Source organism: Sebastes umbrosus, chromosome 17 (assembly GCF_015220745.1).
Source record: "Sebastes umbrosus isolate fSebUmb1 chromosome 17, fSebUmb1.pri, whole genome shotgun sequence".
Classification (NCBI taxonomy): domain Eukaryota; kingdom Metazoa; phylum Chordata; class Actinopteri; order Perciformes; family Sebastidae; genus Sebastes; species Sebastes umbrosus.
In genome coordinates, this window is record NC_051285.1 from 17,169,819 (window position 1) to 17,291,714 (window position 121,896).

The 121,896-nt window shown below is 41.1% G+C and overlaps 4 protein-coding genes and 1 long non-coding RNA gene across 14 annotated transcripts in view; 2 read left to right on the forward strand and 3 right to left on the reverse strand.

Moving 5' to 3' along the window:
- Nucleotides 1–12,902, forward strand: part of LOC119476340 (bromodomain-containing protein 8-like) — a 14,723-nt gene extending 1,821 nt beyond the window's left edge. The window contains exons 3-20 of one of the 6 annotated variants that reach the window (XR_005204000.1): nt 495–564; nt 690–739; nt 859–981; nt 1,093–1,173; nt 1,310–1,374; nt 2,826–2,968; nt 3,269–3,460; nt 5,130–5,220; nt 5,509–5,658; nt 6,069–6,220; nt 7,702–8,182; nt 8,301–8,344; nt 8,469–8,737; nt 9,577–9,669; nt 9,768–9,836; nt 10,073–10,407; nt 11,838–11,882; nt 12,150–12,902. Coding sequence is in view for 5 of the 6 variants with exons in the window: in XM_037749770.1 (XP_037605698.1) it covers nt 495–564; nt 690–739; nt 859–981; nt 1,093–1,173; nt 1,310–1,374; nt 2,826–2,968; nt 3,269–3,460; nt 5,130–5,220; nt 5,509–5,658; nt 6,069–6,220; nt 7,702–8,182; nt 8,301–8,344; nt 8,469–8,737; nt 9,577–9,669; nt 9,768–9,836; nt 10,073–10,355; nt 11,838–11,882; nt 12,150–12,209 (2,461 nt within the window). In the remaining variant the exon portion in view is untranslated. Of the gene's footprint in view, nt 1–494; nt 565–689; nt 740–858; nt 982–1,092; nt 1,174–1,309; nt 1,375–2,825; nt 2,969–3,268; nt 3,461–5,129; nt 5,221–5,508; nt 5,659–6,068; nt 6,221–7,701; nt 8,183–8,300; nt 8,345–8,468; nt 8,738–9,576; nt 9,670–9,767; nt 9,837–10,072; nt 10,408–11,837; nt 11,883–12,149 lie in introns of those variants that run through there. The other 5 variants (XM_037749770.1, XM_037749773.1, XM_037749772.1 and 2 more) reach the window with 5 other exon arrangements.
- LOC119476342 lies at nt 9,957–12,154 on the reverse strand. Its single transcript, XR_005204001.1, has 2 exons — nt 11,372–12,154; nt 9,957–10,363 (listed from the first exon to the last, which is right to left on the reverse strand). It is a non-coding gene; the product is annotated as an uncharacterized LOC119476342 (long non-coding RNA).
- A 5,371-nt stretch (nt 12,903–18,273) lies between the features above and the next one.
- dnajc18 (DnaJ (Hsp40) homolog, subfamily C, member 18) lies at nt 18,274–27,876 on the reverse strand. The gene is made up of 8 exons (XM_037749775.1): nt 27,148–27,876; nt 24,960–25,128; nt 24,472–24,617; nt 22,865–23,071; nt 22,646–22,758; nt 22,215–22,324; nt 21,923–22,095; nt 18,274–20,513 (listed from the first exon to the last, which is right to left on the reverse strand). The coding sequence occupies exons 1-8, from the start codon at nt 27,272–27,274 to the stop codon at nt 20,389–20,391; spliced, it is 1,170 nt and encodes a 389-aa protein (XP_037605703.1). The 5' UTR covers nt 27,275–27,876; the 3' UTR covers nt 18,274–20,388.
- Nucleotides 27,877–28,970: 1,094 nt separating this feature from the next.
- Nucleotides 28,971–72,938, reverse strand: LOC119475772 (serine/threonine-protein phosphatase 2B catalytic subunit alpha isoform-like). Of its 2 annotated transcripts, XM_037748781.1 has the most exons (14): nt 72,480–72,938; nt 62,410–62,610; nt 52,004–52,128; nt 51,767–51,878; nt 49,997–50,142; nt 49,752–49,891; nt 42,096–42,173; nt 41,870–41,964; nt 39,280–39,405; nt 39,077–39,157; nt 37,651–37,735; nt 37,361–37,458; nt 35,358–35,411; nt 28,971–31,907 (listed from the first exon to the last, which is right to left on the reverse strand). In XM_037748781.1, exons 1-14 carry the CDS (start codon nt 72,532–72,534, stop codon nt 31,729–31,731), a joined length of 1,575 nt encoding a protein of 524 aa, XP_037604709.1. In that variant the 5' UTR covers nt 72,535–72,938; the 3' UTR covers nt 28,971–31,728. The 2 variants fall into 2 exon arrangements, with proteins under 2 accessions (XP_037604709.1, XP_037604710.1); XM_037748782.1 differs by lacking the exon at nt 35,358–35,411 and having other exon boundaries at nt 72,480–72,937.
- Nucleotides 72,939–84,364: 11,426 nt separating this feature from the next.
- Nucleotides 84,365–109,427, forward strand: cxxc5a (CXXC finger protein 5a). 4 transcript variants are annotated; one of them, XM_037749289.1, is made up of 5 exons: nt 84,365–84,601; nt 84,742–84,827; nt 94,593–94,695; nt 94,799–95,611; nt 108,370–109,427. In XM_037749289.1, the coding sequence occupies exons 4-5, from the start codon at nt 94,817–94,819 to the stop codon at nt 108,412–108,414; spliced, it is 840 nt and encodes a 279-aa protein (XP_037605217.1). In that variant the 5' UTR covers nt 84,365–84,601; nt 84,742–84,827; nt 94,593–94,695; nt 94,799–94,816; the 3' UTR covers nt 108,415–109,427. The 4 variants fall into 4 exon arrangements, with proteins under 4 accessions (XP_037605217.1, XP_037605216.1, XP_037605215.1 ...); XM_037749288.1 differs by having other exon boundaries at nt 84,386–84,574; nt 94,593–95,611; XM_037749290.1 differs by having other exon boundaries at nt 84,428–84,601; nt 94,593–95,611; nt 108,373–109,427.
- Nucleotides 109,428–121,896: the final 12,469 nt, after the last annotated feature.

A 121,896-nucleotide genomic window follows, 5' to 3' on the forward strand; every position in this document is an offset into this window, starting at 1 on the left:
TATGGCAGTGAATAAATGGTTCAGTTTTTTTACAAATTCATCCCTTAAGATTACATATTGTAAATACCGATGGCTCTGATGTTAGCCTTGAAGCTCCTCTGTGTGCTTGAAATGGTGGTTGCTGTGGTTTTCTTTCACAGTCCAAGGACATGCAAATAAGATGACTATAGGTAGGCATGTTGTTGTCTGTAGCTGTATGTTATACTGTGATGTACTGGCATACTATCCATGATGTGGCCTAGTGCATGCTGGCTATAGCGACATACATGAAACCTGCCTTGGCGGAGGTCTGCGCTCTCCGAGTGCACTTCTAGTTTTGCATATAATTTGCATGAATTTACAACAAAAAGTCTTCCAACAAATTCCAAACAAATTCACAAAATACATATAGTACTACAATAAACCAGGACATAAATAGGAGCCTGTTTTGGACTTCGAGTCTTTAATGTGTCTTTCATCTTTGATCGACTCACAAAATGTCTTTATCTTAACAGGGTATCTGTCAGTCGAGCCATCAAACCATTTGCAGAACCCGGGAGACCACCTGACTGGTTCTCTCAAAAGGTGTGACAAAATCTCACTCTACCGCAGAACACAATGACCAAATTCATGACCTCTACAGTACGCTCGCCACATTCTATTTTGTCCTGTCAGAAAGCTGTTCTTGATTCTCCTTTGGCTCTTCACAGCACTGTGCCTCCAAGTACTCTGAGCTCCTGGAAACAACAGAGGCCCCGAAGTGAGCGAATACGTGACTAGCTGAAATAGATTATATAGCTGTATACTGTTTGACACATGCATTGACAGTATACGTCAGAAAACAGCGTCTTAAACTAATAATGCATTTGTTGCCTTCAGGCGGAAGCGTGGTGAGAGAGGAGAGGTGGTGGAGACGGTGGAGGACGTGATAGTACGCAGGCTGACAGCTGACAGGATCGATGCACTAAAGAAGTTGATCAAAGAAACACAGGAGAAGCACAGGTACACAAGCAGAGCTTTTAACAGCATGAACACATCGCAGCCTCTGTGGAAAACAAAGTAGTTGTATCATAAACTGCATCAATGAGATTGGTTGACGTGGTGTTTTCACAGGAAGCTGAAGAGAGAGGCTGAACTGATTCAAGCAGGACGTCTAGATTCCAAACTACAAGAATTATGGGAAGACATTCTGCAGTAAGAAGCAACAAACTTTCTATCCGTCCTGTCAAAACAATGATACAGCACGTCTCTTTTTCTGTTTGTACAGCTTAGACATTATAAATACTCTCTACTAACTAGTAAACTAAACGATCTTATGTGTGTCTGTCAGGAAGAAGAAACTGGAGGAGGAGGAAGAAGAGTCGAAAAGAAAAAACACAAATGCTGCTTATCAGGGTATCTGCTTCACTTTTATAGGGTATTTTGGGGGGAAACATCAATATAAAATTATGTTTCAGTCATTTTTATTGATGCTCCATAAATAGTATGTTTACTTCTGAAAGAAACAGCTAAAATGAAGAAAATTGTTCAGTTGTAACATCCTCAGCTGTTCTCTTGGCCCGTTTGCTGACGTTATCTGTTATTAAACCTCAGTTTAAAGTGTAACAGATTTTAGAGGTGGCATATTGATTGATAACATTGTATAGGTAACCTGATTTTACTGTATTACTGAAGGGAACTGAACACTCACTTTGAGCTTATCCTCCTATAAATTAGTACCACTTAAGTCAAATAGTTACATTTGATACAATGGTCAATTTGGGACATCTCAGATTAACTTGTCAGGCTCAATATTGATTGTTTTTGACTCAGTCTTAGCTCTCAGACTCAGGTGTATTTAGTCAGGTTCAGCAATTTGTCAGCCTCAACATAAGCATGTTAACATGCTAAACTTTTGTATGTTATTTTTAGCATATAAGCTTGTTAAATTGATAATATTGTAATGTCAGCATGGTAGTGTAACCTGCATACAGTTAACATCTTAACATGCTAAACTTTAGTATGTAACGTTTAGCATATTAACTTGTACAATTGATAATATTCTAATGTCAGCATGTTAATGTAACATGCATACAGTTAGCATTTTAATATACTAAAGTTTAGTATGTAACGTTTAGCATATTAGCCTGTTAAATTGATAACATTCTAATATAACGTTAGTATGTTAACACGCATACAGTTAGCATTTTAATATACTAAAGTTTAGTATGCAACATTTAGCATATTAGCTTGTTAAAATGATAATATTCTAACGTCAGCATGTTAATGTATCATGCATCATGCATACAGTTAGCATGTTAAGTAAGGGATAATGTGCCGGTCAGCGAGCCGGTTCAGGGCCCTGCCTGGGTTTCTTTCACAACAATGACCCACTAGCTGTACATTATCCCACATTTTACACGGCTACTTAGTTAAGAAATCAATAATTTGACACAAAAATGGTCCACCAGAGTTCGACATCAGAACTGCGTCCAAAGCAATGGTATAACACATAATAGTATAACATGCTAACATGTAGTATGTAGGCATGCTGACTGATCTCACATTAGGCTGATGAGGATTTGGTAGTATTAGTAAGTATTCTGTCAGGAAGTGAAAAATCGGACCTGTTGGTAGTGCTAGAAAGTCTTAGGATCACCAAAGTCGGTAGGATCCATCCTCTGGGGATCACAAATATGTGTACCATATTTCATAGCAGTCCAATAATTGTCAAGTTTTGGACCAATAGAGGACTAAAAGTAGGATAGTCATGGCACATTTTTCTTGTGAAATAAAAGGAAGTTGAACAGTAACTTTTGTGCAACTGATAAGAGAATTCTCTCTTTGCTGCCCCCTCCCTCTTCCAGCCAGACAGGTGGCAAAGAATGCACCAAAGCGAGTTCCTGGCATTACCATGCATTCGCCCTCAGGCTGTAGCTCCCCGAGCCAGGAGTTCTCACCAGGGGACCCACTCGAGTGCTTGACACTGGATCTCACATCGACAAAGAATGTAAGTCACTGAAGGCTCAAAAGGATTTAAGGTCTGCCTTACTTTTCAATAATCATACTTCTTTGTGGGACATATAAAAACATTTTTAGTAGGTGTATTTCTCTCAAGATTTCTGCAGACCAATCAGTTTTCCTTTTTGAGCTGGGTCTTGTGTGCCACATGTTTAGATATGCTAAAGTAATTTGCCATTTTCTCATTATTGTAAAAGCCAGAAGAGACACTTAATCAGAGTTGATCAATGAAAGCATTCCTCGATCGGTATGGAAATATGACATCACATTTCCCTCTCTCTGTCTCCAGGCTTCAGGATCAGCCAGATTAATGACAATTGCGGAGTCCTCTGGACCCGATAATGATGACATAAGCCACGGGTCACTCCTGGACGACCCCAACCAAAAGAAGCTCCTGAGCCAGAAAGCTACGCCGCCACCATCTCCGCTCCTGTCAGAGTTACTGAAGAAAGGCAATATCTTGGCCACAAATTCCAGACTGGTATGTGGAGGGGACTTACTGTATTATGCCAACAGTGCCAAGTTCTGTAATTAATATGCTCAAGTCTGCAGGGCATCCCATCTTCATCTCATTATTTGTAGAGTTACTGTGCGTTTAGGAAGTATTTAATCAGTTTGTCTTTCATTCTGTTTTGTGGTTTTGGTAGCTGTGGTTTGTTTTGCCTGTGGCGTTAAACCCTTTTTTGCATATTTATTGCATTGTAATATGTTGGATTTTTAACACCCAAGCTGTTTTCACCTCAGGACACCTCAGTGTCAGTAGATTTGTAAATTTGGATGGGTGAACAACTGTCTTCAGTTAATTCCACTCCTCTTTGAATGGGGTTCAGGTGTTGTCTTAGGCTGTGCTACACAAGGTCATTCATCCTCTTTGAAACCACTGCAGTGTTCTGAATATGCCTGGTTTTTACTTATTACTATTCTATCTGTGGTCAAATGCACTCTGAAATATTAACAAGTTTCCTGTTTTTGGAAACAGGAGTTGTTCTTTCTATCCTTAAATGTCTAAGAGACTGTACCACTGAAACAGCACATTCAGTCGGAAAATAACTTTGAAATGAGTTGACTTGAAGAAATAAAAATGCATCATTTGACTTTTAACACATCACTAAATCTATTTTGCATTTGTTTTTATACTATAATTGTGTTGGTTTGTGTTAATACCTCTGCATTATAGCTGAAGAGTTCAATGTTTTTTTTTTAATGCCCCACCGAATGTTTTGCCTCTTAGTTTCTCAGGCGTCTTTTCGCAAACTGCAGGTGGCTGGCTTTTACTTGCAGGTTCCTGTCATGTACTTTTTTTCAAGTCTTATGTCATATGTCATCAGTGGTTCCCGTATGGCATGATTTCCCATTGCAGCTGTCATTCAGCCAGTCCATGACCGAGGGTTCTTCTTGAATGGTTGCTGGACAGTTGCCTCCTAGAACTGTCCGGCTTGTTTCATGTTTTTTTATTTCCATTTTTATGAAACTGCTGTGCTCTTGTGAAATCCCAACATGTCAGAATAAGTTTATGCTTTACTAGATCTTTGCCTTCTCACATTCCTCCGGTAATGTTTCTGCTCTGACATGCAGTGCTGCCTGTAGGGCCCTATGTATAAACAAACACACTGGGATTCCAGTCTAATTGTAGAAATATCACAAAGACATTCAGCTTTAAATTAGTATTATTTATACAATTTTATTACACAGCTCTGTTGAATAGTCGATTCTGATTGGTCAATCACAGCGTTCTACGGTTAGTTATGTTATTTCTTTATCGTAGACCGCTACTATGTATAACAGATTGTTCCTGTGGATGCAATTCTTATGTCAGACTCTGACGGACCATTTTTGTGTCAAATTATTGATTTAAGTAAGTAGCTGTGTAATAAGCAGGCTAATGTGCAGCTAGTTGGTCATTGTTGTGAAATAAATCCCTTTGCGTCAAGGTCCACCCCATCGCTCTGTCAGGGTTTATTTCAAAAGAATGGCCGGCTCGCGCTACATTATCCCTTACATGTAGTGTACATATAAAAATCACTTTCACATAATGGATTACTATGTGTGAGTTTTTCTTATTACAGGCTGGAACATTAATAATCATACTTGATGTGCACTTTATGTACAATGCAAAATGTTTGACATGTATGTATGTATTTATATCCCAGATTGGGGAGGGTGACGGGACCACTGGTAATATGACAGGAGCACATGACTTGCAGCTGGCTCCGCCTAGCCAACCTCTCTCTCAGGCAACAGGTACAGATACAATGTTTGATTTGTGTTTATGATTTTCTCGACACTGAGCAAGAGAAATTTAATGTCAAAGTGAAAACAAACAAATTCCAGTCAAGAGTAGAATCTCCTTTGACACGAAAAACACATGTAGGAACATATTTTATATTTGTTAGTTTTACTCCTTGAATCCTAAAAGTATGTATGCTTTTTTATATAAAAGTGCTACTATTGTCTAAGCTGTTTGCTCCAAAGCCTCCGCTCCTTTGTCTGCACTTTGTTTATTAATGTGCATGAATGCTTGCATGGCAGGTGCCCCGATGTTGTCTCGTCTTCTGGAGGCGGGTCCCTCCCAGTTCTCTGCCCCGTTAGGTTTCATGGTCAGTGCAGACTCGGCCTCCAGCGCTCCTCTCTCTGCTGCCACTCCTGTGCCTGTTGACTCTACTGCGTCAGCAAGTACAGGTCTGTCCACCTTAACCCAAACCACTCAGCGCTCAGTCCACAGGCTAAACCTCCTTAATTTCACCTGCTTTGTAGCTAAAGAGTCTAATCTATTACGTGTCTCATTTTACAAATACTATTTTTCAAATACACAATTTCATACATTGGAGGAATACATACTTGTGATACTAAAAAAATCTACTATACTCAACCTTTTGTGAATATCTAAAGGTATCTAAATATCTTTTTTTAGAAGCAAACAAGCGTTCAGATTCATTGTGGTTAAAATTGAAATACAAGCTAATGATTAAGCTTGAGTTAAGTACGCTGTGAAGTCAAGATAGAAAATGATTTTACAAACTGCTGCTACTGCTAGTTTAAAACTGTATCTTTGAAACCCCAAAAGTTGAAAATCAGTTGTTTGTGTACAGAGGTGGATGTGATGGTGCCGTCCGGATGCCAGCCTGTTTCTGCAGAGGATAAGGTGTCAGAGCTCAGTGAGGAGGACGTGACTGTGTCCTACATGGGGGATGAGCTGGACCTGAAGACGGTGGGAGACATTATCGCCATTATTGAGGACAAGGTGAAGAGTACTATATATATTTTTTTGAAACGTGCTGTATATTTTCACAGCATTATTTGGGATAAATAATGCCTGTTTGAGGTTTTAAATGTTATTTTAAAACATGGGTATTTTCATTGTGATCACTCACCAACATCACTGCTGAGATTTACAAGGCGGGACATGACAAACTATGAAAAAAAAAAATTCTTTAAGGGGGAGGAACTTCCCCAGTTGATTGATTTTAAGACAATTATTTTTTTATTAAGTTTTCTGAAGTGATATGTTTAAATGTGCAAATGAGGCATTATCTTATTAAATATGTGCTAAATTGCATACATTTCCAAAACATAAATCTGAATATTGGACAAAGCCAGGTTCAAATTCTTGTTTCATTTTGTTGACATATTAGAGTCAAAGGTTCTTACAGAGGGAATTTTGGATATCACTTTTTATCACTCCATAAATCAGAAAATACTGTCAAAAGCCATAAAAAATATCCATTTTTGCCATGTTTTTAGGAATACAGTTGTATAAATCAGGCTATGATTGATATATGAACACATCCCTTTGTAAACACAGAAAAAAAGAATATAGATTGGAATGAAGCTGGAAAGTTGAGTGTATGTAAGTGCTGCTGAACTGAAGATTTCTGGCTCAGTATGAGAAAACTCTTGAGAAAACAACTTTTAAAGGTATGTTTAGATAGATAGATAGATAGATAGATAGATAGATACTAACTTTATTGATCCCGAGGGAAATTCAAGTTTCCAGCATCACAGTTCCATAGTGCAAAACATGTTAGTAAAAAGGCAGTAAAAAAGTTAGTAGTACAAAGTACAAAAAAATATACCAGCTATAAAAATACAAGGAGATGAAGAAAACCGTTAAAACTGAATATAGTGCAGGGTAACAAATGTGATACAGGACTATTAAAAAAGTGAATATAGTGCAGAAGAGTCTGTTAAAAACTAATATAGTGCAGGGTAACAACTGAGATACAGGACTATTAAAAATGTGAATAGTGCAAAAAGTGATATAGTGCTGAATAATAAAATATAGGAGATATACAATAAAATATAGGAGATATAAAAAAGTAAAAAAGATATAGTAAAATTCCTCACATTTTGCAAGATACTACAGGTGAATAGGATACCCTTTTTTAACTAATAGATATCACTGCAGTCGATTACTGACATTAAAATAATTATTTTTTGTAATACAAGTTTTCTGAAAATGTATATTTAAATATGTAAATGAGGCATTATCTAATACTAACTTTTGGTGAATTTAGGAGAAATCTACAGTCCCAAATAGACAAAGTGTAATAAAATAAACACCAAAATGTGTATTTTGGATGTTTTCTTTCCACTAGTCTGAAAGAAGATATGTTATGGAAGCAAAATAGCACAAAATCTCCAAATTTACCAGTGCATGAAAAACAATATTTTTGCTTTTAGCGTCTTGCTTTAAGATCTAGAGTCATATCTCTTCTTCTACAGGCAGATGAGACTGCAGAGGCATTGGATGCAGCTGCAGTTGAGGCTGCGCTGTCACTGTGTGAGGAGAACGGCCATGCTCTGTCCGGTGCCTGGGAGGCTGGGCCTTTCCAGCCCCATGAGCCTCACCCCACTGTGCCCACGGGGGTCCCACAGTCCTCGTCTCTCCACAGTAGCCTGGAGGGGAAGACAGAAGCGTCAGAAGTTCAGGGTGGGACTTCAGCTTCACTCTCCTCTCTGTGCAACAGTCAGGATAACGGTCTCACAGCATTCCCCATGAGACCGAGGGGCATTCCTCCCACCTCCTCATCCTCACGCTCCTCAAAGAGTTTGGAGCACTGCCACACCAGAGCACCTCCACAGCCTGAGGCGATGAGGGAGACTGGACGGTCTGCGTACCAGAAAAGCCAAATTCCATTGGTTGTCACTATAAAATGTGAGCGTGAGAAGTGGGCACAGCAAAGACGTGAAGGACCCCATGGAGGTATGCACACCCATGCATAAATACTAGTATTCACTTGCTTCATAACATGCAGTTTGCATGCAACAATGCAATTGCATAACCATTTCCTTCTTATTATTCATCTTTACTATCTTGGCAGACTCAGTATTAGAAGATAGCCCACTGACAGAAAGGCATCCCAAGGTATAGCACCCAACGAGGACAGAGCGAACACGATGCTCGTGATGAAATGCAGAGTGCGTAGTTCCACAGTATTCCTGCGCTGTAAGCTCCGTTTGAATCTCTGCATCTTTCTCCCTCTTTGCAGGAGATGAAAGCGGAGGATGGGATAAGTGTCGGGGGAGGAGAGGATGCCTCAGGGACTAAAGTGTACAATGAGCTCAACGGACCAGAAGTGTGCGGAGAAGAAGAGGCCGACGGGGCGGAGGGATTCTCGTCAGAGCCAGACGGCGAGATGGAGCTAGAGCCCGCGGCCAGCGAGAGCGAGGATGGGTACAGCCTCCGCACGGCCTCCTCGTCTCTGCAGCTTAACACGACCGCAGACTCCATCCCCAGCAGCCCCGCCTCATCGCAGTTGTGAGTGAAACACGTACAGGCACAAACGGCAAGGAAAGGTTGATTTTAGGGCTGTCAATCGATTAAATCATTTAATCATGATTAATCGCATGGTTGTCCATAGTTAATTGTGATTAATCACACATTTTTTATCTGTTCAAAATGTACCTTAAAGGGAGATTTGTCAAGTACTTAATACTCTTATCAACATGGGAGTGGACAACTATGCTGCTTTATGCAAATGTATGTATGTATTTATTATTGTAAATCAATTGACAACACAAAACAATGACAAATATTGTCCAGAAACCCTGGTACTGCATTTAGAAAAAATATTAAAAAATATGCTGAAATCATAACATGGTAAATGTCTATAAAGGGGAGACTCGTGGGTACCCATAGAACCTATTTTTTATTCACATATCTTGAGGTCAGAGGTCAAGGGACCCCTTTGAAAATGGTCATGCCAGTTTTTCCTCGCCAAAATTTAGCACAAGTTTGGAGCGTTATTTAGCCTCCTTTGCGACAAACTAGTACGATATCAATGGATTCCTTAGCTTTTCTACTTTCATATGATACTAGTATCTTCACTATAACTTTAAAACTGAGCCTGCTACAATCTGAAAGTCACAAGTTGCGTTAAAGTGTTAAAGAAATTGGTGGCGTTAAAACTAATTTGCATGAACGCGTTATTATCGCGTTAACTTTGACAGCCCTAATTCTTTTGCTTTTCACTTCTGTCGACTAGCAACGTGAATTTCTCGCCGTGTCATGCTGCAGATCAGGTTTTGCTTGATAATACTTTCCTCATGACCTTTCTGTTTATCCTACCTCCCGTCTTACATACCATTGTTGTGTAGTTCTTTGTGCAGTGAGGACCTGGAAGCTCTACAGGCTCACAAGATCTGGAAGAAAGCCATTATGCTGGTGTGGCGTGCAGCGGCCAATCACAGGTCAGAATATGACTCTAACCCTAGCCACTGATGCTCAGCCTCTGATATATGTTGTATCATTTCTGAAACAGATGTGATATATGTGAACCTGTTTATAGGTATGCAAACGTCTTCCTTCAGCCAGTAACAGATGAAATTGCACCTGGGTACCACAGTATTGTGCAGAGGTAAGCACCGGATACTGTGTATGTTTGCTGTGGTCAAATTTTGTATTTATCTATAGTTTTTATAGTGGTTACTTGTCATATTGCTCGTGCAGAGTGAAAATCTTACATCACACAAATACAAAGTTTTCAATACAGGTTGTTTTTGCTAAGAAAAACAATCTTGTTTTTGCTGGATGACATTGGATTATTGACATTCAACATCATTCTAACCCCCTCTTTGCTCCTCACTTCTACAGGCCCATGGACCTCGCTGCCATAAAAAAGAACATCGAGACCGGTTCGACGCGGACCACCGCCGAGTTCCAGAGGGACATCATGCTGATGTTTCAGAACGCGGTCATGTACAACAGCCTGGATCACGACGTGTACCACATGGCCCTGGAGATGCAGCGCGACGTCCTGGAGCAGATCCAGCAGTTTCTGGCCACCCAGCTCATCATGGAAACATCTGAGGGTGGCATCAGCACCAAAAGCCTGAGGGGCCGTGACAACACACGCAAACAGGACTCTACTGACAAGGTGCTTCACTAGAATTTTGACAAAAGCAGAGAGTACAGAAGAAGAGACAAGGGTGAGACAACAGGCTGACTTAAAGGTGGAAGAAAAAGTAGATCTGCCTGACATCTTCCAAAGTATGGCATTAGTTTTTAGAATGATGTATTTTCAGGTAGCCATTGGTTTCGTATGCTAACAAAATCAACTTACAGAAACTTGAAACATTCAAGGGGGAAATCCATCACAGTAAAACCTTTTTGTCAGAAGCCAACATTTTTTTTTTTTTTTTAATGCAACAATCCACCAATGTCACAATTTGTTTAGTGTTCATCTTATGGCTCTGACTTTTAAGACATCAGTTAATGCAGTACATTTTTTAGCTGACTCTAATCTCGGACGGCAGATTATCCTTAAATGCATTACATTACTATACATTGTTCCCTGTCGTGATTACTGCATGTATCTCAAACAACTTTCAAACCAATGGTTGACTGAAAAGCAATAAATATATTTTAAAACATAACATTTCTGCTTTGGAAAATGGTAGGCAATAATACAATAATACAAAAATGTAAAGAACATTACTTACAACTATTTACCAAAGCATACAGTTAAGTTTTTACATTGATATTCTACCTTCAAGAAAGCTATTGTTTTCCATTCATTTCACGACGTGAACATGAACTGGCAGATAATTGGCCTGATGAATCACAAATAATATTTAGTCACCTTCATTTGCATTATTTTTGCATGATAATGTGACTGAGTGAAGATCTGCTAATGAAGGTGTTGGAGATTTGTACCAGAACCTGATTACATTTTCAAAACCCCAACATTACAGCTACATGACCATACCTGAATAATGTAACTTTGACTAAACATTATTTTAATTGTTTTTACACATTCTATAAAATACCGAGATATATTGGTGAATTAAAGAAGTCAGCCAAGTTCTTTTTCACATTTGATCCTTAATAACTTAAGCACATAGTTGGCTGGTGAAGTAGCAACAGCACGCTCGTCCTAAATATTTTACTAACCTGATCTGAAGCAAGTTTCAAGTGTTGAATGCTGATGTTTCACAGCGTACTGATGTTATAATTGAAACCAGTAGTTGACTGGAAGGTTGGAGATGATTGTAAAACATCATGTTATACTTTGAAAAATGGTTGACAAGAATATACTGTATGTCTGTAGTATATGTTATATGCAGTTGATGAGCTAAACATGCTGGCGTGTTCCTTTAAAAAAAATATCTGATGCGGATAAGTAGTGCAATTGCAGTGCAGCGAGGAAATGAATAGTAAACTTTTAAAATGGCCACATGACAATATATACCAATATATGTATAAATGTGCTCAGTACAGTAGTTCTCCTGAAGCTTATTTCAACATTTCCTTCTGCTGAATAGACACTATGTCTTATCTTGGCATTATTTAGTTTCCTCTTGAGACTTTCAATGCACCTTTGTGTCGCAGCTCTGATATGCATCATTTCCTCTTACAGGACACTGTCTCCATGTCCTCTCCTGCCTTCCTTCTTTCTCTGTTTGTAAGTACCTGTCAGCCTTTAAAACTTCCCTTTTCTTTCTTGTCTTTTTTCCTGAAGTAGACAGAATAAAAACTACAGGTTTTCAGAGATATGAAAACAAACTCATTCCTATAGAGCTCAACAAATATGCTAATTGGCATAAGTCATAATGTGACTTTAACATGTTGAAGCACAACTTGTTTGTTAAGTGAAACACTGGTGTCGCTTCAGTCACATATGAGTGAAGACGGGGTCTGAAAGTTTCTCTCTTCCTCTATTTGACTGCAGGATGGAGGCACCAGAGGGCGCCGTTGTGCCATAGAAGCTGACCTCAAGATGAAGAAATGAACATACAGTGTGAAGATTTTGTCCAACAGTCCCCGAGTTGAAGTGAAAGGTTTGAAAGACTGAATTTATTCTGTCAGTTGCACAGATTCTCACTCTGCATAAAATGCAGTGTAACCTTTATTTGCACTCTAGATGAAATGGATAGACTGAAATATAAAGAAGCTCATATCCTCTGAGACAGCCATAAAGACATGGATTACAAACTGTATAATCCCAGATTACAATGAGGCAGAAAGAATAGGTCATAGACATAGCTGCAGATCACTTAGACTTAGCCTGCTCTGAATTACATCAGGTTGTACAAATGAAGATAAAAGTTACTCCTAGCCTACAAATTGGCTGCAATGAAGCCCTCATGAAGCCTGGTTGAATTTAAGATTAGTGTGGTTGATTCTGAGAAACGTGACATGTTGGTGATAATATGTAAAACCAGTGGCCAAAGAGTCTGATTAACCTACAAGTTTTCATTACTGGTATAAAAATCATTTGAGTTTTCTCATTTTAAAAACATTTTTAAATATGGCTGTATTGTTTTGTGATGAATCGATTTTATCTAGGCTACACTTCCTGTGAAACGGTACCGACATGCATACTCTGAGTCATTTTCAGTATTTTTTAGAAAACGTCACGTTATGAAACTGTTTTGTGGACTTTAAAATGTTTAAACAATAAAACTTCATAAAGAGCCCTTAACCTGCTATGTTAAGCTTGAATTTGCACTAAAGTTTTCCACGATTCCAACACAAACCACACCACAGCATGACAGTTTGCAGAAACCTTGCTGATTAAAGAGGACCTTTTGTGCTTTCTCCCTTTCTTTTAGTGTGTTATATACTTTTTTGTGCATGTAAAAGGTCAGTTACAAAACCCGAAGTCCACACCAAGGGGGGTTACTCTCAACCACAGAAACACTGCTCCTGAACTGCCTTTTCTTCCGTAACGTGGTGATGTCACCAAGTAACACATTTGCATAATGCCTGCCTAGCGGCTAGTTTGGCATGCCCTCAGACAAAGCTGCATGCAGAGGTTGTGTGCAAAAATTCGTAAGAAAAGGCTTGATCTTCCAATGGGAAATTTAAATAGTTGACATTTCATATCATTATTTTTCATGACATTCTTGACATTGCTTTTTAATGTACTGTGTGTCAGGACAGAAAAGCATGCAGATTTTCTCAGGAATGAGTTAAAGCAGCAGTGGCCACATGGCACGAAGCTGTTAAGTAACGCGTACATGACAAGATAAATAAGTTAAACAGTGTTGTGTTTCCTTGAACCTCTGTATCTGTTGTTATATAACGATGTGTCAACACACAGATGGGACACCATCTTTTAAAGATTATATTTTTTAGCTTTTATGCCTTTATTGATAGTGACAGAGTAGTATTGAAAGGGAGAGAGAGGGGATGACCCCGGGTCACTGGGGTAAGGACTCAGCCTTGGTACATGTTCTATATCACCACTGGAGGAAGACACAACACAATGTGCCAGGGGACCTCAAGGAGAATCATTTCACCCCCCACCACAAGCCAGCCCTGGGATACAGCAGAGACAAGAGGAGGCGTCCTCCTCCTCGCTTATCACCCTTTCTCCCTCCTCCCCCCTCTTGGAGTTCACTGACCACATGAAGGAGCTGGTCAATGCTGGAACTAAACTTACTCCCCGCCCTACACCCATTTTCTCTCCCATGATCCCCCCTCGACGTCAACCTCAAACAACTTTGGCACCATCTCCACAAACACGACACCCACCACCTCCATCCCCTCCACGATGGAATCAGCCTGTCTCCGCAGCCTGATAAGGATGTTCCTTTACAAAATGTTGCAAGCACAGATTGATATGTGCTGGGTCCAGGCTTCAAGGCTAATGATACACGTGACTGTTTCCAGGATAAGCTGGGGCCCTGTGTGATGAGAGCTTCTTCTATCTCAGTTCTAATAAGTAGTAGAAAAAGAATGGTGAATCTGCGAAGAAACAGGAAGATTTTTACTGATGCAAATTGATCAAATTTAGCATTGATTCCTTGCCAGCTAAACCATGTCCCAAAAAATTATAATAATGCTTCTAGCACATTAAAGCTATTCCTGTTAAACGTCAGGTCTTTGGCAGGAAAAACTTTTTTAATCAATGATTTTATTATTGAGCACAAGCTTGATTTTATGTTTTTTAACTGAAACGTGGTTAGACCAAAATAACAGTGCAGCTGTTCTTATCGAGTCGACTCCTCCCAACTTTAGTTTTATGAGCGAAACTAGAATGCATAAGAAAGGAGGTGGAGTTGCCATATTGTTTAATGATTCTCTCCAATGCAAACATATCTTATGGACATTTTGCTTCTTTTGAATATGTCGCTGTTCAGCTGAACTCCTCTTCTCGAGCTTTGTTTCTGAATATCTACAGGCCACCTAAATACTGTGCAAACGTTTTTGATGATTTTACTGAACTGCTGTCTATAATTTGTGTTGACTTTGACTGTGTAGTCATTGTTGGTGATTTTAACATCCATGTTGACAACTAACAGGACAGAGGGGCCAAAGAACTGTGCCAGGTTCTTGATAACTATGGAATGAGTCAGCATGTGACAGAGCCCACACACAATAGGGGACACACTTTGGACTTAATCATATCAAAGGGCCTGAACATTTCCAAGGTTGTAGTGATGGATGTTGCTCTGTCTGATCATTCATGTGTATTCTTTGAGAGTACTCTTCCTGTGCACAGAAATGATCAGACAGAGGTAATCACAAAAAGGTATATCACTGAAAATACCAGTGATCAATTTGTTCAGGCTTTCTCTTCCACACCCACCCTCCCCTGGACCTCTGTCAATGAGCTTGTAGATAATTTCAATTCTAAAATGACAAATGTTATGATACCGTTGCACCCACCACGGTGAAGATTATCTCTGGTAAGAAAAAATCTCCATGGAGAAATACCATGTTGGTAAGAAATGAAAAAAGAGAGTGTCGAAAAGCTGAACGCCAGTGGCGGAAAACAAATCTACAAGTTCATTATGACATCTATAAAGAGAGACTTTGCATTTATAATTCAGAACTGAAAAATGCAAGGCTTCTTCTCTGACATCATCACCAAAAACAATAACAATGCACGTGCCCTGTTTGCTACTGTCGACAGGCTAACAAACCCTCCTGTGTCAGTAGCCTCTGAACTTTTATCCACCAGGGCCTGCAATGAATTTGCTTCCTTTTTCACAGAAAAAATTCTCAAAATCAGACAAGCAGTCACTTCCTCCATAGCAGGTACAGGATGTTTGTTTCCCCTGCGTCCACTTAAACCTGGCGCAAATAACATGACACAATTTGATCCAATAAATCAGACATACCTGGAGGAAATCATACAACATCTAAAATCCTCCTCATGCTGCCTTGACATTCTGCCCACAGGCCTTTTCAAAAAAGTATCAGATTGTATGGTCTCAGAGCTTTTACAGATTGTTAATGCATCTCTTGTTTCAGGAGTCTTCCCACAGGCCCTTAAAACTGCCGTCATCAAACCACTCCTCAAAAAGAACAATCTGGACTCATCAATAGTAAATAATTACAGACCAATATCAAATCTTCCATTCTTGTCCAAAATAATTGAAAAAACAGTTTTTCAACAATTAAATAGCTTTCTGGCACTAAACAACTCTTTTGATGTCTTCCAGTCAGGTTTTCGACGAAACCACAGCACTGAGACTGCTCTTGTTAAGGTCTTCAATGACATCCGATTGAACACAGACAGTTGTAGAACTACGGTTTTAGTTTTACTGGATCTCAGTGCCGCATTCGACACGGTTAACCATAATATATTACTAGACCAACTGGAAAACTGGGTGGGTATTTCTGGCATAGCACTCAGCTGGTTTAAATCATACCTTAAGGACAGGGACTTCTTTGTGTCTATAGGTAATTGCAAATCTGAGCTGAACAAAATCACATGCGGAGTTCCCCAAGGCTCCATCTTGGGGCCTCTTTTGTTTAACATCTACATGCTCCCACTGGGTCAGATTTTTGAGAACAACAAAATAAATTACCATAACTATGCAGACGACACACAAATTTACATAACTCTATCACCAGGAGACTACAGTCCAATACAAGCACTGAGTGAGTGCATTGAACAAGTCAATAATTGGATGTGCCAGAATTTTCTTCAGCTGAACAAAGACAAAACTGAGGTCGTAGTTTTTGGAGCCAAAAAAGAAAGATTAAAGGTTAGTGCTCAGCTACAATCTGTAATGTTAAAAAGCTCGGACCAAGCCAGAAACCTTGTTGTAGTCATGGACTCTGACCTGAGCTTTAACAGCCATATTAAGACAATTACAAAGACAGCCTTCTATCACCTGAAGAATATCAGAAGAATTAGAGGACTGATGTCTCAGCAGGATTTGGAAAAACTAGTCCATGCATTTATCTTCAGCCGACTTGACTACTGTAACGGTGTCTTTACTGGTCTTCCTAAAAAATCGATCAGACAGCTGCAGCTGATTCAGAACGTTGCTGCTAGAGTCCTTACTAAGACCAAGAAAGTGGATCACATCAGTCCAGTTCTGAGGTCTCTACACTGGCTGCCTGTTTCTCAGAGAATTGATTTCAAAATACTGCTGCTGGTTTACAAAGCACTAAATGGTTTAGGGCCAAAATATATTTCTGATCTTCTGCTGTGTTATGAACCATCCAGACCTCTCAGGTCATCTGGATCAGGTCTGCTTAGTGTCCCCAGAGTCAGAACTAAACATGCAGAAGCAGCGTTCAGTTTTTATGCACCAAATATTTGGAACAAGCTCCCAGAAAACTGCAGGACCGCTACAACTCTGAGTTCTTTTAAAACAAAGCTTAAAACTTTCCTGTTTGCGGCTGCCTTTTATTAAACCAGATAATGATCTGATACTGCACTAGAGCTTTTACTCTTCTGTGTTTTATGCTGTTTTAGCTTCTATCCTAGCTTTTATTTTTAGCTTGTTTTTATTTTCTAATCTTTAATGTTTTAATAACTGTTTTAATTATGTCTTAATGTTCTTTTGCACCTTGTCGCAATTTTCTTGAATGTTTATGTAAAGCACTTTGAATTGCCCTGTTGTTGAGATGTGCTATACAAATAAAGCTGCCTTGCCTTGCCTTGCCTTGCCTTGCCTTGCCTCGCCTCGCCTCGCCTCGCCTCGCCTCGCCTCGCCTCGCCTCGCCTCGCCTCGCCTCGCCTCGCCTCGCCTCGCCTCGCCTCGCCTCGCCTCGCCTCGCCTCGCCTCGCCTCTTGTAGAACCAATGATGGAAGGGTTTCACATTAGGGCTGTGTATTGGCAAGAATCTGGCAATATGATACCTATCATGATTCAGGGGTTACGATCATAGCCTGTATATAAGAAGTGGGCGTAGTCACCGTGATGTCACCCATTTGTTTGTGGAATTCCGTTTTGAAGCCTCGAGTTCGTCATTTTGGCCGTGGCCGTCTTGGCTTTTTGTTCGTCGCCATGTTGGTCTTTTGCAACCAGAAGTGACACAAGAAGGTGGCGCTAAGTACAACTGAACACTGAATAAGACATAGTCAGGCGACCAAAATGTTAATTTTAACTGTCATGAAAACACACTGTGAAAAGGTTAAAGTTCTAAGACGAAAACACATACAACTCCCAGACCTGACAACTCCGTGGTAGCGACCTGTCAATCACAATGAAGCCACACCCTAAAGCATCCCCTGCTTTATGGTCTATTTGACTCTAAATGGGACCATAATTTACTAAATGAACATCACGCTGTATTGAAGAAGACTTGAAACTAGTGATTGAGACCATAAACTCACGTTTACAATGTTTACTGAGGTAATAAATCAAGTGAGAAGTAGGCTCACTTTTCAGACACAGTAAATGTTTGGTTCAGCTTCTGTGTAATATTTTTCATGATTTTATTACCTTTTTAAATATAAATAATCCAAATATTTACTGATCACCTTGACATAGACTTTGATTCTCATACCTTAAGTAGGATAATGTGTAGTCTTCTAATGACGATATTGAAAGTCAAACCACCATCCAAATCATAAATGAACAAATCAGACGGGCCAAAACATATTCTGGTTACATCTTTAATTTTCAGGTATATTTGGCTGAAAACTGATTTCTGCAGTGTTGCTCGGGTGTACACTACCACACCGGCTGATACCAAAACCTGATCTTTGCGTATCACAGCAAAGATTTTGACATGTTTGTGAGTTACAGTGTGGACCTGAATATTCAAATCAATTTAACATTTAGTGTGTCAGTCACTAGTCGTGAAGATGTGTTCGCCGAAAAATAAATACGCAACTTAATAAAACACTCTCTCACTAGGGTGCATGCAACAGTAACAATAGGGAACACAGGGTTAAATATTAACTTAAAAAGTGCTTGAGATGAACCTGAATGTTTCGCAAGTATGAGAACAGCTAAGGCAGTGTGGCAGTGCACAGAAACAAGTGTCCATGTCTGTCTAGGGTTTGATCATCTGTGGTCGGTACTATAAAGAATTTAAGTTAATTCCACAAATTTTAGCAAGGTCCGACAAGTAAAAGTCATAATTCTGGTTCCTAGCTGTGGAAGAAAGCTGTTCATGTCCACAGATATTTAATACGTTTCTAAACAAATTGATAATTCCGTTTAAGATGATATTTTCAAAACAAATGTGTTTTCTTTAAATTTATATGTGAAGAATTTATAAAACATGGGCCAAATAGCATTTTTACTGAGAACAAAATGATTTAAGCTTGTGCACGGTTTAGGAAAAGAAGGTATTGCATGCCGTTTAATCCCCGGCGACCTTTCAGATATTGCTCACAGTTGAGCTTCCCGTATCCACCAGTTACACTGGAACACTGAGCAGGACTGTGAATGGGCTTTTTGGTTGAATTGGACTCCCTGCTTGTGACAAATCAAAAATTACTTCTTCAAAACGTGGCCTCTTTTTGCAACACACAGCAGTCATTTCTCACACTTAAACCTCAAATGTATTCCTGCAGCTATAACACTGAACAACTTCCTGAATGCCAGAAGCTTAAAGGTCTTATTAATAACATTTTTATGTAGACAGATATTTTTTAAGAAATAATACATCCACAGAGCTTTTAGAAAGGTGCAAAATAAATGTATGGCTTTTCCTCGAACAAATTATGATTGTGAATTAATCATTTTAAATTTTTTGGCGGGTCCAAAATTAATGTTTTGTTTATCTCTGTGGAAGATATCTGACCAATAGGGATCCAATAGTATAACGATGTTGGTATCACGTGGTATCTCTGTGTCGTCAGTTAGTATAGAACAAATGGATAAATGGCTGAGATTGACGATAAGTGCCTGGAAACGACTTGATGTGAAGTGAATGCAATGGAACGGGGAGGGAGAATGTGACATCTGGTGGCTGAATGTTATCAATAGCACCTTTAATGACCGACGTAATAAACCCCTATGTGTGCAGTAGTGCGGGGAGTAGGAAGCTCTACTGTAGGAGACAGCTCATGTTTTGGCAAGTACAACTTTTTATGATTATAACACAATCAGAAAAAATGTGGTCATGATTAGTAAAATTTTACTCTACTGTGCCTCCTATTGATATAGTGCCACAGGTCAAATTGCCTGATTAACCACAGTATAGATGTTGCAGTCCTTTTCTAATATCTGATTTGTTCATGTTGTTATAATAAATTACTTCCTACAGAAAAAAGATGAGCCAAGATGCTCACATAACATTCACTCTATTAACTATTAAATAAATACACCTAAAATTTCAGCGAGGACACAAAAACATTCTAGAAAATAAATACAGGTAAACTACAAAACCTAAACAAATAAAAACGTGTATGAGTGAACATACTACTGCCTTCATAACCCCAAGGGGAGACCCCGTATGTCATGCCATTTCTATAAGAAAGTTTAAAGGCTCTGAGACATTATACACACTGCCACAGTGAGTTTGCACTTGATGCTGCTGCCACCGCCTCAGCCAGGGTTGGCAGCTAACATGCAACTCTTGTTTCCTACCATCAAAGAGGAGAGAAGGCACATTGTTTCCAGTGGCATCATGTGCCACTGACTGCGCTGTACCTAAAAGAGATTTCTTTACAAAGTGGCCAGATTGGATAAATTACACACTTCAATAAAATGCGTTATTGTAAAAGTCTGTAAAGAAAACGTGTTCTCCTCTCAAAACGGTTCTCATTTGCCTCTCTGACGCCCAACCAATCGATGCAGCTTCTCACAGTTGTCCAGCCTCATCGACTCGGCCTTCTGCTTTAACCGTTCGTCTCGGTACAGTTGTCCCAGGTTTGCCAAGTCTGATTCTGAAAAGGAGAACAGAATGACAAAAGAAAGATGCATCACAACAGTTTATAATAGCCAATAGTGCAACATTTTGTGAAATACACTTATTATGAATATGAAGCTACAGCCAGCAGCCAGTTAGCTTAGTTTAGCATAAAGACTGGAAACAGATGGAAACAGCTAGCCTAGCTCAGTACAAAAACTGAAGTGAAAAATCATCAATTCGCTACTCTATGTGCCAGACTATTTCTTAGGTAGGACCAGTTGCCAGGCAACCAGCGGGGACTCCAGGAAATTACAGCTCCCTGCTGCTGGCTGTAGCCTTATATTTAACGTACAGATGTCAGAGTACTATCAATGTTATCATCCAACTCTCCCTCAGAAAGCGAATAAGGATATTTCCCAAATTGTTCTACTGTTCTTTTAACAGTGACCAACTGAATGCAATGTGATTTTGAGGGTCTGCTTATGTCACAGGAAACGTTATTAAAAGACGCTTTATCGAAGTCGGTGATACCTGTACGGTAACTAACAGACTCCCCGTCACAGGGCCGTCTGGTTGAATTTAAGATTAGTGTGGTTGATTCTGAGAAATGTAACATGTTGGTGATAATATGTAAAACCAGTGGCCAAAGAGTCTGATCAACCTACAAGTTTTCATTACTGTTATAAAAATCATTTGAGTTTTCTCATTTTAAAAACATTTTTAAATATGGGCTGTATTGTTTTGTGATGAATCGATTTTATCTAGGCTACACTTCCTGTGAAACGGTACCGACATGCATACTCAGTCATTTTCAGTATTTTTTAGAAAACGTCACGTTATGAAACTGTTTTGTGGACTTTAAAATGTTTAAACAATAAAACTTCAAAAAGAGCCCCGACACAACAAATTTCAGGCCGCCAGTGAGCGTGTTGCCCTAGTTTTTGCAGTGTGTCCTGCACCGGTGGCTCTAGTCTGCCCGTATCTGAGGTTTTTTGGCCAATTCAGCATGTTGAATCGGCAGCAGAGCCCTTCAGGGAGAGCAATCACTCCGATTGGCTCTCCAGCTTAAGCGAATCAGTGCGAGAGAAACGGACGTGAGGAAAGCAAGCCAACGAGCAAAGTCAAGAGGAAAAACACAAAAGGCTATTTTCATTTTTCATCTTCATCTGATCTGATCTGATCATTCCAATACACGGATATTTTCACAACAACATGGCCATCTGGAATGAAGCTAAGTGATGACTGAGAGTGGTGTGAAAATGGTCGCAGAAGATATGTGGTAGTCGGCCATTGGCTGTAGTCTTTGCGGTGTGTTTCGAGTGCAACTTTTTGGCCAAGACGCAAGCAACGTGAGTTGTCGTAACAGTCGGCCTTCTTTGCCGCTAGTTCTTTGATGACGGTTTGGCATGTTTGGCCCTTAAACCAAATGAGATGCTCGCTTACTTTGCTGCTTCTCTTTCCAGCAGCTGCTCTGCAGGTGTTCGATATAGTCACTCTCGATTGTCTTCTCTAGTTCATCCAGCGCAGCTCCGCGGTATTCCTTCTCAAAACTTTTATCCACATAGTACGGTACGCCCATGTGCTGCGTTTCCCTGGACACCACCAGCCCCATGGCCCTGAAACCCAAACACATGATTAAAATGGATTCAGTTGAAACTTTCGGTGTCAACCGCGGTGGGACCCGGGGATTTGCTAAAGTGTCACTGTAGTAAGGTTAATGGTGCGGCAGACTCACGGCTTATAGAAGAGACTGTAGGGCGGGTTAGTGGCCATCATCTGAGTAAACACTGATATGAGGATTAGCACCAGCACAGGCAGAAGCTGCAGCAGCGCTGTGAAGGTGTTCTGTGGGAAGATAAAATCAGCACAGATTACAAAGCATATAATACTGTATGTAGGCTGCACTGATTCATGCCAGCACAGTAGTTCTGTGTCTTCCGAAGCAAACCGTGACGCACTTCAGCTATGTGGAAAGTAAATGAATGACATGGAAATCAATCAATATGGGAAACAGTCACTGGAGGGCTGCAGCCAAGTTAAAAAAATAATTCTTTTCTCCAGTCCGCGTCAATGATTAGAATAACGCCATATTTCTACAAGGCGATCCCAACATTACACTGTGGTTGTTTAACAGGGATTTGTCTTCATGTTTTGTGAGTCACTGACCTGAGTCTGGTTGTCCTCCACCACCTCCTCGCGCCTCTCATAAGCACGTCGACGACGAGGCTGATAGAACTGAGAGTAGGAGGCTCCCTGGTTGGTGTACACGTGGATATTTCCTGTAGAGAGACACACACACAGTTCCATAGCATCTACACTTCCACAATAAGACAGTAGATAATATTCCTAAAACACTTCATCCAACACTCACACACAACCGCTCACCTGTTGGAAATCTTCCTCCAAAGAAAATGTTGAAGAGTTCCTCGGGAGAAATGTCGGCCTCAAAGTCTCTGTTGAAGCTTCGGTAGTATCCATGGCGACTGTGGCTGGAGTGTTGAGGTGCGTTCGGAGCTGTGGATTGATCTCCGTATTGATCATACTGCTGCCTCTTCTCTGGATTGCTCAGCACTGCATATGCATTGCCTATTGCTGTTGGGAGAGGAGGGAAGCATTTGGTCGTGACATAAATTAAGTCCACAGCAGAATATAAGCACCAATAATGCTGGTAGGCATCCCTTAAAATAAAGTACAGGTATTCTATTTGGTAGTTAATCAGAGACTAAGTTTTGGGGGTTGTGAACAGGAAGCATAATGTTGCTATGGATTTTAGCTAGCTGCAGGCTACAACTTGAGCCCTGCTTTTTGTAGCCTATATTTGTTTGCATTTTGGCAAATTGGCACCATTGCAAGTTTGCTAAATTAACTATTAGCCGTTCCTATTTGCAATGTCCTGTACGTACAGTGTATGTACTGACAACTATCACTGGATTACTGAAGAAAACATGATTCTCAGGCAAGTTCTGGAGTTGTAAGGAGCATCTTTTTCTATGATTTCCAAGTGGACGTTATTCGCAAAGGATGATCGTCGTAGTTTATCGTCAGGAAGTGTACGTCCCATTAAATCTAAAAATATGTGTGTCATGTCAGTACGTGTGTCAGATTTGACTGAATTTTTACTAAGAGAAGGAGTATTATTTTTAACGCAATACTGTGGTAATTGGGTGCTATGTGTTTAAACGTACAGTTAGTGCTGGGCGATATTTCAATATGATAATTTATCGTCTTTCAATGGAATCGAATCGTGATGAAATCATATATCGAGATATCGTCATACACAATTACATCGTCTAAACTGATAATTACAAGCACACGCTAACTCAAATTTATCAGAAAATCTTGATAAGAATTCTGCTCATGGGAACACCCCAGTGTAGTTAAATCAAACCGTTGTCTTAATCTGATTCCTCTATATTTGTGTGCATGCATGTAAACATAGTCCATGTATAGCTAGAAATATGTATTTATTTACACAGGAGTATGCAAAAATAGGCTGAACCATGTTGGCTATTTATTAAATTACCAGAAAACATGCTATATTGTGATATATATCGTTATCGAGATATGAAATGACCTATATATCGGGATAGAAGATTTTGGCCATATCGCCCAGCCCTACGTACAGTACCTAAATTGCCTCTATGAGCTGTGTGACGCAGCCATTACTGTAACTAGCTTTCTGTTGTTTTCAGAACATCTTAATCAAAACTGGTATAACTGCATGACCCAGCTTCAAGCCTCTGCCCTGCTGACATTTGTTTAAACTTGACACTACCAGCTTGAGGGTGCCGCTCTTGAACTGACCATGACTCTGCTGAGAGGTGGTAATTGACAAAATGTATGTCCTTTGTGGGATCAGTAGAGGTTTGTTATTATGGTTAAATCAGTCCCACAAAAAAGGACCTTTTTTAAAGATGGACAATAAAAAGATATTGTCACCATTCTCACTGAAAAAGGCAGTTTTTCCTTTCTTCTATGGCCAAAACTCATACCTTTGAAAGCATCCGTGGCTCCTGGAGCAAAGTTCTTGTCGGGGTGAAACTTGAGGGCCAACTTCCTGTACGCCTTCTTCAAATCTTCGTCGCTGCCATTTTTGGGAACACTAAGGATTTCATAAAAGTCCTTGCAATTCTTTATCCTGAAATGAAAAAAACATTATGGATGTCAAAACAAAAGTCTAAACTCTCTCTCAAACTCATATGAGGTTGTTAAGTATGTATACTCTTCACACTTCACCCAACAGTTATGTTACATGTCTTTATCTTGGGGGTAAAGGCAAAGCTAAATTCAATTACTATTACTTTACTCAGTGACAGGGCATCAATGGCACATGTAACAGCTTTGATTTTAACGGATGTGTAACCAGTAGACAGGTTATTCATCTGAGCATGTTATAGTTATAGAAGGAGGAACAACGGTTGTGGTCAGTCTGTTGATGTGTAATAATATGAAAAAGAAATTTTAAAGAGTCACTGGGCACCTGAGAACACCCTGGCGTTGCTCCTCGGTGTAGCTCTTCTTTTCGTCACCACTCGCATTACTCGTTTCATTGTTTCCAATGTCCTCGTCTCTCCAGCCTGTTGGCGGGGGCACGTGGTTTGCTTGTGGAGCTGCGGTGCCTCCATTCCTTACTATGGCATCTATCAGCACTACAAACAAGAACAGTGTCTGAGGTCAACGGACAATTCAGGTGTAAAGATGATGGAGAAAGCTTGAACAAGAAAAATGATGGTTACCGGCCAACAAAAATCTATCTGGTCGGTCCTGAACATACAGACGGGTGACAAATTAAAAAGGAAAACCAACATTAAAGAGGACCTATTATGCTTTTGTGCTTTTTCCCCTTGTTATATAGTTTTTGGTGCATGTTAAAGGTCTGCAAAGTCACAAAGCCCAAAGTCCACTCCAAAGGGAGTTACTCTCCCCCACAGAAACACTGCTCCTGAACTGCCTGAAATGCCTGATGATGTCACCAAGTAACACATTAACATACTAACTGCCTAGCGGCAAGTTTGGCACACCCTCAGACAAAGGTAGTTAGAGTGGAGCTGGAGTGGATTCTGAAGAGTTTGGTTCGGTTGACCAATCACAACAGAGGAGGTGAGGGGGAGGCAGGAGCTCAAACAGAGCATTTCAGACAGATGGTGAAAAGAGGTGCTGCAGCAAAGCCGGTATGAGAAAAATAAAGTGTTTTTTGAACATTAAAATCGTGTAAACATGTTCTAGTGGAAACCCAAAACACAAGTATGCACCTGAAAATAAGTATGATAGGTCCACTTTAAGTATTTCAGTAAGGCATTTGGCCACTGCAATCCTCCAGAACAGCTTCGATGCTCCTTGACATAGAATACATCTCTGAAACTCTGATGGAGTTGAGAATGGAACACCATTTTTTTCAAAACACCATTATTTGATGTGTTGATGGTGGTGAAGGACGCTGTCAAACACATTGCTCCCAAAATCTCCCATTGGTGTTGAGATCTGGCGAAGCTGAAGGCCAAAGTATTTGAATCACATCATTTTCATACTCAAATCACTCAGTGATTCCTTGTGCTGTGTGTGAAAGCTCATGTTTCTCCACTGAATTATTCAGGTTTTTCCTTTCACTTGCCACCCATCTATACATGAACAGTCGAGTGATATTGACTGTGGACTGTACATCAAGAGTTATTTCATTCCTTGCACAACATGTGCAGACTGCTGTAAAATGGACACTGTGACATTTAACTGCCTCATACGTGTTGTGTTCAAAAACCTAAAAGTAATCTATGACAATTTAAAGCTGCAGTGGGTAGAAATGGAGCAAATATGATTTAAAAAGTTATTTTTATAAAACGGTCACTATATCCTGACAGTAGTGCATGAGACAGGTCATCTGAAAAAAATCATGTGCCTCTGTGTCCTTCTAATGGCATCTGCAAGATTTCACAGACCGGAGGAAAACAACCAATCAGAGCTGAGCTGGAGCCTGCCTCTGAGCAGCTGTCAATCACTCGTGAACTCCGATCAAACAAACTAGGCAGCGCTGATCAAATATGAATCAATATTCTGTTTCCAGAAACATCTTATAGTGTACTGTTTAGCTGTAAAATGAGAAAGTTTGTGACCCAGCAGCCATGTTGACATCAGTCGAGGAAATACCAAGCACCGCCTAACAGCCGCAGCACAGCCAATAGGGACGCTCAATAGGAGCGCTCACTCTCTGAAATGACCTGTGATTGGTCAAAGTCTCTAGATTTTTTAAAGCCTGAAAACAGAGCCATGAGGGGGTGCAGAAGTCTAGTTTTCTCTCAGAACTGTTAAAATACAATATGCTCAAAGATTATTATAGATTTTTTTGCCCAATGATGCCAAAAATATTCGGCCTACTGCAGGTTTAACTACACTGGTTATGATGCCATTACTGCAAAAGCTATTAGGCAAGTCAGACTTTAATAAAGCACTGCCTCCCAGCTAACTGCAAGGGGGAAGGGAGCCCTAAATATCAGCCTGCAGCCTGCAGACCTGAAGTATTAAAGCTAGATAGCTCATGTTGGTCTCTGCTTCTAAAAATAGCAATCCAGTGCACCCATCCTGAAATCTGTGAATACATTAGGGTGAGTTAGCTAGTTGACCAACGTTAGCTAGTCAGACACTGCCATTGCAGAATGTGCGTCAGCTCCTGTTACCTCTGGCCCGGGTGCTGGGGTGAATGTTCTGGGCTTCATAGAGCAGCTGCAGAGCCCGATCCTTCCGTCCAGACCGTAAACACAGCTTGGCCTTCTCTATCAGCCGGTCTGCTTCTTCTTTCTCCATTTCAGCGTCACGGGGGCTATATTCTGCTGATCCGATCGCTTCCTGTAGAGGTCTGTCCCTGTGCAATGTGCGTCAATATCATATGGCAGTGCAGCTAACGGTAGATAGCTTAGGTTAGCTTTGGTTCTCAGACAGCTGCGTAACGTCAGCGAGCCCGCAGTCACTCACAGTCCGGCGCACTATCCGATCAGCAGACGATGGTTGTTGTTGTTAGGCTGCAGACAGGCCTGCAGCTGGGCCATTGTTTTAAGCTGAAGGTCTAAGAGGTGGACTGTTTCTGCTGTCAGGCTGTTTAGCGGTGTTTAGCGGGCCAGCCTGTTCCATTAAACTAGACCTCCTGCTCCTGAGCTGTGATGGACAAGAGGTGCAGACAACACGTCATATCCGGTGGACTGAGCTCTGAAATGTGTAGAAAACCGCCCTGATATGAGTCCAAACTGACTTCCTTGGTTGTCTGTTTGTTTGTTTGTTAGCAAGCTAGGCGATTTATTTGTTCTATCTTATTGCTTTCCCTGTCTCTTCCATAACGGTACCTAGAACATCCAGCCGGCTGGTTGAGTAACATCAGCAGGTGCAGAGTGGTGCTGCTGCTGCTGCATTCAAGGTCTCTCATTTAAAGACGTACTCCTGAGATTTGCAAGTGGTGCATTCATGTGCCCATGAAGGAGAATAATACACAAAATGGGCCTAAGATTGTTTTTAGTAGGTGATTTTTTTTTTTTAAATCTATCAAGTTGTACATTGCTGCCTTTGACTGTAGTTGCAGAATGAGTAGATAGCAGCTATGTAATGGATATTTTTAAAGGGACTGTATGTAAGTTTTTTACACATAGGCCTATAAATGTTTTTTAATTTTTTTTGTGTGAACAGTTGTAACCTAAAAAATGAGACCTTCCTGAGTTTCCTCTATCAGCCTGTAGACTGCTTTTAATGTAAAGACTGGGGGACATTTTTTTTTTTTTGGGGAAGATCCAATGGATGTGACGTCATGCGCGCTCGCGAGTGCCTTTACTCTCTTCAGCTCGGCTCCAGTGTGCAACCATAGCTGATGTTTGGTTAGAAATGGAGACTTCAAACACAAACTCCACACAAAAATAAGAGTTATATCTAGTGAAGCCTAAGTCTAGTGAAAATAAGAATGTGACTGACGTCGGGCCTTCGATTCATGGAGGGACCTTCGTTTGGTTTTGGGTATCAAAACATACTCCGAGCTGGCAAAATTCCTATTGGACAGGCAAGCTAACATTACTGCCAGGCATGTGAAATATATAGTGATATTGCGGTTTTAGCTGTCAATCATGTTTAGTCTCGTGTGTGTCGCCTCACTGTTTTGACCGATGTTCGCTCGCATCTATGTAGTGCGAGCACAAGCAACGGGACGCTGACTGACGTTGACTTAATGGCCACAGGTGTCACTGTTAACAAGCAATTTCTGATTTTTACATAGAGCCCCTTTAATTAATCAACCAATCAAGGCACATTTAAGGCAGTTAGATGTAAGATACTGTAGTGTGATGACTCTGATACAGAAATAAACTTTAAGTGAAGTAAATATTTGTGGTTGGCTACACAGTACACGAGTAAGGCACATATTTATTTTTTGAGGGGTTGTTGTATCTGGATGTTAGTCAGGGTGAAAGCTAAAATTAGCATTAATAGGCTACTTCCATCAGCGAGTTAGAAACTATGCAACGCATTTTTTGTTCATGCATATTTTATTCAAGAGTAAAAAAATGTGATTTGTCCCATAGGGCATGCTTACAATGTGTGTATCATTTAGGAAGTCAAATGCCAAAACATATTTCCATAGATAATAAAAAATGTTGCAAGATAAAATCCATTATATTTGTTTGTTGAAATATGCATGTAGAACATACAAGAACCAGTAACAGAAGAAGGAAAATAACCATAAGCTAAATTGTAACAATAATAATATCAGCAGTAAATATAACCAGAGTACAATGTTTCCTGTTAAACGTAAGTGCGACACGTGATTTTCTTTGTGTCCGATTCATTTACATCTGAAAACCATGCTATCATGCTTTGGCAGCCTGAAAGTTGCTTTTCACTGAGATTATATTCATTCACACTATTGAACATTTTCTGTACATCAGTACAACAGAAAAATAAACACAAGGCTTCACACCTTAGAAGGGCATCTCTGCATACAATAAATCAATATAAAATTAAAAGCAGTGGTAATAAATAACAGAATGAAAAAATGGACAAAAACAATCAAAGGAAGCCTATTTATAAAATTTATAAAACAAGACAAATAAAACTACAAATGTAATTCAAAAAATAAAATAATTCAAGTTTACTATTTGAAACACAACTATCACAATTATAATCTCACATAACAATTAGGAACTTAATTGCATGCATTGATGCGTTCCGTACCATAGATTCTGTGTTAAAAATCACTTTTTGTCCATCCTTAATTCACATACCTTTATCATTAAATAGAAAGATGAAATATAAAGTAGAAAAAAATATTAATGTATGAAAGGAAATTCTAGAAATTTATGTGATAGTAAGTGTCGCTTGAGATTGGGGCTTCACTGGAATCGACTTTCCCAAATAATTTATTTTGAAAGTTTTGTTTTCTGTTTTAATTTAGTTTATTTTCTCTTGTTCTATCAGTCATTTGGACATTGATGTTTTATTTGGATCACAGTGTGGGTGCACTTTGCCAGTGGAGTTATTCTTTGCCCGTCTCTCCACCGCACTGCACAGTAAAATTAGATTATATTAGTAAAAATGATTTGAAAAACAAGAAATGATATGATTAACACACTTTGGTGCAATATGGGTGGATTCATATACCAAATGCCTAATCTATTGTGCTCAGTTTTAATGAGGGAAGTACTTTTTTTCAACTTTAAATTAATCTAAGTTCAATAAAAGAAATCACATTTGTTCTCAAAAAAGCATTAATTAACTCAATCCTGGTCAGGATAAATCCTTCAAATCCCTTAAAAATTAATTTTCCAGATGCATCTAAGCCTGCTTATTCCAAATGACACAATGGTGTGTGGTTGTTAAATACTCTTTAAACAAAGGATATTACAATTGTATGCATTCACAAATTTGTAGAATTTCCTTCTCACTCTTGATATAGTACTTTGTGTAGCTCTTAGGCATGAAGTCTCATTGAATTTGCAGCACAGCAAAAAGTGGAAAAACTCAAAGGGCGCTAGTGTATATACTTGAGTGACTGCACGTATTCTTTTACTTTCTCTTAGCGACAAGCAGGTGAGAAATAATCAGGTAGTGTGTGGCAGCAGGGGTATGTCCCAAAGTTCAAAATCACTTCTTCTCTTTTCCTCTGTGGTCCAGAAACAGGTGTTAATGCCGCTTTGTTGCCAGTCACAGCGATGAAGAAGAGATGAAAAAAAAGCCTCCTTCGGTGTAGGACGCTCAAGTGTATACTTTCCAGAAAGTGTGTGAGGTATAGCTTGAGCAAATGCCATGCTTCTCTGGTGTGAACTACTTTTTCATGGAGAGGAAGAAAACTATTTTAAGGATGGTCTGGATGAAAATGTAACCTTTTGAGATTCTCCTACGGACGGTGGGTGGAGTTGCATCTTCATATTGGGATGCTCCTTTTGGGGCCATTTTCAGGTGTTTAATCTGTGGAACCAATTTTTCCAAATGCTCTTTTCATCCCCTCCCTTTCTTCCCTCATCCCCTCCAAGTTGCTTCTTGCTAGGAGATGACTGATAATGAGGGAGGTGAGGAAAGGAGCGGTGCTGGAGAGTATTGAAACGCACCCACGGTTGATCTCAGACTGCAGTGGCTTCAGTGAGCACCGTGTCCTCTTTCCCCTGGAGGATGACGGCATCTTACTACAAGGTAAATCAATAAATTTAAATCCACTGGTAAGATTGCACCGCAAGTTTTAAGAGGTTTAGCTTCCTTTCTTTCTCACAAAGTGGTGTGTTAATACTAGCAGAACACGTAGGTAAAGAACTTTCTTTTTCCTCATGAAGTGAATTTGTGAGTGATTCATAATAAACACTTTTATGAAACAGTAAAATGATTTTTGTGGCATGGATACTGCGATTATGTCTTCTGTCGGGACCTGTAATGTAGGAGCAGACATTTGTCAGCACTCAGAACAACACAACCCCCCAACAATTCAGTCTGTGATTGAACTGAGAAAGGGAACAACAGGCAGAAACAACTTTCAACCACACTTTTCCAATCAAGCTGCAGCCGTCTGACCTCTCCTTATCCCCACCCTCTGCTGCTCCTCCCTCCCCCAAACTGTGCGATGACATATTGTCATGAAAAAAATGACCTTTTTCCGCCCGTTTTTAGTTTTGCTGCAGATTTTCATGTTCTGTCTGTGGGCCTGGTTTATTTCTATGTTCGGAGGCCTGAATTCCCGATTTGGCAATGTCTCGCTGCACGGCGCAACAGCAGCACGGTTCTGAGGCTGAGACAGCACATCACTGGATGTTGCTGTTGTCATCCGTGCCGTTCGCCTCCGACATATTCATCTTTCCCATGGACTGACCCACGTGGTTCACCCCGTCCTTGCGAGGTGGCATGCGCTCGTTGATGCGGTCCAGGCCCTTGGCCTCCTCGAAGCTGGCAATCTTGTGCTGGGGTGAGAACCCACGGATAGCTGGAAAGAGAAAACACATATAAAGGTATCAGGCTCACCTTGTAATAGTACAGAATACTCCTGATATCATGTCATGTTGTGTATTTCCCCCCAAATATCAAAAACTTTGGGGATTTACTAGACATTATAACCAAAAATACACAAGTTCATAAGATCATACGGTAGGCAGTATATTTTTGGAATCATTGGGCAAAAATTCCATAATAACCTTTCAGCATATTGTAATTCAAGTGTTCTGAGAGAAACTAGACTTCTGCACCTCATCATGGCGCTGTTTTCAGGCTTTAACAAATCTAGAGACTTTGACCAATCACAGGTCATTTCATTGAGAGAGCGTTCCTATTGGCTGTGCTCCGGTCATGTGACCGGTACTTGGCGTTCCTTCACCAGATTTAACAATGGCGTTGGCGTCACAAATGTTCTCATTTTACAGCTAAACCATGCACTACAAGATGATTCTGAAAACATTTGAGGCGAGGAATAGGCATTAACGTTACATAATATTGATTCATATTTGATCAGTGCTGACTAGTTTGACCGTTCGGTCAGAGTTTGCGAGTGATTGACAGTCGGCTCTCATAGACGGCAGATGGACAGCAGATCTCAGGTCAGCTCTTACTACTTGTTTTTCTCCAGTCAGTGAAATCTTGCAGATGCCGTTAGGAGCACCAGAGGACACAGAGGCACATGATTTTTTCAGGTTACCTGTTTCACGTACTACTGTCACGATATAGTGACCGTTTTATAAAAATAACTTTTTAAATCATATTTGCTCCAATCTCGCCTACTTCAGCTTTAATTAAGAAGAACATATGGGGTGATTGTTTTGTTTTGATTTGCACAAGGTTACATACTACCGGTAGTCAGTTATCTCTCTAACTGACATTAGTGACATAGCATAGTAGAGGCAATTCAAAGAAACCTTGTGACACCAGCTATAACACATTTTTGCTTCATAAACACTATAAAACAGCAAAAAAACTGAGTTATAAGAGTACATGCCTGCAGGTGGCACAAGAATTAAAATGAAAGGAGCTTTTTCTTAGTTTTTAAGAGGCAACATCAACATGCTATCTGCATGTATAAACTGCTTACTGCCTACTTTCCTAAAGGTGGTGGAGTCTTTCATCAAGTAAAACTGCCCCTCCCGCAACTGATATCCTGTTTTACACGTTTAAAAGTCCCTCAGTTCACATGTCCCACCCAGTGGGCAACCTCCAGGTCTGAAAAGTGAAGCCAATGCGATAGTGCCTTAAACTTGCATTCTTTCTAATAGCCAGCAGGGGGCGACTCCTCTGGTTGCAAAAAGAAGTCTGATTGTATAGAAGTCTATGAAAAAATGACCCTACTTCTCACTTGATTTATTACCCTCAGTAAACATTGTACACATGAGTTTATGGTCTCGATCGCTATAGTTTCAAGTCTTCTTCAATACAGCATGATGTTCATTTAGTAAATTATGGTCCCATTTAGAGTCAAATAGACCATAAAGCAGTGTATGCTTCGGGCATAGCTACCTTGTGATTGACAGGTAGTACCAAGGCGTAGTCGGATGTGGGAGTTGTCTGCGTTTTTTTCTTACAACTTTAACCCTTTCACAGTGTGTTTTCAGTTCATGAAAGTTAATTGTGACATTTTAGTCACCTAAAAATTTCTAATTCAGCATTCGATTGTACTTAGCTCCACCCTCTCGTGTCACTACTGGTTGCAAAAAAACAAGATGGCGACGGCCAAACACCAAGAAAACCCAAGCCCCCAGGATGTGTGCCGGTCGTCGATTCGGACTTTCGTAGTGGCCAAACGGCGGTATTGCAACTTCCGTGTCAGTCACGTAATGCATTGAGCCCAAAAATACTTTTTCCCATAGACTTACATTGGGAAAGAGACGTCTGTAACTCAGCGAAATTTTGGTTTGATGAATCAACTTCCCAGTACGAACACCTAAATAGCCCTTATTTAAATAATTATGTTTTTAAAGTTGCAAAACGCACTAATAGCTATATCCAGAGTTATTTCCCTTCCTCCATTCATGTGAGTGAGACCCAGACTGAGGCTGGAACGCAAGACGTGACGACAGCGTGATGTTGGGACCCTGTGACCAAGTCATGTAACCGAGCGGACGCTACTGCACATCCTGTGCCCAAGATCCGGGTACTTTTCCAGACGTAAGTCGAGCCATTTAGGCTTCATGCACCACTGAGCAACTTTTATAGGAATGAACGGGGCCCCGCCTCCAACGCTGTATCTAGTTCTCTTAATACATCCATGAGAAATCCCCAGTATTCAGTTTCAACAGAAAATACATCAGATTAAGGTAGAAATGTTGGACACATTTCTTCCTTAATTTGATGTATAGTCCTCTATCATTGTGACATGAAGCTTTTGTATTAAATTTCTTTCTAAATTATCCAAAGACCGAGGTAGCAAAAATACAGCCAACTAAGACTCACATAACTTACTCTCATTGTGAAAAAACAAAACATAAAAAATGTCTACCACCCTGCTGGTAATTTCAAATAAGATATATTGCACATGTAAAAATATATATATATATATTTGTATTTGTACTATAAATTGCTGTCTCATACCGAGGCTTCTTAGTTAGTGAGCAATGTTTACCTTAGACATATCACGAGGCTTCAGGATCCATATTTCATGTTGATGCTCTGGTCTGTTTCTTGTTCTTGTGCATGCAACACTTTTTTAGAACCAGATGGAGGCCATTTACGAGCCAAACCAAAAAACAATGAAATATTGTAGTCATGCATCTCTTAGCAGCACTTGACTTTGCAGTGTTTTAATTTATCATGAACTTGCCTTAAAAAGCTGTTCCTTTTTTTAATTTAGCATTTCCTTCTCTTTATCTCCACGTTTGTGATGATCAATTCCAAATGTGTGCTACAGTCATTGTTGGCGCTAAGCTATGTTGGTGTAGGCAGTGGGTGGGGGTGAGGGGAGCACATGGAGGAACCTTGGACAAGAATGCATTAATTCATGTTATCTCGTCAGTCTCCTCCCACCTCTGTACATGTGCCTCGACCGAACAGTAACGAGAACATGATCCCTCACCGGCTTCCCACCCTGCAAATATTGCTAATTGGGAGATGTTTTTTTTTCTTTTCACCACTCAGGCACCCATTAGAAAACAATTCCTTAAAAAAAATCCTCACCCTACATCATTTATCTCATTAAAAAATATATCTTTCAGTTCTAAATGTATCTCCTAAGATTTAAAATCCAATTATCTAGTTGTTTTTCTGTTTTAATCAATGGTACTGCAAAGAAAAGTGCCAGCCATACCAGCATGAAACTTTCATGTGACATGTTGATCAATGGAGTTATTATCGTATGAGTTGTTGTGTGTGTATGAAGTGTTAGTGGCGGGTGGCCTCTGTTGCAGGAAACCCTGATAATGTGTTGAGAGGGGTGGAAGATGGGGCACTGCGTTACCTTCTCCATCCTCATCATTCGATGGCTCGATGGCTTCAATGGCTTCAATGGTGGCTGAAGGAGGGGAGGAGGGGAGCAGGTTACTCCTGATAAAGCCATGCAAATGTAAAAACGCAGCCCCAACGAAAAGGCGGCTGGTGTTAGGCCAGATGCAGGAAGGAAGGCCATGCTTTAATTCTGGGAGAATTGGTATCAATCTCGGGTTAGATATGAAAAATAAAAAAGATGGATCCATAGAGAGAAAGTGAGCGGGACAGATATATTGAGACAGAAGACTTGAGACTGTAATAGATTTAAGGTAAGAGGACAGAAATGACTTGTTCTGGTTTTGCACTAAATTAAGAGGTTTCACAAATGCAAAAGTTTTGAAATCAGTGTAAAATAATTGCTTGCTGTCAGCTAAACCTTGGTTTGAAAATACTTCCAACACTGAAACAAATGGCTCTTTGTGGTTGCCTGCAATGTCAATCCCACTGTAATCTCTATAAACAGATTCTGTATTCACATGTAGAATCGGTAGGCAATGGAACAAGATTTTGGTACCGGAACGTTTCCGTTTGTAGTCTGAATAGCATTGACCAATCATGTTCGAGCAGGCTTTGGTTGAATGCAGGTAAACAGTCTGTGTGGAGAACAAAAGAGGTAGAATGCATTGGCCGAAATGCAGTCTCTGAACCTAGCGGCTATAGTCTGACGATGATTTAGCTTTTTATTGGTTTAAAATCCGCTTGTAAAACTGGCTGCTTGTGAAACAATCCGGTCATACACGTCGTCTCTCAACTCCAAATCTCGTCTCGCATCTCTAGTTGCTAATCAGACTGTCAACAATGAGCAGCACACGGAAGAGGAAGTCTTGGCCCGGATATCTGCTGGCTACACCTGAACCCTAGAAATATAGCCCCTTGCCCCCAGAGGCTTATCTGTCATCAGACAGATAGCTGAGATTGATCCGTCTGTAAATCAGCGTTGAACTCTACAGCTCTCTGCAACTTTCAGCTGAAAATAAAACATCTAGCAAGCTAAAGAGAGACAGATATTGTTTCTCAGAGTCAGTTGACCAAGCCATGACTAAAAACTGAGTGAAAAATAGACTTGAGGAAGTGAGAATCGGGACTCAAATTGGATTCCCATGTTGTTCTGTGGCTGGATGTGCAAATATATACTGGTGCCTTCAAATGGAGTCATGTTTACCGTGTTTACGAGAAGAGTCCATATGAACGCCTCCCTCTTGTGGTATTCACAACCTTGTAAGTGGAAAGTTTCTGAAAGCTCAGAGTTTACGAGTTGTGACATGTTTGTTGATGTTGTCATAAATGGCGGAGGCCATGGAAGTTCATTTTTCGGTGCATAATAAGTTCATATATTGAAATTTTAGTAGTATATTGTTTTTCTTCGTAATTGTTGAATATGTCTGAAGAAAATGTTGATATTCCCAGCGGCCTCATCTTTTTCCTCTGTCATTATGCCTTTTCATTTCCTGCATTATGTTACCCGCTTGCTAGCTTGCTAAATTGTTAGCCGCTGTGGCTTCTAGACGCCGACAGTAACGTTAATATTGCCGTGGCTTAGCAGCGGTGTTCACACGACTTAACCAGTATTAGTATTAGTATTATTAGTTAGACCTGTACTTTTCCCTCTATGACAAGTCAAAATGTCTGCAGTGTGGTTGCTAGCTGTAACAACTTGGTAGCCCATAGGGCTATGTTGGTGTGAGTTCTACCACCTATAGGCAACAAATTGCTTAATGCAGCTTCAAGTTTATGTGTGAATTTATGATTATAGTCAAGGCATGGACCTAGGAGGGACATCCGTCTTTGTCTAGTACAATGATGGAATCTATGATGCAGGTATTACACTGCTCTACATTGAAGTCAGAGAAGGAGAGAGGGAAAAAGAGGTAAGACTAATGTTGGGACTGATGATGGTGACGAAGAAATGAAACAAAAAAAGATGGAGTTGGAGATGGAGGTAGAGAAGCGGCTTATGCTGAGCCCTGTGCTCACCACTCTGCAGTGTCTGTTTGCCTCCAGAGAGAACCCCGCTCGGTAGCATGCCAGTGGGCGTCAGGCCTTTGAGCGTCAACACATTTTCACTCTCCTCTCTGCAGGAAACACAGAGGCAGGCAAACGGGTCGCAAAACTTCACTGAACCCGGATCAACTGGAGAAAAAAACTTGATGCCCCCATTTTGACAGGACGCACACTCTACACACAAACAGATACACCTGATACTGTTTCAGAATTTGAAAATGTACAATCATACTTACATTCACACACATAAACATAAAGTCTACCTGAGGACTGAGAACATTTTGGCCATTTTCCCGATAGCACGGATCTTGTTTCTGATCACCTCCTTGCGTGCTGCAGCTGCATTGGCTGCAAAGAAATACATATTATACATACGTATATCATATCATATGTCATTAGAGGCTTCTCTGACACAATAGATGCCGTCATTATACGCCTATATATTGCATGAGAAACTTGTTGTATGACACATAAAATGTATGTTTCTTGATGCATAAGATTTGTTGCAATACACTGTTATTATAGGCATTAGATACTGTAATTATATGCCCATGTGCCTCTATAATATATATCCTGACATCATAGCCTGCATGTAGTGAATCAGAAATTGTGTTTCTTGGCCTATCTGATACATAACATTTTTGTTTAGTTTTGTAATGTAAAACAGCACAAATCTTTTTTCTTTTTTTTTTCTGGTGAACTACAAGCTACTGTTTTGCGTAATTAACACATCAACATCATGTGACAATTTATTGCATGTACTGTAACAACACTGAATTGAAGCCGGTGTTTAAAGGGATAGTTCAGGTGTTTTGAAGTGGGGTTGTAGGAGTTACTTACTAATAGGTGTATTACTTACAGTAAATGACGGTCGGTGTGCCCCCAGCTTGGAGAAACAGATAGGACTACCGACACCGTAGCAAAGCAATGTACTGCTGTGGACGGCGATGGCAGAAAAACTTATTTTAGCCACCTAAAAGAAAGGCTCAACTAAAAAAATCAATATCCGTTTAAGTATACGCTATATTTAGAATATTTTCACCGCTTTATCTTGCCGTCAGACAGCCCTTTAATTCTCCTTTCCAACAGGAAACTGAACTTAAAGTGAAACTTATCAATGCTCTCTCCAAAGCCAGCAGGCTCAGATGACAAAAACAGTATAGATACATTTCACTTTCAGTTCAGTTTATCGTCGGAAAATATTCTAAATATAGCGTACACTTAAACTGATATTTTTTTAGGTCAGCATTTCTTTTAGGTGGCTAAAATATGTTTTTCTGTCGTCCCTGTCCACAGCACTCTATTGCTTTGTTTCGGTACCGGTGTTCCTGTCTGCTTCTCGATGCTGGGGGCACACTGACTGTCATCTACTGTAAATAATACACCTACTATGGATAAGTACCTCATACAACCCCACTTCAAAAACACCCAAACTGTCCCTTAAAAGCACATGAAAAAGGGAATCATTTAGTGCCTGATTCTCTGCCATGCCTGTTGGTGAGCGAAAGAAGCCAAACTTTCAAACTAATTTGGCTCAAGCAAAGGAATCCCACAATCCAGCTCCAAGTATGCAGATCTCCTTCCATGAAAGTCCTAGTTTTGTGCATGAAGTCTGAATTGAATCCACAATGCACTATTGATAAATATAAATGAAAAGAATATTAAATCATAATTTACAAAACGTATTACCATCAAATATTTCATCTTCATCATTCATCATGAGTTCATCATCGGAGCAGATGCTCAGCACGTTCACCAGCATTTCTGTGACTGGGGAAGAAATAGAGTGCAGGGAAGAGGTGAAATCATTGAGCAACAAGCCACGAAGATGACAGATTAGGATGTGGTGTTGTATTAAAAACACCTGACACATTATAAGAAATATGTAATACCTTTCTCTCCAACAAATGGCAGAGACCAGGTGAAGACATCCATGAAGTTCGGCAGCCAGTAGGGATGGGGTGAGCAGTTGAACTGTCGGATGTTCATGACATTATTTTCATATTTCAGTACAGCAGCTGTTGTGGAAGCAGAAGAGAGACAGTAGAGTGAAATTTACTCCATCCAGTCCCATTAATAGCCTGCTCCAAAATGATTATGCTACGTTAAGAATAGAATCAGATGGGTTTTTTTTAATGACATTTGCTTCAAAGAAAAGTTATTACATGGTATACAAATCTATGATTACATAACAAAAGACCTTCGGAGCAATGGCAAACTGCACAGTATTCAAACTCATCATTGTCATTTTGGTTTAAAGTGTGTGCACTGTGCAGGATCTTATTGTCATATGCACAACAACATTTCATATCTCTTCAAATGTATTTATGTTCAGAGATGTTACCCAGTTTCATATTTTTTTGTACATGCAGTATGTGTGAGAACAGAGGCAGAGCAGACATTCAGCCACTAGGTGGCCTAGCTGAGGCCAGGGATTGCTGACACTGTTACATCAAGCGGGATAAAGCCACATGGAGATAGTCAGCGATGCCGACAGTCCCTCCCACGCTCCCCATCTCCCATAGCCCATAGCAACCAAGACACAGATCTGAGAACACAAACAAACGGGGGCTCCCTGATGCATTCTTATGCCTGCTCGCAAGCTAAATGCACATACATTACACTCCAGTTTCTGCTGTTGAAACCATTTTAATAGGTAAGCCAGAGGAGCCCATGGTAGTCATTTTGTCAGATGTGAAGTGTTTTTCATGAAATCCGACACAGATGCAGTTAAAATGCCAGGGATGCAGAGATACTAGAATATGGACGCCTCTCTTTCACATCACTGGGTTTTACTGTTTACTGTTGTAACATTTAATTTAACAGTAAATTCATTTCTCAAGGCCTGTCTGCCTACTTTCCATAGCCATAGAAATTAATGATAGTGTATATCTATGGGGTTTTCAACAGGAATATGTTTATTGGCTGGACTATAGGCCTTTATCAAGCAATAATCTGTCACTGAGTGATTGAGTGAGTGATGAAGTTGGTTGGTCGAGTTGGAGTTTCCCCATTGGCCGTTGCTCTCCATTATCAATCATCTGATCCACTTCCTCAATACATACACGGTAGTTGTTGCTGCGCAAAGCATTCTCATACAACAGTTCGTATGATATCTTACGAAAAGTAATTCCTAATTTTCATGTGTTTCCTACAAAGACAATTTACGCTTATTACATGCATGCAATCTTTTCAGTAAAAACTTCCAATTTCAAAAGAAACAACTTGGTTAGGTTGAGGCTAAAAAACTACTTACAGTCCAGACCAATGTGTAACAATTAGGGGGATCTATTGGCAGTATGTTTCCTGTAGTGTATAATCACCTGATAATGACAATTGTTGTGTTTTTGTTACCTTGGAATGAGCCGTTTATATCTACATAGGGACTTAGCACATTACTCGCTCCCGTCGCCGCTGCACTCTCTCTTGCTTCACCACTCACCTCCCACGTACATACACACTCTACGCACCAGCTCTGCTCCAAATGACTTTAGAGAGGGTCATTCGCGTTTTCGCATCAGACACCGTAACTCTCCAACACGCTTGGCACACGGGAGATGCTTCAGTTGGTTGTAATGTCCTCCCCTCACCGCTAGATACCGCCAGATCCTACACAGTGGACCTTTAAGTACGGAAGCTATGTGACAAATAAGTCAATGTTTGGTTTAAAAGTGGCGTAACTTAAGTGCAGAAGTTATGTGACTCACACAGGATGCAAACACCAGTCTCCCAGGTGTTTTCTGGTGTTTTTTGACCCAACTATCTACCCCAAACTCCTCCCTACGCAACATTTGTTGCTCTTTATACTTTCTGGTTCACGATTACGTGGATTACATATTAATTGATTTCATGAGTTATATACAAATTACAGTGCATTACTTGTCGTAGGTAGCTATGAACGGTGTATGAGAACAGCCTGTGCTGCGTAACACGTTTGTTATACTCTATCCGGAAAGCTCTACCCAGAAAGCCTCATTTCAGAAATTCAAAGGGAGCTCTAAAATATCGCAATTTTTGGTGCCACTGTTGACACAGTTTGATGCATATGTTGTAAGAGTTGCATAGCTGCTTTAAGGAATAGCTCAGTGCGTAGTGTGGGCGTAGCGAATGTGTGGTTGAGTGAGAGGGAGAGAGTGACGGTGGACGCGCTCAGAGCAGACAGGTGTTGGCGATCGGAGCAGAAAAGAAATTAGCAGTAAAGTTGTCAAGTGGGATTAAATGTACAGTGTAGGTTTCAGTTCACTACCGCTGACTATCCCTGTAACAATTTTGCCACAATTTAGCACATTGACCATACATGGTCCAGAACAGGGTTTTTACCCAGTCTTGCTTCACATCACTCAGACCCATTGCTGTGATTAAAAAAAAAAAACATTGTTACTGTGCAAAAATATGATACAGGTGCGAGCAGAAACAGATGGCAGAACTGTAAATGAAACTGAATCAAAGAAGGGTATAAAATGAAGAAAGAGATTTTCTGACCTTTGTTGTTGTAAACATCCAGGTAGTTTGGTGCTGAGAAGATGGTAATGAGGGATGGGAATCCAGTGGTCTGACTTTTACGGTACATCCGGTAGCTTCAAGGCAGTCAGGTGGAGGTAAAGACAGAGAAAAGGCAGAGCTTGTTCTTATATATGTAAATATGTATATACTTTTGTTTGTGTGTGTATAGGTAGGTCTTTAAATGTGTGTTATAGGGATAACATACCCGGCATCTTGTGCTTCATGCGCTCGAATAATTGATAATAGGTTATTGCTCTGCAGGAACTCGCATACAGCCGGATAACTGGAAAAGAGTAAATAAAAATTGGGTTTAGAGACATCACTGAGTATGACAGAGGACAAATTAAGCACACAATCTAACCATAACTTGACAGAAATTTGAAAATATATATTTTTTTCCATCACACCACCAAACTACATTTAGGCTGCAGGATACTTATTTCACATACAGTTTCACTCACCAGAAAATGAACAAAGATGAATCACTCATGAATGCATTTATGGAAGGCTTGCTGAGGGTGATGCAAGGGTGTGAAAAACCAATCCAGCAGCTACCTGTTGCAGTTAAAAACAAACTAACCCAGTATAAGCGGCAGTCGGAGCTTCTTGCCCCCCAGCTCTAACCTGACAAGAAATGTGCCTGAAAGGAAGGGAAGCGTGTGAGGAAGCTCAGCCAAACTGAGTGTGACGTTACACTCACACATGGCATAAAATAGGTGCTACCTGGCTATGTATATCCAGTGCACCCTTTGCAATAAGGCGGTCAGTTTAGGCTGTCAAGTCATTATGTTGCCTCAGGACAACCTTACCACTGCTGCTGTCCTAATTTCACAGCTCCATTTATCTGACATATTTCTTTTTGGTACACACATAACAATTTTTGTCATACAGTATAAGTGCAAAGTGGTGAAATATGAATATGTGAATATTGAGTGTTTGGGGCTGAATCTGTTTTTGAAGTGTTGTTTTGAGTCTTCCTATGATTTTGATCTTCTCAGTTTCATGAAGTCTTTTTATTGTGATATCTTTTATCGTGAGCGCAAGTATATACAACAAGGCTGTAATGGCAGACAAGTCGGCGTGATGACGCTTAGTAGTCTCATTTAGCCACTTGTTAGCAACCGCCTTTTTTAAGACACGTAAAGGCTTCAAAATTCACGAGTGGGATATTATTTTTTTTATGTATTTTATGTCGTAGAACAAAACGTTAAAATCTCTTAAGCCTGTGTTAACCACAGATCTTATTTCAGGCATCTAACTAAAAACCCATTACAAAAAAACACACTGAATTCCAGATGAGGGAACTGGAAGTGCTAAACTGTGAACTCATTTCCGGGTTTTAGGACTCATTCCTGTAGCACTCTATTGGGATTGTTATCTCCCAGACTAGAGTTGCATCGGAGCAGATGTAAGACCAGAATTTGTCTCCAAAGAAAAAACACAAGACTGCACAAAAAACATCCGACCCGTGTCACACAGGAGGGACATGTAATCGGGATTGGGACGCTTTCAGCTGCAGTGTGAACGCAGCCTTCCATTTAGCAGCTCTCACCACAGCTGTTATGTAATACCTAGAAGAATGTGTTATGTCATTCAGAGACTGTATCATCCCTTCAAACTGTGTCTCCTGGGTTAGAAAAAAATTATTAGAGATTACAATTTGATTAGCTCTTTTAAAATGTGAATGCCTTCCAATCAGCAACACCTCAATCTGTCTTAGTTTTGAAAAATCCTTTGTTGTTCCTTTATTTCTTCCAGCTGCAGTATTCCAGATATACATCTGACAAGAAAAAATATCCTCAGATCCATCAGTCATACCAACCTGTTTATAAATCATTTTGCTATCATACGTTTGCTTTATTTAATCTAACTATTTTAGCTATCTGTCAAAGAAATGTATTCTTTAACGACTTTGATAATTGCTGACGAAGTCGAATGAACAAAGCATATATACAGGCTGTGTGTCCTGTCAAAATAGTGCTGAATAAAACACTAATGAAGACGACACTCACAGATGCTCTGGGTGAAAGCATTAGCCAAATGTGAAATATAAATCAGACATGTCTTTGACTGCTCTGCAAACACCCTAGATTTTGTTGGTGCAAGCCTTTCGTACACCAATGTTTACCAAAATGAGTTCAACGGGACACATTTCGATTTATTATTGTGATAATCTTTATAAAGATAAAGATAAACTTTCTGCGCAGGCATTTAGAGGTGTAAAAACGTTCCTATAGTCTCAATCTGCTAATTACGGCTTGCGATGACCGACACTGTGTAGCCTATTAGTGCAGCGCTGCAAATAATAATACATTTTGTTATCAATAATCTTATCTTTTTTATTTATCGATCTATTATACAATAGACAACAATGAAAATGTCCAACACAATTTCAAAGGTCGCAAGGTGACGTCTTCAAATTCCGCCGATTAGACTGTTATCAGGCTATTAAATAGGCGTTATCAGTCGCTATAAGCCCCATAGATGTGAGTCAGTAGGGGCCTACTATAACCACTAGTAGGTTTTATCATCTATTCACATGGTAGATCACCAAAAGAAGGTATGAAAGAACATAACAGCGACCTCTAGCGACTGTAGTAATTATGACAGGAGCAGAAGTGGAAGTCAGGCGCTGTAGTATAGACCGTGTGAAACTCCATGAGGGGTGGAGGTCGGGGACAATAGATGGGACACAAAAGACAGGGTTTTCACCCAGGAGACTGGAGTTCGCTTCCCATGTGAAACCAACAATGTGTAGTTGTCTTTGTTTTCGTAGTTATTTTAACCTAAAACACTATGTTCCTCCCTGAACTTAACTAAGTGTTTTTATTGCCTAAACCAAGAGAAGTTGTAGTTTTATTGCCTAAACCTAAAGAAGTTGTAGTTTTGTTGCCTAAACCTAAAGAAGCCCTTTTGTTCGTGTTCAAAAAACGTGACATTTCATTCAGTTATACATGTTAGAACGTGTTGTTTTTAAGTTTCACTTTCACTTATACAACATAGTTATAAAATGACCCTAATGACCCATATCTATGGTGCTTATAGCGACTGATAACGCCTATTTAATGGCCTGATAAAAGACGAATCGGGTGTCAAATTGCTTGTTTCGTTAAATTTACAGTTATAAACTAGAGAAGCTGAAAGATTTTTTTCCTTCGTAATGATTAATCAAAATTGACAACTCAAAATTGACAAATCAAAATTGACAAATCAAAACTGATGATCGACAAATTGCTTCATCACCAGTCATTTTATTTTTCTAGACCTACAGTAACATACAGTACATTCTCCCCCCAGCAACAACACTCACTTCCGGCACTTTACTTACAGTCACTGCCATCCATGCACCCATCAAACTTTCAGAAGTGTTTCAAATATTTAAGTGCTCAAAGGTTTGTGCCGGAAGAAAAACAAGGAGAGATTGCTGTGCCCTGAGCACCTGGCGAAACTGTGCCATCCTCGTATATCTAGGTCACATGGCTATCATTCCTTCGTTGGCCAATATATAAATTACAGAAATAGCTGCGTTACACACTAACATGGATATGCTGTAACTCTTTCCACTATGGCTGACAGTAGAACTGTAAAATGTTATATAAGTATTTCTGTTAAAAACACATCTACAATGCATTTCTAACTCAGAAATAAGGAAACATTTGTTTGCCATAGCTGCCAAGCAGTATTGTTTGTTTCTTATGCACTTTATGTCACGTAATAACATAAAAATAAAGATCCCAACGGACACTATGTACTAATTTATTTTTTATCCGCTCCAACGGTATTTATTGATTACTGCGAGGGAACACAGTACACACACACATTGCTTGCCTGCGGCTAACATTCCTTCTCTCCCCTTTGTGAAAACACACAATTATGTGTCGGTGAGCCTGTGAGTGAGAGAGAGCGAGAAATCTGACAAGTGAGTCCGAGCGAAGGAGACAGAGAGAGATGGAAGTGCTTCGCTGTGAGTGTGAAACTGAGAGGTTTTTTTCATTCCCTTAAGAAAAATCCATCTGTCGGGCTGGTGGTCATCACATTTATTTCCCCCAATATAAAAACTGTTTTTAATCATATTCCTAATCACTGAGCACAATCATATTGTTCTAATTACAATCACTGCACAAGAAATTAGACTTGGTTAGTTGGTGCTTCGACATTGATAATAATATTGTTCTGACATGACAGCAAAATGTAACTGAACTTAACATGTAGTGTAGCCAGTATTATATGACAATAGACGGAATAACAAACATTTAAGTGTTAAATAAAGCATTACAACATGCAGTTGTGCCTTCACATAAATAAGATATATGATATATAAAAGCTATATGTAAAACCTCTTGAAAATACTGGAGGATTTGTTAGAGATTTTTTTTTATTTCATCAAAAAGAGGGGTCACGAACGGGGGCGGGACCACAGTGATATAAGTAGGTGTTTGGAATCTGGTGAGTGAATTTATTTTATTAATAAATTTGTATTTATTAATATTCATTATTTTTATTATTTGTATTTAATCTTTAAAAAATATAATTTATTATAATTTTTATTTTATTTCTTATTTGACTTTCTTATTTATATTTATTTATTTTATTTTAACGTTTCTATTTTATTTTATTATTGTATTAATATTATTACCATTTTTCTCCTCCCTTGTTTTTATAATACTTCGTTTTTCAATTCACAGTTACTATCTGTTATTATATGTACATATTATTTGATTTGTTATGGTTTAGGTTGTTGTAGTCATTTTTCTTAAAGGGACTGTAACTTCTGACATGTATAAATCAATCCGGGTCGGTGTCCCATGCACGCTCACGTGTGGCTACGCTGTTCAGACAAGACTCCAACACAAACTACACGGCAGCACCAAAGTTATATCTAGTGAAGCCTGTCTTGCAAAACAGTGTTGGAGGACGCGGGGAGACCGTAGCTTTCGTCTCCAGGGCCGGAGTCTCTGCTGTACTCTGCTCCTCTGCCTTCACTCACAAACCGCGCTCGTTCTCGCTATTTCGCTCCACTCTCACGTGCATGCGCGCACACTACACACTACAGAAGAGTTAGTAGCTCTGAGAATATCTAGTGAATATACAGTGGACGTTTGTGCAGAAATAAATGCTGCAGCTCCTCCAGACCAGCAGAGGTTTCCCGTGTCTTGTGAAGTGACAGGGCTCCGCGGCGAGAAACGTTATCGTCTCCGACCAAAACTCCGGTGTCTCCCCTGTTCCCTCCGGCCGCGGTCGGGAGGCTGAGACAGGAAAAGCACTAGGATCAGCATTGATTCATGGAGAGACCTTCGTCTGGTCAGCTAACAATACTGCCAAGCAGGTGAAATATAGAGTGATATTGTGGTTTTAGCTGACGTGCGTCGCCTCACTGCTTTGAGCGATGCTCGTTCATGTCTATTTAAAGCAAGCACAAGCGCGAGCCCGACGTTGACTTTCGTTGACTTAACGGCCACAGGTTTCGCTGTTAACAAGCATTTCTGATTCTTACAAACAGTCCCTTTAAGGCAACAATAAAAAGCATGATTAAAAAAAATCTACAATGCATCCATTTGGTTGTTGTTAACATAAAACTACAATTTAATATCATAGAAGAACCAAGAGCGGTCATACATGGCATTTACTGCAATAGGTTGCATCTATTTCAAACATTCTTCTCAGCTGTGGAGCAAGCTATTGCATGGCTACTTGTGAAAAATGCTCTGTATTTATTTTATGGAACACACAACGTATAATGCAGTCAAATAACGGCACTATATTTGATTGCATTTTAATGTACCCCCGTCTTTTTCCTCAACCTGCTTATACATACTTCTATCTCAGATGGAGATTTTCCCGCAATTCCCAGGAGAGTGAGGCTCTCTGTGCTGCTGCATACATACTATATAGTTGGCAAGAGTCATAATGATGGAGAGGTAAGTTTGAGAGTGAAGGCAGAACAAAGCCACGGGGAGATAGATGACTATTATAGCAGCATCCTCCACACATCTACAGAATAATCCTCACTAAGCTCCTCTCTCACTGTGAATAGGCGGTTTCTCGTCAGTGACCATTTAACGGCAGTGAAAGGGGAAGTTAAGTCCAATCACCTGCAGCCCTCCACGTGTGCTTGTAAACTCAGAGTAACAAGGGGATCTTGCATTATGTGGAAATATATCGTCTGCACTTGACATTTCAGTGGAACTTTGTCATCAATAGAAGCAAATGTCACCTTTGACACCTGCATATACATGGAAATGAGAATTACACGATTTATAATGTGAATCTGAATTATTCTGCACACACTGTCCAGACATTTCATTTCTTCTTCTTCGGTGGAGGACTTTACTTTTTGTGATTTGAGCAGCTCCCACACAGGAGGGGAGGAGGGTCTGTACTGTTCTGAACCTTCATTAAGAAAACTCTCACCACACCTGCCACCTAATCTCTTCTCCTCCTCACCACCACCTCCTCCTTCCACAGCTCCTCTTCCATCTCACAACAATATTAGGACAACGCTCACTCCTCCTTCTTTTACATGCTCTGTCACGGAGGTTGAATAGTTGCATAACAAACCCGTTCCCAATTTGCCTGGCTATTATATTTTACTCCTCTCTCTCTCTCTCTGCCTCTATTTTTATTTGACTCCAGGTTCACCCGGCTAATCCTTTTGTCTGTAACAATCTGTTCTGTAAGTCAAAAAGACAACCTCGTCTCAAAAACAGTTGTTAACCACGAGGCGATATGACCCATTTACACAAAGACACAGCCACTATCTATATGATATGTTAACCTCTTCATTCATTCAATCATTCAGTCTCCTTATCCCCATTATGGGATGCTAAGTGTATTGTTTGTTTTTTTTCTTTTTGGTTTTGCTCAGGTAGCAATAAATGTTTGATATCTATTAATAATTCTTAACATCTATTTTTGATAATATGAGGTTCGGTTGTGTGAGGCTTCTGTGTAACAGCCAAATTTCACCCTGTACTGCAGCAATTCTCTTGAGAGATTAAATTAGATCTCATCGACACTGAGAATTTAGGGCGTTGACCTTTTTAATGCGTGTTCTCCCATCTTCTTCTTTCTCCTAATTAAGTACACGGCCTAATGAAGCAGAGAAAGTGTGGAGAAGAAGAAACCACCTAGTTCATGACAGGCTGTTCTCATACACCGTTCGTAGCTATACCTACGGAAATTAAATGCACTGTAATTCGCATATATATCACACAAAATAAATTTGTATGTAATCCACATAATTTTGAACAAGGAAGTATAAAGAGCGGCGAACGCTGCATAAGGAGGACATCAGGGTGGTTGGGTGGATCAAAAAACACCGGACTTTTGAAAAACACAGGACTTTCACCCAGTAGACCGGTGTTAGTGTCACGTGTGGACCCAGAAGTCAACGTTCAGTACTTAAGTAACGCCACAGAAGTTTATTTTGAAAAGACTGGAGCGGAAATTGACGCTTGACATTAGTAGGAAAACACAGGAAAAATGAAGAATAACTTTTCTTAACATATACAAACCATTGTATGAGAATACGTTGTTCATGTATATATGAGGCAGGATTTATTGTTGAAGGATCCACAGTGCGAGTTGCAAGCTTTCATTCTTTTAAACCTAAAGTGTAATTGGAGACCTTCAACGAGCCACGTGGGTCGAGCTGGAATCTGTGCAGTATGTGATAGACACTTGATGTGGGTGATTGCTCGTAATGAAAAATGGCATAAACACAAAGTTTCAGACTATTGGATGCATGAAAGCAGCACCGCAATGTATCATTTAATAGAGTTGCAGTCAATTTCTCAAGTATCTAAGTATGGACAATGATGTTATAAATTTATAATAATCCAGAGGGACAGAGGTAGCTCACCTGTAGAAGTAGGAGCAGCCTCGCACTGTGTTGTGGCTGAAATATTCCTGGGTTTTCTCATTGCCGAAGTCCTCCAGAGGATCAGCCCACAGCAGGTCACACATGGGCCCGAAAGCCGGTGGCTCCTTGAACCGATCCAACTTAACATAAAGAAGCAAAAAATACAAGTTTTAAAAACTTTTCTTTCTAAACAACCAATGTACAGTAAGAGCTGATAGTGTTGAGGCAGTAGACTAAGTTATTACCTTTTTAATGTCATCTAAGGTGTGTATTTCAGGTGAGAGCCCACCGTGGACACACAGAAACTGTTGGTTCATGAGTGCAGCCAGGGGAAGGCAGTCAAATGCATCCATACATGAGTCGTACACCTGCTCTGAGTACTTGATTTTACCTGACAGAAGACAGACATCAGTGATGTTTACGTTAAGAGTCAGAAACAGTTTATATACAAATATGTTTGCACATAAAATTAAAGGACGGGTCCTTTATTCATTTATTTTTTTTAAAGGTTATTCTTTTGGCATTTTCAAGCCTTTATTGATAGGACAGTGGAAAGTTTGTTTAGAAAGGGGGAGAAAGAGAGAGAGGGGGCAACATGCGGAAATGGCCGCAGGTCAGATTCAAACCCGGGCCGCCGCGGTTAGGACTCAGCCTTGTCATACAGGCTTCCGCTCTACCAACTGAGCTATCGGGGCGCCCGGGTCCGTTATTTTTGTTACGTTTTTGTTTTTTTATATGATTATGTAGCTTCCCAGTTGTGTTCCTTATGTCTTCAAATTCGAACATTCAAATTTTAGTCCAAGTATGTATGTTTCAGTGTCAAAATGCTATTTTCCCAAGCCCTTCTAAAAACGTATTCCCACATGACCTGACGTAGGTTTCTGCATGATGACGCTACTACACGTACAGTATATATACATCCTTAGCCAGTGTATTAACAGAAATTAACAGTAACTTAGATAGCGGTCGGCATGCTCCCAGTTTGGAAAAGCAGACAGGAGTACCGGCACGGAACTTAAGCAATGTACTGCTGTGGACGCCATATTAGTTCTGATCTGAAAGTCACACAATAACACAAACTAACGGATCGATGCAGCAGTAGACCAGCATCTCCCGTGTTCTGTAAAATTATGTTTTTGTGAATGGAGTCTGGTGGCTTTGAAGACCACATAATCATGCCTTCAGTTCCCCATAAGAAAGGGCTATCTGATGGCAAGGTAAACGGTGAAAATATTCTAAATATAGCGTACACTTAACTGATCTTGATTTTTTTTTAGATGGCTAAAATACATATTTCTGCTGCCCTGACCACAGACGCTTAACTTCGCCATCAGACAGTCCTCTCCGACAGTAACTGAAGCCGTTGTATCGCTCTCTTCAAAGCCACCAGACTACATTCACAAAAACAGTAATTTTACCTTGCAGAACACGGGAGTATACATACAACCCCACTTCAAAAAATCGGAACTAACCCTTTCAGTTGTTTCCAAATTTAGTACATCTAACTTTGACTCAGCTAGTGCTATCGTTCACATTATTCATAACCTTATTGATTAACTTTCTTTGGAAACCTATGTCACTGCTTTTTGCAACGGCTGAGTGGACATTTCCATTTGAGAAAAAAAAAATGGAACAGACCGCAGATGGACCCGCCCTTTAATATTGCATGTTGGTTATTTCATGTGTGATAAGGTACAAAACTAGTGAATTGAAAAATGTTTAAGGGGAAAGTAGCTGATGAATCTTGTTTTGAGGAAATATGTTAAATCATTTTTAAATATTTTAAATATGTGTTTCGCTATCAGGTCTAAATTTTCAATTGTTCACAGACAATTCCATCCCCTTTTTTGTGCAGTCATACAGAATTAATTTGACAGTCCCAACAGACAGGTGCATTTCTTATAATCTCTATCAAAATTGCTCCAGGCTGCACATGACATTAGCAAGACACAGAGAGACAAGTATATAAACAATAAAAATACAACCCAATATGATAAACACTGAAAGGTACTCACATTCTTGTTTGAAGGTGAAATATTCTGTCAAATGTCTACATTCATGATTTCCACGAAGTAAAAATAGTGTCTTTGGATAGAGGATTTTCAGCGACCAGAGGTATAAAACACACTGTCAAAACAAATACATAAACACAGTGTTATTCCATGCAAAAACCCTGTATAATAGTGAATATGTGAAGCTTTCTGCAGTTTATTTCCCCCATGACATATTTAATGATATTCTGATGGTTTTACCTCAATACTGAAGTAGCCACGGTCCACGTAGTCCCCAAGGAACAGGTACCGCGTTGTGGCTGGTGATCCTCCCACTTCAAACAGCTTCATAAGATCAAAGAATTGCCCATGGATGTCACCACAGACTGGAAAACAAGCAAAGGACAGCAAACGTTACAGAATCAGAGAATCTGATTGAATATCTTTATCTGCATCTCTGCATCTTTGTGTGACGGCCAAAAATATTTTCAGCGCAGGACTATCATTTAGTTATTTTGGCGTACTTCCTTCACTGGAACAATTATAGTAACCTCACTACGGGTTCATACAACTTTCAAACCTCTTGTAGCTTCTGAAACCCACTCACAAATAATTGGATACAGTTGTAAATGTGTTGTCATAAAGCTCAAATTCGAGGATGTTTTTCTTCCAGAAAAAGATTCTGGAGATGTGTAACGCCTGTATCTGTGAGGAGAGCCGGAGATCCACTTCTCTTATCTATTGGTCCTGAGGGTTCAGAGACTGTAGAGAATATCCTGGCAGGATCTCATGGTACACAGTACAGAGCAGTGCACTTTGTATCAGAGGTGTTCATTCTTCTTTTCATGCTCACAGGTTAGCTTTATAAATAAACAGATAGGCTGCAGGCAGTGCAGTGCTACAGTTTGTGTTAATATCTCAACAATCTCAATAATTCATATTTGATAAAGGTGATATATTGTGTTTGTTGTAATGATTGCTGTTGCTACTATTAATACATCAAAGCAGTAAACTGTGCTGTCAATAATAATGAAGTATAATGTACAATGAAATATAGACGTTATGTAACCATAAACACCGCCATAAATAACAATAGCTATACATGTTATACACAGAAAAACCAGAGCACATTGTATGAATTTTTTTGAGACTGGACTGAGTTGTTTTATGTGTTTTGGGTTTTCTGTGCTGTGTTTTTCTTCCGGTGTTCCTTTTTTCCCCTCATCTGCCCATCTACACACCTGCTCTGAATCAGCCTCATTGGTTCCTCCCAGCCAATCAGCTCCTTTCTTGTTCCCAGTGTCTCCCCCCCCCCCAGCCAATCAGATCCCTGTCTAATCACCTCATCTGAGCTTCTCCACTCATCTCTCCACCTGCACGTCATCCTCTTGTCAGTTTAGTTTGTATCAAGGCCTATTGAAAGAGGCTGGAACACGGGTCTTGGGGTATGGGGTACAACACATGCGCAGTGTAACTGGAGCTGCGGTCGGGCATTGCGATTGGCTCAATTTTGGCGATGTGTTGTACTCCAAAGATATGACGCGTTGATGACGTGTGACATCTCTTCTTTCCACCCTCCTTGGTTTGTATTTGAGTCCTGGGCTGCCGTCGAACAGTCATAAAAATGACTTGCTATGTCTTTTCCTAACGACGTTTCCTTGACCTCGATGGAAAATGTCATGAAATCAAGGAAAGATGGGAAGGAGAATTCATAAGGACTTACCGCGGGGCTAAGAGAATCTGCCTACACTTACATGTCGTGCCTGTATTTATAACAGAAAATGAGTAGGCTACAGTGAGGAACACAATGATGTGCAATTCAAGTAAGGATTTATGTCCAAAATAGAATCACACCCATAGACTGTATATAAGAAGTGGATGTAGTCACCGTGACGTCACTCATTGGTTTGTGGACCGCCGTTTTGAAGCTTCGAGTTCGGCATTTTGTCACTGTGTGAAGGGGTTAAAGTTGTAGGACGAAAACATGGAAAAACTCCCAGACCGGACAACGCCGTGGTAGCGACCTGTCCATCACAAGGTAGCCACACCCTAAAGCATCCCATGCTTTATGGTCCATTTGACTCTAAGTGGGACCATAATTTACTAAATGAACATCATGCTGTATTGAAGAAGACTTGAAACTAGCGATTGAGACCATAAACCCATGTTTACAATGTTTACTGAGGTAATAAATCAAGTGAGAAGTAGGGTCATTTGCTCATAGACTTCTATACAATCAGACTTCTTTTTGCAACAAGAGCAGTTGCCCCCTGCTGGCTATTAGGAAGAATGCAAGTTTAAGGCACTTCACTTTTCAGACCCGGATACTGCCCATTGGTCACACCTCCGAAGAAGGATGTTTTAAATGTATCCATAGGGTACAATTAAACAACGACGGTGGATGTGATTGTTGGCCGAATGGTGCGTTGTTTTAAATGTGGCTGCCGCAAGGAATGTGGGACGGCATTATCTCCTTTCCTTTCGTAAAGGATGGTCCAGTGTTCCCTATACTAAAGGAGATTAGAAAGGAAGCATTGAAGCACATTCCCTTAGCATTTAGAGGATCCGACTATCATGGATGCCGCTTAATATTTTTTGGTCATTTCACTCAGCAGGAACTCTCCAAAGCTAAAAAAAGACTATTTCACTGCAACCCTGGTTTCCAGGTCAGTCTTTGTTGGATCCTTGGCTTGTTCTGTGATGTTCAGTTTTGCCTTGTCTGCACAAACCATGGATTACGATTAATTTCTTCAAGTTCCTGTTGCCTGCAGTCTCCTGCGTTTGGGTCCACCTACATGACAATTGCATGTCAACCTGTATTCATTATCACTCTGGATTATTGTATGCAACAGGCTAACCCTGCCCCAACACGCTTCTCACGCTTGTTATTCTGTTAACTGCTGAGTCTTTGGCCCCTCTCAAATATCTATAAGTTGTGTCAAGTAGAAAAAAAGATGGACTCCACCTTTAACAGTCAGCAGAGCAGCAGAAGAGGCTGTGAAAATAATATTCCTACATATGCATATCCCTGCAGCAAGGATATATATCTAATCTACAATTACAGCCACAATGCCAGTATTAAAACACCTAAAGAGGAATATACTTGTATAAATTTCTGCTGTCCTTGGGTCATCTTATTGAGATATTTACGGTGGTTGGCTGAAAGGCCTTTGTCCTCCACATAGAAATGAGACGCTATCACCTCAAAGAGGTAGAAAAAGCTTGAGCCCCGGGGGAGATACATACTTTTTTTTCACAGCGAACACTATGGCTCTGGAGTGCAAACCTACATCTCATTTCCTCACTGCCTTCAATTTTTCATTATCATCTTCCTCTGTCTCCTTCTCTCCTACTCATCCTCCATCTCCTCTCTCTTTTCGGTCTCCCTTATCAGCTCCACAGTGGCCTTCGCCCACTCAAAGCTTAGAGCAATGTGAGTGGGAGACTGCTTGTGTGACTAAAGCAATCAAACACACACATGCGCACATACATGCACATACACACACACACACACACGCAAACACATCCATGCAAGTAAAGATTCACAAGTGCATAAATGCCCCATAATATATGACTACACACACACACACACACACACACACACACAGCTACAGAGACATTCAAACACAACTCAAGCTCACAAAGACATAAAACAGACCCCCACACTCACAAATGCCCGTACACAATACTCAGTTCATCATCCATATTTCATGCTTAATACATAAAGCCTCCATTTTCCTGACGCCAGTCAGGATGAGGAGACGGAGACTTCTCTTCAAGTCAGCGTGCATTTCATCCATTCGTCACCTTTGTTTTGGCTAAACACTGTACTTGCTTTCAAGTAAGACAATTAAGCTGATGGGATGCTAATTCCATGTATATTTAATATCACACAGTATTGAGTGACGCTGAGTGACATGACAAAAATAAACAGAATATTGTACTTTGGCCTTATGATCCACCAAAAGATAATGTCCACAGTGCAAACTATTTATGGGGATTTCAAGAATATATCAAAGAATACAAAGGTGTAACTTGCAAAATGGCGTCTAACACCAAATATTCGTGGTGGCCAAACGGCGGTACTACAACTTCCATGTCGGTCACATGATGCCATTGGGCCCAAAAATACTTTTTCCCATAGACTTTAGGACTTTGGACATTGGGAAAGAGACATCTGTAACCCACCGGGTAATTTCTTTTGAGGTAAATCAACTTCCCAGTACGAACACTCTAATAGCCCTTATTTAAATCATCAGGTCCTAAAAGTTGAAAAATGCACTGATAGCAGAATCCAGAGTTATTCTCTTTCCTCTGTTCATGTGAATGAGACTCAGACCGAGGCTGGAGCGAGGGCTGGGAGGCAGAATTAAAGGAAACGCTACTGCGCCTGCTCTATGGGCCCAATGGATGCAGAAGATTTCCGGATGATATGGGTACTTCTTTATCACGTGGCAGTTGAGCCATTTTGGCTTCATGCGCCACTGAACAACGCTATATCCAGTTCTCTTTATACATCCATGGTCATTTGAGATCGGCAGATTTACTGGATAGCAAGAAATTAGGACAGACAGACAAGAAACATGGGAGAGAGAGAGATGCACCAAAGGTCCATGACTGGATTTGAACCATCGTTGTAGCTACATTGTACGCAGCCCAAACACTGCCACAAAACCTCATCTTATTTTTTTTTTTATACGATTGCCAATGTGATACTTGAAGAAGGCCTGAGGGCCGAAACTTCATCAGAGGAATAGAAATGCATATGGAGCTAGAATGGGTGACACTTTTTTTCCTACTTTCCACTTCACTTATGACAAGATGATGGTGATTCTACCTGAAAGTGACAGTTTCCTGCTCTAAGAATTTCATATAGACTTCTCTTATCTGCGTTTCATGTTCGCTTGTGCTCCAGTCAGGTGCCTTGTTTATTTTTGTACAACAAACAGTATCGTTGTCAGTCCACATCCTCTCACTACCTCTTAGGTCTTATGCATCTTTTTCCACCGTCATCCTCTCTACTACTCTCTCTATGCGCATATAACCATAAAACATAACCTAATCGTCATAAAACTGTAGAAATTTGGTCCAGGCAATCATGCCCCCCTCAGGATAAATTGTATTTTATCCTCTACTTTAGTTAATGAGCAAACACCTGCAAAACTAATGACATCAGCTTCACTGTCACCTTCTGCTCCACCTTTGTTTAGTGCTAATTACCGCATTTCAGCATGCAAACACACTACACTGCAATAGTAAACATTATAAACATCATGCCTGTTTAACGTCAGCATGTTAGCATTGTCATTGTTAGCATGTTAGCATGTTGGTGTTAGTGTTTAGCTCAAGAAGGCCACATGCATGGCGGTAGACTCACTTATTATCAATCATACAAAGGTTAAATGATACCTAGCTATTATACATATGAATTGGCCATAATTTGTTTCTCAGAGCAGGGTTTTACTATCCTACCTTGTTACATGAAAGTCAACGTTTTGTAATAATAAAGAGTATTACCACAGATTTAAAGGTTATATTAGTCTATAACATCATAAGGTCTGTGGAAAATTAAACGTAGACAACTAAACTATTATTTTAAAGCTGCATTACTTGAACTCCACAACAAGCTAAAAATCCAATAATCCAAGATGGCGCTAACTACGGCTGCCTCGGCGATTTGGTGCGCTCTGTTTTTCTTGTTTTTTTGTGTTTCTTTAGTTTTTGGTGGAAGTTCACGGATTGTCTTCTCTAGAGAAGACATCCTTAACCTCAGGGAATCTACCCCAGCAGATCTTTTCCCCAACTTTCTGGCACCTTCAGCAGTTTTAATGCACGTTTTGCTGGGAGCAGTGGCCCTCGGCCGAGCGGCGAAGCGCCGGAGAGGAAAGCGCTCCGGAGCGCTGAATCGCTTCAGACAGAGAGGACTAAAAACTCCTCTGCCTGCGATATTCCTCTCCAACGTGCGCTCACTGTGCAACAAAATGGACGAGTTGCTGCTGATGGTCAGTACCAACAGAGACTTTTCCCTCTCTTCTGTCTTGTGTTTTACTGAGTCGTGGTTGTGTGGAACTATACCGGACTCTGCGCTGCAGCTGCCCGGCTTCCAGCTGTTCCGAGCCGACCGCGACCCGGAGTTATCACACAAGACAAAAGGAGGGGGAATATGTTTCTATATTAACGACGGCTGGTGCAAGGACGTGATAGTGCTTCAGCGGACATGTTCTCCGGATCTGGAATCATTTATTATCAACTCTAAACCATTTTATTCCCCCCGTGAATTCTCCTCCTTCATTCTGGTCGGTGTTTACATCCCGCCTCAGGCTCACGTGGAGCTCGCGCAGCGGCTGCTTGCCGACCAGATACGGGAGGTGGAGAGGAAAAACCCGGACTCTCTTGTTATCGTTCTTGGGGACTTTAACAAAGGGAACTTATCACAGGAACTCCCAAAATACAAACAGTTTGTTAAATGTCCGACCAGAGAGGAGAACACGCTGGACAAGTGCTACTGTAACATCAGTAAGGCATATCACGCCGTTCCCCGCGCCGCGCTGGGAAACTCCGACCACGTCTTGGTCCACCTCATCCCCTCTTACAGGCAGAGGGTCAAACTGGCTAGACCGGTTGTGAGGACGACCAAGAAGTGGAGCAGCGAGGCGGTGGAGGATCTGCATGAGTGCCTGGACTGCACGGACTGGGAGATGTTTAGGACCGCCACTGACAGTCTGGACGAATATGCAGAGGCTGTGACGTCGTATATCAACTTCTGTGAGGACAGCTGTATACCGACGCGCACCAGGGTTCACTACAACAACGAGAAGCCCTGGTTCACAGCCAAGCTCAAACAGCTTCGTTTGGTTAAGGAAGAGGCATTTAGGAGTGGTGACAGGGAGGGCTTTAAAGAGGCTAAATACGCGTTTGGCAAGGCGGTGAGGGAGGCCAAACGGCAGTATTCAGAGAAACTACAAGAACAGTTCTCAGCCAGTGATTCTGCCTCAGTCTGGAAAGGGCTGAGACAGATCACAAACTATAAGCCCAAACCGTCCCACTCCACGAATGACCTCCGACTGGCAAATGAGCTGAATGAGTTTTACTGCAGATTTGACAGACGTAGTGACGGTCCTGGCTGCATCTCCTCTCCCCCCCGCCATCAGCCATCAGCAATCAACACAAGCACCCCCCAGCTTTCTCCACAAGCACCCAGCCTGTGCACACCCCTCCCCCCCTTCACACCTCTGTCCATCCAAGAGGAGGAAGTCAACAGGCTCTTCAAAGGACAAAACCCCCGCAAAGCAGCCGGCCCAGACTCTGTCTCACCTGCAACCCTGAAACACTGTGCAGACCAGTTGTCTCCAGTGTTTACAGGGATTTTCAACACGTCCCTGGAAAGCTGCAGGGTGCCGTCCTGCTTCAAAGCCTCCACCATCATCCCGGTCCCCAAGAAGCCAAGGATCACAGGTCTTCAGGACTACAGACCCGTTGCTCTGACCTCTGTGATAATGAAGACCTTTGAACGACTTGTGCTCCAACACCTAAAGACAATAACCAACCCCCTGCTGGACCCACTGCAGTTCGCCTACAGACCTAACAGATCTGTAGACGACGCAGTAAATTTAGCCCTTCATTACATTCTCCAGCATCTGGACTCCCCTGGCTCCTATGCCAGGATGCTGTTTGTGGACTTCAGTTCCGCATTCAACACCATCAGCCCAGCTCTGCTACAGGACAAGCTTTCCCTGCTGAGCGTGCCTGACTCCACCTGCAGGTGGATCACTGACTTTCTAACTGACAGGAGTCAGCACGTAAGGCTGGGGAAGCAAGTCTCCGACACCCAGACCATCAGCACCGGTGCCCCCCAAGGCTGCGTTCTCTCCCCACTGCTCTTCTCCCTGTACACCAACGGCTGCACCTCCAGACACCAATCTGTCAAGCTCCTTAAGTTTGCAGACGACACCACCCTCATCGGCCTCATCTCCGAGGGTGACGAGTCTGCCTACAGATGGGAGGTTGACCATCTGGCATCCTGGTGCAGCCAGAACCACATGGAGCTGAACGCCCTGAAGACAGTGGAGATGGCAGTGGACTTCAGGAGGAACTCAGCCCCGCTCCCCCCCCTCATCCTGCGCGGCTCCCCAGTCAACACGGCGGAGTCGTTCCGTTTCCTGGGCACGACCATCGCCCAGGACCTCAAGTGGGAGCTAAACATCAGCTCCCTCACCAGTAAGGCCCAGCAGAGGATGTACTTCCTGAGGCAGTTGAAGAAATTCAACCTGCCACAGTCCATGATGGTGCACTTTTACTCGGCCATCATCGAGTCCATCCTCACCTCCTCCATCACCGTCTGGTTCGCCGCTGCCACCGCCAGGGACAAGGCCAGGCTGCAGCGGGTCATCCGTGCTGCAGAGAAGGCGATCGGCTGCAACCTTCCCTCCCTCCAGGAGCTGTACACCTCCAGGACCTTAAGGAGGGTAGGGAAGATTGTGGCCGACCCCTCCCATCCTGGACACCATCTTTTTCAGACTCTGCCATCTGGCAGGAGGTTAAGGTCCATCAGGACCAAAACCTCACGTCACAAAAACAGTTTCTTCCCCATGGCAGTGGGGCTCTCCAACAGCCCATCCGCCCCCCTGTGACTGTCTCTCCCTCACACACAAACTACTGCCCCCCCCCCCCCCCCCCCCCCCCGCCGACACTGTCTCTCCCCCCTCTCTCAATATTTGCACTATCTTTATATCATGTTTATAGCTTATTTGTAATTTGTAAATTGTACATTTTTATTATTTTATTCTAACGTTTTTATCTATTCTTTTGTTTTTATCTATTCTTTTGTTATTATACAGTTTGTCTCGCACCAATAATGCCAAAGAAAATTCCTAGTGTATACCTCTTACACCTGGCAATAAACACCATTCTGATTCTGATTCTGATCCACAGTCCGGCTAACGCGTTAGCAAACAATGACCTTCTTAGGCATCCAGCACACATGGAGCAACATTAGCATTCATTTGGAGCCTTGTCTCTGAACATCTGATGAACTCAAGTAAAAACAAAATAGTTTAAAATCCTCCCCTTGGGGACTACGCTGACTGTGGCTATTTCAGTATTGAGACAGCTGCTAAACTTTACTCAACCAATAGGCTACTGGTTGCTAACTTCTTTCTGTGCAGTTCATTGGGTGTTGCTAAAGCTAACACTGAAACATTTGGGCCAAGAAGCTACTGAAAGATGGAGCAGTTTAGAAAAGATTCAATTTTTCAATACGCTGGGTTCTGTGGTTATACTTATACTCTTCCAGGACTGTTGTAGCTAAAGAACAAGTCTCCGTATCTTTTCACCTATAAAATTATTAAAACTACTAAAACAATGGTTCTATTCTGGCCGGGGACCTTTGTTGCATGTTATACCCTTTTCCCTCCACTTATTTCCTGCCTGTCTCAACTATTAACTCTCGAAAAATGCCAAAAAGAAGAACAGACAAACAGTAACAACATCCACAGACCAGACTCTCTATCCTGAAACACCTCTCAGTTAGGGCTGTCAATCGATTCAAATATTTCGTTGTGATTAATCGCATGATTGTCCATATATTAATCGCGATTAATTGCAAATGAATCACATATTTTTTACCTATTCAAATGTACCTTAAAGGGAGATTTGTCAAGTATTTAATACTCAAATATGCTTGCTTTAAGCAAATGTATGTATATATATATTATTGGAAATCAATTAAAAGCACAAAACAGTGACACAAATTGTCCAGAAACCCTCACAGGTACTGTATTTAGCATAAAAAATATGCTCAAATCATAACATGGCAAACTGAAGCCCAACAGGCAACAACAGCTGTCAGTGTGTCAGTGTGCTGACTTGACTCTGACTTGCCCCAAACTGCATGTGATTATCACAAAGTGGGCATGTCTGTATAGGGGAGACTTGTGGGTACCCATAGATCCCATTTTCCATCACATATCTTGAGGTCAGAGGTCAAGGGACCAGTTTGAAACTGGCCATAACAGTTTTTCCTCACCAAAATTTAGCGTAAATTCAGAGCGTTATTTAGCCTCCTTCACGACAAGCCCGCATCACATGTATTCCATAGGTTTTCTATTTTTATATGATACAGGTGTTTTCACTCTAGCTTTAAAACTGAGCCAATTGCAACTTCCTAAAGATCGATTGCATGAATGCATTAGAGAAATTAATGGCGTTAGAACAAGTTTACATTAACTCGTTATTATCGCGTTAACTGTGACAGCCGTACTCTCAGTATAATGCAATACAATTCAACAGCACCACAAACTACAGCCTTCAAAATGACCAGTGAGTTGATCCAACACCTCTCCAAAACAACAAAAACTGAACATTATAAACTTCAGGAATGTAAGATTTATTACAGGGCTGCTGTATTAGACTATATTAATATTAGCTAGATGTTAAAATATATTTTTTAGATGTATCATTTTTGGTGACTTAAAAAAAAAGCCAATAAGTACGTTTTGCCTACTGAAGCAGTAGGTAGCAGTGGTGAGATTGACCATCTCTAATTCAAGCCCCTTCTCATATTACTGTATATCTGACCAGGTGAAATACTTTGAACGCTGAGTCGTTTCCAGGTGTGCCGTCCTGCAGCAGGACAAGCACCAGGTAAATATCTGTAACTGGTTTAATACCTGTGACTGGTGCCTCGATGTCCAGTATAGTTTTCTCCTGACGCAGGATACCTGCTCCCTCGTTGATGATTCGAAGTGCCACAGCTTCCTCTACACGGCCCTCCTTGGTGAGGTGGGCTTTCAGGAGATCCACGCGAGGTTTCGCTTCACAGTCAAACACTTCCTTCATAGTAAGGCGGTGGCTCAGGGGGAAGGGGACAGCTGAGGACAGAGCACAGGCACATGGTGACATTTAAACAGAGGGGACATCACATTAACTATGGCTACTGTTAATGTCATCAAGAATACAATTCTTGATTCTTGTTTTGTTTGCACTGTTGTGAAAGAATAGCAGCAAGCAGCACTCAGGAAGGATATAGACAACATATCATCAAGGAATTCATGCAGAAATCCTATCTGAGAAACCCCCATGCATGTTTCGCCTGCAGGCATTATTGTGCTGCTGCATCCATCTTCGTCGGCTTGCAGTATATGTACATGTTTGGCACGAAAACCATTATCATAAACATGGCTTTGCTTGATATGCATAAAGTACAAGAAGCCGTTTGAAGATTTAAAATACACAGGAATATCTTAAATTATTCAGGAATATGTCACACACCATTATTCCTCACCGATGTTTATATCTACAAATTAGTTGTTGTTTTTTTCAAATAGTGGGTCAAATGTGCAAATCCCTCTGCAGTTATTTTTGCAGTGTGATTTAAATGTGTTACATATATATTCTTATATTATGTTTAGGGCTGTCAATTGATTAAAATATTTAATTAAACCGGAACCATCACCTTAACGTGGTGGAGAGGTTTGCGTGTCCCTATGACCCTGAGGGCTGTGTTGTCTGGAGCCTCGTGCTCCTGGTAGGGTCTCCCATGGCAAATTGGTCTCAGGTGAGGGGCCGGACTAAGAATGGTTCACAAAACCCAAATGACGACACGAGGCAGAGGAGGAGTTACCCGGCCCGGAGGAAGCCCAGGGCCCACGTCTGGAGCTAGGCCCAGACGGAGGGCCCATCAGCGAGCGCCTGGTGGCCGGGCTTGCCACGGAGCCTGGCCGGGGATACCCCGAAGAAGCAACGTGGCACCCCCCTCCTCCTCTCCATCCTGTGGGCTCACCACCTGCGGGAAGAACCGCTTGGGTCGGGTGCGCTGTCACACGGGTGGCAGTGAAGGCCAGGGACCTCGACGGACTGGACCCGGGCGGCAGAGGCTGGCTCTGGGGACGTGGAACGTCTCCTCTCTGTGGGGGAAGGAGCCGGAGCTTGTGCGGGAGGTGGAGCGCTATCAGTTGGATCTGGTAGGGCTTACCTCTACGCACAGCCTCGGTTCTGGAACCGTACTCTTGGATAGGGGTTGGACTCTATTCTTCTCTGGAGTTGCCCATGGTGTGAGGCGCCGGGCGGGTGTGGGGATACTCACAAATCCCCGGCTGAGTGCCGCTATGTTGGAGTTTACCCCAGTGGACGAGAGGGTCGCCTCCCTACGCCTACGGGTTATGGGGGGGAAAACTCTGACTGTTGTTTGTGCGTATGCACCAAACAGCAGTTCGGAGTATTCGGCCTTCTTGGAGACCCTGAATGGAGTCCTGTATGGGGCTCCAGTAGGGGACTCCATAGTTCTCCTGGGAGACTTCAACGCGCACGTGGGCAACGATGGAGACACCTGGAGTGGCGTGATTGGGAGGAACGGCCTCCCTGATCTAAACCCGAGTGGTCGTTTGTTATTGGACTTCTGTGCTAGTCATGGACTGTCCATAACGAACACCATGTTCGAACATAAGGATGCTCATAAGTGTACGTGGTACCAGAGCACCCTAGGCCGAAGGTCGATGATCGATTTTGTAATCGTATCGTCTGATCTGAGGCCGCATGTTTTGGACACTCGGGTGAAGAGAGGGGCGGAGCTGTCAACTGATCACCATCTGGTGGTGAGTTGGGTCAGAGGGTGGGGGAAGACTCTGGACAGACCTGGTAAGCCCAAACGCGTAGTGAGGGTGAACTGGGAACGTCTGGAGGAGGCCCCTGTCCGAGAGATCTTCAACTCACACCTCCGGCGGAGCTTTTCTGGCATCCCTGTGGAGGTTGGGGGCATTGAACCCGAGTGGGCGATGTTCAAAGCTTCCATTGCTGAAGCTGCGGCGGTGAGCTGTGGTTTTAAGGTCTTAGGTGCCTCAAGGGGCGGCAACCCTCGAACACCGTGGTGGACACCGGTGGTCAGGCAAGCCGTCCGACTGAAGAAGGAGGCCTTCCGGGATATGTTATCTCGGAGGTCTCCGGAGGCAGTTGCAGGGTACCGACGGGCCCGAAGAGCAGCAGCCACTGCCGTGACGGAGGCAAAGCAGCGGGTGTGGGAGGAGTTCGGAGCAGCCATGGAGAAGGACTTTCGGTCGGCACCACAGTGCTTCTGGAAAACCATCCGGCACCTCAGGAGGGGGAAACGGGGAACCATCCAAGCTGTGTACAGTAAGGATGGGACACTGTTGACCTCAACTGAGGAGGTAATCGGGCGGTGGAAGGAGCACTTTGAGGAACTTCTGAATCCGACCAATACGCCCTCTATGGTAGAGGCAGAGCTGGAAGCTGATGGGGGACCATCATCAATTACCCTGGTGGAAGTCACTGAGGTAGTCAAACAACTCCACAGTGGCAAAGCCCCCGGGGATTGATGAGATCCGCCCAGAAATGTTGAAGGCTCTGGGTGGGGAGGGGCTGTCTTGGATGACACGTCTCTTCAACACCGCGTGGAAGTCGGTGACAGTGCCTAAGGAGTGGCAGACCGGGGTGGTGGTCCCCCTTTTCAAAAAGGGGGACCAGAGAGTGTGTGCCAATTACAGGGGTATCACACTGCTCAGCCTCCCTGGTAAAGTCTACTCCAAGGTGCTGGAAAGGAGGGTTCGGCCGATAGTCGAACCTCAGATCGAAGAGGAACAATGCGGATTCCGTCCTGGCCGTGGAACAACGGACCAGCTCTTCACTCTCGCAAGGATCCTGGAGGGGGCCTGGGAGTATGCCCATCCAGTCTACATGTGCTTTGTGGACTTGGAGAAGGCATATGACCGGGTCCCCCGGGAGATACTGTGGGGGGTGCTGCGGGAGTATGGGGTGAGGGGGGCACTTCTCAGGGCCATCCAATCCCTGTACGCCCAAAGCGAGAGCTGTGTTCGGATCCTCGGCAGTAAGTCAGACTCGTTTCCGGTGGGGGTTGGCCTCCGCCAGGGCTGCGCTTTGTCACCAATCCTGTTCGTGATATTCATGGACAGGATATCGAGGCGTAGTCGGGGGGAGGAGGGTTTGCAGTTCGGTGTGCTGAGGATCACATCGCTGCTTTTTGCAGATGATGTGGTCCTGTTGGCATCATCGGTCTGCGACCTCCAGCACTCACTGGATCGGTTCGCAGCCGAGTGTGACGCAGTCGGGATGAGAATCAGCACCTCTAAATCTGAGGCCATGGTTCTCAGCAGGAAACCGATGGATTGCCTACTCCGGGTAGGGAATGAGTCCTTACCCCAAGTGAAGGAGTTTAAGTATCTCGGGGTCTTGTTCGCGAGTGAGGGGACGATGGAACGTGAGATTGGTCGGAGAATCGGAGCAGCAGGGGCGGTATTGCATTCGCTTTACCGCACCGTTGTGACGAAAAGAGAGCTGAGCCGGAAGGCAAAGCTCTCGATCTACCGTTCAATCTTCGTTCCTACTCTCACCTATGGTCATGAGGGTTGGGTCATGACCGAAAGAACGAGGTCGCGGGTGCAAGCGGCCGAAATGGGTTTCCTCAGGAGGGTGGCTGGCGTCTCCCTTAGAGATAGGGTAAGAAGCTCAGTCATCCGTGAGGGACTCGGAGTAGAGTCCTTGCTCCTTTGCGTCGAAAGGAGCCAGTTGAGGTGGTTCGGGCATCTAGCACGGATGCCTCCTGGGCTCCTCCCTTGGGAGGTGTTCCAGGCACGACCAGCTGGGAGGAGACCACGGGGAAGACCCAGGACTAGGTGGAGAGATTATATCTCTACTCTGGCCTGGGAACGCCTCGGGATCCCCCAGTCAGAGCTGGTTAATGTGGCCCGGGAAAGGGAAGTTTGGGGTCCCCTGCTGGAGCTGTTGCCCCCGCGACCCGATCCCGGATAAGCGGTTGAAGATGGATGGATGGATTAATTGCTTGATGATCCATATTTAATCACGATTAATCGCAAATGAATCGCACATTTTTTTATCTGTTCAAAATGCACCTTAAAGGGAGATTTGTTAAGTGTTTCATTCTCTTATCAACATGGCAGTGAGAATATGCTTGCTTTATGTTCATGTATGTATACATTTAACATTGGAAATCAATTAACAACACAAAACAATGACAAATATTGTCCAGAAACCCGCACAGGTACTGCATTTACACCTCTGAAAATGGCCATGCCAGTTGTTCCTTGCCAAAATTTAGCATGACATGGTTGGTACCAATGAATTCCTTAGGTTTTCTAGTTTTGTATGATGTCAGTATCTTCACTCTACCTTTAAAACTGAGCCCTACAACCTAGTAATCGCAAGTTACATTAAATACATTAGTGGTGTTAAAACGAATCTGTGTTAACGCGTTATTATTGCGTCAACTTTGACAGCCCTGATTATTATGTCAGTAATATCCGTTTGTAAAGCAAACAATTAAATACGATATACTGTACACCTTAAAATATAAATTTTAATTGTATACAAAGAGCAGCAAGGTCAGTGACTAGATTGACACACTGTCAGTCACTAACTGTAATTCCAGTACAGATGTGTGGTTACTTGCTAAGTATTTTTCTGAGTGCTGGATAAAACTCAGCTAACATCTAAGCACTCTATTCATCCAGCACTCTCCCTGGTTTGCTAAAGCCTGTGGCCATTAAAATGCACCAGTCACCTACTGTACCCAACAGACTGCCTGTGAACGTGTGAAATCCAACCACAGATCATTACTTCAGTGGCAGCAGAGGTTATTTATTAGATCTGGAGCTGATCTCCGTGTGCCGTGCCGGACTATACTGTAGCTTTCTAGGCTCACGTATTGGCGTTAATCTACAGATCATCTGGCTTAACACAGAAAACTCTTTCTAAGTGTCCGAGCTGTAAATAATTTAGATCAAAAGAAAAATAAGTATTAAAATGCACAATAATGCAATAAAACTAAGGATGAAATTACAGGTTATTATCATTATTGTACAGTACCTTGGCATAGTTCAAAAAAAAAAAGGTTGCATCTACCTTACTCACTGATTTTTGGCACCACCCGGCAAACATGCAAAGTAGCCCAAATAAAAAATACCTATGATGTTGCGTGACCAACAGGTGCATGCTGGAACTGCCTAAAATACTAAATGCTAAAATGCTCATGGTGGATGCTCCAGCGGTGACTTGTACATTTGTTTAGGAACCTTTACCTTCAGTGAGGTGTGTGAGGCCTTTCTGCTGTTTGTGACAATAATCCCTGTCATAGCTATGACTGCAGAGCGCTCTGTCAGCTCACACCTTTTTAAATTTGAGGAGCACAATGGGACCAGAGAGGCTGAGTGGACTGGTTATAGTGGGACAGAGAGGATGAGTGGACTGGTTTGATCATGCTTTGAGAAAAAACGAGCAGAGAAGTTTGACCTACAGCAAATTGAGGAGGACTTTGCGGTGCACAAGACTCGCAGAATGACATTCAGACAGGTGAGTACAACAACCACCTCTCTCTTCAGATGAGGACATCAACAACCACTGTGTTGCCTAGCAATGTATCGTTATGTGTGTTGGACTATGCAGTGTGTAAAAACTGTGCAGCTTTTTTTTTGCTTTAATGTGTGTGTTTGTGGGCTGCAGCTGCAGTAGTGTATATATTATCTATACATCTCTGCGTTGGCTGCTTTGGTGATGCTTTATTCTGCTGTTAAAGTGTCAGGTTATTTAATGTCTGTAGCCTAATAATGTTTGTTGCACCAGTGTCCATAGCTCTTCTGATTTATTGTTGGTAATTTTTGTGTAATTGACTGATATTTTGTACTCTTTTCTGGTTAACTCTTGTGAGGCTACACTGAGGTAGGTGGATGATAATCAGTTGTGTTCACAGGCTGCAAATTTCTGCCCATAGAAAAAAGGAATATATTGTTGTTTGGACATAAGGGCTTTAATTTAATAGTTCTATTATATAACATTATCATCATCATATACCACCCCGTCCCCTTTTAAAATGTAACGCAGTAACGTTTACTCTGACCTACTTTTTACTTTTATCTGACTGCATTTTTAGTAAAATATTCTAGTACTCTACTCCCACCCCTGCAAATATGTACACACAACACAAGCCACTAGCAGCAGTATATTCAGGAGTAAGGGTATGCTTGCCAGATTTGTGCGGTGCATAGCAAACAGGGCCACTCAGCAGTGCCAAATGAAGAGAAGACAAAGGAAGAGTCTCAAAACTCAGGCTTAAACCGAACATGATCAACATGCTCTTTAATAATGAATGCTTGACTAGAGAAATCTCAAAGTCGCTGCTCCTGGGATAATGAGGCGGGCCCCGGCGAGTGTATTTAATGGGACTAAAAAATGTTCACAGTGCGCAGTGTGTATTTGTGATGGCAATGTGTGCTTTGACACTTTAACAGCTAGTACAAACTCAGCACAGTCACCACTAAAGTTTTCTCAATGCTTAGTTAGGTTAATGGTCATTGTGTGGCCGCCTGACAGCATGACGATACAACTATGCTAAATATGTCTCAAATACAGTGATAAATTACCTTCACAGGCCGATTTTTACGAGAATTGAGAGGAAGTGAATGAGCCAATGAGACATAACAACACTGACTGAAAAGTATTTTAGTCTGAATTGGAAGGCAATTAGCAAAATACATTGTTGTAGGTACTGTAATTGACATTACATTAATGTAAAATGCAGAAATACAAATCACGCTGAACTGATTTTACTTTTGGACAGACAATGCTCTGAAATAGAGCCACGTGCAGATGCTTTGAAAAGGACATAACACTTAGCTTTTTTAGGCAGAATGGAGCAACAAAGGATTAAGTCCACTAATAACAAAGAAATCCAAAAAAAGCAACCCAGATACTCAACAAATGATCTTCACCAATGCATTTTACAGACACACACATACGTATGTAGAAGCAAATGTACAAGTGCGCTGATATACATGTATGCTGAGATGAAATGAGATGAAAAGCTGACTTCCACTCAGCACCGGAGCAGAGTTGAACTATGAAATACGGTATGTTGCCGGGCAACAACAGCAGCCGCAGCTGACTGTTGGAGTACAGCCAGTGCCGCCACGGAAAACTGCAATTTGCATTGGAGGTTCACATAGATGCTGTTGGAAATGCTCATGCGGTACACACACGTCAAATTTTCCGATCATATTGAGGAGCATGAGCCTGTACCGTACGCCTTTTTATGCCAAAATACATTTTCCTGAGAATGATTTCTCCATACTGCAAGCTCGGAAAAAATTAAATAATAAAGTGCATGGTAGGTTTGTGTTGCTAATGAGCAACCCCTGGGTTCAGTCAGGAAACGCTGAATGGCTTCATCTGATTGGACTAACTAGACAGTGTGCATTCATAAGAGGTCCAATTAACATACAGTGCACAGACCCAAGTGTCAAGCTTTTAACATAATGTTGTGTTGCTTTTTTTTCACCAACGCCATACAGCTCCACCAGATCTGCTTTACATAACTAATGTTAAACGTGTAGATAACAGCAGATCTATTCTGCCGAACCCAACTAATGCTACATTATGTCGACATAAGTGTTGTTGGAACCAATTTGCATGTTTGCTACTGAAGCTATAGGGAATGTTTTAGCCTGTCGCAAAGCCTGTTGAGTTTACATATTATGTCTCAGTGCAGTGCTTCTCATATTGTTGCGTAATTATTTATTTAAAGAAACTGTTTTTATAGCTTCAAACAATAGAAAAAACAAACGTACTGCATTTCTCTTGGAATACTGTGACATATGAAGAAAATTATTTTCTAAGGTGCTGTATTAAAAGTAAGATAGTTCACAGGTGTACTAAAGGCCTCATCCCTGAAATAACTGACCTGAATATGCCTCTCGACGCCCACAGCACAGCGGTGACAGTGCCGTGGAAAACAAACTGCACAGACCAGCAGTTATTGTATCTCTTTAGATATGTTCTGTCAGGTTAAAACATGTAAGAGAAAAAGAGAAGCGAGCTGAGAAACTTGCTGTGGTGTAAGTTTGAGATATATATACAGGGATAAAAATAACTTGGAGTAGCTTGTAGTATCAGTGCTCGGTAGTCTTCTACATGCACCACACAAAATCGCCATTGTTTTGATCATCTGAAGGATGCATGATTCAGTTTCTTGCATCTAAGTTTTCTCAAGCCTTTTGGGAATTTTAAAAAAAACTTGTTTTACTACTTTTTCAAAGAGATATACAAGAATAGGACAGTGGATAGAAGTGACAAGGAATATCCATATGTGGTGAAATGATGCTCCATTTTCGACAGGAAAAAAGAGCAAATTAATGGGGATTTGAACACATACGGTAAATGAAGCTATTGAGCAAGGCTTCTAAATTACATTACAGTAGCAAAAATGAAACAAATGCATATGATTTTGCTCAACCAGAAAAAAATGCTCTGACTGTTTCAAACCTTGTACGAATATCCTAAATGTTACATGACCATGTTACAAAGCAAACGTCTGAGTCAGAATTCTTGGCTGTGCTGTGTTTGCTGATATAAACCTCTTGTTTGACATATTTTTGCATGCCTGGATGTCAGTAAAGCTTTGCCACAGAAATAGCCACGATAGATTTATCCTGGTTGTGCTCAAAACAACAACTAAAAATGTAATTTTAGACCAACTTCTTTTTGGACATTATGACAAATGACAGTGCAGATATTAGATGCTCTGTTTGGAGAGAATGTCCCAGTAAAACAAGGAACTGTAGCCTATCATCTGCTAACAGGGCGAATATAATGAAATGTGTCAGCAGTGTGATATAATGGATATGTTTCAGGATGCACAGTGTGTTATTCTCATTAAAAATGAGTCTGAAAAAAAGATGGTTCGAGTCACTCAGGAAAGACTAGGCTGATTTTCTGAAATATAATTGCTTTTTTGAGGGTCCAGAGATCTTAAATAAAGCTTTTTGTTCAGTTGTAACAGCGTATACATACAGGACATGCATTGTGCCTGCAGTCATTGTCACATAAGTGTATCTCACAGTGCAGATTACTCTGTGTTTCCACAACTCTTTAGCCTAAAGGACAAAGTTGTTAATGCTGACTGAGCTGCTCGGCCATTAAAGATAATATACCGAATGTGAATATATTCAGGCACACAGTGCTGAGTGTGAACTGATCCATGGTCAAAAAATGAGCAGGGCTAAATGAGTTATGGCACAATTGTGAGCACTTCTTCATCCTCCATTGATCCAAGTTGTATCCTCAGTAATTCTCTGACAGAGCAGAGCCTCCTCCACATCTACTGATGCGGCTTTTGGGATTCCATATAGACCTTTTTTTTTTCCTAATCAAATTAAAACATGACTCACTCCCGGTAAAATATACCCCCCATTAAATGTCAATTTCATGCACTCTTCCTCTTCCACTGGCCCTGTCACAGCCTGTGAAATCCTGCTGCATCACTGCCCCAGCTTCTACCATTTCTTCTACAATTTAGCCTGTTTTTATCGTCTCTTCCTCTCATGCCTAGCCGAGCCAAAGCCAACACACAGTCAAATCGTGACAGCAAAGATGAAAACATAAATAAATGTGTGCAATAATAATAAAAAATCCATATTTTCCGCTGCACTGCTGCTGCTTCTAAGCGTTGTGGCCGTTGATCACGGGGGCTGTGCAGCAAAGACAACCGGATTGTTGATCAACATCAAAGCTCCAGCAGCATCCCACCACCACCACTATACCATCCATCCATGAACACAACTTGATGGCCGCATATATGCACGACATGAAAATAATAAAGGCCATATTCTGGCGAACCCACGAGGAAGCTAAACGCTCTTAGATGTTATGTAATATCTACAGCCAATAACCAAAAAACGCACAAATGTAGGCTCTAACTTACATTTCACCATCCTATCGGTGGCGTTTAAGACGATGTCAGGGTTAGACATCTTCATGGGCAGTTGGCTGTCTTCGAGGCTGAAGCTGTTTTTTTCTCTCTCCCTCCTCTTTAGGGTCTACTCGCGGTATTTGTTGTCGAAATGCGACTGATGCTGTGGCATCACTTAGATGATGCGCCCGCCTCCGTGCGTCGGTGCTGCGCCGGGTAGGACTGCTGCTCCCCAGGCAAGGATGGATGGATGCTGGATGCGGGAGGATGCTGGAGGATGCTGAAGGATGCTGCTGCTGCTGCTGTGCTAAGCTGTTAATGTGGGGGAGGATGCACGGAGAGAGAGAGAGGGAGAGAGAGAGAGAGGTGGGAGAGAGAGAGATGTGCACTATCCCGACATGGCGGTGAAGGGAACTCCCACGCAAATGTTTCACGGGACTGCCTGATGCTGCCATCAGATGGAGGCTGAGACGGGGTTGCCCCCCACGCACGCACGGCGCGCCATGTTTCGGTATTCTCGAAATTTCGGTACGCCCGAAAGATGTGCGTGTGCATGGGCCTCGATTTTTTAAACATGTGTAACATTCATGAGCACCACTGGACCAGGTTTGGTTTTGATTACACACGCGCGCGCACATGCACGCGAACATCACAAGGCAGTTGGATTCGTTGCGATGATGATGATGATGATGATGGCGGCAGAGGAATTTCATTTGGTGGCGACAAAACCATCAGGGTTTGCGAAAAACTAAGCGACTCCAACTAGCAACCTATAGCACACCTTTATAGGAATATATTGTTTAGAGATGATGATATAATGATATGACGTCATTGGCTTTTGTGCCACAGCAAAGGTCAATAAATACATTTTGTGATAGCCCACGTCAAAAATGGTTCCCTTTTCCACACTTGTCTGCTGTAAAACGAACACTTGCATTTATATGATTTTTTCCATTAAAGCAGCAGTGGGTAGAATTGGAGCAAATGTGATTAAATCATTTTATAAAACGGTCTCTATATCCTGACAGTAGTGCATGAGACAGGTAATCTGAAAAAAAAATCATGTGCCTCTGTGTCCTCCGGTGTCCTCCAGTGCTCATAATGGCATCTGCAAGATTTCACAGACTGAAAGAAAACAAACAGTCAGATGGAGATGGAGCCTGTCTCTATAAGCAGCTGTCAATCACTCGCAAAATGGAATATCATATTAATATGATATTAATAAATATGTTTTCATTAGTGTATAATCACCTGAAAATAGGAATCATTGTGTTTTCGGTACCTTAGAATGAGCTGTTTATATCTACATAGGGAGTGGGTCTTCTTCATGGAGCTGGCCGCCATGTTTCAGTAGCCCAGAATGGACAAACCAAATACTGATGCTGAATAGGACCATTCACTTTTTCACATTTTCACATGTTCACATTTTCACATTTTCACATTTTCAGGTTTTCAGGTCAGCCGCCATAGTTCTACATGCTTGGCACACGGGAGAAGTTTCAGTTGGTTGCAATCTGCAACCTCACCGCTAGATGCCGCCAAATCCGCCACACTGCATCTTTAATGTGAGAAATCAATGGTATACAAAGTTATTGTCTAAACTGCTAGAAAGAAGGCATAGTTTAAAATGAGCAGACATTTTAAGGATTTTGAACACAAATCAAAACCTGGAACGATATTCATTTTTAGGAATGATGTTTTCAATCAGAGAATCCACAGTTCAATAAATGAATAGTCTAATATTGCTTTGGTGTATTTTAAAAATGTATTTATTTTCTTTTGCACAACAAAACTGTGAACATACAATTTCATGTATTCCAAAAAAGTTCAATTATATACAAATGCTACCAATAGAAGTAGTATTGGTAGCGACAAAATATTTGTTTAGAAATAAATAAAAGCAAAAAAGCAAACCTAAGACTTAGAAACTTCTTCTTTCTTTTCCTTTATGTCAGCTGGTCCAGCAGGTAAAATCTGTGTGCTTCATCCATTTAAATCTTTTAAATTTCCTAATATAAACAATAAGTGCATTACTTACTACCTGACTGAATCAGGGGATTACTCCTCGAGTTGTATTTATTGATCACTGAGCTGCATCTTTATCATCATTAGCCTACATTTTCCACCATTTATCATCAACAGTCATGACAACTTGTCTGAAACATGAGAACGACTTGTTTCAGTGCTTGGGATGCTCGCTGACTTTTCATATTCATAAATGCTCCTGCAGTAAAAGCTTTGAGCACAAACTGGACTTCAGTCATGTGATAAAGGAATTTTTGCTCATGTCATCCATTATGTGGTGCTTAAACACACATGTGACCGTGGACATTAAAGGACCCATATTGTGCTCATTTTCAGGTTCATACTTGTATTTTGTGTTTCTACTAGAACATGTTTACATGCTGTAATGTTCAAAAAAAACTTTATTTTCCTCATACTGTCGGCCTGAATATGCCTGTATTTACCCTCTGTCTGAAACGCTCCATTTTAGCGCATTTTGACGGAATTGCAACAGAATTGTGTTGCTAGGCAACAGCTTGGGCCCATGTATACTTCCTGTCTGCTAATGACATTCACACACACTGCAACCAGGAATAAACTGGGACACATTTAGAATGTTTACGTAAAAAATTGGGTCAAGGGTCTAAACACTGTATATTTGTGACATCACAAATGGGCAGAAATCCTGACAGCTTGTTTCAAATGCAGAGTTTCTGAATACAGGCTGTGTGTATTTCCCTGTGGATTGAGTGTTTCGATACTTTCACAGTATTTATATAGGACCTAAGCCTGCTTTATAATAAAAAAACATGAAAATCTCACTTTTTAATAATATGGCACCTTTAAGAGATGTGCAGGTCAAAGGCCTACAACACATTGAACAAAAAAAAGTTGGGACAAACACACGTGCTTAAAATTGCGTACATTAGTTTGGTATTAGTTTTAGTATAACAGCGAATGAAAGTTCTGTGTCCTTTTCGAGTGATTCTGAGATGTGTTTAATGATTCAAAATGATGCAATCGGAATAATGTGAGGTTAATACACTGTATAGGCCTTTATCATCTGCAGTGATTAGATTTCAACAAATACAGATCCCAAAGGTACGATGTTGCAGACAGTTGGGAGGAAAGATACTGTTAAAACAGATTGGAGATGTAAACAGGTGTTATGTTGAAGTCTGTTCCCCCGCCGAGTAGTGTTTCCCTCCTAATAAAATGATAGCGCCCCCCTCGGTAGTTAGAGGGAAACACATATCAACGGGTAACAGTATTCGACACAATACCAGTTCCAAGTATTTTCACAAATGCTCACTAAAACAGCTATGAGTACTAACATGTTCATTGTTTACTTCATTATATATTCACCTTCATAATGATAATTGTAGATAAGTGGCTTTGGAGGGAGGTCTGAAGGGTCAGTCAGTATTGGTGACATTTAGTGACTTTTTGAGCTAGTGCTGCTAGCTAATTTCATCGGAAAAGAGATGGCAACACTGGGCTGTTTTTTTTTTAGTTTGGATACATTCAAAATCTAGCTACTCTTGTTGGTTTCTCCAATGTTGCCGACCCCTGTACCTGTGATTGAAAGAAGTGGACTTTCAGATTCCTTTTAGTGCCCTAAATATGTTCCATTTGGCGTTCAGAACTGATGTGTTATCAAATACATGCAAATAGGCTAAATAAGTCCAATATCATGAAGATATTAATTTGTCTTGGATGCATGGACATTTTGATGAAAGCCAACATTAGCATCCTTGTTGAAACCTGCAGTGAATATTGCTCATGTTGGCACATCTGCAGATTTTGAATAATTTCTAACCAAACCTTTGGTGCTCAGTTTAATTCTGAGCTCTTAACCCTGCAGTAGGCAGCATATTTTTGGCATCATTGGGCAAAAAATCCATAATAACCTTTCAGCATATTGTAATTCAAGTGTTCTGAGAGATAGGGTGAGTTGCCATAAAGTGGGGCACTACCTAATGTGGGACACCTAAGCTCCAGTGGGTGTAGGTCTTCTTCAAACAAATAAAAGTCAATAAAACTATTAATATTCAATGTCTTTCTAATATGCCTAAATGCTTCAAAACTATTATAGTCTTTATTCATTATTCTTTATTTATTTATAGTCTTATTGCTTGTTTGATGTTGTTCGATTCTCTGTGTAACATCCACACATAAGCCTAGGTTTTGTAACAGCAATAACATTGTAAGTGGTAAACTTACTGAACATTGGATTGCACATTTAACCTTCAGTGTTTCCCACATTAACTAAGGTGATTTTTAGGCATTTTAACAGACTTTTCAGTGTCCCACATTTCAGACATGACTGTCCCACATTAGAAAATCAAGCTTTGTCTGAGAAAAGTTGAGTGGTGCCAGGTGGTATGAGTGTGATATCTGCATTTTCTTTTTTGGTTTGATTAGGACACATCCTGGGGATTTCGGAGTGGTACTGGGTTCGGATTTAATGTAATAGCCTCATATCACAATATATTCCAGAAATCTGAAATGCAAAAAAGGTCCCACATTAGGCTAATTCACCCTTACTATAGACTTCTGCACCTCCTCATGGCTCTGTTTTCAGGCTTTAACAAATCTAGCCTGTGACGGGAGACTTTGGCCAATCACAGGTCATTTCAGAGAGAGAGCGTTCCTATTGGCTGTTCATTCAACGGAGGCAGCTGTCAAGCACTCGCAGACTCCGAGTAAACAGTCAAACTAAAAAGGAGAGAGGCGAGAAATAGGAATTACAGTAACAGAATATTGATTCATAATTGATCAGCGCTGCCTAGTGTGACCGTTTGATCGGAGTTCTCGAGTGAATGACAGCTGCTCAGAGACGGCAGGCTCCAGCTCGGCTCTGATTGGTTGTTTTCCTCCGGTCTGTGAAATCTTGCAGATGCCGTTAGGAGCACCGGAGGACACCGAAGGACACAGAGGCACATGATTTTTTTTCAGATTACCTGTCTCATGCACTACTGTCAGGACAGAGTGACCGTATAAAAATGACTTTTTGTATTCATATTTGCTCCATTTCTACCCACTGCAGCTTTAAGAAGCTGCAGTGGGTAGATAGGCTACTGAGAGAATTACTGGTATAATTTGTTTATTACCAAAAAAGCACACAATTTTGATAGCCATCTCTACTCCTTATCATTATTTAAATTCTTAACATTCATATGTATTCTATAGGCAGTTTCTCAGGCCGCTCTGTGAGGAGGTCCTGCCACTAGATGGGGCTCCAACCCTGATTTTAACTGCAACAACAGCAACAGCTGGCCGGCTGGTACTGCTACAGGAGGGGCAGTGTTGGCTGCTTCACATTCAGGGACATGATAATTTGAGAAAGCAAATGACACTACTTATTTAGCTGCACAAGCTAAACAGTTGTTGATGTAATTTTGTCATGCTTTTTTTTCCTCATACTGTCAGTCTAGACAATAGAGCCACTTGCTTCCTGACAGATGAGGCTGAGCGTGTGATTAGTGGCAGGATGAGTAATAAATCTCTAGAAATGGAGCCAGCGTTGTTCATCAGGCAGAGTGGAGCTGTGAGGCTCACACGAGGCGTGACCGACTTGTTCAGCACGACGGGAAAACACACCACAAAACCCCTAACACTTTGGAGACTCGATTGATAGAGTGTACAATGGTTGTGGTATGTCCTTGAAGTTGCCAATATTGCTGGAACAGATAAAGCAGAGAGTGGTGATGAAAGGAGAGGGAAACTTTGCTGAATTTTTGTGCTGGTGGTGTTCTCTGCTCTCAGTTCAGCATTGAGATCAAAATGAACAATATTCTTGAGCCTTATTTCAATACACAAAAACTAGCAAGTCTGATTTACAGCCTTAAAAAGCATTGCATTGCTTTGACATGACATGTTCTTGGATATAACTGACTGACATGTGCGGAGGCAAAGTGTGCAAACCTTTGTGATGAGAGTTACTTAAATAATCTGGTTCTCAGGTGTAGAGTATTCCTGCAGTGGCAATGATCTGTTGGCAGCCACATTTGTTGACCCCTCCTTTTAAATACTGTTTATGCTGGCATGTCATCCTGGCATAGCGGTAGGAGAGAATGGAACTAAGAAACGGCCTATTCCAACATTATATACCGAAGCTTATACAGCTGTTCCCACATAATTAACTTGCAGTTATTTGCAGTCACGTCAACAACGCGAGCCATTAATTAAATCACAAGCCATGTTGCATATGATTCAATTACAACGCAAGCAAAATGTCTGGGCTTGTAATAACAACAGTTCACAAGTATATTGAGCATGAACACATTAAATTTTTATTTTCTTGTTGCTCTGAAAACCATCATGTCATGCCCCAAAACGGTGTCTCGAATTAATTTGAATTCCGTAACCCAAAGTATTTCTAAAACTGTAGTACAACCACAAATACACAAATAATTTAACAAGATTGTTTCATTAGGCCTTTGGATTAACTGATTTTGTTAAAGGAAAAGTTGCACTTTTGGGAAATACGCTTATTCAGTCTCTTGCAGAGAATAAGATGATAAAGATTGATACCAGTCTCATGTCTGTGCATGAAATGTGCTCTGTACGATATCCAGAGCATTAATATAGGAGCAAACAACTATTTGCTAGGTAAAGACATAGAGGAGTAATGTTTACCTGAGCAGAGAATGTGTGTGTGTTGTAATCAGAGCTTCTACTTGCTTCGTTGACATAGCCGGGCTGGCTTTTAGTGCATGTTAGTGCATGTGAGGGTGCCCCACTGGCTAGCTCACAGCTGCTGCTCTGCACTGCTCTCATATGGCATTTACAGCTGATAACGCCGTCCCGACCATTGGCGCCGTTGCGGAAGTGGAGCGCCCATCCTCCAGTTCCCCCTCCAGGTTAACACTGTTATCTCTGTCAGCACTTTCGTCGTTGTTTGCACTGTTAGCACTGTTAGCACTGTAAGCTGCGAGCCGCCAGCTCGCCGTTGTCATGTTGAGAGCCATTGTGAGACAATAGAAATGCTCCCAATCCTGTATTTAGCAACTTTAATTTGGATTTCCTCACTTCCAGATCAGCTAATCTGGATTTAGTTGAGATGTATTGAGTTTGTTTTATTCTGATTGACTTGAATAGTATGTGCTGTCTAATGGCAGAGAGTCACTGGCTTCCACAGCATAAGAATCTCATTACTTTGTTTACACTGCAGGTCCCAACCCAAAGTATTTCTTTAACTGCAATACAACAAATAATTTAGCAAGATTGTTTTATTAGGCAATTGCATTTGGATGAACTGATTTTGTTAAAGGAATAGTTGGACTTTTTGGGAAATACGCTTATTCACTTTCTTGCAGAGAATTAGATTGATCTTGTATCTGTGCAATAAATATGGAGCCAGAGCCTGGAGGCATTTAGCTTAGCTTAGCATGAAGATCCAAAGCAGGAAGAGAAATGAGAAGGGGAAACAGCTGGCTTGGCTCACTCCAAGGCTCAAAAGTATACCGGTACTCCTAAAGCTCACCAACTATCCGCATAGAAAGCGAAATGTAAAACCAACATGTTAAAGTTTTACGTGCTGGAACTATTTCCCTCTGAACTCAGTGACTTCCTGGAGGTTGTGAGAAGAAACAGCAACTGGAACGCTCTGCTCCAACAGCTGGTAAAATTTGGTGACAGATGATCTGCGGTATTCTACGGGAAGTGACATCACCTGGCACCAAAGACCGGCCAATTAGGATAGAGAGCGAGGAAATTTTTGGTTGCCAGTAGATGTAGACAGTAGATTATAGTTCCCCCTGTACTCCAAATGTTAATCTGCAGCAAGACGACAAAGAGATTAAATCATAATTCAGCAATCGCATCTTTCAGGTAAAATTGTCAAATATTAGAAATCCCTGCTGATTTATATAGATCGATATAGAGGTGAATGTGGGGACGGCTTGATGATGTGTAGTAATGCGGATAAGGATTAGAGGTTAAAGAATGGATGGTACAAGTCTCTGTGTTTGTGCTGCTGAACAATGAGAGAGAAAAAGAACATTTCGAAGTGTAAACTGGGAGAGACACTGCAGAAAACAAGAAGCCAGCCTCTCCTAAATAAGGGGGGGGGATGTTGAAAGTGTGTTGCAGTGATCATTTGGAAGGTTTACAGGGCTTGCAACATTCCTCAGTGTTGGGAGAGAGCTGATGTTCATGCCTCGCCCTGCTCCCGTCATCCCTCGCGTACCTCCTTTTGGGCCGTCTTCGGGGGCTTTCCTGCGGTGCTGGTCATGTGTGCAGCTGGGGATGGAGGCCATGCAACGCTAATCCTCCTCCCCAGCTCAGGAAAGTACCCTGCCTCCCTGTGCAGAACGAAAACAACAAAGAGCTGAGTGTTGCTGCAGCCTCCGGGGTTCAGTGCACCCACCAGAACATGTCCAAGAGTCACAGCTTGCTGCTCCCTCCTACCCATCTAGCCATGCATGACTCTCCTTCTCGCTCATGCTTTCTCTCTCTTTTTGACCCTCTTTTCAACCTATGAAAGACGTGTGTGGTTGAGGACTACATTGTAATGTACCTCAGTTTCACACCAGAAATAGAGGACTTTAGAAGGTCAAAAGGGAGGACACAGGGAATGCTTCAAAAGAGGATGTGGTGAGAATGGGTTTTACGGAGGAAAAATTTTTCCTGTACATGTTACATCATTCATAATGACTATATGATTACAGTGAAATAGTCTGAAACAGAAATGGAAAAATACAGAAAATGGAGAAACAAATGTGAAACTCTAATTAACGTCACCCAATTATAAATAAGCAACATACATTATCTCTGGACTCACAAAAGCATGCCAAAACCTTGTTTAGGTACAAGGTATCCCCAGTGTTTGTTGTTGCATGGAGGGTTGTTTTGTCCGTTATATCTTTACATATAGCACTTTGGGCTGTTTTGATAGCCTACTGGACATTAACTGGTTCTGGAAGAGTCCTTTCGCAGGAAAAGGCTTATGGATGACACAATAATGCGCAAGGCATTTAGCATGCAATTAGAATGCCTTTCTTGCTTTTTGCGTGTCATTTGTACGCCATAGTCTGTACTGACTGCATCCGCATAAATATGCTACATTCATATAGAGACAGACAACCATTTACACTCACATTCACACCTACGGGCAATTTAGAGTCAACAATTAAACTAACCTGCATGTCTTTGGACTGTGAGAAGAAGCCGAAGAACCCGGAGGAAACCCACGCTAACACGGGGCGAACATGCAAACTCCAGAAGGGCCCCAAGCCGGATTCGAACCTGGGACCCTTTTGCAAGTTATGTTAGTGACGTTTGTCCCGTGCTGTTTAGTGACATGTTTTCCGTACTTGTTACGTTGTTTCCCTACACATTTTACTTAGTTTACGGTACTTATTGTATGCCCCACCATGGTGTTTTTTCTTAAACCTAAGTGAGTGGTGGACGTTACCATAGTTCTGTTGCGTGGCGTACAAATGACACGCAAAAAGCCTAAAATGCATCCTCATGACACAAGGAATGCTATTGGAATATCGTGAGGGGACGGTACTGTACTGAATGCAGCTTGTTGAAAAAGAAACAAATCTTTTCTGCAACATGTTTTGTTTTGCTGGTCTTGTAATGTCCTCTGGTTGTTGTTGTTGTTGCTGCATAATGTCCACTTTCCTCTTCTTTAAGGCCAATTTAGTGAACGTCATGTCATCCGGGAGACGAGTATATTTGGACAAAAATAGACGTGAAATGTTTTTCCAGCTGCTGTTTGGTCTAAAAATAGTGATTTTAGCCCCTGAGAAGCTTTTCTTAGCAAGATTGATGGTTATATTGTTGTATCACCAACAAAGGATTCAATGGACTGATGTGTGTCTACAATGAGGATTGTATTTGAGGCATCAAAGTATCCATTGTAGATTTTAAATGAACAAAAGTGGAATGTGTTACCAACCTATAATCATATTAATCCACTGCCTTCTTTTACTTCCTTTTTCCCTTTCAAACATGTTTTTGAATTATTATTGTTTGAAGGATTTGTTTTGGTAAATAACTTCTGCCGATCACTTCTTGGTTGTGATGACGTCAGTGCAGTTGGACAGTGATTTCAGGGATTACAATAAATGTTTAACAGCTTCCAATGCAACAGATGTAAGAAAACAGAAACATTTAAAGTGGTATAAGATGAAAGCTATAACCAAAAATAGTCAAAGTACACAGTGTGTAGATTTACCAAATACATCTTGGGGAGGGTTTAATTAGGATTTAAGCAATAATACTGCGTGACTCAGAAGTTACACTCCAAAATGAAATACTTGTCATTTTAATTAATGACACCCACTCCTTCATACTGACTCAGGTAACATTATTGCTTGGCACTGAAAATAGATGTCATCCAAAGACATTTTTCTACATTTTAGAACAGAATTTGGTTGTTTCCTAAATATTTCATGATGAAGTTAAAGTATTTTCCCTAATAGATATAAATCACAATGCATAATAACTTAATGCAAAAACATTAATATGGATGATGCGTTGTAGCAACATTTTGGGTCTTTAAAGCATCCTATAAAATATTACAACCAGGTTTTTCCAGCTTGAAAAATGTCTGATTGGTGAAATAATTTCCACAAGTTTCCAGTTCAGTATCATTTTATCTTGAGAAAAGTAGATCTGAAGTGCAAATATTTAGAAACAAGTTTATATCCCATTGGAAGGTTTAAAATATTTCATTGCCAGTCAAGTCGTTATTTTTAGATGATTTAACACTCAATACATTATAAAATAACTTGTTTGGGTGGATATGTTTACTGTTTATGCGTTTGGAACACACATCCCGTGCGTAATTACGCATTTGGTGGCTTTTTGACTTTAGTATTTACTAAGTGAGTGTCATGTTTATGAGAGCCAGAGCATATTTGTTTGCAGGGAGGTCGGATGGTTACTGGCAGAGTTTGTAGAACACCCCCTCCTCTCTCTCTCTCTCTCTCTCTCTCTCTCTCTTTCTCCCTCTCTCTGTCTCTCTCTCTCTCCCTCTCTCTCTTCAGCTGCCGCGATATTTTCCAGCTCTGGAGCCTCAACCCGCACAGCTCGATCGATTCGCATTGATTGTCCCTGACGAGCTGCTCCACTTTCTAGCCAATGTCAGCCAGTCTGCGATCGGGAAGGAGAGAAATGAAGGAAAATCTCTGCCGCCCTGGCGGTGTCATTTCCACACACTTGGGTTGGCCGCCTGCCAGCAGACAGGACAGCCGGAAGAGGCGGAGTGGACTTCTGACTGGGGCTGACTGAGAGGAGGAGGAGGAGGATGCTTTCTGTCCGTCAGCCTTTACGCGGTGGTGAAAATCTCTGTTCTCCACATAAACTGATGAGTGTTTACCTCCACCACCCTGAAATCACGCCTTAAAACAAGAAAACACATTATTTCAAATCACATTGGTCACAACAGTGTGATAATGCAGATATTATCATTCAAAAAAAATATTATTTATTCAGACATATTATATTTTTTTAATTCTCTATTTATAAAACAAAATCATCATCACTCATCCAGGCAGTTTTGTGTCGCTTAAAAAACAATTAATAAATTAATAATTTAATATTAAATTATCTGAGAAACATACAGCCAGTAATCCTTTAGTAAGGGTAGAGTCATGTTTTTATTTATTTATTTAGACATATTATATTTTTTAATTCTCTATTTATAAAACAAAAAACATCATCGCTCATCCTGGCAGTTTTGTGTCGCTTAAAAAACAATTAATAAATTAATCAATTAATAATTTAATAATAAATTATCTGAAACATACAGCCAGTAATCCTTCAGTTTGAGTACAGTCATGTTTTTATTTATTTATTTTATATATTTTTTTCCATAATACCTCTCCCCTCAGCTGTCCTGATGTCACACTGAACCTCGCGCCCATCGCTCTACTCGCTTTATTATTATTATCATTGCCTCAGCTGTGCCTGAGCGAGCGCGCGCGCGCGCGCCGCGTAAAAAGTCCACTTCGCTTTTTCCGCGAAGCTCCAAAAATCTATGAAATGTGTTTGCATGTTCCTCTCTGCAAGCGGGGATGTAGAGGTGGAGAGATTGCGAGGAACCGAGAAAGCTGGGGGAACCCACGCGTTCAGCCTCAGAGAAAGTACGCTTTTTCCCAAATAACTGACGGGTGAATATTTTTTTTATTTTTCTTTTACACATTTTTATCATTAACAGCCAGCCACTCTGTAGGATTGTGTTCTCGGAGAATAAGCTGTTTTTTCTGCCCTTTTTCTCTTTTTTTTTTTGTGTCACCATTCTGCACGGCAGGCTGAGAGAGAGAGAGAAAGAGAGAGAGAGAGACGGTCGGACCGCTCGGACTGTGGGAGCCCTCCCCTCTGCTCGGATCTGCTTTGGTAGGTGCAAAATCAAAAAACGGGGCCCGTGTTTACAAATCTGTAGATATACATGGGAGGAGAGGGAGGAGGGGGTAGAAGATGGAGGGGGATCAGACTTTGTTGAAGTCTGCCGAAAGTTGGGATGTCATCTTCTTATAGGATCAAGTTGTAGCGGGGTGATCCGGGAGCTGTGTATCCTCCAGTGTGACTGCAGACCGTGTGCTGGTACCGCAGATAGGCTATATCATAGATCAACCGGGTCCACACAAAAGACAGCTATTTTCATCTGCTTTTACTCTGGAAAGAAAAAGAAGAATAAAAAGGTTTTAATGGTTTTAAGGTAAATTGTGATGATTCAGCACTGCGCTGAATGGATGAATGGGGGTATTTAAATATGCTGCTGTCAAGAATCATTTCTCTTTATTTAATAATAAGTCGCCTCCAGATACGGATCGGCACTGAACCAAGATGCGTGAATCAGCTGATGATGCGCGCTAAACTGGACGCTAAACGGGGCATTAGAGTCGGATCATGCTTGTATATGACAACACACTGATTGTCACTCTTTATACTTTCAATAGCCTAATTGAAACTTTTATTTAACCCTAAAAACATCAATGACTACATAGATATCCCTGTTTCCACCCGCGCGTAAAGATGAAGGTGAAGGATTGGCTTTTTTTAAAATGTCATATTCTTCTGATTTTTTCTCCGGGCATCATTAGAAAGTTCCCAGGTAGCTTTCACCCATCCACCACCAGTGCTCCATATCTTTGCGTATATAATTTGAAGTCACAGTATGCGGTGCGCTTGTTTTCCTCCTCTAACTTTTTTCTGTGCGTAAAAGGCTCATTATAGGAAGAAGACGCAGCAGGTTTATATGGACAATGGATGAGTCTTATTATCGTCACCCAGGCTTTTTTAACTTCCTCTGGTTTGTGCGTCCGCGTGTGTTATGTATGAGTGAGCGTGTTCGTGTGCGCGCGTCAGTCGCCAGGAGGTGGGAGGAATAGAGAGAGTATGTGTGTGTGTGTGTAGTCGCCTCCAGCGGTCCGCAGACAGACAGACAGACACACAGCGCGTCTGGACGCTGCGTTTTGCATCGAGCATCGCCTGAACTAATGCATTAAGTATTGTCGCGTCTCTCTAAACTGTCAGCTGCTCCTCCAGAGTTTGTGTTTGCGTGCCAAATAATGCCTCATAAACCCTGCAGGAAATTATTTTTTTCCCGTTAAAAAAAGCTGAGTGCGATTACCTGACACCTGCGCATGCAGTGACGTCAGTGAAGGAAAACTTACTCGAGTTACTTCCAGGAGGTTAATGTCTAATCAAACTTGATCTGATTTCAATTAACAGGGTATATTGTTTATTTAATTAAAATTAAAATTAAAATGTAAATAATTCAGGATTTATTACTGAAAGAAAGTTGCATAGAGAGTCATACCTTGAGTTTATCCTTTCAGTGTGTTCAAACTCAATTAAATCATGTGTTTCATTGAACTCACAAGTGTACTATACACTGTTGAGAATTTCCAAGTAAAATAACAGTAAAGAACTGGCAGCAGGGTTGCCTTTATGTTACTGTAAAATTAACATTATTATACTGTTGCTGAAATGTACAGCTTTGTACTGTTAATGAAAAAAAATAGTTTGAACTGTTTTTTTTTGTAAATTAATTTCACAGTATTTTAGTTAATTTACTGTTTAAATATATATTATATAGCTGTTTTTCACCTTTCTTTTACCTTATCTTACTGATTTGTTTTAATGCACTATTTAGATTGTATTTTACATTTTAATAAACATTATTTTTTGCCTAGATGAATAGACTTAGCAGGTTACAGACATAGGAATAGTCACACTAAATACAATCAAAGGCACTTGTTAGGAAAAAGGCTATAATAGACTTGTTGACACTTTTGTCTGTAGCTGGCTACAAGCACAGAATGCAAACCATAACAACATGTGAGTGAAGAACAGTTAAGCTAATCCACTGATTTTCCAATCATGTACAATGTACAAGCCTCACATGTGCAGATCAGGTCCCAGAATTAAAAAAATACTACATGAAACTGTTACTTGTGATACTTTAGACAGTTGATCAGCAGTAAAGTGCTGTTTTTTAAGAATGCATTATAGTTAAGTTAAAAAAACGGCCTATGAGCGTAATTTAACAGTTTTTCTTTTGTATTAACAGTAAAGCACTGTTTTTAGCAACAACAGGTTAATACTGTTGAAATCCTGCTGTAAATTAACAGCAATTGTTTACAGTGTAGGCTACTGTGTGGACCAAGTCAATGTGTGCTGAATATTAAGCAGCCATGACGGAAATAAAACATCCCAGATTCCTGGTTCTCATGTTAAGAGTTTTTGCTCTAAATGAGTATATTTCCCAGCAACAGGACATAGAAACACACCCTGGCCCTAAATGCTTTTCCCCCATTCCTCCATCACCTATTGATCGAACCTATTGAACTACTGAACCCAACCAACTATTCATCCATCACTCTGTTGTCACTATATTGTGGACTGACATTCACACACATTTTTTTTTAAAAACTGCTTATTCGAGGAAAGTGTTGTAAGTTTGGGAGCTATTACAGGCTGAGAGCGGAGTGTTAAATGAGCTGCTCATGCTCGTACAAGTATCGACATTGTGCTGACAACATTCAGCCGGCAGCACTGAGGCTGTTAGGAAGAACTACTCATAATTTGTACTGCTGTGAATGTACAGTATGATCTGTTAAAGTACTACTTAATTCACCAATGATTTAAGCTCAAATGTTTTTGTAAATGCTCCACATGTAATGAAGACTTTGCTTGTATAGGCTACACCAGATTTTGCCAATGATTCAAACCTCAGACATATTTAATCAAGCTTTTGAATGCTTATTGGCCAAGAAATAGTTCAACAAATAATGTAATATCCCCTGTTAAACAGTGAATTGTTGTTTTTACACTTGGGTTTCTGTACGGACTAAAGGAACAGGATATATGGTTTTAATTATTGAGCTTTAGAGCTGCTGATAGGCAGATTTTGTTACCTTCAAACAGAGCCAGGGTAGCTGATTCCCCATGTCTCCATACTGTATGTTAAGCTTAGCTAACTGTCTCCCGACTGTAGCTTCATGTTTAGAGTTCAGATATCGATATTCTTGTCTAGGGCTGCAACTAACGGTTATTTTCATTGTCGATTCATTTGTCAATTATTTTCCTGATTAATCGATTAGTTGTTTGGTCTATAAAATGTCAGAAAATGGTGAAAAATATTTATCAGCGTCTACCAAAGCCCAAGACAATGTCCTCAAATGTCTTGTTTTGTCCACAACTCAAAGATATTCAGATTACTGTCATAGAGGAGGAAAGAAAGCAGAAAATATTCACATTTAAAAAGCTGGAATCAGAGAATTTTTACCTTTTTTTTTTCTTAAAAATTACTCAAACCGAATAATTGATTATCAAAATAGTTGGCGATTAATTTGATAGTTGACGATTAATCATTGCAGCTCTATTTTCGTCTAACTCTGCAAGAAAGCGAATTAATGTATTTCCCAAAAATGTTGAACTTTTCCCTTGATTTGACTGACTGTCTCAGGTCACTGAAACTGAGCCCATGCAAATTATTAGATATAAAGAAACGTATACACAGGCTGGGGAAAAATATTTTCAGGCAGCATTTGTCAAGTAGAAAATAGGGAGACAGCAAGGATCAATACAGTATTCTGTAGAACGGGAACATCTGGATAAAAACACTCACATGACACTCTTTTCAATTCTGGATTTCATGAGGCTGTTTGCTAGAAAAATGGTATACATGCTCACTGACAGAACAGCTACAGTATGTGTAAACCCAGATTCAATTATAAACTATTAACTGATAAAACAAAAATCAAATTTCACACACAAATTAATACCCGTATATCATGTATCAACCTATGTGACATTTTATTAACCACATTCAAATGAACTCTCAGGTTCTGTAGATCCGCTGCTGTTGACAAAGTGTCCACAAAGTTACTGCGGAGCGGACATCACTCAGCTGATTCAAGGCTGGAATTAATGTCAAGACTTTTAACTAAGTGTCTTTATTGTATGAACAGCAACATTTATACTCACATTAAAAATGTTGTGTTATACCTCCTCAGGTAAGTCAATATTTTGTCTGCTACACTAAATAAAATACTGACCAATAAAACTAGAGTAATTGTCCAGCTCTCAGATTTACTTTCCTTAAAGTGTAAAAAAAAAAACCTGATCCAGTTTGGCCTATAATGAAGTTCAGGCATCAAAGAAACAGATCAAAAAGTCATATTACAGTAATACACAGTGACTGCTGCAGTTTTGAATTTACCTAAACAAGAGGCCACCAATTATTTTAGCGGATGCTTAGTTCGATTGCAGGTTCAGATCATGCCTCTCAGGCCACACCTGCTCTCTACACAACGTCCAGCTGAGCTCAGTGGTCGATCCGAGAAAGGCCGTTGCGCTGTATTGATCACTCGGACCATTTATATCCAGATCTTTAGCTCCGTCCACCAATCCTGTACAGCACGGTACAGAAAGACTCAGAGAACGATCAGGTATAGCTAATATTTACACCTATTTTTATGCTGAGGTGCAGGAAATGTGGCTGTCTGAACATGTGACTATAATTGCGCTCTTAACAGGCCAATTGTTAGAAGCCTGAGGTGTAAGGTTTTAATATGAACCACAGCACAAGTCTATAACAGCGCAGGAAATAGAGTAAACCTGCTTAAAGGACAAAACAACATCTGGTTTCAGCTGTGTGGCGTTGACACTCTCAGTACTAGAGGCAGTTGTGGTTTAGGAGACAGTTCACATCAGGACATAAAGCCCCTCTGTAAATGATGTGGATCTGAAGAGCCATGACGCTGAGGAGTCGAGGAGGTGATTAGTTTAAGACTATATGCCATGCTCAGGGTTGATGATGATGGAGGGAGTGTGACTGATAGGTCACTAGGATGGAAGGCAGATGTGTACACACACACACACACACACACACACACACACACACACACTGCGGAGGAGGTTGACCGTGCTTTCATTCGTTACACAGTGTGGTAGACCAGAGCAACAATTGTGTGCTGTAAACACAACCTGTAAACACGCAAGATGCAAATCTGCGTACATGTGTTTGTCATTCCAGACTGGTTTGGCGCATTTTTACTGTTTTCTTCAAGGTGCAGTTTGCAGGTTTTATCAGGTAACAAAATGTTGTTGTGTAGAAATGACACTGAAAATGAGTATTTATAAAATGATTAAAATTTGTTGATTTTGTTTTACAAATCATAGGTTAGCTGTTGGCCATCACATATCTTTAATCTGTGTGTTATTATTAGGGGTGTAAGAAAATATTGAAAATATCGAGTATTGCGATATTTGTGATACTGTATTGATTCTTAAAAACACTGTATTGATTTTGTGGGACTCAGTCAATACTTTATACGTACAATACGTTATTGTCACATTTATCTGCTGTTTTTACGTAAACATGCATAAGTTTATATAAGGGCTGTTAAAGTTAATGCGATGATAACATGTTAACGCAAATTAGTAACAGATTAACGCAACTTGCGATTTTTAGTTCAGTTTTAAAGCTAGAGTGAAGATACTGGTATCATATCAAAATAGAAAAAATCTAAGGAATCCATTTGTTCCAACCATGTCATACTAGCTTGTCGCGAAGGAGGCTAAATAACACTACAAATGTACGCTAAATTTTGGCACAGAAAAACTGGCACGGCCATTTTCAAAGGGGTCCCTTGACCTCTGACCTTATCATATGTGAATGAAAATGGGTTCTATGGGTACCCACCAGTCTCCCCTTTACAGACATGCCCATTTTATGATAATCACATGCAGTTTGGGGCAAGTCATAGTCAAGTCAGCACACTGACATACTGACAGCTGTTGTTGCCGGTTGGGCTACAGTTTGCCATGTTATGATTTGAGCATATTTTTTATGCTAAATGCAGTATCTGTGAGGGTTTCTGGACAATATTTTTCATTGTTTTGTGTTGTTAATTGATTTCCAATAATAAATACATACTTACATTTGTAGAAAGCAAGCATATTTGCCCACTCCCATGTTGATAAGAGTATTAAATACTTGACAAATCTCCCTTTAAGGTACATTTTGAACAGATAAGAAATGTGCGATTAATCACAATTAACTATGGACAATCATGTGATTATATCACTGAGCAGTGTAACAGTGCATTGAGAAGTGCCTTAGTGACTGAAGCATTTATCGTTTGTCACACTGATGTTCAGCTGCAATGCAAATTAAACTTGTGTGCACCTAAAAATCCCAGTCATTTATCAAAATATGAATATCTTACTGAAGAAACAAAAAGAGTATGTGTGTCACTGTGTTATTGTCACACAGCAGGTGTTGCTAGGATTGACGCAAAGCAAGTCAGCAGTATTTTAAGTGTTGTGTCACATATGTGCAATCAACATTTTGTAAGAACAGCAGTTTGAATAAATGTCATTTTCATCTGCCTTTTTAAAAAAAAAAAAAAACTGTGGCGTCATCAGCAGGCTAGCTGGTGCGATAATAGTTCCCTGCATGGCTGAATTATGATGTCACAGCTGATAGGTGATATTTTTGAAAGTGTTTCACGGGATGCCAGCTTTGTAGCTGTCTTGTCTCTAGCTATTGATAATGCACCAGTTCATTAATTATGTGGAAAACTCAAGTCTTTTATCACATTTACTGTATTTAGAGCATTGATGAAGCAGTTGGATATCCTCCCAGGCTGTGATTAATGAAGGAATAGTGGTGTTGCACCCAGATTTACTTTACGTAAATGCACAGAGCTCGAGACAATGTTACATTCAAATCTTAATGAAAAATCACCTTTAAAGTATTCATAACTGACCACTATATACCTCATTTCAGGTCCAATATTCCATAAAACCACAAAAAATACCCTGCATGCACCACTCTGCTGATTCGCAGCGCTGTTTCAACCACAACTGAGAAGAGATGCAGTTAGTTTGAGATGCCTTGGGGAAACCGGACCCTGGTCAGCACTGTAGTGGGAGAAACTGAAACTCCGGGGCTGAGGGGCTGCGGAGCTGGCTCTGGTTCGCTGGCGCCACATCCCCCTGAGCTGGTGAGAATGTGGGGGCTGTGCTCTTGCCTTTGAAGCTTTACCTCCCACTAATTCTGGCCTTCCAATTTCCACACACTGCACAGACCCCCCCCCCCCCATCCTCTTCCCCTCCCTTTCCCTTTGTTTCCCTTATAAGGACTGGCCCGGCCATTTCCTCAGCTTTTCTGTGGGAGGTGGTACGCTTGTTTGTGAACATGGACAGGTCAGGAGAATCGCAGCATAGTTTTTCTTTTCATAGATGAGCAGTCACAGGGAATCTTACGCTAAAAGCTGTTGCATGGATGCGTCTCTGTCCAGCGGGGAGACTCTCACTGCTCGCCTAGTAAACCCTCCTCATAAGCCCCACCGCTCCATTTCAGCTAATATTTTGCCAAATGATATTGCTCTACAGGTTTTGTCTTTAAAAGTAATCATTTCAAGACAATGATAGCATTCAAAAGACATCCAAAGTTAAGAAAAGAAGATCAACTTCCTTTGTTCTGACTCTGGGTGTTTTGGCTATATTCTCAGCAGATTGTTGTGTGAGAGTCTAATAAGGGACGCACATATTGTATCACAAGGTTATACACTCAGCTCAATGAGCTTGTAATTGTTAGTCAATAAATGCAACATTTATTAAATGACTAAACTGCAGTCAAGGCAATACAATTTATTTATAAAGTTGTATGTGTTTGAAAGGGACGCTATTACAAATAAATACTGTTAATTTCACGACTGACTAACTTCACTTAAAAATAAACAGTAATCTGACAGAAATCACAGTTATGTTGGCACCAATAAACATAACAGTCTGATAGGTCGAAGAGTTCACCTGCAGGTAATAAGGAAACAAATTAGGTGACATCTTCTGTAGGAGAGCTTACACATCTTTAATCACAGCAGAAACTGTGTGTTTGTTTATGGAAATATTGCACACAAATCCCATGTTTCTATGTTTGAATATTTTAGTGTAAAGTATGAAATGTGCACAGACCTGTAGCTGAAGTCCTAACAGAGTATTTCAATTTAGAATATAAAACAAATACTCAATAGTTTGTTATTTTTGTAGTTCACCAAAGCAATTTATCTCAACACTACAAAATTAATATGATTGTATTAGATTTAAACAGCAAGGTTAGGCTCCCGAACCTAGTAATTTCTTTTCTTTGCCAACCAATCAGAGAAGCTCCAGGGAGGCAGGTGTTGCCTCACTGGTCAGGAGTTTGATTTCGAGATTTAAATGTGAAGAATTAGAAAGTTTTTAGAGTTTCTGTGCTTGATTTTGAGTTGAATATCAGTATACCTAGGCTATAAATTAAAAGGCTTAGTGGCCCCTGTCTGTGTTTAATTTAGTAGAACTAATATCTACGTATGAGTTTCACTAACTCCTATTGTATCAGACCACTACGGCTGCTAACAACAGGTATTAAAGACCAGGTAAACTGACAAACTTGGAACATTTATTTTCATTTAGATATTTAATTGAATTGTTTGCATAATTTTACATTATGTAACATTATTATATTTATGAATTGTCCAATTATGCATGCATTTTTCAGCCTGGATCAGAATGTTGGGTTTGTTAAGTCCGCTAATTTAGTGACTCTGTATTTGGTTAGTTAGTTTTCTTCAGGCATCTGAACTTAATATATTTAAAACGTCAATCAAATGACAACATGAAAACACTGTGACAATGTGAAAGGCTGCGCTTGTAGTGAATTATCACCTCTCCTCGCCTTTATGGAGCTTTATAGTGAGTCCGGACCACAACTTTAATGTTTCATTTCACTCTCAATGTTCTCATAAAGCTGTTTTAGGCCACAGCTGTTTTCAGCGAAAAAGCTCTAAAAAACCCACTGTACACTACCTTCTCAGCATCAAACAGCAGATAAACACAGTTAGCGACTAGCTGATGAACATAGCAGAACATTTAGCAGCTAAATATTCAGATATTCCCTCAGGAGTTGGTGGAGACCAAAAACAGAGCTAAAACTGAGTGAATGCGGGATTTGCGTTTGTCAGGTGGCCAGAAACACCAAATAAATGCTAATGTTGCTCCTTGACTGCTGGATGTGTATAAAAGTAACTATTTGCTAACAAGTTCACCATATTAACTTAAAAGTTGATGTTCTTCTTTTCAGTTTTTGCATTAGAGAGGACCTATTATGCTTATTTTCACATACTTGTATTTTGGGTTTCTGCTAGAACATGTTTACATGCTTTAATGTTCAAAAAACGCTTTACTTTTCCCATACCAGCTGTGCTGCAGCACCTCTTTTAACCCTCTTTCTGACCAACTGTTGTGATTGGTCATTCGAACCAAACTCTTCGTACTCTGTTCCAGCTCCGCTCTAACTAGCTTTGTTCAAGGGTGGGCCAAACGAGCTGATAGGCAGGTATTATGCAAATGTTTTACTCTGTGACATCACCACATTACGGAAGAAAAGCCAAGACTTCTTGCAAAGTGTTTCAGGCAGACCTTTTACATGCACAAAAAACTGCATAACACATTAAAGTAAACAGTAATAGCACAAAAGCATAAAAGGTCCCCTTTAAATTGCCTAAGTTGACCCTTGACAAAAAGTTATCTCTTGAGTGTTTGAGTATTTTGGTGAAGTGATCATTGATGAGTAATTTACGTCTCTTGTCTCCCTGTGTAAAGTTCCCAGATGGCCCATGGAAGAACGTGGATGAGGGCTGAGCTGTAGAGCGGGCAGAAGGCTCCGGGGCCTGCCTGTTGTCGGCTGGCTGGTTGGTCCATCGAGGTGAGGCACCACTCCCGCCGGGGCCAAGAACGGACTGAGGCAAGGTCTTTGCTCCCCCTCCTCACTCACTCCTGCTCCCTTTCCACCCTCACTCCCAACCCAGGCACGTACGCTCTGGACCATGTCTAGCGGGCTGTCGGAGGGGGGCCGAACAGAGGACCAGGAGCGAAGTAGCTGCAAACAGGACTCTCCCATCATAGAGCGCAGGAACCGCAGCGGGATCATCAGCGAACCCCTCAGTAAGAGCCTTAAGAAGTCCCGTACCCTCTCGCAGTATACAGCGGTCTCCTCTGCCACCAGCAATGGACACAAGGACAATAGTGAGACTAAGAGCCACTCGGCCAAGCCTCAGCCACCCCCGCTGCCCCAGCCCACCGTCTCCGCACTGACAGCAGCCAAGTTGGACCGGACCCTAGAACAGGTTCTGGAGGGACAGAATGGCCTGCTGCACTTTGCCCAGGCAGCAGCACTGTTAAAGCGGGCCGGTATGGAGCACATGCTCCTGCCTGGGGGCATGGGAGTGGGAGTTGGCGGTGGAGACGCAGGCTCGGGGGGTAGCGACTTGGAGGGTACGTCTGTCACGGACGCCGTAGGTGGTCCCGTTGACTTCCCATATGGAGTAGGGGGTGGGTTCCCCTTCAACCCGGGGCTTTTCATCATGACGCCGGCTGGAGTGTTTCTGGCGGACAGCGCGCTACACATGGCCGGCCTGGCCGAGTACCCGGCGCAGAGCGAGCTGGCCTCTGCGATCAACTCCGGTAAAAAGAAGCGAAAACGTTGCGGCATGTGCCCACCTTGCCGACGGCGGATTAACTGCGAGCAATGCAGCAGCTGCCGGAATCGCAAAACGGGCCACCAGATCTGCAAGTTTCGCAAATGTGAGGAACTGAAGAAGAAGCCCTCTGCTGCTCTGGAGGTAAGTGGGTGGTGGTTATGATGTACCATTGCATTGTGGGCCATTGTTTAGGGTTCCCCCAAAAAATAAGCTTAAAGGGTTTTGATCCAAAGAGTTACTTCAGAGCTTCAATGCAGAGACAAAAACTAACAATATATGGGGGTAATATATGGGGGTGAAACCAGAGAAATAAGCCATCAAGTTGTCTTTGTGGGATCAAAAAATCCGTGAAAGATCGCAAAGAAATTTCAGCTTCACACAGATCTTCCGGGTTGTACCTGAACGTCATTCCCCTTTAAGAGACATAGTACAGGGGGCTTTTTGGTGGCTTCACAAGCCGGGAAATGACAGGTGGTGAGGAGTGTGGTGGATATGTGCAGGGTAAGCATGCACCATGGGGTGTCTTTAATCCGTACACCATGACCACACAGTCACACTGCCCACATCTTTCAATCGGAAGGCTAATTCGCTATAACTACACAACGCCCTCCCTTCAGTGGAGCGTTTAGTCACATGTACATCCTCCTTGTGCATATGTTGTAATCGTAAAGAAAAAATCATACATGTGTGGAGGCAGAGTGGCAGTGATTATGTACAGTATGTGTTTGTGTGTCAGTGTACATGCGTGGGTATGTTTGTGTATGTAACAAGGTCCATCTGGCCACGGAGCTGTCATCTGGAGCACCAGGTGTCAGTGTGGCACATGATGCCCCCCCCCTCGCCCCTCTTTTTTGCTGCCGCTGTCCTTCTCTCCGGTGACACTCCTGCTCATCTAAATGGCCCCTCCAAACTTCCTGTCTGTTACCTCTCCATCACACTCAGCGGCCTAACTAACCCCGGCTGTGATGACAGAACGACCAATCATGAAATCAATTCCAGCAGATGTTCCTTCTCAAAGGAAATAAACTTTAGTGATCAATGGATAAGTGTCACTTTGGCATTACATAATAAATTGATAGATATGTAACACAGTGTGTGAACCAGTGGAGAGGCCTCTGGTCTAATTGACACAAACTGGATCTGTGCTTCAAACTGCTAATGGCTTCACTTCTTTCTCTCCCTGATGTTGATTGAGGGTGACAGCTCGGCTTCTTGTTTGTTGGCTGAAATGTTGGTTGTGCCGAAGTGAAACGCTCCTTAAAGGGGATGGTTTGGTTATTGGAGGATTTTGAGTGACACAAACTGAAAACACAGTACAGAGTGATGTCATTTTGAATAGGTGCAGTTAATGGATGTTCATGGAGTCTTAAGATCGACTGGACAATTCCATGTTTTTGCCACAAATTCTACTATATTTTGTATTCTCCTCTAAGGGTTCCTATTCACGTGTTGGTGCATAGAGAGGCTTAGATATTTTAAAAGGCCATATCAATGTTTTTGCATGTTTTAACCCATTCACTACAAATCATGTGATAAGTGTATGAGATTTGAGGACCCTTTTTCAAAAACATAGCACTTTAAGGCCACACCGGAGGCGCACGTAGGGCAGCACAATTAATCAAATATTAATTGTGATCACAATTTTGCTTCCCACAGTTAAATAAACATGATCGCCTACTATATTGACGTTTAAAATGCGCGATCTGCTCATAGAAAACTCTGCTGCATATCAAATCAGGCTCTTCCTAAACTAACAGCAAGCCACCAGCCAGTGATTGAGATGTTTTGGCTTCACTTTTGGGTATGGATATTATCTATACAACCAATGTGTTTATGATTTCAATTAAGAGCATACAATTGTTTATCTAGCTCTTATTGTTACTAATTTTGCACCACATTGATGCATTTAACTTTAAAATGTAGCTAACAAAGGGGTAGGGTGAATATTCCTGTATTTTTTCATGTTGCAATGTATATATAGCAGAAATAAATATTGCAATGTCAGTTTTTTCCAACATCGTGCAGCCTTAATTTGTACATTAGCAGGAATGTAGCACAGCATGAAGGTGAAAACAGTGCTCCGTTTATTTTAATGTGAAAGTGCAATAGTTGTCGCTAAAATTAAAGAATAATCGTGATAAATAATTGTGATCTCAATATTGATCAAAATAATCGTTATCATCATTTTGGCCATAAACGTGCAGCCTTATTCATATGTCAATATATTTAACCGTTGTTTTTGTCATGAATACTTTCGCACAGAATGCGAATATTACCCGCCGGAAAAAAGCGTTAACATTTTTTATTCGGAACAAGGTCAATCTTCTGAGCTTTCACACTGCGAATGAAGGCATCAACCAATCATGTTGTGTGGAATTGGTTCGGTTCCACCTATATGTATGAAACAACAACACAGAGGGTCTGAACCAGGACGGCAAACTTTATCACTCTTTTCAACCTTGACAAAGGCAGCGCTGTCCAGATCCACTACTCCCGTTCTTACTTTTCACAATAAAAGCCCTAGATATATGTATAATATTCACAGACAGGTATTTCGCATTTTCGTGCCATTTATTCGTCCCGCCCTTGGTGTGTAAAGACCTTTACTTTGTTTTAGCAAAGAGTGCCCAAAAATGACATATTCAAGTAACAAAGATCTCTAGCGGTGATCTAGGAATTGTGACTCTTGTCCATCAGGAGCAACGGAAGTGACTTTATTCTAGAGCGACAGTGACGTGTACGGAAGACGTTGTGAGTGGCTGAGTTGACAAAACGCTTTACGGACTTTAACACTGGATTTTCTACCGTCAGTCAATGTTTTCTTTTAACCATAACCAAGACCTTTCCCCCAATTTTAACCAAATGTTTTTTTTTTATTGTAATCATGACAACGTAGGGCCCCTAGATTTAATGAAGTGGTAACTTAAAGGTCAGTGTGTAGGATTTAGTGGCATCTAACGGTGAAGTTGCAGATTGCAACCGACTGAATTCCCCTCCACTCACCGCTCCCTTTCACAAGCGGTTCGGAGAACAACGGTGGCCCTCAGGTTACGTAAAAATGTAAATGGCTCTTTCTAGAGCCAGTGTTTGGTTTGTCCGTTCTGGGCTACTGTAGAAACATGGAGGAGCAACATGGCGAACTCCATGAAGAAGACTCGCTCCCTATGTAGATATGAAGGGCTCATTCTAAGCTAACGAAAACACAACTATTCTTTGTTTCAGGTGATTATACACTAATGAAAATGTAGTTATGAATATTATATTCCATTTCTGTTAAAAGATCCCCCTAAATCCTACACACTGGACCTTTAAACTCAAACCACGATGTTTCCCTGAGCCTAACCAAGTTGTTTGTGTGCCTAAACCTAACCAAACCTTAATAATAACCATTATCACATCATAAAACGGATTGACTGACTGACTATACTTTTCAACAGTGATTTGGAGGGCACAAGCAAATAATGTATTTTGTTGTGTAATTGGGAGGACTTGTTGGCTTGTGTTAGTTGATCCATCTCAGTGAAGATCATAATCATAAGAATTATGTTGTCGTTGAGTTGTAAAGCACAGATTGATGTGAAAAGTTTGCGTAACATCACATCAGTAACACAACAATAATTTGTACTTTGACAATGTTTTTTGCTTTCAAAAATGTAAAACACTTAAAAAAAATGCATGTTAAAAATTGGAAAATAGTTGGCAACAATCTTTGTGACTTTCTCTGAAGTTGAGAATCAGACTGATGTGTCTGAATACCAGCGTGCTGTTTCTCACTGTTGTATTGTTCCAGTGCAAATTAATGAGAGGCTTCATTTGTCTCCGTCGATGATTCACCAAAACGGTGAAATGTGTCAGCTCGCTATGTAGGTGGCACGACTCAATGTCTGCAGCAGAAAGGAATTTAATTTTAATTTATGATTTGCAATTGATGTTGTCGTGGCAGTTAGCCTAATACCAGTCATTCACACCAGCGATGCCAAACCCAAGGGGGCTTGAATATTCATGAGTGTTGATGTTGATATAGGTCATCATGCTGCTCGAAACGTCAGTCTGCTGATGTTGCTGCCAGTGGCCACAGAAACTCCAGGGTACCATAAACCTGCCAAGCCTCCAAGTACCAACTATAATAGCAGTCTAATTATTGACTTTAGTAAAAGTATGTACTGTAATTACCTTGCACACATTTTGTACTCCTGACATCTGAAAGTATGTAGTCTACTATTCACTAATTTATTGAGTGTGTCTGTAAAGTAATTTCCCTCTTTCACCAGAAATGAGAAGGCCAATCTCTGCTTGCAATGTGACAATATTAGACTATTGTTAAAGGATAATATGTGTTTCTTTTTAAAGTTTACGCTTGTTGTGCAGGTAACACCTCTCTATTACATCATTCCTGATGGTGTCGGCACAAAATCAGTGTCGAAAAACAGCTTTCAGCCTGAAACATTGCCTGAACCAGTCCATCAGACGTCAGAGTCAGCATGATGTTTTAATTAGGGCTGTCAATCGATTTAAATATTTAATCACGATTAATCGCAAATTAATCACACTTTTTTTTTTATCTGTTCAAAATATATCTTTAAGTGAGATTTGTCAAGTATTTAATACTCTTATCAACATGGGAGTGGACAGATATGCTTGCTTTCTACAAATGTAAGTATGTATTTATTATTGTAAATCAATTAACAACACAAAACAATGAAAAACGTTGTCCAGAAACTCTCCCAGGTACTGCATTTAGCATAAAAATATGCTCAAATCCCAACATGGCAAACTCCAGCCAGCCAACAACAGCTGTCAGAGTGTCAGTGTGCTGACTTGACTATGACTTGACCAAACTGCATGTGATCATCATAAAGTGGGCATGTCTGTAAAGGGGAGACTCGTGGGTACCCATAGAACCCATTTTCATTCACATATCTTGAGGTCAGAGGTCAAGGGACTCCTGGGAAAATGGCCATGCCAGTTTAACCTCCATGGCGACGAGCTAATGGATAATCCAATGGATTCCTTCGGTTTTCTAGTTTCATATGATACCAGTATCTTCACTCTAGCTTTAAAAATCGCAAGTGGCTTTATTGCATTAAAGAAATTAGTGGCGTTAAAACAAATTTGCGTTAACACGTTATCGCGTTAACTTTGACAAGTTTAGTTTTAATATTTTTCCCCTTGCCCGAAATGTGGATTATGTTACATTAAAGTTCGTCCATTCGTAACATTGATGAAATACAATATTATATGAACCAAGATGCAGAGTGCCTTTTTAGAGAGCCAAAGGTTTGTGCCACAGACGTACTGAATGTCTCAGGCATGAGATTGCCACGGAAAAAGGCGAGAAACATTCATGCCAAAGTGTGCAGCTTCTGCACATCTACCCACACAGAAAGCATGAATCAAACTATAACCTCAATCACCTGACAACCCACAGCATGAAATAAAATCTTTGTGACAGCATAATCCCAGTAATATTCCTCTGATGTCACATTTCAGTACATTTTGGACATCTTTATTATATGATTTGACACTGTAAAGTTTGCATTTTAAGAATGATAAAGTGAGTAAACCTGTGCACATTGCAAAACAACTGACAAAATGTAAAACACACTTGGATAGTAGGCCTATAGGCTTTAACTTAAAATGAGACTCTCGTTCAGTCAGGAAACCATCTAAGAGTTCTGCAACCTGTTTGCCCCAAACTTGATTTCCTGCAGTATCAACTTTGCTCTGACAGCACTACAACATTTTCAATTTCGCCTGCTTTTTTATTTGTCCTCGTGCACTCGTACGTTTCACATTAGCAGTCTAGTAGTCGTCTCGAATGGCTTTGTTATTAAGTCAACAGCTCTTGTTCAGCAGGTGATTAGATCAGAGATTACGGCCTGGGCCGCGCTGTCAGTGAGCGTGATGTCATCAGTGCGAGCTAAATGTCAGAGGATGAGATTCATGGAGGATTTGCTGCATCAGGAGGGAGCGGAGAATCAGCAATAAATTCCACATGTCAATAAAGAGTAGATGATGTAATATTGTCAATATATTCTTCTTCTTTAAGAGAAATTCCCCTTAAAGCATATTCAGGGCGACTTGCAGCACCTGTGCCAGAAGAGAAGACGGTCCTGGCTCTCAGAGTGAACTGCAGTGAGCCTCAGCTGTAGCTCAAACAGCCCCTGAGTGTCACATTCCCCTCCAATCAAAGATAGAGCGGCACATCCCCGTCTGCTGTGGCTGTTATACTCAGCGTGCAGTCTCTAAAGGGGCATGACGTCTTATTTAACATGTGTATTGCGGTCAGTTTGTCAGATGGTTCTGACTGCTTTTTGTGCACACACACATGTGAGTAAAAAGACTTTGTTTTCCTGCATTTGCATGCTTGTGCGTTTCTTACGAGCCTGCGAGCGTCTACGCGTCGATACACAAGTGCAGTCCAGCAGCAGCAGCAGCAGTGTGCTTATTTTAAGGGTGTTGACGGTTTCCATTGAAAGCTCATGGCAGCTCAAAGAGGAGCGTAAAATTGGCAAGTGAGGGGGAGTTAGCATGCTGAGGCCTTTGCCACCTCATAGCTCACTGGCTGAAGATGTCTGGATTTATTCTGGGAATGCTACATTTGAGAGAAATAAGTGGGAAGGCACTTCCTCTCTGCTCTATGTATGAATACCCTCCAGTGGTGTCGGCCTTGGTGATGCTGTTCGACACAGAGAACGAAGGAGAGTCAGGGTTGGGAAGTTGTAATCTTGTTTTTCCTCACTGTACGTTGAGGATGTACTGTACCGGTGAGTGTGGAATATTTTGGAAATAGATAAGACAGCAGCTGAGTTTTTGTCTTTGTCTACTTATAGAATAATATATTTAGTATCTTTGTGTCAAAGACTGTGCTTCTTTGTCACCAGACACCCGAACATACTAGCGTCGTGCATTGGGGGCCACTTTGCCAGTATCAGACGTTGATATGGGAGTAGCGCATTCCCTCGTGGTCTTTCCTGCCTCCCAGACACCGTACACCAGACAGTCAGGACAGAAGAGGCTCATGCAAACTGACAGGCACGCAGACTGACACCGAGACGATGTGTGTGGGCAAGTTGCCGGGCAGACAGAGGGACAAGTTGGAGTGGACAGGGGAAGGACAGATAGAGAGGGACGGCACGTGAGGTAGCCAAGGTGTTGTACTGTGGACCACCTTCTGGATTACAATGACAGCCCTGTACTCAAAAAGAGTCAGTGGTATTATTTGATAAATAAATCATGTTGTAGTCCTCCGAGTAAGCACCAATTTTATAATTTGTAGGTCAAAAGAGGTCTAGATTAGGGATGCAAAAACAAACCATTGACGTACAAACCGAAACCATTGTTGAACCGTCGCGTACAGGCATGCTAATTATTTGATGAGGTGTCAGAGACAGAGAAGAGGTAATTATCTGAACATTGGCCTACTTGACCATTAAGTAGCCTGCCTTATTTCATGTATAATATCAGTGTTATATCTCCTTATCACACGGCTTTGTTAAATACTCGATTCAGATTTGTCAATCACGGCGTTCTACAGTCTGTTGTTTCTTTATAGCAAACCGTGCTATGTATAACAGACAGTTGCTATGGACGCAGTTCTGATGTCGAACTCTGGAGGACCATTTTTGTGTCAAATTAATGATTTGAAGTAAGTAGCTGTGTAATAAGTGGGATAATGTACAGCTAGCAGGTCATTGTTGTCTACTCTCGGGGGTTTATTTCACAACAGTGACCCGCTAGCTGTACATTATCCCTCAGATATAATATAGAAATATCATTCATTCATTGGTTATGTTTTTTCTTCTCCGTAATGTGCAAAACACACCGAACCAAAACCGTGACCCAAAAACCGCAATATAAACCGAACCGTGGGCTTATTGAACCATTGCACCAGTAGTCTAGATGTCTATGAAACTTGTTTTTGAGACATCTATGTTACATATAACAGTTGTTTTAACAGTGTTTCAGTCAAATAAAGGCATGCTGTCGAAACAACCATTATACTTAATATAATATATTTAATTTTAAACCAAATTTAGCCAGTTTTAATAGAAGCCCATATTTCTTTTGACCTTTGATTACTAGGCATGAGTATTGAGGGTTAGTGTGAAAGATGGACCATTGCCTTTAGTATTTATCACCATGCAAATATCTCAAATATGAATCAGCAACTATTTTTAAAGAGGACCTATTATGCTTATTTTCAGGTTCATACTTTATTTTGTATTTTGGGTTTCTACTAGAACATGTTTACATGCTTGAATGTTCCAAAAACGCTTTATTTTTCTCATACCGGCTGTGTTGCAGCACCTCTGTTCACCCTCTGTCTGAAACACTCTGAGCCCAGTCTGCTCTGATTGGTCAGCTGGCCCACACTGTTGTTATTGGTCAACCAAACCAAACTCTTCCGACTCGGCTCCAGCTCCACTCTAACTAGCTTTGTTTGAGGGCGTGCCAAACTAGCCGCTATGCAAGTTTTATGCAAATGTGTTACTTGGTGACATCACCATGTTACAGAAGAAAAGGCGGTACTTCAAGCGAGGCGTTTCAGGCAGTTCAGGAGCAGTGTTTCTGTGGGGGAGAGTAACTCCCTTTAGTGTGGACTTTGTAACTTTGCAGACCTTTTACAGGCACAAAACAACTATATAGCACAATAAAGGAAAGGGAAAAAGTACATAAACATAATAGGTCCCCTTTAAAATCAATCATTTCAGTTTTTTGTTTTCTAATCCCAGCTTCTTAAAAGTCACAATTTTCTGTTTTTCTTACTTATATATGGCAGTAAATTGAATAGAGCAAATTAGAGACATCACTGTGGCTATTCTTTCACTATATTTAATAGACAAAATGATTAATCGATGAATGAAAATAATCTGCAGATAAAGCGATAAAGAAAAATGTATAATTTACTGGATACAGGATTTACGGGTTGAACTGCGTGTGTGTTAATACTCCTGCCCTGGCTATGAGATGTATTGGTCCAGTAAGAGAAATCGTATCAACGCATTTATATATCACTCATAATTGACTCCTGGAAGGGAGAGCAGGCTTAGGAAAATGCTTCACTCCTTCAGCCAGACAAATATAGTGAGTGTTTATGCCAGCTGGAGGTCATTGGTGTTTTGATTCAGATGCTTTAAAGGTTTACTTTTCTGCTCCTTGCGAGTGGCAGACAGCGTTACATCCCACATGTACCGCTGCATGCGGAGACGCTTTGCCTTAGCTTGACAGTTAGTCTGAAATATAAAGGATGCCTCCTTTCTTCTTCTTTTGTTGTACGTTACACACAAATTGTTTTTGCTATGCTAAGACAAATGTGCCCACCGTCCATCGATTCCGGTGATTGGCCACTTCACAACCACAGATTCCGTCCGTTTGAACCTGTGCAATCAGTGCTGGTGAAGGAAGGCTTTTCTATTCCTGAACTGCTGCCATTTTTCCATTGATTGCTCATGTTTGATAATGAGGGAAAAGCGTCATTTTCAGTTCAAGCGAGGGGATGTGTTGTTTTCCTTCCCTGCGCCTCATGTCACGGTCAGTCCGGCCTTTACCAGGTTTTTGACATCTGTGTCGGCGCCAGATGTTGCTGCCCTCCGACTGTCTTCTTAACAGCTGAGCGCCGCTGTAGAAAGGTCATCACAGAGATGGAGGGCGGGCCAACGATGCTTAACACGCACACCACAAAATAATGTTGCCAATATGTTGGCTGTTAACCTCCAGGTTTGAGGTTGCTATTCATATTCATTTGAGACAAAAAAAAAATTCCTAAATAGAGAAATTGATATTTCAGTTGATGTGAGCTGGCATATGTGGGCTATGAGTGGCGTTCAGTGTCTCTGCTGTCAGATTATTCCTGATTAAGTTAATTTAACAAATAAAGCACAGTGTGGGCTATATTTGGCTGAGATCACCGGAGTAATTACCTTTGTTTGAAGTCTTTTTACCCGAGCGAAAATGTTTCATTTTTGTCACTCAGCGGGAGTTAACTTTCAAAATGGAAGTAAATGAAAACCCGCAGAGCACGAACCCCGCTGTCACTCAGTTTCATGTCCAGATATGAACAATAGCATTCAAAAGAACACTGTACGGCTGATTCAAGGGTAGAGGAATGGTTTAAGTGGGCCTGAAAAGTAATTAGGGCTGGTATTGTTTTTGGTTTCAAACTCTTCTCTGAGCTAATGGCCTTATTTGCTTTCTGATGTCTTTGTTGAGAAAAGAAAAACTCATAATCTCACTGCAGCTGTGCAAGAGAGTCTGAATATGTTCAGGTTACACGTTATTGGAATTTCATTAGAATTTAGATGGAAACGTCTTAATTAGGACTGTCAAAGTTGACGCGATAATAACACGTAAAATTTGTTTCAAGACCACTCATTTTTTTTAAAGCATTAACGCAACTTGCGATTTTTAGGTTGTAGCGGGCTCAGTTTTAAAGCTGGAGTGAAGATACTGGTATCATATGAAACTAGAAAAAACCTAAGGAATCCATTGGTACCAACCATGTCTTACTCGCTTGTCGCAAAAGAGGTTAAATAACGTTCCAAATTCACGCTAAATTTTGTTGAGGAAAAACTGGCATGGCCATTTTTAAAGGGGTCCCTTGACCTCTGACCTTAAGATATGTGAATGAAAATGGGTTCTATGGGTACCCACGAGTCTCCCCTTTACAGACATGCCCACTTTATGATAATCACATGCAGTTTGGGGCAAGTCAGCACACTGACACACTGACAGCTGTTGGGCTTGAGTTTGCCATGTTATGATTTGAGCATGTTTTGTATGCTAAATGCAGTACCTGTGAGGGTTTCTGGACAATATTTGTCATTGTTTTGTATTGTTAAATGATTTCCAATAATAAATATATACATACATTTACATAAGGCAGCATATTTGCCCACTCCCATGTTGATAAGAGTATTAAATACTTGACAAATCTCCCATTAAGGTACATTTTGATAAGAAATGTGCTATTAATTTGCGATTAACTATGGACAATCATACGATTAAATATTTTAATAAATTGACAGCCCTAATTGTAATGTATTCAGAGGGCAATACAGATATGTGACACTAACATACAGTACATTTTCCCTTTCCAGCATGGGTGTGTGTGTGCATCTCAGTTAAACTCTCTGCTGTAGAGCACTGATGGAAAAGTGAATCTGAAGCCATCGCGTGTGAGAATTTTAGTTTAACAGTCTCACTGTTTGGTGTGATTTCGGGGGTGTATTGCGAGTGTCGGTTAACGTGCCACTGTGTGTGGAGGTGTGTGACTGTACTTGAATACATATTGGTTCGGTGCGAGAGAGTGTGTGTGGGTGCATAAATGTTTGCCGAGCTCCTCCTGCCTCGCTCCAGGCAGAGCTGGCTTAACGGAAGAATCCGTGCTGCAGAATCGAGTTGCACTTTAGCAGGACGGCCAGCCGCGCTGCAGCTCCGGGGGCCACGGGCGGCTCTCCATCTATCTCCTGACTGACAGGCCGCTGCTGAGCCCTGCAGCTGCATGCATTGGTGCCACTCCTGCTCGGTGCAATCAGAGTCGCAGATAGCCATGGTGAGAGAGAGAGAGAGAGGAGTGAGGGACGGAGGAGAGCGGCGTGATCATTGATGATGGTGTGGGAGAGCAACGCGTGTGGTGGCTAAATAATAAATGTGGCATATCGGGTTTTGTGTGAAGCCAGGACTGAAGCTCGTTCCTGTGGTGGTGCTGAGGAGAGAGAGGTTGGGCCAGACAAGGATGTAGAGATTTCACACATACCACTCATCCAGGGAGAAAGGGTGGACATTAATCATTTAAGTCAATTGTCAACTAAAAAACATTCACTGGTTCCACCTCATTAAATGTGATGATTTTCTGCTTTTTTTTATTGTAAGGCTGCAACTGACGATTATTTTTACTGCCGGTTAACCTGTTGATTGTTTTCTCTATTAATCAATTAGTTGTTTGGTCTATAAAATGTCAAAAAAGTGGTGAAAAACATTGATCAGTGTTTCCCAAAGCCCAAGACAATGTCCTCAAATGTCTTGTTTTATCCACAACTCAAAGATATTCAGTTTCAGAGAATTTTTACCTTTTTTTTCTTAAAAAATACTCAAACCGAATTATCAAAATAGTTTCAGATTAATTTAATAGTTGACAACAACAACATTGATTAATCGTTGCAGCTCTAGTGTGTTGTATAACATTGCAAATTGGATATCAAAATTTTGGTGAGGAAAAACTGTCATGGCCATTTTCAATGGGGTCCCTTGACCTCTGACCTCAAGATATGTGAAAGTTTGGAGAAAGTCATAGTCAAGTCAGCACACTGACACACTGACAGCTGTTGTTGCCTGTTTGGTTTGAGTTTGCCATGTTATGATTTGAGCATATTTTTGTATGCTAAATGCAGTACCTGTGAGGGTTTCTGGACAATATCTGTCATTGTTTTGTGTTGTTAATTGATTTCCAATAATACATATATACATACATTTGCATAAAGCAAGCATAATCTTGTGATTTATTTCGATTAAATAATTTAATCAATTGACAGCCCTTTGTACGGTTAATTGGACAAAACAAGCAATTTGAAGACTCCACCATGGGCTCTGATGACTCCTGATTTTTATTTTATTTTATATTTCATACATTAAGAAAAAAACAACAACCTATATATTAATCGATAATGATAATGACAATAATCATTAATTGTAGTCTTAAATAACAGAGATTTCAGGAACAGGAGGGCAACATTATGTATTCCTCTCTGTCAAGGTGTGAAGAAATTGTAGCTTCTCATGAAGGAAGAAGTAGATTTGGGATTATATTTGCAAATACTTAATGACAACTCCAACCTCTTCTCTTCTCTCTCCTCTCCTCCCCCCTCCCCCTTCCCCTCCTTGTCCTCTGTTTCTCCAAGAAGGTGATGCTTCCTACAGGAGCGGCATTCCGGTGGTTCCAGTAGGACTCCTCCTCCTCTCCCTACCCAAAGCTCTGCCATCAAGTGCAATGCCAACTCCTGGATTGTCTCCAGAACTGACACTGGCTAATAAACAAAACAAGCAACAAATAAAAATTATAGAAAAAAACAACAACAAAGCAGAACAAAAAAAAAAAATCAATCGGGTAATGGATGCACCTACTTATTCCTTGAACCAAAAATGAAGCGTAAAGAAAAAGCATCTATGGCAACTTTCATTCCCTTTTCTATGTTTCCATTTTGGTACCTTTTGTCCTTTTTCCAGCAGGTTTTTTTTCTTCTGTCGCTTAAACATGGAACTGTTCATCGCCAGAAACAGAAATGACGGACTGAGTGTGGACAATCAACTAATTTCTGTGTTTGGTGTTAATGTTGTTCATGTGTGGAAAGATACAGTACTTGTGTAGAGAATGTAAATTTACAGCTATATTTCAAAAACTAGTGGCTAATGGCAAACATTATTGTAATTCTTCACCATTATGTTACTTTAAACCCTTGTCTATTTTAAGATTCATGATTTTAGTTCCAGACGGATCGGTGGTTTGTCTTTGAAAGACAAAGGAAATGTTTCAAATGTGGCGTTTAAACTAAACTGAAGGAGTCATGTTATCGGGCGGACCTCCAGAGACTCTTCACCGGGTTGAAGATGCTGTTCGCCGGTTCCGTCACTACTGTAGTCTCCTCAATCAGCCCTCCTCTGCATTTCCAAACTTTTCCTTTAGTGAAACTGGCAGCCTTATGTTACTGTGGCCCTACTGAGCATGTGCCAATACTGCTCAGGGCAATAGCACTAAGAGACAGCACTTGCTCTGAGTCTACCCTACTGAACGCACTGAGACAAGATTAAATTTTTTTTATTTGTTTGTTATTTTCCATGATTTTTTTTTATGTTGCTGGGTAGCTACAGCTTTTTAAAAATAACCAATCTTTGTATTCGTTTAGAAAATTGGACTGGTTTTGTGAATAAAAAGGAATGCATGTATTCGTGTCAAAATTTACAATTCTGATGTTTGTCTACTTGTCTATTTGCATGTTTTTTTTAAACAGAAAAAGCAGCTGGTTTGACAAAAAGAAACATTAAGTATAAATTTTCCATGAATTGATAAAAAAAAAGTGTTTTCATTTTTAAAAATTGGACAGTGTTGGAAAATTCCCAAAGATTCTGACGTGAGCAGAAGTCATTAAAAGTAAATCAGGCGGTGGTTATGGATCACCATGATGTCCTTGGTTTGACTGAGATATTTCTCTCACTGCCTGTGTCATATCTTCCTATAGTGGAATGACTGATGGAGCCTTGCTGTGCTAAACTGTAACCAAAAATGAGTTAAACGATGTTTGAATGAGAACAATTTTGATGGCAGTGTTTCTTCAAAATGCATGAAAATCCTCCCAAATGTCTTTTTTTCTTGATGATTTTCACTCTCTAAGATCTTTGTGACATTCAGCCGACCCCATAACATTTAGTCAGAAAATCATTAAAGCTGCAGTGGGTAGAAATGGAGTAAATATGATTTAAAAAAGTTATTTTTGTAAAATGGTCAATACATCCTGACTGTAGTGCAAGAGACAGGTAATCTGGAAAAAAATCATGTGCCTCTGTGTCCTCCGGTGCTCCTAACGGCATCTGCAAGATTTCACAGACCGGAGGAAAACAACCAATCAGAGCTGAGCTGGAGCCTTGCAGTCTCTGAGCAGCTGTCAATCACTCGCAAACTCCAAACAAACAGTCAAAGTAGGCAGCGCTGATCAGATATGAATCAATATTCTGTTACTGCAATGCCTATTTCTCACCTCAAATGTTTTCAGAAACACCTTTAAACAGCTGTAAAATGAGAAAGTGTGTGACCAGGCAGCTATGTTGAGATCAGTTGAGGAAATTCCAAGCACCGCCCACCAGCCGGAGCAAACTTTCTAATTTTACGGCTACACTTGTAGTAGTAGTACACTACAAGATGTTTCTGAAAACATTAAAGGTGAGAAATAGGCATTACTGTAACAGAATATTGATTCACATTTGATCAGCGCTGACTAGTTTGATCGTTTGATCGGAGTTCGCGAGTGATTGACAGCTGCCTCTGTTGAATGAACAGCCAATAGGAACGCTCTCTCTCTAAAATTACCTGTGATTGGCCTCCTGTCAGGGGCTAGATTTTCTAAAGCCTGAAAACAGCCATGAGGAGGTGCAGAAGTCTAGTTATCTCTCAGAACACTTGAATTACAATATACTGAAAGGTTATTATGGGATTTTTGCCCAATGATGCCAAAAATATTCTGCCTACTGCAGGTTTAATATAGTCATGGATTACTGATGGGAAGTTTGTCTTCAGAGCTATTAAGAGTATGCCGAAGAAGCCTGGATAATGTGTGTTTAAGGCTGGATGCATAAATGTAGTAGAAGGGAGTGAAGTTTGGATAAAGACATGGATAAGTGAAAGTGCTGATTTAAAAAAAAAAAAAAAAATCTCACATGGGTCTCAGTGTAATTACTGATTCTAATGCCTCAGGTCTGTGACACTAGAGTGAATTTCCATTTCCTGCTAAGTGATGATTCTCACTGATTTTTTTCTCTCACAGTCACTCTTTCATATCCAGGTGGGGAAGTAGATGCAGATTTTCTGCCGCAGCCGAAGCGCTGAGTGTTTTTAATTAGTGGATATCCACGGTGGAAGGCCCAGTATGGTGGGCTTCATGTGTACGAGCTCGTGATCAGCTTGGCGAACGGAGGGGTTGGCGAGTGTAGCTATATTCCCAGCTTCCCCCCCGGTGACAGTGCTGGGCTAGTGCCATCGCCATGGCGATGGGGGGAGAGTGTGTGTGTGTGTGTGTGTGTGTGTGTGTGTGTCTGGGGGGTGGTGGTGGTGGTGGGTGGGGGGGTGATGGCTGAGGCCTTTCATTATTAATGTGCACCGCGGCGTCCTTACCTCCTCTGAGCCCGCACAGCTCACTGCCTGACCTGCCATCCAAGGGAGAGGGAGAGGGAGAGGGAGAGGGAGAGTGAGAGGGAGGGAGGTGGGGGGGGGGGGGGGGGACTGAGGAGGCAGAGATAAAGAAAGAGAAGTGAGCCAGAGAGAAAGAAAGAGACAGCACAACTAGTGTATAGAGTGGACGCACACGACTGGAAAAGTGGAGATTCATTCATGTACTTTTATTTCACATTTACACCTGAGACGATAAATATTAGATTTTCAGTTTGGGGTGTGGTTGCAGGTGACTGTGGCTCCTGCCTGCTGAGGTGTAGCAGACCAGGGGCTGGTGGTGGAGGTGGAGGTGGAGGGGGCATGGGGGGGGGTCATGTGGTGGTGGTTGTCTTCATGCAGAGGGGTGTACGGTTTGGTGAGCAGGCCTGTCACACTGGGAAAATCCTGGAATCTTATCACCGCCTCACAGACTCTGAGCCGCACTGATCTACTCACCCTCATTGCCAGCAGACATGCCCTTCCCCCCATCCAAATGCCCCTGCACAGGCTGGCCCCTTCTCGGCTCGCTCGCCACCTTCTTCCAAACGGGGGAGATAGCAGGAACTGATGCAGTCCAATTGTTGAGGAGGGGAGGAATGTTGCTTGTAAAATGTGACTAACGGGAAGAAAAAACACACAAGCTTTGCAAGTGAGTACACTGCAGGCCGGAGAGTGCTGAGGAGTCAGCTGTGACCCTTGTTTTACTGTGTGGCCATTAAGTCACAGTGAGGAACACAATGTGCTATATGTGAATATCAGAGTTGTTTTAAAGCATAATCTTAACAAACAACATTACTATAGGAGGTTTAGATCTACTATATAGTTTCCTCACAGTGTCTTTCACACTGCAGCAAAGAATAGACAGAATGCTGCCCCATTAAAATTAATATAATGTGATGTACTCAGATAATTTAAAATGTTATTAGCAAATGACTTGTAGGGACGTCACATTTATTTATGTGTAATGAAGGATAAGGGTGAAAAAGTCTCATTAGGGTTCACATAATTTCTCTCTGTCTCACCACAACAGCAAAAACAAAGGTCATACATGATGTAACTGTGTTAAAATGTGTATTTTCCACTCTGCATTATAGTCTGCTACTTTTTATTATTTTGCACTGAATTGGTTTACTGGTTAAAAGTGTTTACAAAATTACTGAAATGTATCAAAAAATATACTTTAAAGTTTTCTGATTGCTCCAAGATGTACTCCTATTCATTCTCATAAAGAAAAGATAATAGTGGGTTAGTGGTTGCTATGCCAACTGTTTTAGCAACAAAGGTAGCCATATTGAAATCCTTTCTATTTCTTTATTATGAATAAAGTAATATAAATATGATATAATAAAACATTAACAACTCTTGTATAAAAGCTGAAATACCCTTTGAATACAGTAAGTCATTATCTATAGATGCTGCAGATTGCAACAGTATTTAGTAGTAAAAAGATATGGAGATATTTTTGATCATACATATTATAAAAAACAAAGTAATATATATATATAAAACATGTAGACGTAGTTTTCATGTCATTCTGAAAAACTGCTGACTAATCCACTAATTTAAAGTGGTATTGTTCTTTCCCAGAATGCTCCACTTGTCTGAGTGATGTCACCAGCTGAAACACTGAACCATATAAATCAATGCAGCCAATATACGCCTGTTGAGTATGATTGGTGTTTTGAAATCTGTGCATCCTCTATTCAATTGATTTGATAAATGAGTATAAAAAACATGTAAGAACTCTGATGACAGATGTTTCCAGATTTGAATTTGGCAAAATGGTGCTTCATTGACAAGCCTACTAATAACAACACTAACAATAATATCATGCAGGGCCACTTAAAATATTAATAGTGTGTTATATAACAACTAAAGGAACAGGTATTTCTTGCTTTGCGGCAATTAAAACAGATGTTGGTCCCGTATGAAACTTGTCATATGCTCTAACAAACAACAGGTCTCATTTCTGCCATGAGGTCCATCAGTGTATATATAACAACAAACTGTAATTTATTAAAGCTACACGATACAATTGTGTATTGCTGTCATTCATATATGTGTCAAAGCAGGATAGAAGATCAAATTTAACAAGGAAGGAAAAGCACAGTTAATGCTCAGTACATTGTTTGTGGTTCATTGTGTAATTGTAATTTAGTAAAATTACTACTAATTTCTTTTGGTCATACACTCTTTTTAAATTGACAATTTTTACTTTTTTGTGATCAAATTGTATTGTTTTAAAAGATATGTATTGGAAATGTTAACAAAATAATTACATAATTCAGAACAAAATATAAATTGAAATAAAATAAAATAAAATAATAAAAACAAATTCTAATAATGATAATGATAAATAACAAATGATAAATCTCACTTTGGGTATGAATGAATAAAATGTTTACTCTCCCAACCACCAGCATAGCGGTCCCACCCACCCTCTCCACACACACACGTGTATATTTGGTTGAGACAAAATTACTGTCAGCTGACAAATGTGTTGATTTCACTCATTTGCTATAAACACACAACTGTCACCTGCGCAAACACACTGTGTTCACCATGCTTTCAAACAGTGGCATATACGTGGCTGACACATAGCTGACACAGGCTCACTATCTGTGGCTGTGCTGTTGTTTCAAGGAACCATCTGTGTCACAGTTTCATTTAATTTTAGATGTGAGTGCATCTCATTATTGCCACAAAATCAGTCTGTACTTTAAGAAAACACATAATTAAACCCAAAAATAGTGCAACGTACTTCCCGCTGCAGGGTAAATCAATAATATAAAAGTCAAACATAATGTCTAAATACTACCTTAAGGAATACACAATTTATCTAAAACCATATTACAAGTATTAGAGTCACCCTGAGCTCTCATTTGAAGATCAGTTGTACCTTTTTAACCTGAAGCACTAAACAAATGGAATCAGGAAAGGGTATTTTTTTTTGCTGAAATGCCATTAAAACTAAGAGCCAGTGACAATCTGTATTTAGTGGAGAGCTGTTCAGTTTGAGTATTTTTAAGTTCTAGTTGTAAGTGGTGACTATTAACTGTAACAAAACATGCTGAGCTCTCAACACTGCCTGTTCCTTTGACACTGTTGCAACAAAAGCTGGAGCTGTGAGGAGCTATGAGACGACTTCCTGTTCAAACTTTACTGAATATGCAATAGAGTACATGTAAGCGATTGATCGAATCTATAGTCTGGACAAATAATCACATTTGTACTATTGTATGGCTCTATGAATGGAATACATGTTCAGTAACTCGAAAAGTGGTTCAATTAAAGTAGAATCCACTACCGGCAGCAGAAATTTGGCCTTCAGATTTTCTGGAAAATGTGTTTTCATGATCAGATTTGTGCAGAGTTGTCATTAAGTGTTTGCAAATGTGACATTCAGGACAGGGGAGTTGGTGGTGGGCAACTTCCCGTGACACTGGTGGGCGTGGCCTCCAGTTCATTAGCGTCAACGAATAGTAACAGTATAACATGTGAAAGTCAAAACTCAACACTAAAATGTATAATTTTTGTTCATGAACATGAAGTCAACTGTCTGTCATTGGGTAACAGAAGCACAATGACTGTGTTGTATGTAACACTGTGTTAATCATTATAATGGATGGTGACCAGGTCATGGGACGCCGGCTCCATTGTCAGCGATGGATGGTCTAATTTCCCTCTGTAAATGTTTTATTTCAACAACATTGCGTTGTCGCCATGCATAGTTACCTCCGCCAAGGCCAAAGGCCTAGGAAGAAGGTTATGTTTTCACCGGCGTTGGTTTGTTGGTTTGTTGGTTTGTTTGTTTGTTGGTTTTTCCGTTTTGAGGATAACTCCAAAAGTCCGAAATCGATTTGAATGAAATATTTTGGAGGGGTGGGGTGTGGCACAATGAACAATCCATTTGATTTTGGTGGCGACATAGATGAAACCTCCCCTTGCGGAGGTCTGCGCTCTCTGAGTGCACTTCTGGGCGGCTGTGGCTCGGAGGGTAGAGCAGGTCGTCCACCAATCGGAAGGTCAGTGGTTTGATCCCCGGCTGCTCCGGGTCACATGTCGATGTGTCCTTGAGCAAGACACTTAACCCCAAATTGCTCCCGAAGGCATAACCATCAATGTGTGAATGAGTATTTAGATTAGATCCTGATGGGCAAAGTTGGCACATTAGCAGCCTCTGCCATCAGTGTATGAAGGTATGTGTGAATGGGTGAATGCTGACATGTAGTGTAAAGCGCTTTGAGTGGTCGGAAGACTAAAAAAGCTCTATATAAATGAAAGTCCATTTACCATTCATTTTTATTTTTCTAGCTGTTTATCAATTCATGGCACTACTGTACAGGGCTAAAAAAAACTACAACAACCATAAAGTGTAGGCTACGGATATAACAGTGCCCGTCTGTAGGCATCACCAAAATAATGTTTCACAATGATTAGTATTTAATGTTTTATTAGGCTATAACCAGCCCGATCACATTCCCAGGGCGTCAAATAACAATGTTTTGTCATGGCCGTCGGTGTTTGATACCGCCGCACAAGGCACCCCTAAGCACCAGTATGAGACACACCGGGCTTTCCATTAACTACAATGTAAACTCATCCATGGCAACAGTAAACACTCGGAGAAAGTGATCCAGGAAAGTGGTGTGGAGTAGTTTAAAGAGCGAAAAGACACACACCAGGTGGATGGGTTCAACTAACACAAAACTTTCATCCAGGAGACAGCTGCTAGTGTCCCGTGTGTTAAGTTTCACTTTCACGTTAAAATCAGCTGTTTGTTTGTGTCTCGTGTTCACAACGTTCAGTTTCATTTTCACTGCACAAACGTGGTAGTTTTAAGCACAACGATGTTTTTTTCTCTTAAACCTAACTAAGTGGTTTTGTTGCCTATACCTAAATTGATGCCAAGGGCCGTGATAAAGCGGCAGTATGTGACGAGTTGGGATGAGAACATGCGTCACCCTACAGTTAATCGCACAGTGACCTTTACTTTTATTAATGCTATTCCTTTGTAACACAACATAACAATGTAATATTCACTGTAAAGCAAAATAGTTAATCATCTTACAAAATGAATAAGTGAAATAAAAGTTACATGTGGCAGACTTCCTTCCCCATCAGTATCTAGTATTTGAATATATTATTGATAAGCAGCAGTGCTTTAGGGATATCTAGGGGCATGTTCATCAGAGAGAAAATTACAGAGGATCAGCACAATTTACAAGTGACCTTGCTCGGGGGGGCCTTTGAGCCATTTTGTGCTGTTTTACCTGTGTCACACACACCTAGTAAAACACAACTTAGACTTTATTTAAACATCTGATGCAATCAAAATGACTCTTAGGTCAATAACCAAAATTGGTACAATGGTCTTATAATGCCATTCCAGTCAAGTTGGACAATAACAGACTAGAATCGTTAGACGTAAAGCGCTCTGAATCATTTTAGTTAATACACAATCCATTATAAAATGTATCTTAACTTATGAAAATGTTTTGAAACTACTCAATTATGAGACTCATAATACACTAGACCTCCGAGCACCTGACGCAATACTGAACCTAAGTCACGCGGCCTCGAGGCAAACAGGAGGACGGGGCCATCAATGACTAGGTTTAATATGCATTTGTTTGTATGCTTGGGCAGACTGAGATGTGCTCCTGCAGTGCACACTGCCAAGATCTGCTCCAGCCTTGGACCACAAGAGCCACGTCGAGTCCGAGTCGGTGCTAAAACTAAGTAAATCTCAACAAATCAAATCATTTTCAACCTCACTAATGTTGAAGCCTTTTTTTATTTTAGTTGTTCTCTGCAAATAGACTTAAAGCCTAAAAAGCAAAAATTAAATGTAAGTTATTTTTCCCGCTCACTGATTTGTTATTCACTGGAAACTCCTGAATCATCCGCGGCATGATATAATATAAAAATATAAGACCCACGGTGCAATTATGAAGCAGAGATCCATACTTTATGGATGCTCCTTTGAGTGTGCAGAAGGGAATTGTTTAAGTGTAGCAAAAGCCAGATTAACGCACACACACACACACACACACACACACACACCATAAATAGACCAAGAAACAAGGTTTGAAATTCACTCATGCACTAAATCACATACAAACATAAACACACACACTTCCAAACGACAAAAAAACATGCATACTCTCCCTTTCCTTCTCCCTCTCTCTCACACACACACAGGCACACATGCACACGCACACCCACGAGGACACGTAGGAACAGATTAAGTCCAAATCAATGGCTGTGGCTGGACTGGGAGAGAGATTTCACCCAGGGTTCTCGTTAAGGTCTGACACATGCGGCAAAGGCTGGAGGGAGTGTTATTACCAGGGTGATGGTTGATAAGACACTCGTTTCTCCACGGTGCGTCTCGCGGGAAAATGCATCGTGCAGCCATGGAAACCATAAGGCTAGGTGATATGCTATAATTGGGCCAGCGTTTTTAACGGTGCAGCTGCACTGCCAGGTATGCCACTGTCTTCAAATGAGAAATTATAGTGGAGCCACAGCAGCAGAGAGGATGCGGCCGGTTTTCAAGAATGTTTTTTCCTTCCTGTGTGGTTCCTTTTTGGATTTGTTTTATCAAACAGACTGGATGTGCCACAAGATAATTCATTCAAGAAAAGTCAGCAAAATGAAGTAAAAAATGTATCAACTTATGAAGAATATTGTCTGTGTGATTGGATGAGCAAAGCAAACTCACTATATGTTTTGTTTTTAATTGCTTTCTGACATTTATTCCTCAGTCTGGATGAAAACTGCATCAGGAAACACAAGATGGAGGATGAGGGAAAAGGAAGAGGAGGGAGTAGGAGGAGAAGAGGGGAAAGATAGTCGTCGGCCAATCCCTGCTCAGCCTCTGTAACTTGGTTGATTACGATCAATTTCCCTGGTATCGATGGCCTCCCTGGCCCTGAGCTACACTCCCTCCTGCGCTTTGCATGGTACGTGCTTTGTGTACCATGACATGACTCACACTCCACCACACCATCCCCATCCCCCTGGCTCTCCCACCTGCAGTCCCCCCCGATCCCGGCCTTGAGAAATATCAACAGCTGGGTAACAGGAGGGATATAATCAGGCAATCAAAAAAACACCCTTCCATGTTCTCACAGTTAAAATCTGGGTTAATGCAGTATTTTTAACTGATGAGCGTGGTAGGTGTAAAAAAGTTTGGGTGGTGTTACTGCAGCAGTGCAGGCGGATTTTTTTCCCCTGTCAGGGACGCTGAAGGATTGAGCTCTCGCTGAAAAACTCCGAGAGACAAGGTGGAAAATGATGAGATGAAGTTCGGTTACGACGTGCCGGACCGAAAGCCCCGAATCTGTATTTGTTCTGGGGAATGCGAAAACTGTCCTCCCTCCGGCATGTGCGAGGGCGCATCCCGCGCGCTCTATCTCTGCACACTTGGCACGCTCTATCCGAATTAATTGCATCTCTGCGAGGGTGAGAGCGAGATGGATAGAGGGAGAGGGAGAGAGGTTTAGTCCTTCTGTTGGGCTGGTCTCGCTACGAGGGGAGTCATTTAAAATTCTGCCTCCCATGTGGCTCCTGGTTTTCACTTTAATGACCCCCCTCCTCTCCCCACTGCTTCCCTGGGTTTTGAGCTGCAAGCTCAGTTTCCTATATGGCTGCACGGTGCTGACGCACACCTTATTCATGCACGAATACAAATATATAATGCTTGTTTATTGACCAGCATCAAAGCCATTACAGACAAAATACTGTGTGCACCTTCCTCTATGCCGTTTCCTTGCTTCCTCACCCCTCCACCACCTCCACAATTAACCATCGCTGCCACCAACTATCCAACTCTCTGCTACCTTATGCTTAGTAGCCAATTATACTGTGTGAGCGCCACCTTTTCTCTGGGAAAATGGCCGCCACACCTGTTGTCAAGCTGAAGGATTAGTCTTTGCACATGGACTATGCTGTAAAAAAAAGTTTTGCTTTGGAAAAGATGAAAATCTTTAGTTTTTCCTTCTGTTTACAGTGTGGAAACGTGTGTCTACTAGGTAATAATTCATAAAGTCAGGATCGTAAAAAAATATATTGACCTATTCAGATGATTTTAGAGGTCCAGCTCTACATATGAAGGCCCTGTGGACAGTTAGCTGCCGCAGTGTTTTCTACGTGCTACAGCAAAGCTTCGTAAGAGGCGCGATAGGAAAATGGTCTCAATACGTTTAATAGACTCAATACAGCCGAGCTTTCTGCATGGTCTTCTGCAGGGGTCTCACATAAACACACACACATCCATGTATCTGTGTGTGTGTGTGTGTGAGGTAGGGGTTGAGTGGTGTGGGCTGTAGGACAGCAGCGGCCCACAAGGTCAGAGTAGGCAGTGTATGTGGTTGTTTTTCTCTGTTTTTTCTCTCTCTCAGCGGTGGAGCTGTGTGCTGCCTCCCCGGGTCTCTCCTCTATCTGGTCAATACCACCACGCAGCTTCTGGCAATCAATGCAGGGTCAATACCTCTCAGACGCCTGCCTCTTTGTGCTCTCGCTGATTTAGATACCACCTACCCAGGCCATCTTTTTTTTTACTTTTTCATTCTCCCCTCCCTTGTTTTTATGACCCTGGCTCTCACTTAAATACGTGAACCTGCTGAAATTAGAGACACAGCAGTAAATCTGAGGTGCACGTTCTCTGCCAAACAGCGTAAACCTTATAGGCCTCATCAGGTATGCACACGACTGTGGTGGCCCATTGTCTGCAGAAATGGCTTCTCGCCTTTTCCATTGTAGCTGAAAGAAAAAAAAAAAAGACCATTCACCTCAGAGAGAAACTATGAATCACACTAATGTCAACTAAACACTGTAGTTATTCAGGTTGCCTCAATAACATCATTCTAATGAATGGTTAGCCAGGTTCAGGACTCCATAATGTTTGATTCACCTGTAGATGGGGCTAGATTAAGTCTAAAAAAGTCCAAACTCCGACATAATGGAGCTTGCAGCAGTTCATGCAGGACACTCAGTCATGCGTGCTATCAGCTGACCCGCGAGCACGCAGTTTACAATCAGACTGACAATAAGCCGGTCTGTTAATACCAAAGTGGCTCGCACTCACTCCTGCAGCTCTTTCACACTATTGATGATGGTGATGATGGTGATTGGTGTTTGTGAAGCTTTCCTGCAGCACTCCTCCCTCCGTCTGCACTGGCTCTGATTTTACACAGAAACAATCTCTTCTTAACATGTGGTCCAGTGACTATTGGACCATGTTGAGGTAAATCTCTATACTTATTCTGTGCGAAAACTATTGGGATGGGGAGGAGGGCTTGAATATTATTTAATAAAAAAGTAAGGCCCTCTACAGCTTTATTAATATTTTCTTTGGACCCCCTCCCCTTCTTTGGACGTAGAAAAAAATGCAAAACCGTCCCTCAATATCTCAAAACAATATATTTATGGAAAATATAACACAAATAGTGAAAATACAGCCAATCTCCATATTTGAATGCAGAGCTTCTGCTGCCTTCTGGGATGAGAACAAGTTAAAAACACCCTTCCTTGCTCTCCCGACAAATATAGCAAAAATTAAAAGGACATAACCCTCCTCTCGCTAATATTTTTGTACAGTCCATTAGCACACTTGAGCTTCAATTAGGTTTCAGTGAAACCTGAGAAGCAGAGCCAACTAAAACTCAATTAGCACTTGTTGCATTAAAGCAGCAGTGGGTAGAATTAGAGCAAACATGATTAAAAAAAAGTTATTTTTATAAAACGGTCACTATGTCCTGACAGTAGTGCATTAAACAGGTAATCTGAAAAAAACGTGCCTCTGTGTCCTCCGGTGCTCCAAATGGCATCTGCAAGATTTCATAGACTGGAGGAAAACAACCAATCGGAGCCGAGCTGGGTTTGTGACCAGGCAGCCATGTTGAGATCAGTTGAGGAAATACCAAACACCGCCCACCAGCCAAAGCAAACTTTCTAAATTTACAGCTAAACAGTACACTACAATATGTTTCTGAAAACATTTGAGGTGAGAAATAGGCATTACTGTAACAGAATATTGATTCACATTTGATCAGCGCTGCCTAGTTTGACTGTTTGATTGGAGTTTGTGAGCGATTGACAGCTGCCTCCGTTGAATGAACAGCCAATAGGAACGCTCTCTCTCTGAAATGACCTGTGATTGGCCAAAGTCTCCCTTCACAGGCTTTTTAGATTTTTTAAAGCCTGAAAACAGAGCCATGAGGAGGTGCAGAAGTCTAGTTTTCTCTCAGAACACTTGAATTACAATTACTGAAAGGTTATTATGGAATTTTTGCCCAATGATGCCAAAAATATTCTGCCTACTGCAGGTTTAAATGGGTTAGTCTCAGTAATAAGGGCCTCCTCCTTACAAAAAGAAGTTTACCTCTTACCACCCACTCATCTACCCGTGAGAGGCTTTCACAGACTGCTAAACATGAATATGAACATGTATACTGAAGGATTCGACTAACATATTTTTAGTCATTGTGGTCATTTTCAAAAA

What these genes read in the sequence shown, in the direction of transcription:
- dnajc18 (XM_037749775.1), bottom strand. Translation starts at nt 27,274, where the DNA reads ATGGAGAAAGAAGAAGCAGACCGGCTGATAGAGAAGGCCAAGCTGTGT. An exon ending in CAACGCCAGGGTGTTCTCAG is followed by an intron (nt 24,618 to 24,959) that starts GTGCCCAGTGAC and finishes TTTTCATTTCAG; the next exon opens with GATAAAGAATTGCAAGGACT. An exon ending in TGGAGGAAGATTTCCAACAG is followed by an intron (nt 22,759 to 22,864) that starts GTGAGCGGTTGT and finishes GTCTCTCTACAG; the next exon opens with GAAATATCCACGTGTACACC.
- cxxc5a (XM_037749289.1), top strand. Translation starts at nt 94,817, where the DNA reads ATGTCTAGCGGGCTGTCGGAGGGGGGCCGAACAGAGGACCAGGAGCGA. An exon ending in AGCCCTCTGCTGCTCTGGAG is followed by an intron (nt 95,612 to 108,369) that starts GTAAGTGGGTGG and finishes TGTTTCTCCAAG; the next exon opens with AAGGTGATGCTTCCTACAGG.
- LOC119475772 (XM_037748781.1), bottom strand. Translation starts at nt 72,534, where the DNA reads ATGAAGATGTCTAACCCTGACATCGTCTTAAACGCCACCGATAGGATG. An exon ending in CATGAAGCACAAGATGCCGG is followed by an intron (nt 41,965 to 42,095) that starts GTATGTTATCCC and finishes ACTGCCTTGAAG; the next exon opens with CTACCGGATGTACCGTAAAA. An exon ending in GGATGTTTACAACAACAAAG is followed by an intron (nt 39,406 to 41,869) that starts GTCAGAAAATCT and finishes CTTCCACAACAG; the next exon opens with CTGCTGTACTGAAATATGAA.